General features: G+C 37.0%; 6 protein-coding genes across 8 annotated transcripts; 2 read left to right on the top strand and 4 right to left on the bottom strand.

Annotated features, from left to right (window-relative positions):
* Positions 1-23,704: 23,704 nt before the first annotated feature.
* On the bottom strand, positions 23,705-24,461 carry LOC130472425 (uncharacterized). Its single transcript, XM_056843335.1, has 3 exons — positions 24,332-24,461; positions 24,152-24,259; positions 23,705-24,064 (listed from the first exon to the last, which is right to left on the bottom strand). Exons 2-3 carry the CDS (start codon positions 24,233-24,235, stop codon positions 23,756-23,758), a joined length of 393 nt encoding a protein of 130 aa, XP_056699313.1. The 5' UTR covers positions 24,236-24,259; positions 24,332-24,461; the 3' UTR covers positions 23,705-23,755.
* A 34,207-nt stretch (positions 24,462-58,668) lies between these two features.
* Positions 58,669-60,090, bottom strand: LOC110799927 (SUMO-conjugating enzyme UBC9). Of its 2 annotated transcripts, none has more exons than XM_056842987.1 (5): positions 60,047-60,090; positions 59,682-59,761; positions 59,433-59,560; positions 59,206-59,310; positions 58,669-58,994 (listed from the first exon to the last, which is right to left on the bottom strand). In XM_056842987.1, the coding sequence occupies exons 1-5, from the start codon at positions 60,085-60,087 to the stop codon at positions 58,851-58,853; spliced, it is 498 nt and encodes a 165-aa protein (XP_056698965.1). In that variant the 5' UTR covers positions 60,088-60,090; the 3' UTR covers positions 58,669-58,850. The 2 variants fall into 2 exon arrangements, with proteins under 2 accessions (XP_056698965.1, XP_021860899.1); XM_022005207.2 differs by lacking the exon at positions 60,047-60,090 and adding an exon at positions 59,877-59,944.
* A 608-nt stretch (positions 60,091-60,698) lies between these two features.
* Positions 60,699-68,923, bottom strand: LOC110799923 (rac-like GTP-binding protein 5). Its single transcript, XM_022005197.2, has 8 exons — positions 68,768-68,923; positions 68,427-68,641; positions 66,028-66,115; positions 65,839-65,948; positions 65,680-65,743; positions 61,401-61,465; positions 61,236-61,301; positions 60,699-61,159 (listed from the first exon to the last, which is right to left on the bottom strand). The coding sequence occupies exons 2-8, from the start codon at positions 68,523-68,525 to the stop codon at positions 61,055-61,057; spliced, it is 597 nt and encodes a 198-aa protein (XP_021860889.1). The 5' UTR covers positions 68,526-68,641; positions 68,768-68,923; the 3' UTR covers positions 60,699-61,054.
* Positions 68,924-72,131: 3,208 nt separating this feature from the next.
* LOC110799922 (uncharacterized) lies at positions 72,132-76,113 on the bottom strand. Of its 2 annotated transcripts, none has more exons than XM_056827069.1 (11): positions 75,808-76,113; positions 75,378-75,564; positions 75,199-75,273; positions 74,865-75,102; positions 74,649-74,773; positions 73,789-73,822; positions 73,646-73,692; positions 73,420-73,560; positions 72,991-73,055; positions 72,824-72,896; positions 72,132-72,393 (listed from the first exon to the last, which is right to left on the bottom strand). In XM_056827069.1, exons 1-11 carry the CDS (start codon positions 75,911-75,913, stop codon positions 72,219-72,221), a joined length of 1,266 nt encoding a protein of 421 aa, XP_056683047.1. In that variant the 5' UTR covers positions 75,914-76,113; the 3' UTR covers positions 72,132-72,218. The 2 variants fall into 2 exon arrangements, with proteins under 2 accessions (XP_056683047.1, XP_021860887.2); XM_022005195.2 differs by having other exon boundaries at positions 75,378-75,561; positions 75,808-76,106.
* A 15,193-nt stretch (positions 76,114-91,306) lies between these two features.
* Positions 91,307-104,295, top strand: LOC110799920 (beta-galactosidase 14-like). The gene is made up of 19 exons (XM_022005192.2): positions 91,307-91,723; positions 93,731-93,826; positions 94,523-94,635; positions 94,779-94,845; positions 94,990-95,082; positions 95,203-95,346; positions 95,547-95,641; positions 95,877-95,982; positions 96,326-96,410; positions 96,554-96,672; positions 97,120-97,281; positions 97,557-97,729; positions 99,770-99,879; positions 99,970-100,079; positions 100,375-100,482; positions 100,589-100,693; positions 102,218-102,363; positions 102,458-102,815; positions 103,990-104,295. The coding sequence occupies exons 1-19, from the start codon at positions 91,514-91,516 to the stop codon at positions 104,104-104,106; spliced, it is 2,517 nt and encodes an 838-aa protein (XP_021860884.1). The 5' UTR covers positions 91,307-91,513; the 3' UTR covers positions 104,107-104,295.
* Positions 104,296-107,820: 3,525 nt separating this feature from the next.
* On the top strand, positions 107,821-112,415 carry LOC130472332 (beta-galactosidase 13-like). The gene is made up of 7 exons (XM_056842986.1): positions 107,821-107,977; positions 108,068-108,177; positions 108,473-108,580; positions 108,687-108,791; positions 110,316-110,461; positions 110,556-110,913; positions 112,110-112,415. Exons 3-7 carry the CDS (start codon positions 108,488-108,490, stop codon positions 112,224-112,226), a joined length of 819 nt encoding a protein of 272 aa, XP_056698964.1. The 5' UTR covers positions 107,821-107,977; positions 108,068-108,177; positions 108,473-108,487; the 3' UTR covers positions 112,227-112,415.
* Positions 112,416-144,179: the final 31,764 nt, after the last annotated feature.

Genomic DNA, 144,179 nt, shown 5'->3' with positions numbered 1-144,179 from the left:
TAGACAAATCATATGAGAAGTTCTTGGGTCTGTTTCTTTGTGCATAGTTTTAATGCAACAACGTATGCAATGCATTATTGCATTAATCTTTCTCTACCAATCATATTCAGGTTTATGATTGCTAGATTAAAGATTTGTGAAATCATCTTGATACTCTTTTTTAATTAACCTAATAAGTCTCTGGTTTTTATATACTTGCCGCAAATTCTACTTACCAATTACCATGACTAACAAGTTAGAACTATTGACATGGATTTTTGAAGTACGAGTATTCATCAAATTAATCGTGTGTGGAATAATACGCAAAAATGTCAAATCCTTGGGAGATATTTTAGGCTATGATACTTCTAAATTATTTTAATTAGGATGCGTTCTATTGAAGTATCTATTAATCTCATCTAATTGAATTTATTAAAATTTATTTTAGTTGTAGCTAGTTCTTAAGCGCTCACTTTTTCTGTTTTTGTTTTTTATGCTAGGATTCGTACCCGAGTACACAAGTTATCAGCATTAATCGGGCCAAAACCTCATTAATAATATACATTACAGAAGAATTTATCCTTATCGGAGTTATGAATTAAACCAGTGGTGATCCTTCAATCATTCTCGAAGTTTAGCTCTTTATCAGTATGTTTATTGTTTAACCCTTCTTTGATCTTGTAAAATACTTCAATAATTGAATTAATCTTTATGTTTCAATAGTTTTAAAAAAATGGGTGCTCCGATTTATATTACTGGACGACCCTAAGATGTGCAAAAGTTGTGCAGAAAGTTGGATATGACTGTTTTATAATTTTAACTAACTAAGTTTGTTGATATCCACCTATAAACACAAAGATTACTGCTTCACTAATAAGGTCTTTGGCAAATGGTTATGATGAAGCATAGACCGTATAAATATGTCATAAGTTCAAACCCCCCTTCTCCCTGCTTGTGAATTTAAATTTAGATTTGCGCAAAAGAAACAAACGGTACGTATTTGATAATACTTCTTGCCCACACTGAGTTATGCTTCAACGGGGAAGAGGATGTCCAACACTTATTTCGCTTTTGCGAAGTAGCTAAACAAACTTGGAGGAGTGGGACCTTAGGTATTCACTCAGAATTACGCGACGACATTCCATTTGCAGAATGGATGCTTTCTTATATCTGGCTTTTTCAATGCCAGGATGGTCACTCGAGTACTAGAACCACTTCATTACTACCTTATGGAGCATATGGGTTGCGAGGAAAACAAAATTTTCAGAGATGCGAATGTGGATCTTTCAATGTGTAACGCCCCGACATCTAATTCAATTATTTAATCATAATTAGCAGCGGAATTAACCTAATTCGGTCGGAACATTACCCGCCGTAACTCCCTCTTGGGAATTACAAGACAACTATCAATCATAAGCTATTAAACTCCAAAATTAACATAATCATCCTTCTCAATTCCTTAATAAAAGTACGAAACTTAATCAAGAATCTTTACTTAAACTTATTACAACTTAACATTAACTTAGGTGAACTTGGTAATAGTGAAATCCTCGCCACTACTCGTTTCCGTGGTCCCCAGCAGTACCTAAAACGGAAAACAAAACGGTGAGCCGAAGACTCAGTAACAAGTTACCCTAGCATCGTAACATCATTTCAATTCATTTTATTTAATAAACAGGGAGAATAGAATATAGTAAAACATTTAATAAATCAATATTTCAGAAGCATCATTTCAAAAACATCATTTCAGGAACATTAATTTCAGGAACGTCATTTCATTAATCTTTTTCCTTTTAACAATATTTATTCTGGTCGTCATGACTTTACAGGAAAACATGGTAGGACGTCTCCTACGAACAGGGGAAGCCAGTGCTTCATAACAGGGGGAGTCAATGCTCCATAACAGGGGAAGCCAGTGCTTCATTTCAGGGGGAACCTTGGTTCCATATCAGGGGAAGCCAGTGCTTCTTATCAGGGGGAACCTTGGTTCCATATCAGGGGAACTTGACCAGTTCTTACACTTTCATTTATCATGTTTACATTTCTTTTAGTTGAACATTAATCAGGAAAAAAAAATCTCAATCATTCAGGGTGGTTCAATAAACCATTAAATCTCGTTATTTCATAAAATCATTTCTTTCAGGAATAATAATAATTCATTAAATCAATACTTTGCATAAAGCTGCATTATCGTAAAACAATTCAATCAAATTATACTTGTAATCCCGCAATTCATAAAACATCATTATAAAACATCAATCATTCATAACATCATTCATAAATACATTTCGAAGGGAATGCGGGTACTAGCAATAACCGTTACCTCAACCGTAGTTTTTATACTCCCTGTCTGATGGATCGTCCTTCCTGAGTTCCGAGTTTGATTTCTTTCAAGGTATCAAATTATTGAATTAGTTATTAAAATGATAAGTAATCTAAAATCGATATTTTTATAAATAATAAGTTTATAAATAATGATTTTAAAACATAATTCCATAATTTAATAAAAATATTATTAAATTAGATTTATGTCAAAATACATTTATATATATATATATATATAATTATTAAAATTCATAATATTATAACAAAGGTTAAAGTGCTTAAATTAACTAAAATTTCTTTCATAAAACATTAATATTGTATGAAAACAAATAGGTAAAATCTGAAAATGAAATAAGGGCATAAGGCTTACCTAACAAAAACTTGGGCCAGAATTTAGATTTTGGAAGGAGCCCAAAGTTCCAAAATGGAACTTAGTTCCTGGAACGTGAAGCAGGCAAGGGCGCAAGGCCAAGAAAAGAAAAGCAGAGGAGCAAGCACGACGGGGGAGGAGAAAAGAAGGAGATTAGGAGGCGGGTCTGTGCGGCTTGGGCGGCGGCGGAAAGCCGGCGGTAACGCCAGCATGGCGGCGCTGAGGTTGTGCAATCCGGCGAAGGAACAGGGAAGTCGTGTGGGGAGGGAGGCAGGGTGCGGCAAACCGCGAAGTCAGGGGTGGTCGTGTGGTTGCGCGCAGTTTGCGCGGAGGAGAGCGAAGGAGAAAAGACGGTGAGGGTGGCCGGTGAGTGGTGGTGTGGCACGGTGGTACAGCAGGAGGAAAAATAAAGGCAGGGGAGTGCGGCCCGGTTCTGGTCGAAGGAAATGGAGGGAGTTGCAGTGGTGGTGGTCGACTGAAACAGCCGGAGGTGAGGCGAGGTGGTGGAAGTGGTGGTTGACGGTGGTTGCAGGCGACAGAAGGGGTGGTTTGCAGGCGGCATTATGCCGGAAAAAGGGGCGAAGAGGGTGGCTCCATAGCTGAGATTTGCAGTTTATTCAAAGAGAAAATAAAATGGTTATAAACTCTGTTGTTTTGATCTTGAAATTCAATGGTGAATAAGATGTTGGTAGCTGATTGCTTGAATCAGAGAAGAGAGAAAAGGGAAGTGAAATTGGTCTCTTGTGTTGAAATTGTTTTTCTGAAATTGTTGAATTTGTAAAGGATAAAGTGGAAGAAACAAACTTGGTTTTTGCTTTGAATTTTGACTGAAATGAGGGAAGAAGGAAGGAAGGAAATTTCCTCCTTCTTACTTTGTACGTGGGGAGCAAGGAAGAGAAAGATGCCAATTTGTTCCTTAGGGGCATTTTGGTCATTTCACTTAGTTAGGCAAGATTTCTGAAAATTTGTTCTCTATTTTTAGGAAACTAATTGGAATAGAAAAGTTTAATTAAAACCAAGTCTATAAATAATTATTTATAAAAATATCGTTAACGAAAAATAAATTTAGTTTTCGAATCAGAACGTTCCGAAATTATTAAAAATCCGAAATAAATCACGGAATAATTTAGATTTTTAAAAAGTAGCTTAAGCTCGAAAAATTTGAAATTTAATCATAGAATCTAAAAACTAATAAATCGTGTAATAATATTAAAAATTCAAGCGAAATAAAACTTCGTTAATTAACTAAAAAAAATAAAATAAAATAAAGTTCGAATTTTAGGATTTAAAACGATTTTAAGCTAAATAAAAATAATTAAGCATAATTAATCAGGTTTTAAAAATTCAGGGTATTACACAATGATAATGGCACTGATCACAAAAGGTTTAGAGCAACATGACATTACTACAAATACTAGCTCCGGAGCTCTTAGGTATTTGCATCCTCCAGAACAACATCTTTTCCCCCCAGGCTTCTTCAGAGCAATCCTTTCCGATAACGGGGGGACTGCCACTCATATCACCCTTCTGGTGGACGGGGCATGGAATAAATCCTCCCGAAAATTGGGAATAGCATGGGTCGTGGAAAGAAACAGGACGGGTGCAGGAATTGTGCAAGGTGGGGCTACCTATGGCTATGCGGAATATGCAATTCAGGCTGAAGCTCAGGCGTGCCTTGCTGGAATTAGATGGGCTATTCATTGCGACGTTAAGTATATTTTAATTTTGACTGATTCTTATTGTCTTGTAGACATGCTGTAACACCCCGACAATTCCCTCTTTTCTAAAATAACCTTTTAATATAAAACGTAGAGAATTATCAAGGCATTATCGCCCGTGTGAAAACGTAACAGCTTATTCAGAATTTTGCAGCGGAAAACATAAAACTAACTTTAGGTTTATAAATAATCGATTACAGGTTTAGTCCCAAAAATCAACCAACGAAAATAAGGAAATATAAATAGTACGACAAGTTTAAAGTCCAATTAAACAAACCCAAGTCAACTTAGCAAATCAAAACTAAATACAAGCTCTCTATTCCCGATCCCAATGATGCAATATCTTCAAACCTGCAGATGGACAATGCTTATTGATCCTTAGACACTGTTCACCAAAGATTGGGTCATCACAGGATCAATAAGGCATAGCCATGATCAACATGCACAAGCAAAAGCACGTAATCAGCAAAGCTGAGTACTACATACTTAATCAATAATAATCCTAACATGATTCTATTAAACGAACAACCCTAACATGATACTAATGAACACAAACAAGGGCAGACAAAACATGATAGTTTGACGACCATACTTGACCAGACTAGACTAGGCTAGACTTTTAGCAATAATATTATTTTAGTTGAAATAGACAATGGACCGAGTTGTCCGTCCAACAGTCTTCACTAAGGAAGACGAGGTACGGGCGCGACTCCGTAACCTCACTGACCTGCGATATCGAGGAACGTTTGAATAAAAATAGAACACGGTGATCAATCCGGTCCCAGAAAAGGCCATGGGCTACCACCATGAACCCCAACTCCTGTTTGTCCGTCACTTTAGACGTGCACAGTCTAAAGCTATTCCTACTCAGTTTCACTTTACATGATTTACAAATTGAGACTCTGTTATGACTCAACAATCACATAAGGCATACAATCCACATTTGTTCACAACTGTTTTTATCTTGGAATTAAGTAAGTGATCATAAAGTCATCAATCAAGACTCATTCCAATTTACCCAACCTTTCCTTTAACCATGATCAACCCTGTATATGGGTATAAAGTTTCAACTTACTAAACAAGGTCCACCGCCCTCATAAAGTAGTGAAAAGCTAGAAAGGGAACAATAACCAATCGATCCAAACCAACATATAGAATAATCTAGTGTTCCCAACCAACATGTTTGTATCAATCATCCATACTAACATGTTACAATTCTCATAATGCAATATAAGTTCAATATGTCCGTCCAACAGTATTAAACATGCAATTTCAACATAACCAAGTTCGTCAATAATATCAACATCACCAAGTTCAACAATAATATCAACATAATCAAGTTCAACAACAAATTCAACATGGTTTCAACAATTAGCACACATTCCAAGTACACAGGTATGTACGTACCTTGTGTAAACAAATTGATATGCCACTAACAATCTCAAAAGTCGTCTACAGAGAATTCTCCGCCTAACACAACCAACAAATATTCCCAATCAATTTCTAATCATTCGCAACCATAATAAAGCATTCTAAATACATCCTAAACATATTTAGAACCTTCCCTAACATTAAAACTTGAACATTTGATTTCCTAGCATCATAATTATTGAATTAGTGATTGAAATTCGTTGAAAACTCTTTGCAAACATTATACTTTAAATTTCCAGCAATTTAAATTCGTTTAAAACTTCGCCAAGGCCAAAGTAACATGCTTAGAACATTGAAACAACAATTTTAATAATCCACAATCATCCTACCATGGTTTAAAACCATTAAAACCTTAAAATCCATGCTTTAAGTAATTAAAAATCATTATTTCAATGCAATTACATAATCTGGAAATTAAATTATTATTTAAGCATAATATATAATATGAAAATTCTATCTAAATCATAAAAAGTATAATTTAAATTCACGAACATAATTTAAATTATTAAAATGTAATTAAAACATTAATTAGTTTTAAGGTTTAAGAATTAACCAAAAAGAGAGACAAAGAGGGAAGGCTGGCCGGCGGTAGCTGCGCGGCGCAACAACAAGGAATCCGGCGGCGTGTCGCGGCCGGTGACTGGTGGTTGGCTAGGCGGCAGCATAGCGGCTGTGAGCAAGGAGAACAAACAGTTAGGAGAGAAAAAGAAAGAAGGAATGAGAAAGAAGAAGGGAAGAGAAGCTGGCGGTGGGCTGCGGCAAGGATGACGACTGTTGGGGCATCGACGCTGGTGGAGTGGTGGTTGATGACGCGGCTGGGCGGCAGGGTGAAGGTGGTCGCACGACTCGGTGGCTGTGGAAAACAGAACCACAATTAAGCGGAGAAGGGAACGAAGGAAAGCACGAAGCAAGAGATGGAGAGGAGGAGAAATACCAGACGGTGGAGGAGGACAGGTGGCCGTGTGGTGGTTGGTAGACGGCTGTGGCGGCGCTGCAAGGGTGCAGCAGTTCAGCAAAGTACACGTCAAGGGAAGAGGAGGTTGAGGGTTTGCATATTCACGTGAAATTGAAACAATGATGGGGAAATATGGGTTATTTATTTTGGGATTTACCAATTTGGGCTAGGATTAGAATAGAGTTGTTTGAATCCAAAACCGGTTAGGATTGTTTTATAAGTTCAATCGTGTTTTTGTAATTCGAATTCTTTTCAACATCGAATTCTAAAATTATTTTTGATTTCATAAACTGTTGAAATATTTAAAATGTAATAAAAATAAATATACGTTTGTAGACACCTACTTTTGTCCCCATTCCCGCAAGGGAAAGGTTCGATGATGAAAGCATAAAAACTCCACTTGACAACGCATCTCCTATAAAATAAACGAATCTCGATTCCCCATTTCATTTCACCCGAAACCTGCTATTTATGGAAACATGCTAAAAATAGTAACTGCCGTAAAAGGTAGCTTCTAAAAGTAGCAAATCATAAAAGATAGAAACCAGTCAGAATTAGGTGTTGCATTCCAACATAAATCCTAAATGAGATAGAAAACTGCGAGAATCCTATTCCTAATAGGACTCGGAAATAAGAGTTACGTATTAATTAAAATCCTAACGAGCCTAGAGTTCGTAACGGGCCCAGACGCATTCCGTCACAAAATTGATACGCGCTAAAAGACTCGAATTAATCTCAAACTCTACGGATTTTAGGAATCCGAATCTGACTAAACAAAACTGCCCAGACCCTATTTTCAACGCCTGGCTCTGGGCGCTGAAAATACTTGGGTACGTCTCTTTTCCTAACTCTTTGCGGATTAGAACTCTGCAATTCTATCTTTCCACGAACTCTTCCCTATAAATAGGCCCCTAGTTTCGACGTGAAACAACACACAACAACACATAATATATTCTGAGTATTGACTCTAAACCCCTTAGCCTAAGCCTCTCGCTGCGAAACTGTTCACGCGTTCTGTCGCAATCGATCCATAAATCGAACAGAACGTATCCTGTCCCATAATCGAGATTCGTTAAATAAAAAGGAGAAATAGCAAAGTCAAAGTGGTTAGTTTTCTGAGAACCGTGACGCACCTCTCAAGGGTGCGTCGTAATGTGTCCCTTTTCGATGATTTAACTGCTTTCCTCGCCCTTTTTATGAACTGTTAAACTAACCTAATTTGATTGTTCTATCACGCCTAACAAATATAATATTTTTGGGAAATCGGATTATCATGCTAGGTCCCTTAATGCTATTTAAATCAGATAATCACGATCGAATTAGTATTATATGTTGCATATTGCTAAAATCAACTCAGATTAGTTTAATAGTTAACGCATGTCCCTTCAAATTTTTATGCTGAGCTAGTAAGGATATCCTGCCTCTGGAGTTATCGACGAGCGAATTACTCCTCTCGGTAGTTACAGTCCCCCGAACCCTCAATCTCTACCTTGCGGGTGTATATTGAGAGATCCCCACACCAGAGATATTTCGCTTTCATTTTCCATTGGGCTTCTTTGTTGCAGGAAACTTATCGTTGACTTTCGTTATTCGATTCGTTTCGATTTCGATTTCCGATCTTTTCTTCTACGTCAAACAACTTCGTTGACTACGTTCGTTGCGGGGGTTTGAGTCCAACCACGTGACAAGACTACATCATTAGACGTACGACTTCGTTACTTATCCTTAGTATTTTAAGTCGACACACACTTGGGCTTTGGCGGATAATTCTAAGCCATCACACGTGCCCTTATCAGAAACAATCTAGGTTCCAGTAACTTAGTTCAGACTACCTGGATTTACAGACATGTCATTTCGTCGATTTCTTTTCTTAACTCCATTGCATTCCTCAATCATTCATAATTCTTTTCGAACTTCATAACATTCATTGATATCATCAACCTTATAGACAGACTAATTCTCGATAACTTATTTTGGTAAGTTCCTCAAAGCTTTATATGCAAACTCAATTCCATATTTTCACCATAAATCATGTTTTCCACATAACATTTTGCAGAACCTTAAATTCTTTCGCTTAGCTTTCTTTATGGGGATAATCACGCATCCTTTCAAATAAATACATAAAAATAAACCTTACAAATGATGCAGAAAAGTAAACTAAAAATTGATTTCAATCATAACTTCAATGCTTTAAACCTTGATTTAATTTTTGATTCGCCACTTAAGAAGTTCAAACTCATGCTCTTTCGATACTCTATCATTCAACCTTTTTGATAACTAATTCTTGATAACTCATTTTGATAACATCCTCAAGATCTTATTCACGTGTCAACTCAAGCGAGTCTTTTGTCATAACTCATGTTGGGTTCATAACATTTATGTATGACCTCTTAACTTCCTTAATAAAGGCATATCAATCATCTTTTAGGTGCTAGACTTTTGTACTTATAAACACCAATATATATTCATCATGGATAACACGAAAAGGTAACCCTAGAATAATTTCATTCATAATTTGAACACTTTAAACCTCGAATAATCCCAACTTAATTAGTGATCCACCAGTCATGGAATACAACCTTATGCTTGCTTGGTACTCTTAACATTCATACTATCCTTAAAAATTTCTTAACCATAAAAATTCCTCAAAACGATTCATATCCACAAAATCTTTGAGTTCGCACCGTGCTTAACTTAACTTCTTTTAAAATATAATGCTTAAACTTTGCCTAGTCTATCCAGGGTAGAAAACTCATAACATGACATGTGACGGTAAACATAAAATCCAGGGAAGTTCGATTCTAAAGCGAGAGAGAGCTAAATCAAAATAATATCGGCGTTGGCGTCATCTTTGTCCTTTATCATGTAATCTCTTACGTATGTTGACGAGCGTGATGGATTTAGCATTGTTGTTGCTTTGTTCATGATTGGTCGAGGTTGATGTTCCGATATTCGTTGGAGGTGGTTTAGGACATTCTTTAACGAAATAATCTTTTCCTTGACATAAATAAAAAGTATTCGTTTTAGCACAATATTCAATTCCATTCGTTAGAGTATTTTGAAAATCTCGAGTAGTTGATCCATATGATTGACCTAGTCTTCAAATTCCATTGAATTGGCTTGCGATCATAGATTGGTGGATTCGAGGGTGATTAGTGACGCAATTTCGTTTGCATTAGTGACTTTCGTTTTTCGAGAATCTTGACCACTTCAGCTGACAACGTACTTGCAGTTCTTAATCGTTCCATCATCTCCTTGGGGTCTACTATAGATTGCTCGTCATAGAAATCAACGTAGGAAACCTCATTGTGAGCGACGTTATCGTGAATGTTGCGCTTTGTTGTGAGCTTCGTTCGTGGCATCGTTGGTAAGTTCGATAATCGATATTTCGCATAACATATTCAATCAAGAAAACATCAATAACATAAGAAATGAATCCCTTTTATCCCGTGCGTTCCTACGCTCACACTCATTTCATTTTAACTTGACTTGATTTTAACATATTCTTTTTAACTTATTCCTTAAAACTCTTTGCTTAAAGCCTATTGAATTCTACTATGCGCAAAAACCCGTAAGGTTTAGCACTTATGGTCCAGAACCTTTGCTCTGAATACCAAACTGTAACGCCCCGACCTCTAATTCAATTATTTAATCATAATTAGCAGCGGAATTAACCTAATTCGGTCGGAACATTACCCGCCGTAACTCCCTCTTGGGAATTACAAGACAACTATCAATCATAAGCTATTAAACTCCAAAATTAACATAATCATCCTTCTCAATTCCTTAATAAAAGTACGAAACTTAATCAAGAATCTTTACTTAAACTTATTACAACTTAACATTAACTTAGGTGAACTTGGTAATAGTGAAATCCTCGCCACTACTCGTTTCCGTGGTCCCCAGCAGTACCTAAAACGGAAAACAAAACGGTGAGCCGAAGACTCAGTAACAAGTTACCCTAGCATCGTAACATCATTTCAATTCATTTTATTTAATAAACAGGGAGAATAGAATATAGTAAAACATTTAATAAATCAATATTTCAGAAGCATCATTTCAAAAACATCATTTCAGGAACATTAATTTCAGCAACGTCATTTCATTAATCTTTTTCCTTTTAACAGTATTTATTCTGGTCGTCATGACTTTACAGGAAAACATGGTAGGACGTCTCCTACGAACAGGGGAAGCCAGTGCTTCATAACAGGGGGAGTCAATGCTCCATAACAGGGGAAGCCAGTGCTTCATTTCAGGGGGAACCTTGGTTCCATATCAGGGGAAGCCAGTGCTTCTTATCAGGGGGAACCTTGGTTCCATATCAGGGGAAGCCAGTGCTTCTTATCAGGGGGAACCTTGGTTCCATATCAGGGGAACTTGACCAGTTCTTACACTTTCATTTATCATGTTTACATTTCTTTTAGTTGAACATTAATCAGGAAAAAAAAATCTCAATCATTCAGGGTGGTTCAATAAACCATTAAATCTCGTTATTTCATAAAATCATTTCTTTCAGGAATAATAATAATTCATTAAATCAATACTTTGCATAAAGCTGCATTATCGTAAAACAATTCAATCAAATTATACTTGTAATCCCGCAATTCATAAAACATCATTATAAAACATCAATCATTCATAACATCATTCATAAATACATTTCGAAGGGAATGCGGGTACTAGCAATAACCGTTACCTCAACCGTAGTTTTTATACTCCCTGTCTGATGGATCGTCCTTCCTGAGTTCCGAGTTCGATTTCTTTCAAGGTATCAAATTATTGAATTAGTTATTAAAATGATAAGTAATCTAAAATCGATATTTTTATAAATAATAAGTTTATAAATAATGATTTTAAAACATAATTCCATAATTTAATAAAAATATTATTAAATTAGATTTATGTCAAAATACATTTATATATATATATATATAATTATTAAAATTCATAATATTATAACAAAGGTTAAAGTGCTTAAATTAACTAAAATTTCTTTCATAAAACATTAATATTGTATGAAAACAAATAGGTAAAATCTGAAAATGAAATAAGGGCATAAGGCTCACCTAACAAAAACTTGGGCCAGAATTTAGATTTTGGAAGGAGCCCAAAGTTCCAAAATGGAACTTAGTTCCTGGAACGTGAAGCAGGCAAGGGCGCAAGGCCAAGAAAAGAAAAGCAGAGGAGCAAGCACGACGGGGGAGGAGAAAAGAAGGAGATTAGGAGGCGGGTCTGTGCGGCTTGGGCGGCGGCGGAAAGCCGGCGGTAACGCCAGCATGGCGGCGCTGAGGTTGTGCAATCCGGCGAAGGAACAGGGAAGTCGTGTGGGGAGGGAGGCAGGGTGCGGCAAACCGCGAAGTCAGGGGTGGTCGTGTGGTTGCGCGCAGTTTGCGCGGAGGAGAGCGAAGGAGAAAAGACGGTGAGGGTGGCCGGTGAGTGGTGGTGTGGCACGGTGGTACAGCAGGAGGAAAAATAAAGGCAGGGGAGTGCGGCCCGGTTCTGGTCGAAGGAAATGGAGGGAGTTGCAGTGGTGGTGGTCGACTGAAACAGCCGGAGGTGAGGCGAGGTGGTGGAAGTGGTGGTTGACGGTGGTTGCAGGCGACAGAAGGGGTGGTTTGCAGGCGGCATTATGCCGGAAAAAGGGGCGAAGAGGGTGGCTCCATAGCTGAGATTTGCAGTTTATTCAAAGAGAAAATAAAATGGTTATAAACTCTGTTGTTTTGATCTTGAAATTCAATGGTGAATAAGATGTTGGTAGCTGATTGCTTGAATCAGAGAAGAGAGAAAAGGGAAGTGAAATTGGTCTCTTGTGTTGAAATTGTTTTTCTGAAATTGTTGAATTTGTAAAGGATAAAGTGGAAGAAACAAACTTGGTTTTTGCTTTGAATTTTGACTGAAATGAGGGAAGAAGGAAGGAAGGAAATTTCCTCCTTCTTACTTTGTACGTGGGGAGCAAGGAAGAGAAAGATGCCAATTTGTTCCTTAGGGGCATTTTGGTCATTTCACTTAGTTAGGCAAGATTTCTGAAAATTTGTTCTCTATTTTTAGGAAACTAATTGGAATAGAAAAGTTTAATTAAAACCAAGTCTATAAATAATTATTTATAAAAATATCGTTAACGAAAAATAAATTTAGTTTTCGAATCAGAACGTTCCGAAATTATTAAAAATCCGAAATAAATCACGGAATAATTTAGATTTTTAAAAAGTAGCTTAAGCTCGAAAAATTTGAAATTTAATCATAGAATCTAAAAACTAATAAATCGTGTAATAATATTAAAAATTCAAGCGAAATAAAACTTCGTTAATTAACTAAAAAAAATAAAATAAAATAAAGTTCGAATTTTAGGATTTAAAACGATTTTAAGCTAAATAAAAATAATTAAGCATAATTAATCAGGTTTTAAAAATTCAGGGTATTACACAATGATAATGGCACTGATCACAAAAGGTTTAGAGCAACATGACATTACTACAAATACTAGCTCCGGAGCTCTTAGGTATTTGCATCCTCCAGAACAACATCTTTTCCCCCCAGGCTTCTTCAGAGCAATCCTTTCCGATAACGGGGGGACTGCCACTCATATCACCCTTCTGGTGGACGGGGCATGGAATAAATCCTCCCGAAAATTGGGAATAGCATGGGTCGTGGAAAGAAACAGGACGGGTGCAGGAATTGTGCAAGGTGGGGCTACCTATGGCTATGCGGAATATGCAATTCAGGCTGAAGCTCAGGCGTGCCTTGCTGGAATTAGATGGGCTATTCATTGCGACGTTAAGTATATTTTAATTTTGACTGATTCTTATTGTCTTGTAGACATGCTGTAACACCCCGACAATTCCCTCTTTTCTAAAATAACCTTTTAATATAAAACGTAGAGAATTATCAAGGCATTATCGCCCGTGTGAAAACGTAACAGCTTATTCAGAATTTTGCAGCGGAAAACATAAAACTAACTTTAGGTTTATAAATAATCGATTACAGGTTTAGTCCCAAAAATCAACCAACGAAAATAAGGAAATATAAATAGTACGACAAGTTTAAAGTCCAATTAAACAAACCCAAGTCAACTTAGCAAATCAAAACTAAATACAAGCTCTCTATTCCCGATCCCAATGATGCAATATCTTCAAACCTGCAGATGGACAATGCTTATTGATCCTTAGACACTGTTCACCAAAGATTGGGTCATCACAGGATCAATAAGGCATAGCCATGATCAACATGCACAAGCAAAAGCACGTAATCAGCAAAGCTGAGTACTACATACTTAATCAATAATAATCCTAACATGATTCTATTAAACGAACAACCCTAACATGATACTAATGAACACAAACAAGGGCAGACAAAACATGATAGTTTGACGACCATACTTGACCAGACTAGACTAGGCTAGACTTTTAGCAATAATATTATTTTAGTTGAAATAGACAATGGACCGAGTTGTCCGTCCAACAGTCTTCACTAAGGAAGACGAGGTACGGGCGCGACTCCGTAACCTCACTGACCTGCGATATCGAGGAACGTTTGAATAAAAATAGAACACGGTGATCAATCCGGTCCCAGAAAAGGCCATGGGCTACCACCATGAACCCCAACTCCTGTTTGTCCGTCACTTTAGACGTGCACAGTCTAAAGCTATTCCTACTCAGTTTCACTTTACATGATTTACAAATTGAGACTCTGTTATGACTCAACAATCACATAAGGCATACAATCCACATTTGTTCACAACTGTTTTTATCTTGGAATTAAGTAAGTGATCATAAAGTCATCAATCAAGACTCATTCCAATTTACCCAACCTTTCCTTTAACCATGATCAACCCTGTATATGGGTATAAAGTTTCAACTTACTAAACAAGGTCCACCGCCCTCATAAAGTAGTGAAAAGCTAGAAAGGGAACAATAACCAATCGATCCAAACCAACATATAGAATAATCTAGTGTTCCCAACCAACATGTTTGTATCAATCATCCATACTAACATGTTACAATTCTCATAATGCAATATAAGTTCAATATGTCCGTCCAACAGTATTAAACATGCAATTTCAACATAACCAAGTTCGTCAATAATATCAACATCACCAAGTTCAACAATAATATCAACATAATCAAGTTCAACAACAAATTCAACATGGTTTCAACAATTAGCACACATTCCAAGTACACAGGTATGTACGTACCTTGTGTAAACAAATTGATATGCCACTAACAATCTCAAAAGTCGTCTACAGAGAATTCTCCGCCTAACACAACCAACAAATATTCCCAATCAATTTCTAATCATTCGCAACCATAATAAAGCATTCTAAATACATCCTAAACATATTTAGAACCTTCCCTAACATTAAAACTTGAACATTTGATTTCCTAGCATCATAATTATTGAATTAGTGATTGAAATTCGTTGAAAACTCTTTGCAAACATTATACTTTAAATTTCCAGCAATTTAAATTCGTTTAAAACTTCGCCAAGGCCAAAGTAACATGCTTAGAACATTGAAACAACAATTTTAATAATCCACAATCATCCTACCATGGTTTAAAACCATTAAAACCTTAAAATCCATGCTTTAAGTAATTAAAAATCATTATTTCAATGCAATTACATAATCTGGAAATTAAATTATTATTTAAGCATAATATATAATATGAAAATTCTATCTAAATCATAAAAAGTATAATTTAAATTCACGAACATAATTTAAATTATTAAAATGTAATTAAAACATTAATTAGTTTTAAGGTTTAAGAATTAACCAAAAAGAGAGACAAAGAGGGAAGGCTGGCCGGCGGTAGCTGCGCGGCGCAACAACAAGGAATCCGGCGGCGTGTCGCGGCCGGTGACTGGTGGTTGGCTAGGCGGCAGCATAGCGGCTGTGAGCAAGGAGAACAAACAGTTAGGAGAGAAAAAGAAAGAAGGAATGAGAAAGAAGAAGGGAAGAGAAGCTGGCGGTGGGCTGCGGCAAGGATGACGACTGTTGGGGCATCGACGCTGGTGGAGTGGTGGTTGATGACGCGGCTGGGCGGCAGGGTGAAGGTGGTCGCACGGCTCGGTGGCTGTGGAAAACAGAACCACAATTAAGCGGAGAAGGGAACGAAGGAAAGCACGAAGCAAGAGATGGAGAGGAGGAGAAATACCAGACGGTGGAGGAGGACAGGTGGCCGTGTGGTGGTTGGTAGACGGCTGTGGCGGCGCTGCAAGGGTGCAGCAGTTCAGCAAAGTACACGTCAAGGGAAGAGGAGGTTGAGGGTTTGCATATTCACGTGAAATTGAAACAATGATGGGGAAATATGGGTTATTTATTTTGGGATTTACCAATTTGGGCTAGGATTAGAATAGAGTTGTTTGAATCCAAAACCGGTTAGGATTGTTTTATAAGTTCAATCGTGTTTTTGTAATTCGAATTCTTTTCAACATCGAATTCTAAAATTATTTTTGATTTCATAAACTGTTGAAATATTTAAAATGTAATAAAAATAAATATACGTTTGTAGACACCTACTTTTGTCCTCATTCCCGCAAGGGAAAGGTTCGATGATGAAAGCATAAAAACTCCACTTGACAACGCATCTCCTATAAAATAAACGAATCTCGATTCCCCATTTCATTTCACCCGAAACGTGCTATTTATGGAAACATGCTAAAAATAGTAACTGCCGTAAAAGGTAGCTTCTAAAAGTAGCAAATCATAAAAGATAGAAACCAGTCAGAATTAGGTGTTGCATTCCAACATAAATCCTAAATGAGAAAGAAAACAGCGAGAATCCTATTCCTAATAGGACTCGGAAATAAGAGTTACGTATTAATTAAAATCCTAACGAGCCTAGAGTTCGTAACGGGCCCAGACGCATTCCGTCACAAAATTGATACGCGCTAAAAGACTCGAATTAATCTCAAACTCTACGGATTTTAGGAATCCGAATCTGACTAAACAAAACTGCCCAGACCCTATTTTCAACGCCTGGCTCTGGGCGCCGAAATCTTCGGCGCCCAGGCCTGGGCGCTGAAAATACTTGGGTACGTCTCTTTTCCTAACTCTTTGCGGATTAGAACTCTGCAATTCTATCTTTCCACGAACTCTTCCCTATAAATAGGCCCCTAGTTTCGACGTGAAACAACACACAACAACACATAATATATTCTGAGTATTGACTCTAAACCCCTTAGCCTAAGCCTCTCGCTGCGAAACTGTTCACGCGTTCTGTCGCAATCGATCCATAAATCGAACAGAACGTATCCTGTCCCATAATCGAGATTCGTTAAATAAAAAGGAGAAATAGCAAAGTCAAAGTGGTTAGTTTTCTGAGAACCGTGACGCACCTCTCAAGGGTGCGTCGTAATGTGTCCCTTTTCGATGATTTAACTGCTTTCCTCGCCCTTTTTATGAACTGTTAAACTAACCTAATTTGATTGTTCTATCACGCCTAACAAATATAATATTTTTGGGAAATCGGATTATCATGCTAGGTCCCTTAATGCTATTTAAATCAGATAATCACGATCGAATTAGTATTATATGTTGCATATTGCTAAAATCAACTCAGATTAGTTTAATAGTTAACGCATGTCCCTTCAAATTTTTATGCTGAGCTAGTAAGGATATCCTGCCTCTGGAGTTATCGACGAGCGAATTACTCCTCTCGGTAGTTACAGTCCCCCGAACCCTCAATCTCTACCTTGCGGGTGTATATTGAGAGATCCCCACACCAGGGACCACAAGGGAACCTACGGCCGTCGTGGTCAAACATAATTGCACTCCCTTTATGTCACGATAACCGGGTCTTGTCAGTTTTTCTCATTGTCGTTAAAAACTGAATGGCGACTCCTATATTACTAGTCAATTGGGTGTATACTCACAGGAAATCTAATTACACTTGATTGAATAAAAAGAATCGTCACACCCACGAGGGACAAGGTCACGCATTAGCCTCGCGCTTTTTCGACCCCCTCACAGTGGCGACTCCACTGGGGATAGTGAAGGAAATACTCGTGCTTGTAGGTAATCAAAATAGCCGAAGGGTGAAACTATCCTACCCCGCGTTTATTTCCCCATCAAGTTGGGACGACCTGAAAATCAGCATCTTAATGTGAACGGGCAGAACATCATAACGAATCTCGGCTCCCTCGGGAGTTGGGACTAAGGATACCTTTTTTCGCCAATAGGGGGGTGCATACGCCGCGCATGTTTCCCACTCGGTACTTGTGCAGGTAGTACACCTATCCCGAACCCAATCGCTCGCCCATTAGGTCCCTCTCGCCTGCATGCCCCCTTGGCTTGCACTTGCGGGTTGGCCTCTTGGGCGAAATTCGTCTGTTGAAGACACTACCTCAACCGGGGCATGTGTTGGATCTACGATAGAAGCGGTACCAAGCCAGGCGCAAATACTACCTATAGAAGCCTATCATAAACTACGTGGCATATTTAATTTTCAAATCCATGTTTGTAATGTAGTTATGTGTAGCGAAATATGTGATTGTGTGTGACAAACTATCCTAGAAAACCAATGACCTTAAAAATTTCCCAAACATTCATAGACTAATTTGCCAAAGAGTTATACCAAAACACGTGTTCCGCAAACCCGAATGATCGCCACAAAATAAGCGACGCTCGGGATGGCCTGTAACGAATCCCACAAACGCTGTTACGCGTAAAGGACGTTATTAGGCAAGCACGCAAATCGAAGTCGCATAAACAGAAAACAGAAAACGAGAACCAGCCAGGGACGCATTTTCAACGCCCCTGGCTGGGCGTCAAAATTTCTCACGCCCACTGCTGGGCGCTGAAGTTGCTGCTTGGCTTTCTGGTCAGGCGCAGCAGCCTCGGTGCCCAAGCAAAAAAGAAAATACGTAGCAAAAAATATCCATAAAAAAGGAATTGCTACGAGGGCGTAAGAAAAGCACTCGATTTCAAAAGCGACTCGCGAAAAATTAATAACTCCTTGCGTCGTTGTTAGGCCTCCTACGACGGCAATGCTCGACACTAAAAGTCGACCATGCAAATAATCATGAATGTCACACGGGCAGAGATTTTCAAAAACATAAAGAGTTCAAAGTGCACACATAACAGTCCAAATATACTAGTCCGACTTAAGGGTAGTCATAGAATGCCTAAAAAACCGACTCACGAAACAAACTAATGTGTCTCCTACTTCACAACAATAATGCAGGGCCCCTGAGTACTTGCCCGTGATAGCCATCAAGAAACACGATGGAAGAAGCATATCCCGAACATCTGTACCCAGAGGTCGCACAAACCCAAGAGATGCATGCTCTGGGACACGACCCTTTACGTTCTCAAAGGCCACTCGCCCCAAAGAACCATGCTATGCCAAAAACGCTCCCCAACTCACATGCTTTCGGGCTATTGTTTGGGTTAGAAAAGAAAAGAGCGAAGAAAGAAACAGAAATTATGGCACTAGCTCTCCAAGATGAAGTGTTTGATCCTACTAAGTTGATCGCTCCATCACCCTCAAAAGATGACCAAATCCAACGAGGGTGGCGCAAGACTTTCAAATGGACTAATGCTCGTGGGATAAAGTTCAAGATATCTGCGGGAGAGGGTCCGATAGACGAAGAATTAGAGTCCGAATCCGAGTCTGACTCCGAGTCCGAACCTAGCGAAATTGTAACCCCTCCCAAAAATAGTTTAGACCCGGAAATCTCTACTCCGGGAGATCTTTTTGATGTAATGCTTCATGACTTTAATAAGATAAACAAAACTTTTGAGTATGTGCCGCTTAAAAATCAGAGTAATAATGCAGAATGTCTCGCCACTAATGAGCACGAAAAAGAGCCAGAAGAGGAATATACCGAACTAATAAAAGTTGTAAATGAACAAGAACTCAAAACTCCTATAATTGAAGACACAGAATCGGTAAATATTGGAACAGAAGAAAATCCTAAAATTATTAAAATTGGCTTCACCTTAACTCCCACTGAAAAGGCCGATCTAATCTCCACTTTGCGGGAATTCGAGGGTGTCTTTGCTTGGTCCTACAAAGACATGCCGGGAATAGATCGAGAAATCGCTGAGCATAAAATTCTGCTAGATCCCAAAATGACGCCAGTAAAACAAAAGCTACGGCGGCTCAAACCAGAGATAGCCTTGAAAATAAAAGAAGAAGTCACTAAACAATTAGACGCCGGCTTTATAAAAGTCTCCAACTACCCAGAATGGGTGGCCAATATTGTCCCCGTAGCTAAAAAAGATGGACGAGTGCGAATGTGCGTAGACTTTCGAGACCTCAATAAAGCCAGTCCTAAAGATGACTTCCCTCTACCTCACATTGACATACTAGTAGACAACACCGCAGAACACGCGCTCCTCTCCTTTATGGACGGGTACGCCGGATATAACCAAATACTCATGGCGGAAGAAGACATGGAAAAAACAACTTTCATTAACCCTTGGGGAACATATTGTTACACTGTAATGCCCTTTGGTTTGAAAAACGCGGGGGCCACCTATCAAAGAACAGCCACCACGTTACTACATGACATGATACATAAAGAAATCGAGGTATACGTGGACGATATGATCGTCAAATCTAAAGACCGGCGCGGTCACCTCCCGGCACTTAAAAAGTTCTTCACCCGAATCTTGAAATATAACATGAGACTAAACACACAAAAATGTGTGTTCGGGGTAACCTCGGGAAAATTGCTAGGATATGTTGTTAGTACGCGAGGAATCGAGATTGACCCATCTAAGATCAAAGCCATTACCGAAATGCCCCCGCCAAAAACTGAAAAACAGATAAGGGGCTTCCTAGGAAAGCTGCAATACATTAGTAGGTTCATTTCCAAGCTTACTATGACTTGTGAGCCAATATTCAAAAAATTAAGAAAAGAAGAAAAGGCCAAATGGGATGAACAATGCCAAACTGCCTTCGATAAAATCAAAGAATACCTAAGCAAGCCACCCGTCCTCTCCCCACCTTTGCCTGGAATCCCTTTACGCCTATACCTAACCGTCACGGATACTGCAGCACGAGCTATGCTCTCACAATGTGTACATGGATCCGAGCGAGCCATTTACTACTTGAGCAAGAAGTTCATACGGTACGAGATGAGATACACAGAACTTGAGAAAACCCGTCTCGCCCTCGTCTGGGCATCCAAAAAACTCAGGCATTACCTATTGGCCCACACGGTTCATATAGTGTCACAACTAGATCCCTTAAAATACGTGTTCGAAAAGCCCGCCCTGAGTGGTCGCCTGTCCAGGTGGCTAGTCATGCTCTCAGAATTCGACCTAAAATTCATGCCAGAAAAAACAATCAAAGGAAGAGCGGTAGCCGAATTCCTGGCCGAACATGCCACGAATGAGGAAATCCCGGAAGCTTACCTCCTCCCCTACGAGGAACTTCTGATGATATAAGACGACTATTGGATACTATACTTCGATGGCGCGTCCAACCAAAAAGGATGCGGCGTCGGAGTTCTCCTAGTCAGTCCCGAAGGAGCCCATATACCAATTTCCGTCAAACTTGACTTCGAGGCCACAAACAATGCCGCCGAATACGAAGCCTGCATAGTTGGGCTAGAGGCCGCAGTTAGCCTCGGAGTCAAATACCTACAAGTCTTCGGGGATTCTTCCCTAATAATCAACCATATATCCAAAAGATCGAAGGTCCGAAGCACTAGTCTCTCAAAATATCAAGCTCACTTGGACCAAATAGTGGAGCAATTTGAAAAATCGAGTATACGTACTTGCCAAGAGACGACAACCAATTCGCGGATGCACTAGCAAAGCTAGCTTCAATGCTCAACATCCCGAATGAATGGGACGGAATGACCGTTCGGGTCGAGCGAAGGAAAGAGCCGGCTTATTGTTGTGCCATAGACTCCGAACCTGAAAACACCGAGGAAGAACCATGGTACACGGACATCCTTCGTTACAAAACAAGTGGGGAATTCCCCCCAAACACTTCCCCGCGAGCACAAAAGGCCCTGCGCCTCCTCGCTTCACAATATAGCATAATTCTGGGAGAACTGTACAAATACACGCCGAATAAAATCAAGTTACTTTGTGTCCATCAAAACCAAGCCCAAAGACTGATGGAAGAATACCATAACGGCGTGTGCGGACCCCATATGAACGGAAAAATGCTATCCCGAAAAATATCCCGCTCAGGGTACTATTGGACCACTATGGAAACCGATTGCCATCACTTTGTAAAAACTTGCCCAAAATGCCAAATCTTCAGTAACCTTAACCATTTACCTCCCTCAGAACTATACACCTTCACTTCTCCATGGCCCTTTTCCACCTGGGGTATAGATATAATCGGCAAGGTAACACCAACAGGCGTAGGGGGACACGAGTAAGTTTTAGTTGCAATTGATTACTTCACTAAATGGGTAGAGGCAGTCTCCTATGCAAAGTTAACAGCCAAACATGTCGCCCGATTCCTAGAAAAGAACATATTATGTCGATACGGGGTTCCACATGAAATCATAAGTGACCAAGGTTCCCACTTCAGGGCCGAAGTCCAAGACCTGCTCAAAAAATATCATGTCAAACACCACAAATCCTCTCCCTACAGGCCGCAAATGAACGGCGCGGTAGAGACCGCCAACAAAAATATTAAAGTCATAATCGAAAAAATGGCCGAAAATTATAAGGATTGGCCCAACAAATTACACTTCGCATTATGGGGCTATCGAACCTCAATCTGTACCTCCATTGGAGTAACACCCTACTCCTTGGTATACGGAATGGAAGCAGTCCAACCGGTCGAGTTGGAGATTCCCTCCCTCCGGATCGTCCTAGAAAGCAAGCTACCCGAAGCTGATTGGGTTCAAGCTAGGTACGACGAACTCGTCCTTTTAGACGAACGGAGGTTGAGAGCTCTACATCACGTGCAAGTGTATCAAAAGCGCATCGCAAGGCAATTCAACAAAAGAGTCAAACCTCGAAACATCAAAGAAGGCGATTTTGTATTAAAAGAAGTCCGCGCACCTACTACGGACCCTCGAGGAAAATTCCGGCCTAACTGGACAAGACCATATTTTGTAAAGACCATCCTACCTGGCGGAGCAGTCCAACTAGCCGACATAGATGGAGCGGAATTCGCTAACCTCACGAACTTAGACCAATTGAAAAAGTACTATATTTAATAAAATTCAGTCCGGAGTTAAGGCATCTAATAAAACACATTAAAACTCATAAGCAAACATTCTGCGCATTACTCTAAATAAACGACATAAAACTCGATAAAGTAGAAAAAGCGAAGGACAAAACTTCAACGCCCAGGACTGGGCGCTGTTATTTCTAACGCCCAGGCCAGGGCGCCGATATTTCCTTCGCCCTAAATCGGGCGTTGTTCTCTCTTGCCACCTACCCTCCCGCTTCTACAAAGTGTTCGTACTCCTTTTTCTAACCCTCAAAAGAACCACGAACACTTGGGGGGAAGCAGACGAGTAATGAACACCCTTTCAAAAAAGTTTTTTTTTCAAAAAGCTAGAACTACGCGCGACCTGATTCTGACAAGATACGTAGGCAATCCTTCTCAAGGATTCGGTCCAATAAAAAATTATAAAATAATAAAGTCATGCAACTCATCAAGAAGAAAAGATATCGCAAAGGGCACTCTACCCTAACCCATGCACGGGCAAGACCAAATAAAATGAAAAAGCCACAAGAGTTTCCAGGAACAAGCCCAACAAAGGAGTATGACACGAGTCGGCAAAAAAAAAAAACGAAAAATAGTGAACATGTATATGTAATACCCCAAGTAGTCGGTTAGTCTAAAAATATATGTGCACTTTTATATGAACTCATTATTTTTACGAAAGTCTTTTTCCTTTTCGAAATTCGTCGTTGGTTTAGGAAGCTAATATTGCTATAATATGTTAAAACAACGCCCACGGAAGGCTCAAAACATTCTTGCACCAAAAATCGTCAAAAATATATATACATGCGGAACACAAGAATGAATATGTATAAAACAGGAGGTAAGCCTAAGACTCGTCATCGGCTCCATGTCTCCAAGCCTCGCCGGTCCATCCACTCCACTCCCCGTGGTATGAGGGACCCCAGCCAGAGTCACCCCAAAAATGAGGTTGCGACTGCAACTCGGGGCTAGGCTCTCGGGCCACCGACACGGAACGCCGCCTACGCTCCGGCTCGGACCTCTCCCCGGAAGAACTCACCCCCGCGTCAGAATGGCGATGCCGTAGGGGCGAGTACTGTGCTCTCTCTCTCTCGCGACGACCGTGTCCCCCGCCCGAGGGACCCGCGTCGTCGGCTCCAGCACGCCCAGTAGCCGTCTGCAAAAAGGGACAAAAAAAAGAGAGTGAATAACCGAAAGCCAAACCAAAGGTACAGATCAAAAGAAAAAAGAGAGGGCACATTACCCGAGTAGAGTGGGGGCTCCTGCAAGAAAGTGCAGACCGAGCTCGAACCAAAGCGGACTTCAACCGGTTGATCACCCCCACCATCGCATTGGCCGTACGGGCCGGAACCTAAAACAAGAATGTCAGTAAAAGAAGAAAGAAAAAAATATAAAGAAGAGTACACAAATGAAAGGTGCATACCGCCTCTACTCCCTCAGGGAGCGGAGCATGGAAAACCCGGTCTTTCGGGAAATTCTCCACAATCTCGGATCCACTCTCTCCGGTATACGAGATCCGAGCATCGGGAAGCACCCATCCCCCCAACAAAGGGTCAGGACCCTCCTGCACAAAACACAGTAGGCATAAACACATGGGCACGAACATGAAAACACTAAAATCAATACAAAGAGAGGAGGCAACTTACAGCGCCAGGCTCCGGGAGACGAAGAGAATCCCGGATAAACTGGTAATAGCTAGCTCCCTCTATCACCAACTCCGTCGCCGGCACACCAGTCCTCGAGTGTGAAGGAAATAATGCCCTTGGTCCAAGTATGCATTCTATGTTAAGTCTAATAAATGCGGTTCAGTATTAATTAACAAGTTAATAATTCAGTGAGATCAAGTGAGCTGAATGCCTAGCTAGAGGCCGCTTCAGTTCAAGTGGAATTAATGATATTAATCCACAGCTTACTCTTGACTGAACCCGTAGGGTCACACAAATAGTACGTAAACGGATCAAGTATTTAATGGCATTAAATACTCCATCTATGAATATTCGGAACCGACGGATCTTGGTTTCAGTGGGAGCTAAGATCGTCACAGGCAAGAAATGAATACTCCGGAAACGATGATATTGCCGGAAACGGAAATATGGATCGTATCGGAAATATGAATATTATCCAAGTCGTAGATGTTGCCGGAAACGGAAACATGGTACGTATCGGAAAATATTATTGGAAATGGAAATATTACCAGAATCGGAAATATTACCGGAAACGGAAATATTGTCAGAATCGGAAATATTGCCGGAATCGGAAAATAATTCCGGAAACGGAAATATTAAATATTTGTTCGAAACGGAAATTAATTCCGGAATCGGAAATATTAAATATTGTTCGTATCGGAAATAGATTCCGGAAATGGAAATTTAATCGGAAGCGTATCGTACGAATTAGCATCGGACGAGGCTTGCCGGACGAAGGCCCAGCACGAAGCCGGGGCCATCGCCCAGCAATCATGCGCGCCACAAAGCCCAGCCAAGGCAGCGGCCAGGCCTACCGCAAGGCAGGCCCAGCGCGCGCCAAGAGGCCACGGCTGCGTGGGCCGTGCCGCGCGGGCTGCTGCTCGCACGCGCATGGGCAGCCCTTGTGGCTGCCGTGTGTGTGTGAGTTTGTGCTCATGCGTGATTCCTGAATCTACAAGAGTCAGTGTATGATTAAGTTTCTATTCCTAATTGGATAAATTAATTAAATAGAATTCATGTAGGATTCTAATTCCAAATTAATTCGCATCCTACTAGGATTACGATTCCTTTTCCATAACTCTATAAATAAAGGCCTAGGGGTCATAATTTATACACAAGTTTCAAAGTATTCAAAAGTGAGTTTTTTGAGAGAAAATCAAACACACATCTTGCTCAAAAGTGCCGAAATTTTCTAGTACCTTAAGGGCGATTCTAGTTGGTCAATCTTAAGGCGGATCCGGACGTGCTGTGGACTATCTACGGAGGGACGACACTTGGAGTCCTAAAAGACTTGTTCTTGTTCGGTTCGGGCGCAGCTAGGGAGGGCACGCAACAAAGAGTATGCATCTAAATTATGCTATATGATTATGTGTAAATAATATGTTTCCTGGGTTAATGGTTGTTTCCGCATGATCTATATAAATGTCATATGTATCATAACCTAACAGTGGTATCACGAGCCCCTTATTATTTTCATAATCTAAATTGCATGAACATGGTTAAATATTACAAATTTGCAAGAATTAAAAGGGGTGATTAATTTTCGTAATTGTTAATTAATTGCAAATTGCGTTTATTTAATTATATGTACGCAGTTTTTCGGCAGTTTCTTCATTACTCATCCGAATTGAGTGATTTTTGTGTCAATTCCGCATGTAAAAGGCATTCTAAAATTTTGACAAAAATAATATTTTTCTGCCGAACCCAGAATTCTCAAATTCGAAGCCTAACTATGACTTTTCGAAGGTTTTAGTTTTTCGAATGCAAAATTTCGTAAATTTAAGATGTTAAATTAAATATTTGCTATTCCTGTTGATAAATCTTGAATTTTTGATTGACCTACTGCATATGTTTAACAAGTTTGAATGCCTAGTCTTGTTAATTATGCAATCTAATTTGTAATTATGATTAATTTGTTGAAAATTAGAATAATTTAGAATTAATTTGATTTTCATAATTAATTGTAATTTAATTAGAAACCTATGATTAAAAACCACCATAAAAATTGTAAATTTACGATAAATTTTAAATTTTTATGACCTAGACTTGAATCCATATCAATCGGAAATCAATTGGATAATAAATTTTCGATTTTTTCGCCCTAAAATTATGAAATTAATAATATTTATTAATTTGTCATTAATTTTAAATATAAATTTTAAAATTTTATGCGATTCGTTCAAATAACTTGCACGCACGAAGCAATGGACGCTTCGTGTTACCCTTAAGGGGTGTTGTATAATGCGGGCATGCGACGACGAGCAAGGGAGCTCGTCGCCCGTGCGGCACGAATGCAATGAGCAAGGGCGTAGTGCACGAGCACAAGACAGCAGCCCTGCCTTGTGTCGTGTGCCACGAGCAATGAACGAATGGGCATGGGCGAAGGGCGAGCCAAGGCAGTCGCGTGTGGGCAGCAAGCGAGCTGCGCCACAACGCGCGCTGCCTCGCACAAGTGCGCGCAGCCTCGCGCGCAGCGAGCGCAAGCTCGCGTGCCACGAGCGCTGCGCCCAGCACTGCTCGCGCGCGCAGCGCGCGATGTCGCTCGCCCAGCGAGCGATGTCGCGCACCAGCGAGCGATGGCTCGCGCGCGCAGCGCGCGATGTCGCTCGCCCAGCGAGCGATGTCGCGCCCCAGCGAGCGATGGCTCGCGCGCACAGCGAGCGAGCCAGCGCGCCCAGCGAGCGATCTCGCGCGCGCACTGCGAGCGATAGCTCGCGTGCGATGGGGCGCTGTGCGGAGGCTTGCGATGAGACAGCAGCAGCTATACGACGAGCGCATGGGCTGCGCGCACATGGCCAGCAATGGCTGTGTGCGTACGGCCCATGGGCGTGCAACGCGTAGGGTGTTTGCGTTACGATTAGATCGTTTTGAATGTTTAATTTGAAAATTTCAGTTCACGTAATTTTAATTAATTTTAAAATTAATAATTTGAATTAATTTCTTGGATTTTAATTTTGAATATTATAATTATAATAAATGGAATTTATTCTAATTATTTTACTAAAATTAAAATCATGAATTAATTTAAATGCGACTGAAATTAAATTAAATTTTTTGGATTCAATTATAAATTTATATGAGCTTTAAATTTTAATTAAATTTGTATGTTTCCGGTTAGACTAGAAATACAATTTTATGTTTAAAATTAGTAAAGCATATGAATTTATTGGTTTGAGTGGGAGCGCCTTTTAGTCATAAACTCTTGATTAGGTCTACAAATCCTTAAGGTTAAAACAACTCGATTAGAATTAATAAGGACTGAATAATTGGTAGATTATTGGTGCCCTTGATTAATTGCTGCAAATGTTTACGTGATGCATAATGTGTTTAACTAACCAGCTATGTGGGCCATTCATGATAATGAATGGGTGAATGGTATATATTGTATATGTACTGTTTTGCAGGTTATGAAGTGACTAGTATGGCCCAAATAGGATAGAAAATATGGTCTGCGTACCATTAATTTGAATGTAATTGGTCTAAAGCACCAAAGTTATTTTTCAATTCAAATATGGTCTGCGAACCATCAAATAGTTGTAATTAGTTATAGCTTATCCTATTTGAAGAAAATGGTGCCTCCCACGGAGATTTTCAAGACGGACTTTGAAGTCAAAGCTTCAAGATGAAGTCGGGCCATACTAGATCACAAATATCTTATGCATGTTTTAAGTTATTTATTGCTTTAAATATGTCTTAAAATGCATGAGATCAAAAGCTTGATTATGTTGCATGATTAAGGATTTTAGTTCACTTAAAATCTAACCAACATAGTAAGAGCCTTAAGTTCCAAACTTAAAAATTGAGTTAAAAGGTGCCATGCCAAAATATACACTTGCTTGGATATCCTTTACATCAATCTAGTAATAGTTTTCGCTCAGCGAGGTGTTACTTATTGGTCCTAAAGGGGCAAGGTACACAAATAATTGTGAGTACATGTTAGTTTTGGTGAAACTCAACGATATAAGTAAGGAGTCCTTTTATGTCGTGGCAAATTCGATAGGTTTACCTAATAAGTTCTTAGACGTACCTATCAACCAAGAATAGTTTCTAGACTATTAGCAAAAGGCTTTTGCTTACCTAAGATGTTCTAGGATTAAGTCGACAAACTGTGCTTAGTTCTTCAATGATTTTAGGATCTTGGAATCATTTTATTCACACCTGCCGGAACACATAACTTGAATAAAATGCTTAATAAACATTGAATTATGCATATATGCTAGAATTTAAGTTTATTAAGAGAAACTGTGAATGGTTATTTATTTGTTTATTCTTTTCAATTGTAGTTTTAATATGGCAAACAACAATTCATTCAACATTCGATCAATTCTCGAAAAGGAGAAGTTGAACGGGAAAAACTTCCTTGACTGGCAAAGGAACTTGCAAATAGTTCTTATGCAGGAAGAAAAGGAGTATGTCCTAGATGAGGCGATGCCCGAAGCTCCTGGCGACGGGGTCACTCAGGCTGCCCTCAATCGTTGGATTGATGCCAACAAGGATGTGAAATGTCTAATGCTCGCCACCATGAGTGCGGATCTGCAGAAAACGTTCATCAACTCAGATGCTTTCACAATCATCAGTGAGTTGAAGAACATGTTCCAAGATCTGGCTCGAGTCGAAAGATTCGAGACTCATAGGCAAATTCTTGAGACCAAGCTTAAGAAAGGCGAGCCCGTAAGTCCACATGTTCTCAAAATGATTGGACTCATTGAGAATATGAGTCGGCTGGATCAGCAATTTTCTCAGGAAATGGCTATAGACACCATCCTCCATTCTCTTCATAGCGGGTATGATCAGTTCAAACTGAACTACAGTATGAATAGTCTGGACAAAACGCTCACTGAGCTTCACGGTATGCTGAAGACCGCTGAAAAGACGCTCAAAAGTGATAAGCAGGATGTGCTTATGGTGCGTGGGGGCAAGTTCAAGAAATCTGGAAAGAAGAGGAATGCTAAGAAAGGTGGCAACAAGGCCAGCCCAACTAAGCAAACTGGCGCCAAATCTGCAAAGAGGAAGGTCAGTCAACCCACTTCTGAATCCGAATGCTTCTACTGCAAGAAGAAGGGGCATTGGAAGAGAGATTGCTTGAAGCTAAAGGAAGATCAGAAGAACGGAACAGTCGTTCCATCTTCAGGTATTTTCGTTATAGACTGTATACTTGCTAATTCAACTTCTTGGGTATTAGATACTGGAAGAGGGCTAGTTTTGGAACTGGAAGAATGTTTCCATGTTCCAAGTCTTACTAAAAACATCATTTCAGTTTCTTGCTTAGATGCTAAGGGATTTTCCTTTATAATAAAAGACAATAGTTGTTCGTTTTATTTTAAAGAGATGTTTTATGGATCTGCTAGATTAGTCAATGGACTTTATTTATTAGATCACGACAAACAAGTATATAACATAAATACCAAAAAGGCCAAAAAGGATGATTCAGATCTCACCTATCTGTGGCATTGTCGATTAGGCCATATAAACTTGAAACGCTTAGAAAGACTTCAAAGGGAAGGAATTCTAGAACCATTTGACTTAGAGGATTATGGTAAATGCGAATCATGTTTACTTGGCAAAATGACAAAGCAACCTTTCTCTAAAGTTGGAGAAAGAGCAAATGAACTATTGGGTTTAATCCATACAGATGTATGTGGACCAATGAGTACAAATGCTAGAGGTGGTTTCAGCTACTTTATCACTTTCACTGATGACTTCAGTAGGTATGGTTATGTCTACCTAATGAAGCATAAGTCTGAATCCTTTGTCAAATTCAAGGAATTTCAGAGTGAAGTAGAGAATCAATTAGGCAAGAAGATTAAGGCACTGCGGTCTGATAGAGGCGGTGAATATCTGAGCTATGAATTTGATGACCATCTGAAAGAATGTGGAATTCTATCAGAATTGACTCCTCCTGGAACACCACAATGGAACGGTGTGTCAGAACGGAGGAACAGAACCTTGCTAGACATGGTCAGGTCAATGATGGGTCAGGCCGAACTTCCATTAGAATTTTGGGGACATGCACTAAATACAGCTGCACTCACTATAAATAGAGCTCCGTCTAAAGCTGTCGAAAAGACTCCATACGAATTATGGTTTGGAAAGCCTCCAAATGTGTCTTTTCTTAAGATTTGGGGATGTGAAGTATACGTCAAACGATTAATTTCAGACAAACTTCATCCAAAATCTGACAAATGTATCCTTGTGGGCTATCCAAAGGAAACAAAGGGGTATTACTTCTACAATACATCTGAGAACAAAGTGTTTGTTGCTCGAGATGGTGTCTTTTTGGAGAAGGATCACATTTCCAAAATGACAAGTGGGAGAAAAGTAGACCTCGAAGAAATTCGAGTCGAACAACAAACTCTAGAGAATGCTCAAGATGACATTCAGGATGAAACTCAGAGATCTTTAGAAGAATCTGGTGAGAATCATGGTCAATCTAGAAATGTTACCCCGCGTAGATCGCAAAGATATAGATCTCAACCGGAGAGGTACTTAGGTATTTTGACGAACGAGAGCTATGACGTTCTATTACTTGAAAGTGATGAACCTGCGACTTACAAGCAAGCTATGACGAGCCCTAGCTCCAAGCAATGGCAAGAAGCCATGCAATCTGAATTAGACTCCATGTCTGAAAACCAAGTATGGGATTTGGTCGATTTGCCAGATGGCTACCAAGCCATTGGAAGCAAATGGGTTTTCAAACTGAAAAAGGACAAGGATGGGAAACTTGAAGTTTTCAAAGCTAGATTGGTTGCAAAAGGTTACAGGCAAGTCCACGGTGTGGATTACGATGAAACCTTTTCACCAGTTGCAAAAGTCTATTCGAATAATGTTAGCAATCGCTGCATATTACGATTACGAAATATGGCAGATGGATGTCAAAACTGCTTTCTTAAACGGCGTTTTAACAGAAACTGTGTTTATGACACAGCCTGAAGGTTTTGAGGATCCAAAGAATGCTAAAAAGGTATGCAAGCTAAAGAAGTCAATCTACGGATTGAAGCAGGCATCCAGGAGCTGGAATATACGTTTCGATGAAGCAGTCAGTGACTTTGGTTTCATCAAGAACGCGGACGAATCTTGTGTATACAAGAAGGTCAGTGGGAGCAAAATTGCTTTCCTAGTATTATATGTCGACGACATATTGCTTATCGGAAATGACATTCCTATGTTGAACTCTGTTAAGATTTGGCTTGGGAAATGTTTTTCGATGAAGGATCTAGGAGAAGCACAGTACATATTGGGCATCAAGATTTACAGAGATAGATCTAAAAAGATGATTGGACTTAGTCAAAGCACTTATATCAATAAGGTGCTTGATAGGTTCAAGATGGCGGACTCCAAACGAGGCTACCTACCCATGTCTCATGGAATGACTCTAAGCAAGACTCAGTGCCCAAAAACACTTGATGAGCGTAGACGAATGAGTGGGATTCCATATACATCATTGATTGGTTCAATAATGTATGCTATGATATGTACACGCCCGGATGTTGCGTACGCACTCAGTGCTACGAGCAGATACCAGTCAGACCCAGGAGAGGCGCATTGGACTGCTGCCAAGAACATTCTGAAGTACCTGAAAAGGCACAAAGATGACTTCCTGGTCTATGGTGGAGATGATGAATTAATTGTTAAAGGCTATACGGACGCAAGTTTCCAAACCGACAAAGATGATTTCAGGTCACAGTCTGGGTTTGTCTTCTGCCTCAACGGAGGAGCAGTAAGCTGGAAAAGTGCTAAGCAAAGCACCATTGCGGATTCTACAACTGAAGCGGAGTACATTGCTGCACATGAAGCAGCAAAGGAAGCTATATGGCTAAGGAAGTTCATAGGAGAACTTGGTGTAGTCCCCTCCATTAAAGGACCAATAGCCCTGTATTGTGATAATAACGGAGCTATTGCACAGGCAAAAGAGCCTAGACACCACCAGAGAGTCAAGCATGTACTTCGTAGATTTCACCTTCTACGAGAGTTCGTTGAAAGAAAAGAAGTCGAGATAAGCAAAATTGGAACTGATGACAACATATCAGATCCATTAACTAAACCTCTGCCGCAAGCGAAGCACAACTCGCACACTGCAGCTATGGGAATCAAGCATATTGGAGAATGGCTTTGATGTCTCTGTTTAATGTTTTAAAGTTTTAAAGTTTAAATCTTTGTAAAACATTATTGGTTAATCATTCACAATAAATGAAAGAAATTCATTTTTCCATTTAATTTATGGTTTATTAAATGATGAGTCCCTTCAACTTGACGATATATTCAAGATAGACTGTCAGGACCAGTCCTGTGACTAAGAAATGTCTATCAAGTGAACTTGAATGTCAAAGGTTGAAAATGGTCCCTAATCGGAGTTTTCTATAAAATTGGACGCATAGAAAACGTTAGACGATTAGAATGCAAGATGACTAGTAGTTCTGTTTCTTGAACTATGTGGACATGGCAATGTCATAATCATTTGCATAGATACTTACTTTGGGAAGACTAGTATCGGACAAGACCTATGAAACTTTACTGTAAGAGATGAAAGTCTGTCATAAGTAAATTTCATTAAATTATTAGACACTAAATCCTCAATACCTGAGTGATTTGAGATTACTTGTTTGAGAACTGGTTGCTTTGACGTTGACCAACCGTCGCACCGTAAAAGGAGGCTATAAAGGCAACGCTCAGGTAATCACCTATCAAACGAAGTCTAATCTCAAGATCGCAAGATTGGGATTGTCCTCCCATAAATCGGGATGAGATGCTTAAAAGTTGTACAAGGCCACTCGGAGAGCTAGAAACTGTGAAATGCATGGCCGTGCTCGGATGAATCATAGGCTATGATTATCTGTTTATTTGATCAGTTGAACTCTGAAACCGAGGAACACCTCTGGACATAATAAGGATGACAACTCTTACCTTATGTTCAAGAGCAAGCATCAAGCGACAAAGGAATTAGGAAATGCACACTTGTCCCTAAGGACAAGTGGGAGACTGAAGGAAATAATGCCCTTGGTCCAAGTATGCATTCTATGTTAAGTCTAATAAATGCGGTTCAGTATTAATTAACAAGTTAATAATTCAGTGAGATCAAGTGAGCTGAATGCCTAGCTAGAGGCCGCTTCAGTTCAAGTGGAATTAATGATATTAATCCACAGCTTACTCTTGACTGAACCCGTAGGGTCACACAAATAGTACGTAAACGGATCAAGTATTTAATGGCATTAAATACTCCATCTATGAATATTCGGAACCGACGGATCTTGGTTTCAGTGGGAGCTAAGATCGTCACAGGCAAGAAATGAATACTCCGGAAACGATGATATTGCCGGAAACGGAAATATGGATCGTATCGGAAATATGAATATTATCCAAGTCGTAGATGTTGCCGGAAACGGAAACATGGTACGTATCGGAAAATATTATTGGAAATGGAAATATTACCAGAATCGGAAATATTACCGGAAACGGAAATATTGTCAGAATCGGAAATATTGCCGGAATCGGAAAATAATTCCGGAAACGGAAATATTAAATATTTGTTCGAAACGGAAATTAATTCCGGAATCGGAAATATTAAATATTGTTCGTATCGGAAATAGATTCCGGAAATGGAAATTTAATCGGAAGCGTATCGTACGAATTAGCATCGGACGAGGCTTGCCGGACGAAGGCCCAGCACGAAGCCGGGGCCATCGCCCAGCAATCATGCGCGCCACAAAGCCCAGCCAAGGCAGCGGCCAGGCCTACCGCAAGGCAGGCCCAGCGCGCGCCAAGAGGCCACGGCTGCGTGGGCCGTGCCGCGCGGGCTGCTGCTCGCACGCGCATGGGCAGCCCTTGTGGCTGCCGTGTGTGTGTGAGTTTGTGCTCATGCGTGATTCCTGAATCTACAAGAGTCAGTGTATGATTAAGTTTCTATTCCTAATTGGATAAATTAATTAAATAGAATTCATGTAGGATTCTAATTCCAAATTAATTCGCATCCTACTAGGATTACGATTCCTTTTCCATAACTCTATAAATAAAGGCCTAGGGGTCATAATTTATACACAAGTTTCAAAGTATTCAAAAGTGAGTTTTTTGAGAGAAAATCAAACACACATCTTGCTCAAAAGTGCCGAAATTTTCTAGTACCTTAAGGGCGATTCTAGTTGGTCAATCTTAAGGCGGATCCGGACGTGCTGTGGACTATCTACGGAGGGACGACACTTGGAGTCCTAAAAGACTTGTTCTTGTTCGGTTCGGGCGCAGCTAGGGAGGGCACGCAACAAAGAGTATGCATCTAAATTATGCTATATGATTATGTGTAAATAATATGTTTCCTGGGTTAATGGTTGTTTCCACATGATCTATGTAAATGTCATATGTATCATAACCTAACAGAGTGGACCCTCCACGACTCGCCTATCGAGCGAGTAGACAGCATGGTCGCAGGCGGAGGCCTGGGCACCGAAAAAACCCCGACCGTCTGCATACGTACCCGCTCTCCCAGGTAGCAGACAGGGTCCCGGCGGCCAACGAACAAGACCCGCATCTGGCTCAGGGCATAACTCTCCCTGACCGAAGCATGGGTACCCCTAAAAGAGAGTCATGGGGTCCAAACCACCTGTTTTCGTACAAAACGCAGTCAAATCTCGCACATGAAAAGAATGACGAAATACGAGATAGAGGATAAGATTCTGTACATGCTCAGGGTTCCCGTCCCGGATAAGATCCCACACGGTATCGGGCGGCGGACGCAGTGTCAGCTTCTTCTTCCAACCCCAACGGCGACCGGCAGGGAACTCCAAAGGCCTCTGCCCCTTTCGGGGAGCCAGCCAGGGTAAGTTCTCAAAGGCCCACAGCTGCAAAAGAAAAGGATAATAAAGCGTTAAAAAAAAGAGAGGCCGGGTAAAAGCGAGAAAAACAAAAGAAAGTCTAGGCACATACCTCGATCAAACGTGGCACTCCCGCTAATGTAATCACAAAGTGACGTATAATCGGGTCCGAGACGCGCACCGACAAACTCATCTGGCCGACAAGCGTCGCATAGCCCAAATCGCTCCAGCGATAGTCACCCAGTGTAGACACGTCCTCCACCATGCCTATCCACCTCGGGTCAAAGGTGTCAGTCGGACCCGATAGAAAAGTGGAAGTAATAAAATGGAGGTAGAACAGCCGAGCCTGTCTCGAAGGCGACTCCTCTACCCCGTGCTCCAAAGCCCACATCAGGTCAGCGAAAGGTATCCCACGGGGCTGGTACGAAGGTAACCTACTACCCATCCACGAGCCCAGGAGCCTGGTACCCTCAGCAACAGTCGGCGATGGGCCGTCCGACCTCAGACGAACGGGGTTCCCTGTAAAGGTCAAACCCGTCAAAGCTGTGTAGTCCTCAGGAGTGATCGTCATATCGCCACAAGGAAAATGGAAGGCGTTGGTGGTATCCCACCACCACCTCATGAACGACCGCAGAAAGGACAGGGAGATGTTGAGCCGCAGTATCTCCCAGAAGGTCTCAACCACCGGAAACAGTGAGCTCGCCCTCACCAAGGCCTGGGCGTCCGAGCTCAGATAGCTAAAAACGGTCTCACTCGTCGCGGCGCCATAGCCGCGAACCGTAGTCTCTCTCCTCGCGTGAAGGCGGGAAGTCACATGGTGCTCTAGGTCGTAGTGTAGATCACGACCATCGTAAAGCTCAGGGCCCACCCATAGGGAACCCGGGCCAGTCGACTGACGCGTCATGCCACGCACCTCGTGGCCACCAGGAGGGGGTAACGACTCGTCAGACATGCTGATCAACAATACAACAAGGCATTATACCTTTGACAAAATCGGCACTCATACCGATCCCTAAAAAGAGTGCATTTCACTCATGAAATGGAGTCATACAATTTTTGTTCCCTAAAAAACATGATACTAAGTTCATACTTAGCAAAATTCCCTAAGTAAAAATTAACTCCAGCAAAATCAAAATTCTCCCATAATTTGTCATTCATGAATTATGAGGAACGCAAGCAATATACCAAGAACACCTACATTATAAGAAAATACTAGATTCGTAGGTATACTTGGGGGTTAGCATGAAAATGCCCAAATTCAACAAAAATCAACATACTTGCAAAAATTAACATGCACAAACTAATTAACATGTTATGTGAAACATTTCCAACTATCTAATTGGAGAAAAGGGGAACAAAATCAAAAACCCCCAAATCAATTTCATGCACGAAAATACTTGACAAAAATACTGAAATTGACAGAAAAGCTCAAAATTATTGAAAATTACTTACATTGGGAAGATTGGAAAGTAATTTGGAGTAGAATTCGTGAAGGAAAGTGAAGAAAACGAGCAAAAATCAGTAGAGGGAAGTGAAGAAGTTTGAGCGAAAATGGTGGAAATGGGAAAGAAAGGAGACGGTGCGCGAATTTAAAGACCAGTCCCCCTTTCGCATTTTCAACGCCCAGCTCTGGGCGTTAGAAATTCTTGCGCCCAGGCCTGGGCGCTGAAAATGCTTCCCAGACAGCGAATATTCGCTGTCGGGCACGCGTACTCCCCTATTTTGTGTAAAGATATCCGCTATCTTATTTCTATCCCAAAAAAGAAAAAAAAACGGTATTTTGAAAAAAAAAATAATAAATAAAAAATAATAAAATAAAATATCGTTAAACAAAAATATACACAATGTGGACCCACTTATAGAACACATCTAATCAGGAAATATTACGACCCACCAACAGGTTGTAATCACAAAAGCCCTTCTACATAGGCAAAATAAGAAATTCAAAATGGGCTCGCCCACCCTCAGCGGGCGGGGTCTGCGTCACTAGCCGTGCAGGTCCTCAGTTTTTCGAAGAATAAAAGTCTTCAAATTTAAAATAGGCTCGCCATCTTCAGCCGGCGGGGTCTACGGCGCAAACCACGTAGGTCCTTATTTTCAAAAAAAAAAAAAAAAAAAAAAAAACAAAATAAAATTTCAAACAGATTCGTCCACTTCTATCGGACGGGGGGTCCACCCTCAGCGGACAGGCTCGCCATCTTCAGCCGGCGGGGTCTACGTCACAAACCGCGTAGGTCCTTATTTTCAAAAAACAGATTCGTCCACTTCTATCGGACGGGGGGTCCACCCTCAGCGGACAGGCTCGCCATCTTCTGCCGGCGGGGTCTACGTCACAAACCGCATAGGTCCTTATTTTCAAAAACATCAAACAGATTCGTCCACTTCTATCGGACGGGGGGTCCACCCTCAGAGGACAGGCTCGCCCACCTTCAGCGGGCGGGGTCTGCGTCACTAACAGCGCAGGTCCTTAGTCGCTGCAGCGATAACTTTTATTGGTTTTCCCTTTTTCCAAAAATTAAAGGATTAGTTTGTTGGATTTTCCTTCGTTTTACATCCTATAAAAACAAGGGGGTTTTCTCGTTTAGCTAGCCCTGAAAATGAGAATCTTTAAAAACGTTTTACCTCGTGATTGGGCTTGGCCAGGCCCAATTACACTTTACAGCTTTAATTTCGAAAACATCTGTAGTTACTCCCAATGACAAAGTGAGGGAGTTTCTACGCGTCTTTAGATCCTTCCAATGATAAAGTGAGGACGTTTCTATACTATCAGTTGACAAATCCCAATGACACGTGAGGGATATGTCGACACTTCAAGTGATGACCCTTAAGTCAAATGTTATCACTCGGGGGCTCGTGAGACCCTCGCAAAACAGGTCACATACACCATGGCTTGTGTGACGCACTCCGTCTAATACTTTGACCATCGTCTTACTCCAAGACTCAATCAAAGTGGGGGCTAACTGTAGACACCTACTTTTGTCCCCATTCCCGTAAGGGAAAGGTTCGATGATGAAAGCATAAAAACTCCACTTGACAACGCATCTCCTATAAAATAAACGAATCTCGATTCCCCATTTCATTTCACCCGAAACCTGCTATTTATGGAAACCTACTAAAAATAGTAACTGCCGTAAAAGGTAGCTTATAAAAGTAGCAAATCATTAAAGATAGAAACCTGTCAGAATTAGGTGTTGCATTCCAACATAAATCCTAAATGAGATAGAAAACTGCGAGAATCCTATTCCTAATAGGACTCGGAAATAAGAGTTACGTATTAATTAAAATCCTAACGAGCCTAGAGTTCGTAACGGGCCCAGACGCATTCCGTCACAAAATTGATACGCGCTAAAAGACTCGAATTAATCTCAAACTCTACGGATTTTAGGAATTCGAATCTCACTAAACAAAACTGCCCAGGCCCTATTTTCAACGCCTGGCTCTGGGCGCCAAAATCTTCGGCGCCCAGGCCTGGGCGCTGAAAATACCTGGGTACGTCTCTTTTCCTAACTCTTTGCTGATTAGAACTCTGCAATTCTATCTTTCCACGAACTCTTCCCTATAAATAGGCCCATAGTTTCGACGTGAAACAACACACATTAACACATAATATATTCTGAGTATTGACTCTAAACCCCTTAGCCTAAGCCTCTCGCTGCGAAACTGTTCACGCGTTCTGTTGCAATCGATCCATAAATCGAACAGAACGTATCCTGTCCCATAATCGAGATTCATTAAATAAAAAGGAGAAATAGAAAAGTCAAAGTGGTTAGTTTTCTGAGAACCGTGACGCACCTCTCAAGGGTGCGTCGTAATGTGTCCCTTTTCGATGATTTAACTGCTTTCCTCGCCCTTTTTATGAACTGTTAAACTAACCTAATTTGATTGTTCTATCACGCCTAACAAATATAATATTTTTGGGAAATCGGATTATCATGCTAGGTCCCTTAGTGCTATTTAAATCAGATAATCACGATCGAATTAGTATTATATGTTGCATATTGCTAAAATCAACTCAGATTAGTTTAATAGTTAACGCATGTCCCTTCAATTATTTATGCTGAGCTAGTAAGGATATCCTGCCTCTGGAGTTATCGACGAGCGAATTACTCCTCTCGGTAGTTACAGTCCCCCGAACCCTCAATCTCTACCTTGCGGGTGTATATTGAGAGATCCCCACACCAGGGATCACAAGGGAACCTACGGCCGTCGTGGTCAAACATAATTGCACTCCCTTTATGTCACGATAACCGGGTTTTGTCAGTTTTTCTCATTGTCGTTAAAAACTGAATGGCGACTCCTATATTACTAGTCAATTGGGTGTATACTCACAGGAAATCCAATTACACTTGATTGAATAAAAAGAATCGTCACACCCACGAGGGACAAGGTCACGCATTAGCCTCGCGCTTTTTCGACCCCCTTACAACGTTAATTATATTATTATTTCTAAAATTCTTAAATTCTATTTAAATATAATTAATTATACATTAAAATATATTAATAAAATTTATAAAATTACGGGGGATTACAATCTACCCCTCTTAAAAGAAGTTTCGTCCCGAAACTTGACACGAGAACTCACACATTTTTCGAAAGTCTTTAACTCATTCTTACCAGAGAAATACTTGTGCACATCTGCACTCTTTTGTCAACTTAAAGTTGTTTGTGTTACTCAAGAACACATGTTTCTTATGCGGATAATCTATTTACTTTGCACCAACATGTATAAGTTGCTAAAATGAGCATAAAATGCATAAAATTGCCATTAAAATAGGTAAAAAGCGCGCGAATTTCTATCGCATTCTACCCCCCTTAAAGAAAACGAGTTACGCCCTCGTAACTCATCTCAGGGGAAAACTTTGGATATTTCTCTTTCAACGAATTCTGTCCCCAGTACAATATTTTCACTCAAATCATTCCAGCAAATGGACTTCTACACTTTTTTCCACACAATGCCTCAACATGTGGCATCGTAATGCTCGCATGGTAAATATTGATGCACGAGAATTCAATCAAATCTAAATGATCTCCCAACTTCTCTTTAAAGTCAATAGTACATGCTCTCAACATATCTCCTATGGTTTGGTTAGTGCTCTTAGGTTGACCATCAGTTGCAGAGTGGAAAGCAGTATCATTTTCAATGTCGTCCCCTAGATTCACTGGACCTTTTTGCCAAAATTTCAGACTGTTATGGTCGGTAAAGATCTACAAATTGCCCCATACAGGTAATGTCTCCAAATCTTCAAAGCGAACACAATACCAGCTAGCTCTAGGTCATGGGTAGGGTAATTGATTTCATGAGGTTTCAATTGTCGCGACGACAGGTGCGGAGGTCAAATGCTCTTTTAAAATCTAGAAAGCTTTCTCATATTTCTCACTCCACTCGAATTTCGATTCCTTTTTCATCAAGTTGGTCATTGGTTTTTTTTCTTTGTTCGAAAAGTCTTTCGCAAACCCCCTATAATAGTCAGCTAGGCCTAGGAACTTCAGATATCGGACACGTTCCTTTGGAGTAGGTCACTCACTCACAGCTTGATTCTTAGTAGGATCTACAGAAACTCCTTATACTCAGCTTTCCCTTTCTAGTGAACCTCATTACGCCGTTCATGGATGTATAACTCTTGGGCTTAACTCTTAGCACTTTCACCAATTCATACATTCCCATCTTTTCAAGACAACAATTGATTTCAAACGATCCTGGACCACTCAAATCTTCTCTTAAGTTTATTCCCTTACGTAACGTAGTGTTCAATCAATTCAATCCTTCACTTTTTCGTCGGTGTCACTTATACACACATAACTTCAAGATTTGTATACTTCATTTAATAAAACTAGATTCTTTCTAAGAGTCTCCAAATAATCCTCAAGTGTTTGTCATGCTCTTTCTCATTCCTTGAATAAATCAGGATATCATCAATAACATAATAACGAACTTAATTCGGAATTCGTAGAAAATCTTATTCCTCAAATCCATACTATGGCAGGTGCATTGGTTAACCCAAAAGGCATTTCTCTAAACCCATAATGACAATACGAATCCTAATGAGGTCTTAGGCCCTTATCAACTATTCTCAATTGGTGGTACTTCAAGCACAATTCAGTCTTCGAGAACACACTCGCCCAATTCAATTAATCCAACATGTCATCTATCCTAGGCAAATGGTGCTTGTTCTTGATGGTGTTTAGTTCCCTAAAATCGATGCATAATTCCATAGTCTTGTCTTTTCCTTAACAAACAACACAAGAGCTCCCCACGGTGATGCACTAGGCCTAATATACCCCTTAACAAAACAACTCTTGCAACTGTGTCTTAATTCGCTCATTTCAGGAGGTGCCATGCTATAAGGTGCCTTGGATATAGGTGTCCTTCCACGAACTAAGTCTATAGTGTACTCAAAGGCTCTTAACAGGTAACATACTTGCAATTTCACTCGGAAACACATCAATGAATCCACTCACAATGGCAACATCCTCGATTTTCACTCCAACTTCTTTACTCACCTCTAGCACACTACAGGAAAAATAGTTCACACTCTTTATTCATCCATTTTCTCACTCGCATTACAGAAATAACTAAGGGTTATTGGGCTTCTCAAAACGTCTGTATGAGGTCAACCTTCTAATAGGGTTCCTTAAACTTACTTTCTGAATTTCACAGTCTATCTTAGCCTTGTACAAACTTAGCCAATCCATCCTTAGAATTACATCTAGGTCCCTAAAATTAAACTTTTGTCAAATCAGAAGGGAAAACGCAATCTTTTGTCTTCAAAGGCAAGTTCTTAAACAACTTGATACACCTTATGGTTACACCAGTAGGTAGACTAACAGGTAAATCAATCGCCTCAAAATCTACTAACTTCAAACTTTTAACAATAGAGGATGAAATAAAGGAACAAGTTGCCCCTGAATCAAACAATGTTTTAACTGGCACGGAGTTAATAGAAAAGTACCATAAACTACGTCTGCAAAACGTTCAGCTTCATTTCTACTCATCACGAACAGTTTACCCGGAGCTTTGTTCTGGTTGTTGTTCTCATTGGCAGACTTATTGTGGTTTCCCTGGTTGTTTTGCGACCCTACAGGCTTCGAACTCTGGTTTCCGGATTGGTTATATCCTGACTTCCCTCAGCATTAAACTCTTTTCTTTTCTCCCCCAACAACATTTTTCTTGTCCCTTCTGGACTGCAAACCATAAATATGAGCAGTTCTCTCAAACACATTATCTAAAGATGTAAAGGTTTCTCCACCTAATCTCAACTGGATCTCATTGGTCAACCCTTGCCCAAATCTTTGAGCCTTTATCTCCTCTGTGGCTACAACCCCAGGTGCAAACCTCGACAGCGCTATAAATTTTCTATAATATTCAGCGATGGTCATGCTTCCCATACTAAGGTTTATGAATTCCTAAGCTTTTTGCTTTTTCGTAAAAGGTAGGATAAAACTTTCCCCTTAAAGCAGTAACAATTGAATTCTAATTGAATCCCTCAGCATCGCTAAGCCTAGCTCTATTTTCTTTCCACCATAAATCAGCTTCATCTTTCAAGTACAGGACAACTTGACCCACTCTCATGTTCTCAAGACAGTTCACAGCCCCAAACAATTTCTCAAACTCTCTAACTCAGTTCCCTAGGAAGGTAGGGTCAGCTTGCCCCTTAAAGTAGGATGGCTTAACTTTGACTAACCTTTTAAACATGTCCCTAGCAGAATCAGGACACTCAGTTCTTTCCTGGGTCAGTTTTTGCGAAAAGCAGCAGCTAACTCACTGTGGTTGTTTTCCATTCTAGTATGCGGCCTGAAATTAATGACTCTACCTTAGGTTCGGTACATGACTTATAGTTCATTCCCTGCGGAGGAAATATTTGATTTGATCATAGAGATCACCTCAACAAACACTTATTCAAGAAAGTACAACAATATTAGAGTAATCCTCGTCACTCATTCATGAAAAAAATATCTCCATCAAAGGCACACAATTTGAAAATCAATGAATGGAAATTCAATCACAACAAATAAGTAATAATATTCCCATTCGCGTGCCCAAAATAAACTCTGGATCATTTGGATTATCAATAAACTAACTTTTACTCCTCGAAAGAAAAAATGTTGATAACACTTCCTAAACCATAACACTATATTTGTCCTAAAATAAAATAAAGGTTCTATGACATAAACATAGACTATTGTTGGGAGAATTATGGAATTCTCACATTGGAAACGAATACTTTAACTTTTATTGCTAAATCTATAAAGGTTTAATACATCCTTGAAAAGAATAAAGAATAACTCAAACTCCTATTGCTTTAACTTTAAACTGTTGTAGCTTTGCTACTTATTCTCCAAAACATTTAAGAACAAACTAACTATTACAACTTCAAATGTTTAAGGCATTTTGTCTATCTGTTCTTTCCTTGGAAATTTGTGAAGTGAAATATAGATCCTCAGTATTCGTCGATATTCTCGAAGGATCCTATGTTAGTGTACTTGGAAAGAAGCATTTTATTAATGAAACAAACAACTTAAGATCTTACTAACGATTTCCCAACCAAAGCATGATCAGAATTCAATAAAACAATAAGTTTGGTGGAATCAAACAATTTCTATGCACATTTACATGCAACACTTAAACATTTAACACATGCACGTAGTGACGTAGCAATTAACTTCTTATGCTAGCAATTACCTACTAATGCACATACAATTCTATCATATATGACCTTTCCTATATTACCCATCTCTCGTAATAAATCAACATAAGTAAAACATTGAAGCATTTAAAGAATGAAACAAGAACGATTAATAAAAAGAAATTTTTTTATTAAACGAATAAATAATAAACGATTTTTTTTATTTTTTTCTTATTTTTTTTAAACGAATGAATAATAAGAAATTTTTATTAAACGAATAAATATACTTAAGGAATAAGATTTTTTTTATATATATATTTAATTTAATTTCGAAAAGAAAGAAAAAAACGTACTTAATTCACATAAACGAAAAGTTTCGAATAAATAAGTTAATTTCGAACTTAAATAAGAAATATTATATACTTTCAAACGAGATAAAAGGAAATCAGCCCCCCCAAAAAAGTACCAATTTTTGAACACTATAATACGTAGGAGCTCGATTTTAAAAATTTATTTTTAATAACTAGATAGTTAGGAGCCTAAAAATTTTATTAAAGTAAAACCTTAGCTTCTAGATACCACTTTGTAACACCCCGACAATTCTCTCTTTTCTAAAATAACCTTTTAATATAAAACGTAGAGAATTATCAAGTCATTATCGCCCGTGTGAAAACGTAACGGCTTATTCAGAATTTTGCAGCGGAAAACATAAAACTAACTTTAGGTTTATAAATAATCGATTACAGGTTTAGTCCCAAAAATCAACCAACGAAAATAAGGAAATATAAATAGTACGACAAGTTTAAAGTCCAATTAAACAAACCCAAGTCAACTTAGCAAATCAAAACTAAATACAAGCTCTCTATTCCCGATCCCAATGATGCAATATCTTCAAACCTGCAGATGGACAATGCTTATTGATCCTTAGAGACTGTTCACCAAAGATTGGGTCATCACAGGATCAATAAGGCATAGCCATGATCAACATGCACAAGCAAAAGCACGTAATCAGCAAAGCTGAGTACTACATACTAAATCAATAATAATCCTAACATGATTCTATTAAACGAACAACCCTAACATGATACTAATGAACACAAACAAGGGCAGACAAAACATGATACTTTGACGACCATACTTGACCAGACTAGACTAGGCTAGACTTTTAGCAATAATATTATTTTAGTTGAAATAGACAATGGACCGAGTTGTCCGTCCAACAGTCTTCACTAAGGAAGACGAGGTATGGGCGCGACTCCGTAACGTAATTAAAACATTAATTAGTTTTAAGGTTTAAGAATTAACCAAAAAGAGAGACAAAGAGGGAAGGCTGGCCGGCGGTAGCTGGGCGGCGCAGCAGCAAGGAATCCGGCGGCGTGTCGCGGCCGGTGACTGGTGGTTGGCTAGGCGGCAGCATAGCGGCTGTGAGCAAGGAGAACAAACAGTTAGGAGAGAAAAAGAAAGAAGGAATGAGAAAGAAGAAGGGAAGAGAAGCTGGCGGTGGGCTGCGGCAAGGATGACGACTGTTGGGGCATTGACGTCGGTGGAGTGGTGGTTGATGACGCGGCTGGGCGGCAGGGTAAAGGTGGTCGCACGGCTCGGTGGCTGTGGAAAACAGAACCACAATTAAGCGGAGAAGGGAACGAAGGAAAGCACGAAGCAAGAGATGGAGAGGAGGAGAAATACCAGACGGTGGAGGAGGACAGGTGGCCGTGTGGTGGTTGGTCGACGGCTGTGGCGGCGCTGCAAGGGTGCAGCAGTTCAGCAAAGTACACGTCAAGGGAAGAGGAGGTTGAGGGTTTGCATATTCACGTGAAATTGAAACAATGATGGGGAAATATGGGTTATTTGTTTTGGGCTTTACCAATTTGGGCTAGGATTAGAATAGAGTTGTTTGAATCCAAAACCGGTTAGGATTGTTTTATAAGTTCAATCGTGTTTTCGTAATTCGAATTCTTTTCAACATCGAATTCTAAAATTATTTTTTATTTCATAAACCGTTGAAATATTTAAAATGTAATAAAAATAAATATACGTTAATTATATTATTATTTCTAAAATTCTTAAATTCTATTTAAATATAATTAATTATACATTAAAATATATTAATAAAATTTATAAAATTACGGGGGATTACACATGCTCCCAGGAGGAGGTAGTGTTGACCTGCAGGTTAAGTGGACGTTGGCAGAAATTATGGCAAGAGCTAAGGATTTTGACTACTGCTCCATCAACAAGGTCGACAAGGATATGATTCATCCAGCTCACGTTCTTTCCACGAGAGCAGCGAGATCCCTTATTGCTTTTTCTAATGATCTTTAGTTTGTTTTCTAAGCTGCTGTCAAAAAAAAAAAAAAAAAAAAAAACGATAAACTATGATAGTCTGAGTCAAAGATGACGCAATTAATTAAAAAATAACTCGGTGTCGTAGTACAACACTACGTATTTTGGTGAGAGAAACGTGAATGGTTGCTTATCTAGTTATCAGCTTCAGAAACCATCCACGGCAAGTTCCACAATAACAATGTCAATATTATCTTCATTTAATTTAGTAGTATAATCTATACCTAGTCTATACCTAGTGTTTAAAAAGGATAACCATAGATTATTGGAAGCCATTTGTCACCATAGATTATTGGAAGCCATGTGTCATCTCTCATTTCATTCATCAATTCATTATTAGTTTTTATTTATTTATTTACTAGATTTTAGCCCGTGCGATGCACGGTTTCTATTAAATTTTACGTTTAAATAAAACTCCTATATATATCAACTGCTATATTTTATATATTAGATTAAATTTTTTTTTTTTTTTTGGATTGAATTTCATTTTAGATTTATTTTTTAATTATTATAGTGTTTGATTTTGAATGAAATTGTATATAAGAAATATTAATAATTATTTAATAAAAATATTTACGTGTCATTCGACTTTTTAATTCAAAAATAATTTTGAAGTCTTATTTTTCATTGGCTGAAACCATTAGATTTCCCACGTGGCCCTCTAATATTGGATTAATGTTTGATTTTGGATTGAATTTTATTTTAGATTAGTGTTTGATTTTGGATGAATTTTATTTTAGATTTATTTTTTAATTATTAGAGCGTTTGATTTTGGATAGAATTGTATATATTAGTAATTAATTAATTAATTTAAATATCTACATGGCACCTAATTAATTATCTACGTGGCACTCGATTTTTTTAATTCAAAAATAAATTAGAAATCTTATTTTTCATTGGCCGAAACCATTAGTAATCCGATCCTAGGTGGCGCTCTAATAATTCAGCAAATATGCCTCCTTAATTTATATATGTATATTAGATTAGATTAGATTTTGCATGGAGGTTATGTTGGTTTTACTTCCCACTTGAATTTCCCAAAGATAGAAAAATGAAAGATTAACAACGAATTAGGGAAGAAGTGAGTAGGTGTTTTCACCTATGTGACCATTCTAAGAGATATTTAAATTTTATTTATTTTATTTTAGATTAGTGTTTGATTTTGGATGACTTTTATTTTAGATTTATTTTTTAATTTTTAGAGTGTTTGCTTTTAGATGGAGTTGTATATACTAAAAATTAATTAATTAAAATATCTATGTGGCACCTAATTATATACGTGGCAATCGATTTTTTTAATTCAAAAATAAATTAGAAATCTTATTTTTCATTGGCCGAAACCATTAGTAATCTTAGGTGGCGCTCTAATATTTCAGCAAATATGCCTCCTTTATATATATATATATATATATATATATATATATATATATATATATATATATATTAGATTGTTTCTATGTTTTCCAACTTTAACTCCCATTCCACTTCAACTTCCTTATTCAACAACAATTACTAATAGTCCAATATACACATTAACCTCTTCCACTTCACCCCTTTAACATTCAATATTAATTCAACATATAATTTTTATATTTTTTCAACCTTCAAATTAGGGGTGACAATTTCATCAAATTCCGACGGATATTTGAACAACCCGAATCGAATTTATGGTTGAAACCCGATAAAACAATATTGTTAAACGGGTGGCGCGTGGATCGGGTGATGGGTCGGGTCGGATTCGGATGGAGCTTCATCCAACCCGTCACCTGATCCATCATCTGATCCATCCATCCGTTAAAATTATTAATTTTGTTTACTACAATTACTTAATTATTAATATAATCCTGTATGTATTACCTAATTATTATTATTATTATTTGTATTTTCGGTTATTTTATAATGTAAATGTAATTATAATTCATTGTCCACTATATTAACACATATTACTTTATATTGATTGATATTATAAATAAAGTTGACGATGATTTTAATTACACCGGCTAATCATCCGATCCACCTGATTCATTCGCGGATGCATGATGGATGAGCCGGATGTGGATGGAGGGTAAATGGAGTGACGGATGGGTTGGATGATGGATGAAAAGTTGACGGATTGAGGCGGATGAATCTCCATTAGCCCGATCTACCTCCGATCCATTGCCAACTTTACTTCAAATTACTCCTCTATTTAATTCATATATTACCAAAAAATCACAAATTCTCACTAATTAAAACTTTAAAAGACAACTGAACAACCATTTACAACCGCCCGTTCTATGAACGGGCTCAAAAGCTAGTTTAACGTAATCAAGCTTTACCATAATTAAGTTTTAATTTATCATCTTAAACACCAACACTTACAATTACTACGAAGATAAGCATATTACCTGATGGTGCATGTTTATATTAGGAAATTTTGGTATTTACTACCTTAAAAATACACCACTTTTGTATTTACTACCTTATGAAATTTTTATTTTAAATTACTACCTTAAACTTCCAATTTTTTTTATTTACTACCATTTTACAGTTTTCTCATTTTAAAATTAAGATATCTCTTTCCTTTCTTAATCGTTTAATGTGATTCAAATTTCATTATTCTCATTACTCTATAGGGATTTCATTGAAAACGACATTTTAAAACAATTCGTTTGATAATTCATATATATTTTAAACTTTTACAAATAATATTTAATTCGTTTTACCTTTTGCAAAATTTTAAAAGCAAGATCCATATGGAATCCTTACACATAAATGGGAAGAATGGGCTTTGAATCACTTAAAATGATTAAGAAATGAAAGATATATCTCAATTTTAAAATGAGAAAACTGTAAAGTGGTAGTAAATAAAAATAAATTGGAACTTTAAGGTAGTAATTTAAAATAAAATTTTCATAAGGTAGTAAATACAAAAGTGGTGTATTTCCAAGGTAGTAAATACCAAAAAATCCTTTATATTACTTTGTGGTTGTTTTGATTTAAACGCCCCCATCCAGAGTAGATGGGATTGTCTGACCAGTACATGGTGTGCAAGTGTGTGACACGTACATGCCAATAATGCATTCGTGTTAGGAAAAGATTCCAATTAATGCCATATTTAATTTACGGTACCAATGATGTCTTGGCCTAATATACAATAGGTCTCAGGTTCGAATTCTCCACCCCTATTTGTAATTTATATTACCCTTATAGATCATTCGCACCAAAAAAAATATTGAATTTACGGCTAGTTTTATACGGGAGAATTAACTAAGTGATAACATCCCTTATACTATTAATAAAAAATAAAAAATATTGACATCCCCTATATATGGCCCCTTTGTGATATTCAAATAGAATCATAACACCATTTTTTTTTTGCAATGTCCAGTCACTAGAGAATATTGAAATGCAAATATCGTTGTTCGTTAGCTGGAAAATCGTATATATGACTCTACTATCCTTGATCTTTTCCGTAGGATTCGTTGTAATGTTAACCTTTCCGTAAAAAGACTATTGCTTCACTTTGGAGTATATGGAAGACTCGTAATAATCTCATTTGCAGACATACTCCTGCTTCTTCTACGAGTACTTATACTAGAGCTTTAATTTTTTTTAAAGAATGATAAATTCATACTTGTATTGATTCCTTAAATGATAGTATTCCTAGTAAATGTACTAATTCTCACTCTCGTAGCACCATTCTAGTTGCATTGTCACCTCTACCCCTAGTTACGTTAAAATTAATTTTGATGGTTCCGTTTGTAATAACTATAGATCCGTCGGTATAGTACTTAGAGATAACCTGGTAATAATATTGTTAGTCGTACGTACAATCTTGGAAAATCATCTCTGATTCTTGCAGAAGCAATATTTCTTCGAAATACCATTTTGTTAGCTCTGAAGCATAACATTTTTCATATTTTCATTGAAGGTGATAACTTATTAACTATCAATATTTTGCAGGAAAAAAACACAATGTACTTGGAAGATTCGATTGCTAATGGATGATGTCAAGCATCTGTTGAATCAATTTGACGAAGTTTCTTCTCGTCATATATATCGAGAAGCCAACCGCGCAACAGATTAGGTCGCGTCGAAAGGTCACCATACTCTGGCACACCAAGATATTGATCTTTATATAGGCAGTAAATTCTCTTATTTTATTTCTTTAGACAAGTTAGGGTTCAGCTCTGAAAAAAGATTATCCCAACTTTTGTGTACTTTTCCTTTTAATATTAACAACATCTATACGAATGAACTTTAGCATAAATGCACCATTATGAATTCATCGGGACATCATGTCGGGTCATCCTAGGTCTCGGGTCATGATCCCCACAAGTCGTTTTTGGTCACTTTATCACCCGGGTTCGATCAGGTTGGTTTTTGGCCGGGTTATGCTAGGATGGTTTTACATTCCGGCTACAAGTAGGCAGGTGGGGTTAAAGTCGAGTCATATTCGAGCCGATTTCAATTTCGGGTTCGAGACTTATCGAGTCGGGTTTAAGTTGATTTTGTAGGAGGTAATTTTGAGTTCATGTCAGATTTAGATCGGATAATTATGGGGTCGATTAAAATTCAGGTCGGGTTCACTCCTAGACACGGGTCAAGACCGAGTCCGATAACTATCTAGTATGGTCAAGATTTAACCTATAATTATTTTGTTTCATATTGTAGAAATTAATGTTCAATTCAAATTTGAGTTTTATTCAAATCGATCAAGTCATTGACTAATCGTGTGTTTTTGTCAAGTCAATACATATATAAAGGTAATATGGATTTCGATCAAGTCAATACATATACTTCGTATACAAGTTTGAGTTCTTTTGAGTTGGTTAAAGAAAGGATCGGGTCGAATTGAGGTTTGGAGTTACTATATTAGCATGGTTAGTGACAAGTCGGGTTAAATCGGATAATGAGTCGCCACAAGTCTTGTCACTAACAGGTTGTGTCGAGTTATAATTTAATTCATATCATTGTCGGGTAATGTGTCGAATCGGGTTCGGATAATTGTCCGGTCGATCAATTCTGTTATCGGTCATCTTTCAGTCGGGTTTCGGGTCATATATTATAGATTTAGTCGCGTCGGATACAGTCGGAGTTATGGGTTTCATGAACAACATTTTGGGTTTCTGTCGATTACGGATTTGGATCGGTTCAGGTCGGGTTATTGAGTTGTGTCTTTTGGATATCCCAAACCTTTAAAATGCATGAAACATGAGTATTGTGCTTATAAACAGTGCTCCACGTGCAGCACATGATTCCCTTCTACCTTATTTTTGTCTCTTTTTCTCTTTCTTCCGTCGATTTGTTCTCATAACATGGTTGCTTCTCTTCCTTCTCTATCTCTCCATTTTCGATTTATCTTCTCGCCCCTTCCTGCTTGCTCTCAATTTTCACCTCTGTTCTCACCCTTCCTACTCGATCTGATAAAAAAATGGAAGATACGGAAGGCAAGGATTCCCTACGAACACATCTCGCCTAGAACCATATATAAGTCTCTGGCTGCAAGGTAAGGGCTTACTTACCTTTCTCAATCTCCTATTATCTTGGTTATGTTAAGGTTTTTTAGTTTTCCTCCGCCCCTCTCATCAAATCAAACTCCACAACAATCCACCAAATTCCAATCTTCCTACCACCATTCATGTGCCATTCGTCTCAGCCTCAACCAGTTGGTGGCGGTGCTGCGTTCGAGCTACCACAGACACAACGTTGGTGAGGATCCATTTCTTTCGTATTTTTCTTCCTATCTTCTCTCAATTTCTGGATTTTTAAAATTTTCTTCTCTCAATTTTTTTTGTTCTATAATTAGGTTTTGGTGTTTTATATTTTGATTTTTTAATTCGGTTTTTTGTTGATATTTGCTGATGCATCGGATTGGAATGAAAGAGGAGAAAAGAAACGAAACATGGTTTGCGGAACCAAGCTTCATCAATCTTCAATGGAGATGATTACAATGATTTGGACATGGGGTAATAATTCCTTTTATTTGTAAATTATGTTTCTTTGTAAAACATTTTGGATGCCTGCATTTTTTCCCGCCATTAGAGCCTCTACTTCTTCAATTGACAGCTTAGGTAAAGATGGTACAAATGGAGTTATCGTGAAAGCGTCAGAAACAAGCACCAGAGGTAGACGACTCCTCAAATTGCGTGAAGAGAAGCCTCGTAGAGAGCAAGATCGCCTCCATAATACCCTTTTTTGGGGCGAACAAGGTGGCATTATTGCTAAAAAAAAATAGTTTGTGCAAATTTGTTACTGCCAGGTAATTAATTTGTCTCTCTTGATTTTTATGGATTCTTGGGGATTGTTTTATGATCTGGGTTTTTGTCGCATTGTTGAAAATTTCTGATTGAAACCCTTTGTTTGATTGATTTCTTTTTTATTTGAAACCCTTTAATATGTTTGATTGAAGTTGTCTAATTTGTACATTGACTTTGATTGTTTTTTTGGGTTTGATTCTGATTTGGGTTTCTTTTGGATTTCTCAACGTTTTCTTTCACATTTGAATTTGGTGGAAGAGCCTGGACTGATTTAACGTCAACTTTTATGTTATAATTATTTACCTTTTGTCTTTTTATGATCTTGTTTTTGTGTTAACAATGCGCCCTATCATTTCCAGAATTTGTCTTGATCATAAATCTCTGAAGCAAAGTGGTGACCTTTTCTGAGTTGTTCAAGGATGTTCACTTATTTTTTTTACGTATTCGGAACACAATTTATACCATTTTCTTACAAATCATGGTTGTTCGGAAAGATGTACACGGTTTGACTTGATGAAAGTAGAACAATAAGGCTTTTGCTTTGCGTCATTTAAATAGACATTTTGACCTAATTATCTTCTTTTAAAGCCATAATCCTATAAATGGAAAAGTTGTCCGGTTGAATTGGAATAGTCCCCATGTGTTTTTTTTCTTCTTTCCGGGTTTACATTGGCTATTTTATCTTTTTATTACAATTCTTTAGAGTTATGGTAATTCTTGTCATTTGTAACAATCTCAGTGTTCCTTTCTATGCATGCACTCAACAACTGGGGACTTGCACTGTAGGTAATACGTCTCATCTATACAGTGAGATATACATAAAGGAAGGGGGTTTTTATTCGACGCCCTAGTTCGCTAAAAACACCCGCGTATTTTGTAATCAAAGGACAATATTGCCCTTTACAGAAAAATCATACCCTCACACTTCACGCCTCCTCCCCTTCACCCATCCCCTCCCCCAACCTGCCATGTTTGCCGACCACCACCCTATAATACTTTTTATGTTATGTGATTCCTCCACCAGTAACCTCCCTATACTACATTGTATTCTTTAATGTACTCCATCCAAACCCCTTCAAGTTGCGATAATTACCGAGAAGTTGCCGCCCAAAACCGGTAGGTCGAGAACCACCACAAATCGCAACACACCACCACCACAAACGGCACAACATCACAACCACAAACCGCACCACCACCACTGCACCTGCGGCGCTGCACTACCCATCGAAATCCAATTCTTCCCCTGTCGTCGCCCTACCTCCGCCGGCGTCGCGTGGTATTGTTTCGATTTTTTTTTTAGTTTTCGTGTGCCGCCCAGAAATGGCGGTTGTTATCTTGGTTGTGCCGCCATGGAAAAGCAGTGGAAACCATGGTTCAGACCCAGATCTAGGGCGGCTGAACCATGGTTGCCACCGCTTTTCCACGGCGGCACAACCATGGTAACAACCGCCATTTTCGGGTGGCATTATACATTATAAACAAAAAATTAACAGAGATGCCTCCTAGAACTGGCGGCGGAGCTTCATGGTGGCCCACCTAGAAAATGCGGCTGAGCCATGGTGGGTACCTCCTTTTCTGGACGGGCCACCATGGAGCTCCGCCGCCAATTTTGGGCGGCAATTGTACTCAATTTTAAATTAAAAAAAAATCGAACCTTCGTCGACGAGGCTGCGACCGACGACCACAGTTGTGCGTGGTGTTGTGCGGTGGTTCGGTGGTGCTGTTGTTGCGTGATGGTGTGTGGTGGTGTTCGTGAGATGGCGAAGGAGACAAAGGAGATGGTGGTGGTGAAGGAGGGCGGTGGATACGGTGGTGAAGAGGATGGTGGTGGAGAGGGGGCTGCCGGATTTTTGTGGTGGTGAGTGTCGGGGCTGCCGGATTTTTGTTTCCGGAAAATGCTTTCACAAACCGGAGAGAGGAGGGAGGGTGGAAGTTTGTGGTTAAGGGAAAAAATGTCCTTTCACTAAAAATACGCGGGCGTTTTTAGCGTACAAGGACGTCGAATAACGACACGCTAAAGGAAAGGGTGTATGGGGCTTAGGAGGAGTACATTTTTTACTCTAGAAGGGCAGTGGCAATACCGCAATACAATGCTCTCAGACTTTGGCTTTACCATTCCTAGCTTGTTTTGTGATACAGGAACTCGCTGCAATAATTCATGCAAATGAAAAGATGACATTGTTAAGACGACAATTAAGGTGCAAACATGTTACTTGATGCAATCAAGATAACTAAATGATTTTAGGTGTGTTATATGATTATTACTGAACCTTCACCATTATGTGGTTCTCTTTACTATACCTTCATGCAGTTCTGTGCAGCAGTTCGGTTGTCGTTCGACTTTCATAGGACTATTTACAACCTCGGCACTGTTATTGTTAGTCCTCAATTATTATTTTCTGTTTTTTCAATTCATGTCTGTGCTACTTTCTTCTTTCTTTTGTTTTATTTGGATATTGTGTTGTATGGAAGGTTACACTGTTATTGAGATCGGATGATTAGGTGAGTTGTGTATTTCTATTTTGCAGTATGGCTTAGCTGAGGACTTGCTAAGAATCGAGGGATTAGTCATGGTTACCTTCAATAAGTATCATTGTGTTTAATTTTCAATTAAATATTTCTGATGAAGAAGTAAGAACAAGATATTTGAAGATTAAGTGTATACTTGAGTAATTGAATGTATATCTTAAGTATTAACTGATGCGTATGCATAAGAATCAGTCGTTTTTTACTCTCTAAGACATGTTTCGATCAATCCAACATAGTGAACGTTTGCTTGAAAGGGCACTGGGATGGATGCAATAGTTTGTATTGGCTTGTCTTCTATGTTAGTGGCTGTAGAATTCATGATCGAGATCAAACAAGTTGGCCATAACTTCAAAAATTTTATCCCTAGAAATTGACCAACATTGGATGTGTAATTGTTATTTATGTAAATGGTTAGACGAGGTAACAATAAAATAGAATGCAACAAATTAGATGGATGAAATGTTGCGGAGAAATTATTTATATAGATGGATCCAACCCAAAATATTCTCGTACGTATTAATGAATCATGTAATCTTCGTCTAATTGTTTTTTTTTCACTAAGCTTCTTTTGCAGGATTCTTTCCCCTAGCCTCTCTACTTATTTGCTAATTTCGTTCTGATGATTGATTTCAATATCTTGGGAGACCGCGCGCGTTAGCGCGTGGTCCAACAACTAGTAATGCAAAGTGTGTGTTTTAAGTAACTAGATTAAATCCTGTGAACGCACGGATATTTGAAAATTATTATTTGACCATTTTTTTAATTAAAATATTTATCCCGTACGTGAATCTATTGCGTAATTAATAAATCTCAAACGTACTCATTTTATCATATAATATACAATGTCCGCCCTACTACGTATTATATATATATTTCACATAAATAATATGATGATTTGACCAAAATATTTGATATGGTTAATACGCTAATTTGACCAAAATGTTGAGTATGTTTTGTATTATTGATATGACGATTTGACTAAAATATTATCAAAACTGTCTAACAATGTCATATTCCCTAATCCTATAATTTTTTCCATATATAAACATTTATACAAAAGGAAAGAACATAAAACAAGAATAAAGAAGATATAATTTTATTTAGGAGGGCTTTTTGGCGGGAAAATTTTACACCAGGATATGTGTCATTTCTGTTATCTGTTTTAGTATAATGTAATAGATACTATTTAATGGGAATAAGTTTGTCCCACATTGGTAGAAAATAAAACTTTCCCCTTGTTTAAATATGGACATGTGATGTATATACTTTGAAGTACTCCCCTTAGACCATGTGCATCCTTGATCTTCGGTCAAATGAAAAATAATTTCTCTCTCATCCTTCTCCTTCTTCCACCTCATATTCCACTTACTTAAATCTCTCATTTTGCATCTACAATCTTGACTCAAGGTCATTAATTTCTCTTACCTACTTTTTTACTTTTACATATACTCCATTTTAAATTCACCTTCAAACACAATTATTAATTTTAATCAACGTAAAAATATGAAATTAAATTAACATTACAACTAAATAAAAAATGTAACGTATAATCTTAAACATACATATGTAGCACAATGAAGTAAAATTGATACATAACTGGATTGTTATCATGCAAAATGAAAAACAAAAAAAATAATTAATTACATGCTTGCATGCGTGGACGGTTCACATGAGCCCAACAACTTGAATATTTGTTGCGTGTATTAAATATTTGCATGCAAACAGACGATGCAACTGCAAGTGGAGCTGAAGTCGGTCCCACCTCCAATTTTAATGCACTTGACCTTGGGTCACATATGCGACCCGGGTCAAGTTAATTAAATTTTGACTCTTGTACACTGTCAACATTGTAGTCATTTTGTCATGTCAATTATCACTTGACCCAAGCTACATGTCAAGATTGCATGTGCTCTTAGTGGTTTGGGCTAAAAAGAAGCATCCCCGCGCGCGCCGCCGCCGTTCGGACGGGTCGTGACACATGCGCGGTGGGGCCTCCTTTTGGGGCCAAGTCATAAACTGACGGTCCAACTCAGTTATATATGAGATCAATCCACAACCTTAATTGTTTTGTAACTGCTGTATGATTTCCGTCTTCGGTTTAATTGCCCTATTGATTTGCTCTTTCGGTTACAAAAGTTTTCTTACTTTAAAATCGAAGTTTTGGGTTGATTTGTAAATACACTGAAAATATCTTCTTCCCTCTCTCTTCTCTTTTCTATTGTTTGGATCGTAATTATGAGTTTCATGACCCTCCTTAGTTGAGTGCACATTTCAGAGGATAGTTGTGTTAAATCTTGGGGGTATCATAATCGGGGAGAATTTTACTTCTAAAATAATATTCTTTAACACATTGCAATTTTGCATACACCCATCAAATATTCAGCATTTCAGCCCATATTTCTTCTTTTAATTCTGATTTTGCAGATCCCATGTCTTACAGTGTCAGTTTTTGATAGTTGTAACTTGTAAGGACATGATAATGAATTCCCATCCAAAATAAGGACATCCAATCACACAAAGTCACATTGTGCTTTAATTTGGCCGGTGATATGTCTTTGACACAAGCACACCATATGTAGCATTAACGACGTACTAATTGCAATTCAATTCTAAATTTAATTACTTTTGTTAGTACTACGTACAACTTTTGCTATATCTGACATCTGATCTAACATATATTTGCATGCTTGTTAAATAATTAAAAGATGAAAACTTAGATCTTTCTAACTGTGAAGTAAGATTGATAGATTAGTGTGTGATAATAGTAAACTCGTCAATTTAAAGTACCAATCAACCAACATAATTACTCCCTCCGTCTCTCATTGTTCTCGTTACACTTATCTTTGCACAAAATTTTAGGTAATAAGTGGTTATTTGGTATCAATTGTTATTTTATTTGAAAAGTATATGTGATAGGAGCTAGTGGAGTTTTTTTTTTAATTGATCGAGAAAGTGTGATGACCAAACTTTTTTTTAGTGGGAAGATTAATAATTGTGGGGCCATTCCTAATTTAGAAATGTATCAAGTAATATGGGACAGACAAAAAAGGAGAGTGTAACAAGTAACACGGGACGGGGGGAGCATATCGATGTGAAAACAATTGAGAACAGCTCGTCTCTTATCATACCACGTGACACTTACTTAACAGTTAAACCAGACATTTTATTTTATTTTATTATTATTTGTTATTTCTCTCAAATTACAACTATTATGAGCTGATCTAAATTAATTCTACTGTAATAAATTGAAAAGGAATTAGTATTTGTTACTCGGGCAATCTTTGTATACTATCCTCTTAATTTATCAAGATTGAACTTTGAGTTTAATTTTATTCAAAAATGGAGTGAATAACATAAACTTCTGAACAAAACTTTTGGTTGAAGATTGTATGAACTTTCATGCTGAAGGCGTCTGGAGCAAAGGAGAGCTTCACATCTTTTGTAGGGAAAGTGATTAAATATCAAGTTTGATCCGCACAATTTTCTACTCACATAACTAAAGGTGTGCCAAAGAATTAGTTTCCTCTTCATTTGAGACTGACAAATAATAAACAATTTTATTGATGAACTTTTGGCTAAATGGTGTTTTTGTTGCCTCCAATAATTATGTACCCCAAATGAGTTACATACATATATATAATTAGCTTTCAATATAAGCAAATAGAAAAGACGATAATACTTTAATTATAAACCTTGAGATAGTGAGAATAATGTCAAGGCTCAGACCATAGCATACTTGTGAGTCCAGTTACGAGCCATGGATTCGTATGCATTTCGATCAGTCTTGTACAAGTGAGCAGACTCTGGAACCAATGGATCATCTGGATTTGCATCTGTCAGAAGGGAACAGATTGACAGCAGAACCTACATAAACATCAACCCCTCACAATTATCAACGCTAATTCTCAGTAAACATAAACTTGTACTCGTATCCAGCTTAATCGTTTAAATAAAGTTAAGCCAAATAATACAAAATTAAGCTGGTCAGATAGTAGACAATTATCCCCGTGTCTAACACGAGTACTCAAGTCCCAATGTAAGTATCAGAGTAAATTGTCAGAAAATTAGTTATGACCTTGGATATGGTGAGTGCAGGGCTCCATTGCTCCTTGAGTATATCAAGGCAAATACTCCCATTGCTATTAATGTTTGGGTGGAAAACCTTGGTCTTGAAGGCCACCTGCATATAACCAACCATAAAGGATTAAGGGTCCATCATCACCATTATTTTACATCAGTATATTTGATTTCCAAAAATACCAAAAAATGTCTGAAATACTAATATAACTTACTACTAGTTACCTTAGGAGGCTTAAAGGGGTAATCAGGTGGAAAATGGATGTTGACAAGGAAAACACCTCCTGAATAAGGACTATCATTTGGACCATAAATTGTTGCTTGCCAATGGAACATATCTTCTGCTATTGGACCTATATATCACAATTAAATCAGTTTTCAGCAGCGAAAATAAATAATTAACGAATGAACAGATTGAACACTAGTTAAAACATAAACAAATTTGCAGTCTCATATATATTTTAATGCTTTTACCTGCACTGCAAGAACTAGGTGGATCTCTTTCCAGCTCCTTGAGCTCCTTCAAAATTCTTCTAGATGCCATGCTGAGTTTTCTGACACAAATAAAAGATGTAAGAAACTAACATACAAATACTTCTGGATGGTATTATTACAAGTTTATATGAGAAATGTGATCATGGAAAGAAAAGCGTCAATGCTTGTGTTTACACTATTGAAAGTGGGCATAGAACAAATTCCAGAAAAAGAAAGGAACAAGGAAAGAATCCAACCAAGTAAAAGTTTAATACCACATCTTTTAAATTTATATTGATACTCCGTAAAAAAAAAAAGTTGAGTAAGAGATAAATATGAAATGATGCTAACGCGATGTTGATTACATGTTGGACAAAAGTAGCTTTTGTGACATTGTTAAATGCATATTGAAAAAATTATTGTAAATAAGAAAAACCAATCTGAAACTAAGAATTGATAGCTTTAGTACTCCAAAAGCTAAAATGTAGTGTTGACGAATAAACAAGTATGGCTGCTCTAATCCTAGAAGAATCTTGGACAAATTATTGGACATGGGACTGAAGCATCAGATCTCTTTAGGTAGCCAATTTAAAAGGATTTTGTTATCTTTGGCCCTTCACCCTTGACAAAATTTCATCTGCAACTTCCATGAATGGAAGGAATAATGGCTCGACAGGGACTTCACCAGTCAGATGCAGAAAAGAAGACGCCGTGAGAGCTCATGTTGCTCAAACTCTCATATTACCTTCAGTACGGATACACTTTAACCCTTCAATTTAAGACCAAAAACATGGAGTAATATTTCATAGTAAGTATATCCATGTCAGACACGCAGAAAGAATTCCATAAATAAGCTATGTTTCATTTCACTCTCAGATCATCCACATATATGGATCATTTTTAACCAAAAAATGGGGATTAATTATTAATTAAAAAAATCCCAAGTCTTAACTGGAGAATTGGGCATAACCCGAACCTGACACGAGCACCCAAGTCATAGTAACATACTACAGAGGCTTTACTTCAAGTTACAAATTAACATATAATACAACCGAATGCAGTAGTTTATGTATAAGCCTCTTAGAGCTTCGTTTACAAATAACTTGTAATACTACATGCTCATGAAACAAACAAATTTTACACACAACTTTTCTCTCCTTGGTTTAGAAACATAGCGGGAATAATGATATACATATCACAACAATGTTGAAATAAACCAATCCACCACCTGAAGCTACTAAGAGCGAGAGCCCCTCAGTGTTCTGTCAGTCACAAACTATTAGCATCTATAGAACATCCCACTATCTAATTTGCAGGAAAATGCAACAGAACTGCTGAATGGACTTCTGAAGCCAATATCTCCCTTCACCTTGTTATAGTATTGAACAACCTTTCTGAGACTTTCTCTTCTTTCTCTTCTTCTGCTTAGGTGGCTGGAGTACCACTTTGATCGCAGCATCGAACACAGCCTTTATGTTCTAAGAACCAAAACAAGGATGTAGTAAGAAATCAAGTCCAGAACTACACACAAATTATCCAAGTGTGAATTTTTACCTGCTGTGTTTTTGCACTACACTCAATATAAGCAGCTGCTCCAATCTGCTTTTTCAGCTCTTCTCCCTTTAAAAACAGAAATATAGGGAGACCCTTTGGTTATAAAAAGTCGGATAACTGACAACTAAAGACTTGATCTAGTGTTTGTAGACATTATTTATTTACCTGGGCTGTTGTGATAGGCACTGCACCAGGATGGTCTAGAAAAAATTGCTTATCATCTCGAAGATCTGCAAGTCAAGAAAACAACCAAGTTTGGATGCATTAGAAGGACCGAAGCAACGAAAAGGCCACACAGATAATATAGCAAGTGAATTTTGGGGAAACACTCCTTCCCTATAAATTTACTGGCAAGAATGCAAGATGCTTTAGCATGCTTCTGCCTGGTGTCACTAAGTTAAAAACTAGTGTGTCACCATTAAGAGTCTAAATTTTTTTATCTTTGAGAATCGACCCTGCCCTTTCTATCGCACACTCAAAAATCATAGCGTGCCTAGTGCCATTCTTGTAACCTATTGACTGACAATCTATTAAGTTGAAAATACTATTTACTGACAGTCTATTAAGTTGAAAATACTAGTGCAACACTCAAATGACTCTGATTAAGCAGCATTAAAACTCCACCCCACCCAAAAAGGAGAAATGAATATAACAATCTGCATCCCAGTTGTGACATTGCTTACTAGTTACTACCACCCCAAAGTTACAACTGTACAATCTAAAACTCTTATTCCATGTTTATCAGAGAATAATATACTAGGATCATCCCAAAAACGAATAATAAAGAGGGAATGGAACAAAATGTTTTGCGGAATCAAGTATTGATCCTTGCTGCAAAGTTGCGTCACAAAGCAACTGGATTTTTCTGGAGGATCATGGTGTGTGCACATTAGAGAACAAAGCTCACTTTTTTCCCGTCTCTTGCTCCAAATCACTCGACACAAAGGCACTCCAAATCAGCCAAATAACATTTAATTGCAGAGGTATTCCCACTTTGACTATCGCAGACCGGGCAAAGCAGAATGTGAAAATTGAGCTCCCATGTTCCTCCACTCCCAAGTTTCCACATCAGATAATTTCACCATGGAACATTTTCAGCCATTCTTCAATTCTCCCAAGGACATATCTATCCTTTTTGCTTTACGCAACAGCTATAACATATTCAAATTTTCATTCATTTCTCATTATCTCCCAAAAAAACTTCGTTCTATTGCAGGGACAATGTGGAGAACAAAGATTTTGAGCAACCGACCCAGAAAAGCACTCGGAAGGTAAAATAGTATTGTTAAATTGCTCATAGCAGATAGGTTGCTTTGGCATTTGGCAGTACTCTTGTAACAACTTTCCCCTTGCTTCAAAGATGACTTGCAAATTCAAAGTCACCAATTTCATAACCAAGCCATAAGGCTTTGTCAAGCCTACTCAAGCTATAAAGATAATATCATGTTCATAGGAATTACTAGGAAAGGCATATACTACGTAGATGAGAAGGAACGTCAAGGCAACTCAAGGGTCCATACAACTTCAAACTAATCAAAATCACACGTTATAACTTCTTTTCTCTGAGTTGATATCATCAAAGGCCATCATTCTAAGTATAAGGAATGAATATGTGTAATTACTCCCACTGTTTCAGAATAACTGACATGCTCCTTTGGGCACATAAGAAACTATCGAGTGGGAACCATAAAGTGAATTGTTTTATGTAAAGAAAAGTTAGTTGAATCATTAGAAAATGAGACATGTGAGGGTGGAGGAAGTAAATGGGTCATACTAGATGAGGTAAATACATCTTAATAATGGCGGGTCCTTTCAACTAAGTGTGTCATTATTATGAAACGACCAAAAGAAGGAAGTGTGTCACTTATTTCAAAACGAAAGGAGTACTGAATAAACCATCTATGCACATTTGATTCTCAATATAAAGGAAGACAAACATCGACATTTGGCCTGGCTACATGCCAACGATCCATCATTGGCTAAATAAACTCCATAAATCAACATGATTATGAGCTTCCACAAAGATATATGCCACATGCTGACATAATGTTTGCACAACTTCCTTACACTTTCTATTTCATTCTCTTTATTTGAGAATAAATTAATTAATTTACACTATGTAAGGAGAACACTTGTCGAAGAAGAAGACATCTCCAATTTCTTTTCCGGTCTTTCTTTAGATGCCTAGAAGTACTAGAATCAATATCTCAACCATAATATACTGCTTTCTCCACGATCAATCGACCTCATACTTGCGCCATATCGGTGGCCTTTAGATGATGGGTAGGAGGTTCTACTCCTGGACCCTAGTTTCCACCAAACACAAGATAAGACTAGTTTGAACTTTGAACCCTACCCCCCTAGTCCCATACACAACCCTGGGAGATCCTATGGTACCTAGAAAACTTCCCAAGGTTCTTTGTTTAAGTTTTCGCTGCCTCCCAAGCATGTGGTATAGAGGCTTTACTAGGACAATAGACCTCTATTCTAACATCATATAAAACTTGTCAATTGACCTTAAAATGATTCCCACCATTTCATACCAACAATTCATGCTATGGGCGTTTCAATCCCTAGGGTGATCTATATCCTATAAAACAATGCCTGCTAGGCTGGTCATCTTTCATGTCTAGGTGGCCATATGGATTATGGAGTAATGGACACACAACGATCGCAAGCTACGTGCCTCCGACTCTACATTTTACCTCAAATGCTTATGTTTGTACTCCACATTTGGACGTGGATACGACACTCAAACTCTTCACTTTGGACCAAAATCTTGTAAATTTTCATCAAATGGTCGTGTTCTCTTTAATGCAAACTACGGAGATTATATTATATAAAAGTTAACTTACATCATTGTTCATACATAGTGAAATTAAGATACTACTTCCTCTAACATTTACGGGGAAGTAGAACGGAACTTAGCCCACCAAAAACCAACAAAGTTCCTCAACATTAAAGCCCATCCTAAAATACATACAAAAGATATTATCCAAGTCTAAATAGATCTCCCAAAGATCGAATGTGATCATCTCAAAGCCCAAACAACTTTCTTAAAACCAACTAATTCATATTTGCCCTAGAGGCTATGCCTCTCGCTGCAACATCAAATGGTCGTGTTGGATACTTTGATACACACCCATATCGGACACATTTAGCCGAGGCCGAGTAACATAGATCACAAGCCTCAAAGTAGTCCTCTTAGCATGAATTATCAATCCAGCCATTAAGGGTATGATGTCAAGATAAGCAATATAGTTTTAGAGCAATCCAAGGAAAATCAACCAAAACCCACGAGACTTCGACATCCTGTAAACAACAACAAACTGTCCCCAAGTGCCATATATCAAGACTACGGTAGTATGGCCATTGAGTAGCCATGTGAAATTTCTCCCTCATTCTCAAGACAGTTCCTCACTAGTCACTACTCATAAAGATCTCATAGGCCTAACGTATATCCTTCAAAGTCTAGCATACAAGGGAAATTTGGATCCAAAATCATTTTCTCTATGTTTCAACCAAATCAATGTGAAACACCATCAACCATAGGTCATGTGCCAAGGGAAACATGGAGGTGAGAAAAACTAAGTTGAAAAGCTAAAAGCAACAGAGATAAAGGAGGACCTCAAATTAGACATCTACCATTCTAGGTGTTCATGCTCAAGGTAAGAGACGGGAGATCCCCAAATTGTTGGATCAAACAATTGCGTACGACAGTTAAGATTGTCTTTGGAAGTCAAGCAAGAAAACTTCAACTTCTATCAAGACTTGACATTTCCCTCCTTCCACAGTTGTCGTCCTAAAGAAATATACATTCCTCTCCAAGAAACTTAAATATACGTTGACAGACAGTTCTTGCAAAGTTGTAATGATCCGTATAAGTCCGTTATGATCCAGAAAAAAGAGCTTTTCTTTAACGAAAAGTTCCAAGAGTTTTCACATTTATTCTTCGATGTTCAAAATTTCAAATTGTAAACAAACATTCAAGGTTACAAACCAAGCATTTTTTTCGTCCAGGTTAGAGGATTTCCATTGCTACCAAAAGAACTAATTAGCTGAAAAAAGGGTTTCCATTGGTATAGTTTCGGTTCAGACGATAAACTTTAGACAATAATTCAAATGGCATTCAAGAAAGAGATTCCAAAAGATAAATTCTCCGCAATTTCCAATCTCCGACTATTTCTTTTACAATCCTCAACAGGAAATATTTCCAACTCTTCTCAAGTTTATACAAACAAGTCAGGTCCAATTGGGTGCTAGGGATTTTTATCAGTTCAAATCTTGGTGATACCAGTCAACCAATATGACCACATTTACTGTTGTTATTGTGGATAAAATATATAGAAGCATGCACACCTCAATGATAAAGAAATAGGTAGTATAATTGTATCAGAAACATATTTATAATCTGCAGACGAGGTAAAGAAGTATAGAACTATACCCAGCTTTGTTCCAACGAGAATAATTGGCACACCGGGAGCATAATGCCTCAATTCTGGAATCCACTGAAATATAAATAGACATAAGAAGACAAAAATAAGAGGATGCACTCTGAATACTGAAGTATAATCTTACAAATACTATTGATTAAATAGCTTACTTTTTTCGAAACATTTTCATAACTGGCTTTGCTGATAAGAGAAAATGCAAGAAGAAATACATCAGCCCCACGGTAGCTCAATGGCCTCAGTCTATTGTAATCTTCTTGACCTGTCATAAATTAGACCAAAGATCAGAACATATTCACCAAACAGTCTTCAAATATGGAGAGACAGAAGAACGAACATACCTGCAGTATCCCACAGTCCTAGATTAACTGTACTTCCATCCACTACCACATTAGCACTAAAATTGTCAAACACTGTTGGCACATAATCCTGTTCAAATGAGGAAAAAAAAAACAAATGTTAATTACATTTATTTCCTTTCATAGCCATAAAGAATCTTTGGGACAAATAAGACAGCTTCTACTTGACGCCGAAAACATTATACTGTAAAACCAACAACAGTAGAAAAGGTACTTCAAAATTTTGGCAAGTGGTTTCTCGTGTGTACAGAGCAGAGGAAATACAAACACATAATCTGTGTGTATATTTGAACTTACTCCTTGAGAAAAATAGAGAGTACACTCACTAGGGCCACTTAGAAAGGGCAAGATAGAACACATAACCTATACATGGGGGAGGAGGGGTTGTGCTACCTCCACGAAGAGCCCATCTCTAAATTCGTGATCAGCAACATTATCTACCTGATTGTACTTCCAGCCTACACCACACCACACCACTACCCAAGTAAAAAGAAAAACTAAAAGAGCTACTGCAACTCCTCCGTATGCATGCATTGGAAACACACAAATGCCCAATTTGACTACCATGCAAGGGTTATTTGCATCCTGGTAAAAGTAAAATGTATTAGTTCTACTGTTACAAATTTTTAAGAGACTTGGTGCTTTCACTTTGGTGCTCAGCTTTTTCTCAAAGAGAGCCATATCCTGAAAGAGACTCCCTCAAGGAAAATGTATTCGGAATATTACTAAGAAGTCTCAATTAAGGAATCTCTAGATTCATCATCAGCAGTATTATCTACCTGGTTGTACTTTCCAACCTACACCACACCACTACCCAAGTAAAAAGAAAAACTAAAAGAGCTACTGCAACTCTTCAGCATGCATACATTGGAAACATGCAAATGGCCAATTGGGCTACTGTGCAAGGGTTATTACATCCTGGTAAAAGTAACATGTATTAGTGTTCTTGTTTCAAATTTTCAAGAGCCTTAGAAATTTCACTTTGATGCTCAGCTTTTGCTCAAAGGGAGCCATATCCGGAAAGAGACTCCGTCAAGGAAAATGTATTTGGAATATTACTAAGGAGTTTCAAATTAAGGAAGACTTGGTTCCAAGCAGCTATTTTACCAACGCGCTTTAAAAAAGACTGCAAGGGTCAAGTTGAAGCTTAATTGAAGGTAATCCTCTATATCAGATTATCTATCTCTTAAGTCTTGATGTAACAGATGACTTGAAATTAAAAATAAAAATAAAAATAAAAACAAAAATAAAAAATAAATAAAAAACACAAGTCTACTAATAACCAGCATTGTGCACCATAAGAAAGTTATCGTGACCTAAATTTGTCAATTGCCTATCTCCAACATTGTGTATATGCATAAGAAACCAAGGATCTTTATCATCAGCCACATGGAACTTTATGTCAATCACCAATATTTTATCAGCGCCAACGCAAAAAAACAAGTAACAATCAGCAACTAAACTCCAACAAACGATCCTCACACCGTTCTTGTTTATTAGTCCCTTCTGGAATATTGAACAATACACAAAAATGACACCTTGCATGTGAATCTCTAAAGAATCTCACCCATGTGGGTAGGAGAGAGGAAAAATTAAGAAAATATGGGTAGGTGGAGTATTTAGTGTTGTTAAATTAGAAAGTAAAGGGATCACTTGCATATTTATTTGGGACGAAAACGGGAATTACAATTGTAATATAAGGGTAAAAAGGGAATAATTGTTAACAAACAAGGAAAGATTCTAAAATGGACTAATAAAAAAAACATCCCATACGGAAAAGGGACTAATAAACAAGAACGGAGGGAGTACATCGATTTTAAGCTATAGCTCCGGTGAGAAATCCTAACAACCCTAACAAAATAGCTGAGTGTGAGGGCTAAACAATACTTATTTTAGGGTTTCAGACAAAGTCAAGAACAAAATACTCCATTTTCAGTTTTAACCAGCTAGAACTTTATCATTCCTCATACAAACAAGTCACCCACCTTCACACCTCTCCAGAGCTAAAGCCTTTTCCTCAAGCAGATCAAAGCATAACCCAGAAAACAAAGAAGCCCAAAATAATTAACTACCATAAGAAATTAAGAATGATTCAACCATCTTAACAGCTAAAATTACCAATGCCTTATTTGATCATTGTCTCAGAAAAATGAAGACCCTATATTATTCATTAAAGCTCCTTGAAAATGAACAGAAACAAAGCTAAATTGCAATTGAAAAGGGTAAAAATAACCATGAAAATCATTATTAAAAAACAAATTAAAAAACATGAAGAAAAAAAGACCAAAAAATTGAACCCATGAAAGAAAAACTCGGAAAATTGAAACCCAGAAAGCTCAAAACGCAAATTAACAGAAATTCAATAAATGAAGGATACTCACAGTGGGGAATGTGTTGCTGGTGTAAGAGATGAGCATACACGTTTTCCCGACGGCGCCATCGCCGACGGTGACACACTTTATGAACCTAGAAGCGCTCATCCTCTCAATGGCGCCGGAAAATCACAAAACGGCGTCGTGCACCTGCTCCTTCTGGGAAAAAAAAGCTTCCTCCTCCAAATGCTTTAGAATTTGAAGGGTAGTTTGCTTTAATTTATCTGCAAATCACGACGAACTTTAGAAAAGCTTGAAAAATGGTCAAAGGCGACGAAGAAAAGTGCGAATGAAGTAGCAGAGTAGCAGTAGTAGTTACAATTGAGGAGAGAGGAAGAGAGAGTTGTTACCTTGGGAGTTTGGAGCCTTTGTGCAAGGTTGAGGGGGATTGGTAGAGTATTGAAGAAGAAGACGACAACTTTTTTGTTATAATAAAATAAAAACAAAATAAAAATTAAATAAAAAGTTGGTTTCTTTAATGAGCTTTTTGTTTGTGAGGTCTTTCAAATTTTGGACCCAACCCAACTCACCCACCAATAAGCCACCCACTCCAATTATGGTATAAAAACACTTGAACTAAACCCATTTCTAAATTTTGAATTTGAATTTCTAAATAGGGAGCATAAAAGTGAAGTAGTTGCTTTTGTTTTCAAAAACTTTGGATGATATCTTGTTTTTTGGACACAAATGAATAATGTGACAAGTGGTTAAAAACTGAGTCGATTTAAGCACAACACGGTGGATTAACGCGATAACGCCCTATCCTTTAAAACTGAACGAGTTGAACTTAACTTAACTAAATATTACTGAATTGAAATAAATAATAAATATAAAATAATAAATATAAATATAAAATAATAAATAATAATGAATTGAAATAAATTATAAATAATAAATAATAAATACAAGTAATTAATTATAACTATAAATATAAATATAAATAATAAATATAAATATAAATAATAATAATGAATATTTACTATGAAGTACGGATTAATAGATAATTAATAATTGAATTAAATTTAAATGAACTTAGCTAAATGCTCCTGAACTTAACTGAACTGTCAAATATGTCCTGAAATTACAATTAAGTAAAAAAGAGCAGAGTCTAAACCATGTAAGAAAATATTAAGTCTTTGTGTATAATTTTTTCAGTAGTATCCAAACCAATAGCCGATATGTGACCTATCATAATTTCGATTTGACGACTCTAGACGTGAGTACGTGACCCTATTCTTCCAAATTCCAATCGCTCTAATGAAATTCAAACTATTAAGTACTTACATAGTTTCACTAATAATGAACTCATTGTACATAATCTTAAGAAATATAAGTCTTGAAATATATAGTATGCCCCATTATTGTGAACAGAATGAACTAAACTATACTGAACTAAACTTGTTTATAGTGTTAGAATTGAACTGAATTGAACTTTATATAAAAAAAAAATCCCAAAAGAATAGTGTTTAGTGTGTACGATTTACTATTGCTTCTGACCTTCTAATCTATACTACTACTTCCTCCGTCCCAAAATTATAGTCTTATTTTCTAAATAGGGCGTCTCAAAATTATAGTTCTATTTCTAATTTTGGCTATTAAGGTCCCCACTTTCTCATGTACTATAGTATTAATTAAAAATATATTGAAAAACCCACCCATATATTATATTCTATTTTCCATGTACTTTATTCCATTTTTTCATGCAATTGAATCATCATTTGTACTTTATTTCACTTTTCCATTTACTATATTCCATTTTTCTTAAAATCCGTATTTTTTGTCAAATATGACTATAAATATGGGACAGAGGAGTAGTATGGTACTCCCTCCGTATTTATTTAAGAGATACACTTGGTCGGGCACGTATATTAAGAAAAAGAATTGAGTGAAATAAAGTAATAAAACAAGTGGAGTTGGGTAGATATTTTAATAAGTAAAACAAGTGGGGACCATGTCATCTTAGGGGATGAGGGGTGGGGATGGGGTGTAGATAGATTATTTAATTAGATGGTGGGATTGATAAGTTACTAAAAATGGCAAGTGTATCTCTTAAATAAATACGGCCGGAAAAGGCAAGTGTATCCCTTAAATAAATACAGAGGGAGTAGTATGTGATTTCGTTTAGCATTTATCCAAAATAAAATTATGCAACTTGATATAATAATAGCTAATGCTTAAAAGTCAACCAAACACACATTAAGTATAACGTAGTTTGAAGACTACATTAAGGTTAGATGGAAAGTAACAACTAACATCAATAATGGAGCTTATTATGGAGTATTAATCAACAAATTATTACATTCATTACTTACCACTACTACATTTGTGAATTGTGGCTGTAGCTCATGAATATAACATACCTTCTCTTTGAAGCAAACTACAAAAGTTTGCGGAATCTTGACTTTAAAGAACCCTAATATGTTATATACTAGTTTAGTTAACGACTTGTTTCAGGCATGAAACAACCACCTGGCGGAGGTTTGATTTATAACTCGCAAGGAAGACTTGACCGGGTTAGTGTTTAGGCGCTCACACGAACCCATCAATTTGGGATGATACAATTCGGAATTTTAAATCACTTGCACATAGACCTGATCAAATATAGCACAGCCCGAGCAAAAAAAAATTGTGAATTTAGGCAATCTCAAATGCACATTTTTAGGCTAAACCCATACCCAACCCAAGACAAAGCCCGAGATATTAAAAAACTGCACATAGACCTGATCAACTATAACACAGCTCGGGCTAAAAAAAGTGCGAATTTAGGAAATCTCAAATGCGCATTTTTAGGCTAAAACTCAGGCCCAACCCAACACAAAGCCCGAAAACCACGCACCAAATTTATAATTTGCCCATGAAATTTTGCATTTTTAGGCTAAAACTCAGGCCCAACCCAACACAAAGCCAGAAAACCACGCACCAAATTTATAATTTGCCCATGAAATTTTGCATTAAAGCTCCGGTTCGAATTTTGATCACCTCTACTTGCACACAATCGATTTGTTTTGTTCTTTTGTGCAAACACGAATGTTAGCTAACTCTTTTGCTTTACATCTTTCTAAAGTCTCACTCTTGTTCAAGGCTTCATGCTTGACACGCAAAGCACGGTTCAGACTAGTTTACTACTGAAATGAGTAACTTAAATATGGCACAGAAATCCTTCGAATTTTCAAGCATTCATCTCAAAATGTTCCTTTTGAAGTTCAAATTTCTACAACAGAGTACTTCTTTCAGGTGTTATTAGCCTTTAGACTCTACGGAGTAAGATGCAACAATAACAACAAAAAAGCCTTAGTCCCAAAATAATTTGGGGTCGGCTAACATGAATCGTCGTAGGAGATCGTCATTGTCACCAATCAAACCAGAAAGGAGCAAGAAATAATAAGAAAAACAAAGAAGAGAAAATGGAATTAATGAAAGTAAGATAGAAAATATATATATATATATATATATATATATATATATATATATATATATATATATATATATATATATATATTATATAAAAAAATATTGTAAGAGCTAATAAAAAATAATTAAAGTTTAAAATAAATGAATAAGTAAAATAAATACATTTCAAAATAGCATGTAAAATTAAAAAGTTGAAAGTACTTCAAAAATAAAATAAAAAATAAAAATAAAAATAAAGAGCATCAAAAATATTAAAACTGTATAAATCAAATAAAGTCATCAATGCTATTTTGAAATGTAAGATGCCAAGAAAGAATTATGATTTCTCTTCGTTGAGTAAAACTTAGGTCAACCATAACTTGTGTACATAGTGCTAGTCTTCTCTACTACTTACAATGTAAAACAATCGTCTTCTGAGCTGACATAATCTAACTCAATCATCTTACTTGTAGTTTCCTTGACATTCTGAGCTGAAACTTGCCTTGGCTCCGGTCTCACTCTCTTTGAATCTGGTAGCCAACTTTTTTGTGTGACAGATGAGCCTGAATTTGCTGTGGATAGCGATCTAGAAAGTGGGAAAACCGATAGGTCAGCAATATAAAGAGACGCAAGAGCCGGTAGAAAACTGTAATAAATCTATTACATTATACTAAAACATACACTAGGAGTGTCAAGTGTCATTTACTGATGCAAATTTTTCCTGTCGAAAAAAAAAATCTCTTAAAATTCTCTACTTTATTTTTATATTTTAGTTTCTATCTTTTTAATTTATTATGTGTGGAAAAAAATAAATTTATTTATAGATTACGGAAATATTATATATGAAACATAATAATAATTTGCTAAAAATGATTTTTGGTAATACTTTAGTTAAATTGTTTCTATTTCAGTCAAATATATTCTAAAAAATTAGTCAAATAGTTTTAGAATATCCGTGCATGAAAGGGACCTAATCTAGTTTATTTATACTTCGTATTAAATGTTTCCTTCAATACCTTTTTGTTGAGCCACTCTTCGCTTGGTTTTTCTGAGCATATTCATTTTTTGCTGTTTTTGCGCTCATACTGACTGCAAGTGCAAGAGAAAATCAAACAAATGAAGAGAAAAAGCAATAAACATGCAGATTTCCAAAATGAGTGAAGGTTGAGGAAGATTACAAAACCTGTGATTTCATTGAGAAAACGTATCCCTTGGGAGTGTGAGTTTGTTGTCACATGACCTGCATTGCTATTCAATTAAAGAGAAATAAGAAGTAGCTCTTTCACACAAGCATATAACTAATATTAAACTGCAATTACTCGTTAAGCAAGTGTTTTTAACATCCCCGTCTATCACCTATGGTTTCCTTAGATGATGTTTTTTGTGGTGCGAATGAGCCACAAGGGCGGGGATGAGAATCGATCCCCAAGATCACCAGGACCGGGATGGAAGCTCTAACCAACTGAGCTTGGTTTCCTTAGATGATGAGGCAGAGTGAAATTAAGCAAATAGCAGCATGTTTTAGTTCAGAAAATATATGTTTATTATAGTATGATGATGAAAAGAAAAAAAACTATTAAAGAACTAGATGCAATTTGGCCGACTTTAATACCTCAGGGCTTTCTTTAATCCTTCAACAGATAACACCTTTGAAGTCTTTTTAAACTTTCCTCTATTCGTTTGGTCTGCCATAGGATCAATCATATAAACTCCTTCTGGTTGACGTGAATTCCTGAAAGCTGTTCTTAGATTCCTATAAAGAAGAAGAAACAATTAATTAGCACATAATATAAGTAAGAAATATAGCTCATATCACTAAATGAGCAGGAAAAACTTACCCTCCTTTGAGCTCACCACGTTGAACAGTATATTTTTCTGAAGTTTTCTGCATGAAGAGTTCCATGATATTAATAATATGAAGTAATTTTATATTGTTATTAAATAATTTAGTTCAAAGTCCATATTGACAACTCATATTTACCACTCTATGGAAGCTGCAGTATATTCCAAGGCGTCTGAAATCAGAGAAGAAGCACAAGTTTTTGTTCAGACTTATGTATGCTAATTAACAGAATATCAAAAACATAGCAGTGAAACTTAAGCCACTGCTCGATTAACGAAATTTAATCACATCATGTAAATAGCAAGACAAAAGAGTGGAGTGCAGCAGGTTTACAAGTTGTTTTCTATAAGAGATTCAGAAGGAAATGATCACACAACATACAAATTGAAGACAAAGATTTCTTCGTCATCAAAAATTCTACTCTCGTGCTTATCAGAATCAGAGTATCAAAGCCATAATGGTGACTGGAGATAATTGTGAGGCCTTGTAATTTCATTTAGAAAACATGAAGTTAGATATTCCTACTGCCCCTACATTTGAAGCACCCAATTATATGGAAACTCGTTGCATAGACAATCAATCTGTTAACCTGTTAGGAGAGTATGAAACCATGCATATAACTCAAGGAGTAGCACAAGCTATAATTTTTTTTAGGTGGAACTATAAACAAGTAAGTCATAAAAATTATTTAGGCTGAGGCAAGGGGAAAATATTAAATCTTCCAAATCTAACCTTCATTATTGACAAAAAAAAAGTAAGTAATGAACTACTGAACTCCTAACACTGCAGCATCCATTAAAAAAATTACTTGGTATAAACCATTATCGATTATTCAGACCATGATCATTGAGCTAGAATATCATGCCAATTTGCAGCATTCACTTAAACCATCCAATATAGCTCATAGACTATAGAATATAGACCATCCATATATAACATAACAAAAAGCAGCTAAGAAACAACACACTTAAGTCATTGCTGTCACAGGGGCAACATACTTATTTACTACCATTGTACAAGGTAGACCATCTTTCCTCCTTCCTTTGCAAACTCCATAATCGACAGAAGTACCAATCTTCAAGATTTGATTTGTATTAAAAACGCTCAATTGGAAACCCGGACCCTGTAAATACATGACGGTTTAAACAAACTCAAAAACCACCAAAATCTAACAATATCAGAAGCTGCTCCATTAGAAAATGACAGTTTCTTACAGAAGAATCTTTGCGAACACTCGCATTGAAGAAGGCAAAAACTGTTGAAGCTGTCTCTTTGCTGTGCTGCTTGTAAGCATCACCAAACAAGAAAACAGTTACGAGTTGCCCATCCAAACACCCAATCTTCCATATGCAATAACTCTTCCCAGTAGAGCTTGTCTTTGGACTTCCCTTTTCGGTTAGAACACCAACAGTTGCCCAACTACCTGATAGAGTGTCCCCTCTTATCACATTCCTGTTAACACCAACATATTAAAACTCAAAAGTTAGCAGCTTTTTCAGACACACTGAAGCCTAATACTCAAGCACCCTCTCTAGTTACAGGGATTACTTTATGGTAGACAGTCTAACAAAGCGAATATCCGAAAACTGGTTACTCAGCTCTTGTGACGAAATTACTTGATTCCTGCATCATCCCCACCAAAAAGGGTCAATATTTTCTGAAATGGTCCACAATTAATCAAAAACTAAATTAAATTACTTGAAGGGGGCACTCTAGAAAAAGTATACCGGATTCGTAGACCGGAAAACTTTTCAATATCGGGATCAGTTGGATTCTTTGAACGATTCGATTTAAGAGCTTTCTTAGCTGCTTCAACATCATAATCCATACAATCCTCAACAGCATCCTTGAAGGCGGACAAGTCAACATTTCCACTTGGCCGTCGCACTTCATCATCGTCTGATTGATGGCCTGCTAAATTAAACTCAATTAAGAGGTACCCAGATAAAGATTAATGTAAATAAACCCCAAATCAGTAATGCCTGCCAGGTGTTTGTGTAAATGCTTCAGTGAATATTTTGGCAAAAGTAATGTAGATCTTAAATACCCAAAATAAATGGAGAAAATTAAACCTTGGATTGAAGAAAAATAATCGATATTGTTGATTAAAAAGAATAAAAGGGTGAAAAAAACCTGAGTAAGAGAAAGAATAATTACCGGAGGATCTGGGATGAGAAGGAGACGGAGAAGAGGGGGGAGTTTCAATAACACGATCTTGAAGAGAGAGAAGGAGATCGAGGTCATCCTGGTGCTCAGTTGACATGGTTGATGTTTCTCCTTGATAGATTCTCAAACAAATTTCTGGAAAAGATTGAAGGTTTTTGGTATTCTTGATTTGATAGTGTTCATTTTGTAGAAGTTGGAGGGAGAATTGGTGTCTGGCGGGAAATTTGAAAATAATTAAAACATTAGAGCGAAGGACAACAATAATCCCTCAATCGCCTTTTAACTTCCTTTTTTTTTTTGGGAACGGATCGGATTGGACATGATCTTGATGTTGATGGATTCAAAACTATTTCTACATGTAAATCCATAATGATTCAAATGTAGAAACCAATAAAGATAAGAAATGTGGTCCAGGTAGTTAGCGTGGACCAGGGCAATGAAGTAATTTCGTTGGCAACATGTGTAACTGTCACGTGATAGTTATTTCATGATTTTAAATAGTAATTATATGCGTATTACAATAACTATGTGTTTTAAAGAGTTACTATATGTTTTGTAGAGTTTCTATGCGATATTTATCTAGCCCACTTTATATATGTTTTTTGAAAAATATATATTTTACAAAATTTCATATCTGCATTTTGTTCATTTCTCTCTCTGATTTTCAGATTTTTGCCCAAATTTCTAGGGTTTGTTCAATTTTGTTCGATTTTATTCGTAATTATCTTACAATTCTCGTAATTGGATCTATTAGATGAGGAAAAAATGGAGGAAGTAGTAGATGAAGAAGGAGGTTCGTCGTTACCGAAACCGAATCGAATAATTTGCGCTCGTCTACAAATCATTGCAAGAATTTTGAGAGATCACATATCGGTTCGTTGTTTTTTAAAGCATTGTAAGTCTATTTTTTATTTAAGATTGAAAATATTTGTTGTTTTGGATAAATTGATGTTTGTGTTTTGCCGAAATATCGTTTTCACTTCGTGAATTCTATCAATGACTTACGATTTTAAATAGTAACTATATGAGTTATACAGTAATTTTATAGTTTAAAGAGGTACTATGTGATTTTTAGAGTTTCTATGCGATTTTAACTATAGCAGTTGCTTATTGTATGTTATATTGATTTATCAACTATACTTGACTATAAATTTCATGATTATGTGACTATAATCCAAAAGTTTGTGCTCTTCTACAAATGGATGCAAGAATTTGGAAAAAAAATTGGGCCTACAAATTCTCCAGTTGCTAAACTACTATATGTTTGAAATAGTTACTATATTTTTTAAATAGTTACTATGTTAATTTATTATGTTCTGTGCATGTTTTTGATGTAATTCTATATTTTTAGTGATAGAGTTACTATATTATTGTCACACCAAATATGTATGCAACTCTGTGACTAAATGACCATCAATAATATTTATAGTTATTATATCTTGTATAATAGTAACTATTGAAGGAAATATGTCTTTCACCCAAGGTGCATTAAGTCTAATACCAATGTTCAGATTAATTGCGAACAATTAATTCAGTGAGATCAAGTGATCGGAACAGCTAGCTGGAGCAATGTGTAACACCCTAATAATTCCTTGCTTTTATAAAACCATTTTCCAACTTAAAATAAAGGAATTACTAAAGTATTACCGCCACCGTGATAACGGTTAAGGCTAGTACCAGAATTACGCAGCGGAAATTAATGTCAACTAACTTTTGAAAACAAAATGAATGAAATATCGAGACCTCCTACAATTTGGAACCATGACGGCCCAAAAACCAAAGTATAAAAAGTTCAACAATTTCAAACATAATTAAAGCATAATTAAATAGTTCAAAATACGAAAGCATGCAACTCTCTCGATCATCCCAAGCCACATGATTTCGATCTACCAACCTCCTATATTATTCTACTCCCCATCAATGCAAGTGCAAATGATAGATCATCATAGGGTCATTAAGGCAAATGCAATGACCAAAAACACAACGCACGTAGTCAGGAAAAGCTGAGTACTTACAAGAATAGAGTGAAACAAAACTAAAAACATGCATCACTCACTAAGTACTACTCAACATGCAAAAGCCATATAATAATTAATAAACCAATCATGAATACAAGACCCGACTCTTGACTCGACTCTTGACTCACAATTTAATTAGAAAAAGCTTCGAACGGGCCAAAAGAATATTCCATAAAGGAAAGGTGATGGGAGCCAACCATACACCAAATAATAAATAATAAAATCAGGCCATACCGAGTGTCGGGCCATACCCACGGAATTCCTGCGCATAATATGAATGAAACAACGTCTTGTATCATTATTAGGAGTACGAGCTTTCCGGCAAGACTCCCCCCATTGTTCATACTCAAGGTATATACGTTCCAAGAGTTTTGAAGCTTGTTCTGGTTGCACTTTACGTTTATTAATATTTTATTAAAGGTGAACTCAAGACTCAACAACGTACACACATACAATTAATAAATGTCAACCAAAATAATCTCATTTTAATGCCTTAGGACTTGTGATCAACAAAGCAAGAAACTTGTGAAATTACTACCATGTTCCTCCTCACGAAAGTGATCGAGATTCCACATCATGCCCATTAACATGAGGGTTGTGCCCTTGCACGACAAATCCTAATTCATTTCATACAAAATATTCCCAACTGAACCCTACATGTGCGGTGGCTTACGTGAGCTAACCCTTCACATGTGGTAAAATAAATAGTACAACGAAGTACGAATAATTGGCTCAAAGTATGCTAGACATCCCGTACAATAGCATACAAATAAATAATCCATCCCTTGTATGTGAAACAAACCATACATGCATAAATATTGAACAACATGATTGAGAATGAAACCCATACTCATAATAATCCCAACATGCTTGTTCAATCAACAATTCAATAATTCCAATAATATTAATCCACATGATCGTTCACCAAAGCAAATATGAATCCACATAATATAATTCACATCATCAACAATCATGTAATGTCCTTGACAAATAGTGAGGTCGCCCTAGACTTGTACGTACCTTGAATACCTAAGCGTAGGGGCCACTTTGCAATAACGAGCACTTACTTAGAAATCACCTCCTATCATCAAAATAATGAAACTTAAATTATTTCCATGTTCATTAAATTTCCAGCAACTTTATAAAATCTAAAACCTCATTTAAACTTTAGAATTCAATCGTTTTTCAATAATATAATCGTCTCAATTTGCAAAACCAATCCCTAGTGCGAAAACATACTTTTTCCGCCTTTAAATCAATAAAAATCAACACTTTAAGCCTTGATTATCATAATTAAAATCATCACCTAATTATGCTAATCAATTGACTCATTAGGTCTAGGTTAAAACCCTAACTTGAAAATCCCAATAAAACCAATTTATCGTCATAAAAATCAATCCTTTATTAAATAAACAAATCTGAAAATTCATACTTTAATAATTAAAACAAGCATAATGAATCACAACACGTAAATCCTCAAAGCATGGTGTTCACAACCGATTCCCAGCATTTTAATCATCCAAAACAATAATAATATTATAATTTAAAATACGGAATTTAAATAGAATAGGCAAGGAAGAAGATAATTATACCAATCCGGCCTATAGCATGGAACAATCACGAATTAGAGTGATTGGGCGAAAAAGAATTGAAAACGAACACGAACAACACACACACACACACGTCCGTGTGTGCGCGCGGGATTGAGGGGCGACGAGCAGGGCAGGCGCGCGGGACAAGGCAGCAGGGCACGCTAGGCTCGCGCGCGGGACAAGGCAGCAGGGCAGGGCGCTTGTGCGCGAAGGAGGGGCGAGAGAGTAAGGCTGGGGTGCGCGAGAGACGTAGCAACAACAGCGACACAGCAGCAGCGCAAGGCACGACGAGTGCGCACTGCGGCCTGCGAGCAAGAGGGAGTGGGCGAGAGAGGGAGAGCAGGGCGCGCGCTGGGGCGTGAGGCCGAGCAGCAGCGACAACCACACAACAACGACGCAACAAGAGGAGGGGGCACGAGCACGAGGGCACGATGGCCGTGCGGGCGTGCGGACGAGAGAGGAGAGGGAGTTGGAGTGAGGGGCAAGAAAAGCAAAAGAGGGTTTATGAATTTTAGGGGTTCATTCAATGATGGATAGGCTCCCTATTTTCAATGGGCTAGGCTTAGGAAAATAGAATTGGGCTTAGTGAATTAAATGATTGGGCTAGCTTAGGACTTGAATTAAATTCTTTTGATTGTGCTCGTTTAATAAAACGAACTGGACTTTTCATTTAAAACCCGAACCTTTAAAATTTACTTGCGACCCATTAAATTTCCCGACTCGAAAATTAAATTCTTTTCGTAATTAATTAAAATAATAAATGTTCTAATTAATTAAAATACATTTAAATAATATTTAAATGAGAAATAAATTCAAAAATCGTAAAATGCTTTATAAATATAATAAAATATATTTATAAATATTATAAAAATACGAGGTATTACAGTCTATCCTCCTTAAAAGAAGTTTCGTCCCGAAACTTGAATTGGGTTCGAAAATCAAAAATTTAACTCAAACTTGAGACTTTATGAGACTTTTAATGCGTTCACTTGCAAAAATTTTAAGTTGTTGTACTCTTTACATGATTAAACAGGACAATAATAAGTGCAAATTCAACAGAAAGCACTAAATTGAGCATAAGATAGGGGAAAACAAGGTAAAAAGCGCGAAATTCTACCGCACTCTACCCCCCTTAAAAGACACGAGTTACGACCCCGTAACTCAACTAACCTCGGGAAAAAGCTCGGGATATTTCTTTCTCATTTCGTCCTCTGCTTCCCAAGTTGCTTCCTCAGATTCTTGATTAGACCACAACACTTTGACAATTTTCACATCTTTAGTACGTGTACTACGCACTTTGCTATCAAGGATTTTGACAGGTCTTTCCTCAAAGGTTAAACTTTGGTCTAATTTTATGGTCTCCGGTTGCAACACATGCGATTTGTCCGGGATATATTTCCTTAACTGAGATATGTGGAACACATTATGCACTCTATGCAAGTCCATAGGCAAGGCTAGTCTATTAGCTACCTTTCCAATTCTTTCTAAGATTTCATATGGGCCTATGTACTTAGGGCTTAACTTCCCTTTCTTTCCAAATCTCATGACACCTTCCATTGGTGACACTTTGAGCAACACCTTGTCACCTATATTGAACTCTTCATCCCTACGTTTCAAGTCTGCATAACTCTTTTGGCGATCCTGCGCCGTTTGAATCTTGGATTGGATGGTTCGGATTTGGTTCATGGTGTCCTCTATCATTTGAGGTCCCAACACTACGGTTTCACTAATGTCATTCCAACAGAGGGGACTTCTACATTTTCGTCCATACAAAGCCTCAAATGGTGCCATTCCAATACTAGCATGATAGCTATTGTTATATGAAAACTCAATCAAATATAGGCTATCTTCCCAACTTCCTTGGAAATCAATGACGCATGCCCGAAGCATGCCCTCAAGGGTTTGGATGGTTCTCTCAGTTTGTCCATCTGTGGCTGGGTGGAAGGTTGTACTCATTTTCAATGTCGTACCAAAGCTCTTCTCACTTTTCCAGAAATTCGAAAGAAACCTTGAATCCCTATCTGATACGATATCCTTAGGAACTCCATGTAACCTCACAACATTCTTAATGTAAGCCTTAGCAAGTTGTTCCATTTTCCAGGTTTCCTTCATTTGTATAAACACTGCTGACTTAGTCAACCTATCTACCACAACCCAAATTGTATCATTTCCGGTCTTTGACTTAGGCAAGCAAGTGACGAAGTCCATAGAAACACAGTCCCATTTCCAGCTTGGAATCTCTAAAGGTTGGACCTTTCCTCGAGGTCTCATGTGATCTATCTTGACCTTCTGACAAGTCAGACATCTAGCCACAAATTCAGCCACTTCGTTCTTCATTCTTGGCCACCAATAGACCTAAGTCCTTATAAAACTTGTCACCACCCGGGTGCACAGAATATGGCGTATTATGCCCTTCTCTCATTAATTTCTCCTTCAACTCTCCACACTTCTGAGGCACGCACCACCTGCCTTTGTACCTCAAACTTCCATCATCATGGATTCGGAACGTACAGGGTAAAACATTTTCAGCTCTAGTGTCACTTCTAGGGAAGGGTAGTTTATGAAATTTGGAATTGTAGCAAATATCAAAACCAAAATAATACATTCCTTCACAATTGCATACATCAATATGATGCATTCTAGAAAGAGAAGCATGACCTATTCTAATATGAACAACATGAAAATCAACATATTTCTTCACTATATTCACAATCTAGTTATTTGTAGAATTAGAACAAACTATAGCAATATTAGTTTTCCTACCATGAGCACTTATTCAAGTATGCATGTACAGAATCAGAAGTATCTGAGATCTTTAGATAGTAAAACTGACCAACTTTCTTTCCCACTTCGCGACATTCATTAGTAATATGGTCCTAGAAAGCACATTCAATATTATTGAAAGTCACAAACAACTTGTTGTGTTCAATAAACTTCCCCACCAAAAGTAAATTGTATTTAAAGTCTTCAATTAGCATCACATCTTTTAGAATCAAACCATTATTCAAAATAATACTCCCTAATTCTTTCACATACTTGTAAGTTCCATCCGGTAAACAAAAAGTTATAGGATTAGGAAGAGTGCCAAATAGTAAAGCTCAAACAAATTTTCCAGAAATTCGGTTGAACCAAGAAATTTTGCGGAAATCGGAAATTAATCCAACGAAAACAAAGTTAAATGTTTTTTTTTGTTTGATGATAAAACAATGGAGAGTATTTGAGAAGTTGTAGTCTTTGTATTTCATTGATATTTATACAAGCTATTAGGAGACTAGTAACCTGTGGAAACTAATGACAATAATACTAGTAACATTTAACTAAATGGCAATAATACTAGCTAGTAACATAAGGAACTAAATGGCACTAATTACAATGTTAATACAATAGTTAGTAATAGTAACCTCCTTCTAATACTCCCCCTCAAGGTGGAGCGTGATGATCTCGAATTCCCAACTTGCGAAGTAGTGTCATAAACTATGGTTTACCAATTAAGAGCCTTGGTAAAAATATCCGCCCATTGATTCCCCGTACGATTGTGGGATGTCACAATATTCCCAGATAATATCCCATCTCGTACAAAGTTACAATCCATCTCAATATGCTTTGTTCGTTCATGAAAAATGGGATTCACCGCGATTTGTAATGCAGCCTGACTATCACAATACAACCTCATCGGACGATCATGTCGAACACCTAAGCAGAAAAGGACCGAATCTAACCATTTTAGTTCACACGTAGTAGTAGCCATCGAGCGATACCCTGCTTCATTAGAAGAGCGAGACACAGTTGGTTGTTTCTTAGTCTTCCAAGAAATTGTGGAAGAGCCAAGCAATACAAAGTAACCCGCCAACGAAAATCGAGTCATGGGACAACTCGCCCAATCACTGTCACAAAACCCATATATAAGAAAATTAAAATCTTTTCGCAAAAGAATTCCTTGACCCGGACAACCCTTTAGATACATGAGGACTCGTACGGAGGCTTCCCAATGATCAATCTTCGGTGCGCCCATAAATTGGGCCAAAATATGTACGGAATAAACCCAATTCCGGACGAGTAATTGTCAAGTAAATCAAACGACCAACGAGTCGTCTATACTTCTCCGGCTCAGAAAATAACTCCCCCTCACATCGAGCTAGTTGGTGATTTTGTTCCATATGAGTGGCAGCGCGCTGGCTTAGATCCCAATTCAACAAACCTGTTTCACTAATAATATCTATAGTATATTTTCATTTATAAACCCTCATTGCCTCGAGCAACTTCAAGACCAAGAAAATACTTTAGAGCCCTAAGATCTTTCATATGAAAGAATGTACTAAGATAATACTTGAACTTTAATATTTCATCATCAGATGATCCTGCTATAATTAAATCATCAACATATACAAGAACATGCAATCAGACTGCACCCTTCGTATAACAAAATAATCAATAATCTGCATATGATTGCTTGAACCGAAAATGCTTCAAAGCCGTAAAGAGTTTAGCAAACCATTGTTGGGGTGCTTGACGAAGACCATATAATGACTTTCTGAGGCGACATACCTTATCTGGATAAGGAGAATTGAAACATGGAGGAAGTTTCATGTATACTTCTTCTTCAAGATCGCCATGAAGAAAAGCATTGTGAATGCCCATTTGAGGGAGTTTCCAATTTCGAGCAACCGCATCTTCTAAAAACATTCTTATTGTCACCATCTTAGCCACTGAAGAAAATATCTCATTGAAATCAATACCTCCAATTTGAAGATTACCAAACACAAATAGACGCCCCTTTAGACGTTCAACAGAGGCATCATCCTTGAATTTAATTAGATAAACCCATTTGCATCCTAATATCGTTTTTTCCGGGAGGTAGGTCCTCCAAAGGCCATGTGCCATTTCGTTCTAGAGCATCAATTTCGTCTTTCATATCTAACCACCACTCTGGACTTTTATTTTCCTCCTTAAAAGAGATGGGCTCGTCACCTGACATGATAGCTTCCAAAAATTATTTGTGTCTCATAGAAAATGCATCACAATTTACATATCAAGCAATATGAAATGGGGTACCCGGGGACCGCTTTGAAGGGGGTGAACTAGTAGTAGTGACAGGGTTTTTGACATTAATAGTGTTGGTGACGAAGTCTTTGAGTAGAGACGACGACTTCTTAATACGATGCCCTATACCAAGTATCTCTGTGGAAGAAGAAGTCACATTTGTAGGTGATGTGGCTGAATAATCTATGACACACCTAGGATGTGGAGGTTGTTGCTCATGTATTTGTGAATGAGTGTTTGTATCTTGGGCTATTGGACTAGGTGAGATAGGTGGGTCATTTATGAAAATGTTAGGATGAGTTTGTAGCTCATTTTCCTTGTCTTGTACACTATAATTACTAGCATCCTCAAATAAACTGTGGGAATTATCGACAGTATACACTGACATATCCTCACTACCAACATTGACATGTTCAGCAAAAGGGAATTTTTCTTCTACAAACAATACATCCCTAGAGACAAAGTACTATGTCGTATAACCTCCAACCTTTTTTTACCAAACATATCCCACAAAAACACATTTTCGTGATATTGGACCAAATTTGTCCTTCACCATAGGTCGATTATTTGCATAACATAAACACCTAAAGACACGCATAAGAGAGTAATTTGGTGATTTTCCAAATAAAATGTCATTGGGAGATTTGTTTTGTAATATAGGTGTAAGAGTTTGATTATGCCGTCGTTATAGCGCATTCAACCCCAAAAACTAATAGGAAGATTGGCTTTAAAACATAAAGCTCGTTCCACATTTAGGATATGTTGATGTTTACGTTCTACCCTACCATTTTGTTAAGGTGTATAAACACACGAAGTTTGACGCAGAATTCCATATTCAACATAAAATTTACTTAAACAAGTGAACTCCCTACCATTTTCACTCCTCAAGATTTTTTACCCTTTAATTAAATTGAGTATGAACCATAGAACAAAAATCCTTAATTATTTGTCTTACTTCACTCTTTGCAGAAATTAAATACACCCATACAACCCGAGAAAAATCATCAACAATTGTGAGGAAGTAGTATGCACCACCACTCAAAGAAACCTTATAATCACCTCAAATATCACAATGAATCAAGGAAAATATATCGCTGTCTTTATTTTCACTTAAAGGGAAAACACTTTTAGGTTGATGAGCACATAAACATACTTCACAAGGACGAAATTCATTACTCAAACTTTGAGCATTATTCTCACTACTTGCAAAAAAGGTAAGAGGGACACAAATTTCCGAGAGGGGTGTCCAAGTCGTTGATGCCATAACTCATGTTGTCCCAACAATGTCGTATGGTGAGCTTGAATACGTCGCATCGACTTAAACTAGTAGACCCCGTCACTTTGTTCACCCGCTCCAATCACGGTCCTCGAATTGTGGTCCTATATTACACAAAGCTTATTAGTGAATGTGACATTATAAGATGAACTTGCAAGTAATTGTGAGACAGAAATCAAATTGTAGTTTAATTCGGGGACATATAACACATCATTTAAGATTAATGTGTCTCTCAATACCACACTTCCTTCCTTCGTCATCATTACTTGTTTACCATTTGGTAAACCCACTAGTGAAGGAGAAGTATCAGTCAAGAGTTTGAATAAACTCTTATTGTCGCTCATATGATTCGAGCAACCTGAGTCGATGAGCCATCTAGTGTAAGGGTCTTACCGTCAATCTTAGTGGTCGAAGAATTGACGTTGTTGGAATTAAAAGACAAAATAAGTTTGTTACATTGCTCATCCAAAACTGAAGGTATACGGTCTCCCTTGCTAATAGACTGGTGTGCCGCACTGCCTAAGTCGCGACCAATAGCAATAGCTACTGCATTACCACATCAACGACTGGTGTTACCCGACCACCACGACTGTTGCGTCCTCTTCCCCGTGCTGCGACCCTAATTTCAAAATACCACCAATCTGGGTATCCTAGAAGTTCAAAGCAATTCTCCTGATCATGGCCAGGTTTACCACAATGTGAGCAAGTGATATTGACACGAGGTTTGTCAGACCCCTTTGCAGCCACTGAAGAGCTACCCCGAGCCGCTCCTTGGGATGCAAATCCTATTGCTCATCCGAAACTGAAGTTATACGGTCTTCCTCGCTAATAGATTGGTGTGCCGCATTGCCTGAGCCGCGACCAACAACATTAGCTACTGCATTACCACGTCTACGACTAGTGTTACCCCGACCACCAAGACTGTTGCGTCTCCTTCCCCGTGCTTCTGCCCTATTTTCAAAATACCACCAATCCGGTTTTCCATAGTAGGTGACCATCGCGTCTCCTCCTTGTTCACAAGTGGCAATCATATGCTTTAATTCATTAATTCGAGGTCCGTTTCCAACCGAGAAACTTTGTCGAATATCATCCCACATGTCCTTTACATTATCAGTAAGAGGAATCGAGGAACGAATGGATGCGTCAAGTGTGTTATGTATCCAAGCACCGAGCATGGAATTCACCTGCACCCATAGATCCATCTTATCGCGTTCTTCCGTTGTTGGTGGTTCAATCGTGCCACCAAAGAACCCAATTTTATTGTTTGCTTTAAAAGCATTGCACATCGATCGAGCCCATTCTTCATAGTTTTCCCCACGCAAGACTACCAGCGAGATGACGATGTTTGTGTTTGATGTGGGATGGAGATAGTCAGTGGCGGTGCCAAAAAAATTATAGTACGAGTTCGAAAAATAAAAATAACCACCGTCTTTTTAACGATATTCTTTATATTGTACACAAGATACATTTAAAATTTGGCACACCCGGCCAATTTATAGTCTAAAGTCCAATTTGAACCAAAAATTTGCAAAAAAAATATTGAGGGACGGAGGCAGTATATAATATTGCTATTTTTTTGTTCAAATTATAAAATTAAATGGACGGTGTAAGAACAGAGGAACTTAGGAAAAGGGAAAGAACAAAATAAAAGAAAGGGGAAAAATTACGAGGAGATTTCCCCCAACCAAAACAAAAAGGAAAGTGAAAAATACAAAATTATGACATTAATGCCTACTATTGGAGTCGAACCCAGGATGTAAATGCAACTGACTTTGCATTTTCCTTATGACCACTGAGCCAGAAGCAATTGTTACGACATTTGTGAACCAAAATCTATATAATTCATTTGATTGTTTTTTTTTAATGTAAAATCGCTGTTTTTTTTTACCAGTACTGGTTCAGTTGAACCCACTGAACCCATACTAGCACCGCCACTGGAGATAGTAAGGGGAGGATGCATCAATCACCTTGGTTTCAGTCATTGTGGATTTTTTTTTTTGATTTGATATGTTGATTAATCAACCTGCTGTGATACCATGATAAAACAATAGAGAGTATTTGAGAAGTTATAGTCTTTTGTGTTTCATTGGTTTTTCAGTGGCTCAATTACAATCAGATATTTATACAAGCTATTACAAACTATTAGGAGACTAGTAACCTATGGAAACCAATTAATGGAAATAATACCAGTAATCTATACTTCCTCCATTTTTTTTAATTGCATCATCTGGGATTTCACGCTTGCCAATGCACTATTTTAACTACTAATATCGCTCATTATATATTTTAAAAAATTATAAAAATTTGATAATTTGAGAGTATATTTCGAGACGAATCTAACAAGATCCCACATGAGTATATTTTTCCTTACATATAAATCACAAAAAATAACTATATAAGAATAAGCGAATAGTGCTAAAACCAAGATGGTGCAATTATAAAAAATGGAGGAAGTATTAATATACTAAAAGAGAGGAAATCAATGTGATGATGACATTTGTCACTCATTGATTGGTCTCTCTTTTAATATAAATAATTAAGTTTTAAAAAAAAATATTAACCAACAAATATTTCAAAGCCCACTAATTCACGTGAAATATGTTCTGCTTCAAAAAAAAAAGGGCTGAGAATGTGTAACGCATCATTAGCCCATATTTTTCTTAACTAATTTGAGAAAAAGATATGTTAGATTTTTTAGGTAAATCTAAGCCCATAAAATCTAAATATATAACATCCAAACTATATATACACTCCGTACTACAGTAAAAGAGAGGCAAATCGATGAGAGATGACAAATGCTGCTCTCTGATTTTCCTCTTTTACACCATAAATAATTACTAATTGTAACTACTATCAAGTTTCGTTTAGAAATTGTGTCATATACTGAGTACAGATATGTTCGAATGTTCCTTTGATAGTTTATTATTTGTAATCCAATAAAAAATCTTTGCATACAATTTCTGACAACCGATATTGAAAATCTTATAATAGTTTAACTTGGAATATCAATTATATTATTATAATACTATCCACTTTTTAAGAATTTGTGTCATGTAACGAATACTGATATGCATAACAAAAGTTAACATTTGATTTAATGATTAAACAAGGTTGTCTCAAACATTTTACATGCCATTTAACAAAGTGAGCCCCTAGCTATATAATTTCTTTAATATGAAGCCTATTCTTTAATCTTAAATATCAAAAACAACTTTTACCACATTCTCATTATCGTAATATCTTTATACGGATCACGGGTAATAATTTATTCGCTCATTTTACTAAAGTCTTAAGAGCATGTTGATTGAAAATTTGACTAATATATCGTAATCAGCTATGTCCAAAGTCATATGATCTAGATGATTAAGTTTCCTTATTATTAATATGTTTGAAATAAAAAAATTATATATACATTAATATATATATATATATATATATATATATATATTAATGTAAACGATTGTAATATCACTTTAAAATTTCGTGCAAAATAAAATTTATATATGTAAATGGTGAATCACACTTAATGATGGGGCGAGTTTGAATTTTTAGATTGGTTTGACGACTAAGTTAAACGTAGATGATGACTAATGTTGACTAACAAAAAGAGATTTTTGGTGGATAAGTATAAGGATAACATGTACCCGCCTTGGTGATGGGGCGAGTTCGAATTGATCGGATTTGTGAACACTCACCTAATCCTAATTATGTATGTCACTTTTTAATATTTTTGTCAATATTATAACTAATGAAATCATTTGATACTTTGTAATAAACTTATGTCAATATATTTAAAATTTAGTTGAAAGGAAAATTGGACTATTTATCGAATATAGGGATGTCAGATTGTCAGTGGGGCGAGTGTTTTGGGAGATCCCTCTGTGCATCCGCCCCAAGTGGGCGGCGATGAAGGAAACCTGATTTATTGGGTGATGGGGTTGAAAAATGCATTCGTCGCGGGTGAAATGCGATGATGGATTTCAGGTTGGACCCATACGAGTCGCTAATTCTTCATCAGATTGATTATATTAACTTACATATTAACTGACATATTATAATGTTTTCTTTATATACTCAATAACTCTAATCAGACAAACGAATTTTCAAAGGCTCTATATAATAGAATTTTAAAATTCAAAACTCTCTTACCAAAAAAAAGTCAAGTATAAGGGTGGGTGTGGGTACACTGGAAGGGAGGTGATGAAGAGGGGATGAATTTTATTTTGTACCGCTCGAGATGGGGGTTGGGAGGGTTGGGTATCGTTCCTATCGTAGATGGAGGGGATGAAGATGAGAATAGTAGGCTGGTGCAGGTGTGCAGACTCTGCCCCGCCTAAATGTCATCTCTAACTCAATAAAGTAAATGGTCGAGATATGTGTTAAGTGATTGGGTCATGAGGTTGACGGGGCGAGTGTAAAGAGGCCGTGGGCCGAGACGGGTCGAACACACGGGCCATGGGCCTAACCGGGTCGGGACCACGCCAGGCCCACGTTGTTTCGTGTCGTGCCGGGCCGAAAAGTTAAAAACAAGGCCCAGGCCCAGCCCAAGCCCACATAATTTCGTGCCGGGCCGGGCTGGCCCGTCGTGCCTAAGGCTAATTTTACTAAATTTAGCGTGCTTTGTCGTGCCGGGTCGAGTCGTGCAGTGCCTTATCGTGCTTCTTCCAAAAAATTAAGGCCGAGGATCGGCCCACTCATGCCCGTGCCGGGCCGTGCTTTTTCGTGCTCGTGCCGGGTCGGGTCGGGCTTCGGGCCGGTCCGACCCACAACCATCTTTAGGTGAGTGTGCGAGTATTAAGTGGGAATTATCATCGAAGTGAAGGGCGGGTGAGATAACTTTATGTTTGAAACAAGTTGTGACTGAGAATGAAAATAATTTTATCTATGTACCCTTATTTATTTAAATTATTTTAATAAATAAGACAACGAATGAGAAATAATAAATTTATCCATCATTAATTACTTTTTATTTGGAGAATATCTATAAACTCTATTTTGATGAAAATTATCTACCAGATTTCATATAAATTTATATTTAGATTACAAATCGTGCATCGCACGGGTACTATACTAATATAAAACTAAATGGCAATATTACAAGCTAGTAACATAAGGAACTAAATGACACTAGTTACAATGTTAATACAATAGTTAGTAATAGTAACATCCTTCTAATATTTGATTCCAACGAATCAAGAAGTTAGAAGAGTAATGCGAGTGAAATCGATCATACTTGCTCCGATACCATATGAAGAATCAACCATCTGATTCTTAGAGAGAGAAAAGGAGTAAGACAAAAGTAGAGCGAGGAAGAATATTACAATTAAAATCTATGTGCTTAATTAATTCGGGGTACAAAGAGATGTTTAATACTCCGTACAAAGTAAAATTAACAAACTCTCCTAAAATACTGGGCCAGTTGTCCAAGATAATAAAATTAATACATTAGATATTTCTATAAACTCATAAGTAATAATGAAATAAGGATGTATTTGAAGCACTTTTAACCACTAAGCATGTTTATTTCCTTGTTTAAGATTATACCAACCAATCAATAATTAAGGAAACAAAAACAAATTTCTCTAAAATCCAGCATTTATCCATCGATTATCCCCTTGTTTTTCTCGTGTAACACCCATTATGATCTTAGTTGTACATGAACAAACATTTTCTCCTCTTTCTAGCTAATATGGGAGATCAAAATTTCTAACCTTTAATTTCATTTCTCTTCTTCTTCGTAAGAAGATTTTTTTTTTGAGGTTAGGAAAATCATGGCAAGACGTGGTAAATACACGGCGTTAATGTTAGCCCTTCTGTTCTTGTTCGTCGCCGTGCATTGCGAGGAACAAGATGGTGATGATATTACACCGAAACCAGGCAAACCTTCTAGTGTTACCTTCGATGGGCGGTCGTTGTTTATTGATGGCAAACGAGTTCTCATCTTCTCTGGATCAATCCATTACCCTCGTGTTCCTGTTGCGGTATGTATGAGATTTTCTTAACATTTTGTTTGGTATAAAGGAATTGGAAGGAAAAGAAAAAAAATATATAGTTTTTCATGTTTGGTTCCAAAAATTATGTAGAATTTGATGGAAAAAGAAGGAAAATGGAATGAAAATGTCATTAATAAATCTTCATTTTTCTTTTCTTCCAATATTGTGGGAATTGGGAAGGAAGAAGAAAATTAAAAGTTGTCAAATCATCTTCTTTTTTCCCCTCATTTCATTTTATCAAACCAAACAATGAAAAATAAATTAATTTTTTTCCCCTTCATTTCCCATTCCCTTCTAGCTTTTCGTTACTCATCTTCTCTCGATCAATCTAATACCCTCGAATCCTCGAGTTCTTGATGTGGTATGCATGAGATTGTACATTATCGGTCTATCCTCGATTGTACAAAACGATATTTAGTAGTTCCCTACGTGGGGAGGGTCTCATAAGTTTAATTTTCTCACCTCGTACTACATCTGTTTCAAAATGATTTTTTACACTTTTTGTTTCCGTTTCATAATGTTCTTTACAATGTGTTGTATACTATTTTTGGACATAAAAACTTACTATATTACTCTTATTGTCTCACAATATTTACCACATTCCACTTAATTTCTCGGATCTTTTACCAAACTAGCTACTTTTCAAAATTTATTTACTAAAATGGCTATTTTTAAATTGTATTTCCCAAAGTAGCTACTATTTTGACTTTAAATTAAAAACCAATTAACTTTGAGTTTTTTTTAATAAAAACCAATGAACCAATTTAATTTTTTAAAATGGTGAACCATTTTAATTTTTTTTTAAAGTAGTGAAACGATTGACGTTTTGCTTATACTTTTAGCCTCTTAGAAACTTCACAAGTTTTTTTTATAGGGACTTGCTCGCAAATATTAAAACTATAAAGAAATTAGTTGAACCGTTGTCGCGGATATTGTTAATTCGCTTAGATAAGCGAACTCGTTGTGTTAAACGAATTTGCTTGGAAAACTCGATCACCCAAGAATTTAACATAATCTAAAACCGTGTGCGTGAAAGTGAAGTGAAGGAGAAGAGTAGCGCGTGCAATAAAGGCGTCTAACAATAAAACTTTTTGCGTCTTTTATCCCGGCCTACAAGTTTGACCACGTCACTATCTTACTATAGCCACTTGTATTTTTTTTGATTTTTTAAATTACTGAAATATCATTATTAAGTATGAAACTATGAATTGAATAAAAATTAATTAAAATAATGAATTAATAATTAACTTATCATTGGAGCAAGAAATAGCAAGCAATGGTGTAACTTGAGAAGATGATGTTTCATAACAAGCATAATACAAACTTGCCAACCAGTGGAGTTTAGGTTGACAAAAAGTAAACGTGATTAAAATATTAAAATGGGTAAGTAAACGAACTTAAATTATTACTATGGTGTATCGTGTATGTATCGAAATTACAAAATCATGAGCAACATTTGAATTATTTGTGAGCAATTTCAAAAGAAAAAACAATTCGGAGTATAAAGTAGACAAAAATAAAAGATTAATTAAAAAAATGGAAAAAAGACCGGCTCACTATATTAAAAAAAAAATGAACAAAACCAAACCGGTTTAATGGTTTTTGCCAAAAAATAAAATAGTCATTTTGGTAAATACATTTTAGCTAGTTTGGGAAATAGATTTTTAAAATAGTCATTTTGGTAAATAAAATTGTAAAAGTAGCCAGTTTGATAAAAGATCCTAATTTCTCTTACTTTATTAATTTTTTTCTTACACCACACATTTTTACACATTTCTCTTACTTTATCCATATTTTGTTATTTCCATCCACCTTTTAAAATATTTTTCTTCTTTTATCTTAATATTTGTGCAAATAGTAACTATAAAAATCATTTAAATGGAAGTAGTATATATATATATATATATATATATATATATATATATATAAACCTTATAAATTGTTATACTAATGGTAATTATGTCCATTATGTCGGATTTTCGTGGGGGTTTTTAGATGTGGGATGCCGTCCTTGACAAAGCTAAAGAGGGTGGCTTGAATGCAATCCAAACTTACGTCTTTTGGAACATTCATGAGCCGCTTAAAGGCCAGGTACGTGCGTAATTTACTAACATTAATACATTATCCATAGATAGAAATGTCATGTGTAACTGTAACATGGACTCATGGAGTATCATTAGATGTACTTGTACCCAAAAAAATATTGGCATGTCAAGTGTATGACAACGATCATTTTTATATAAGTGCTCCGAGATTCCGAAAATGTAATCCTACTTTATTTAGAAAGAACACCACATAACTAGAACATCACAGAACTCTTTTCGTTAATATACAATGTATTGATTATACACATACTAGTAATACACATACTCACTCCACTTTATAATAACGTTCCAATTTCTTTTCTTTCTCCACGTTTATCAATGCACATTTTATATCATTTTTTATTTATAATTACACAATATTAAAAAATCATAAAATTTGATATTCTTAAAGTACTTATTGACACGAATCGAACAAGACCCCACATAAATATGTTTTTTTCTTATATACTCCTTCAACGGTAAATAGTGTAACGGAAAAAGTATTAGAAAGACTTTAGAAGATTTCTTTCAATTGTAAATAGTGTAAAAAACATGAACTGAAACATCGTTATGGAACAGAAAAAGTATTCCTTTGGAGATTACCATTTACTACCCTTATAAAATTAACATGCCTATCAATATTAGAATTTAGAATCAATAATTTGGTAGAATTTTAATTTCACATGCAGTATCTTTTTTGCAGTTTGATTTCACAGGCAACCATGATTTGGTGAAATTCATGAAATTAGTGGCTGAAAAGGGAATGTGGGCAACCCTTAGGGTTGGGCCATTCATCCAAGCTGAATGGAATCATGGGTAATTAATATATAAAATTACGAGACTCTGATTTTATTTACAAAACGTCACTACTCCGTATTTATTTTATCAAATAGTTTAAAAATATTTAAAAATTGTTATTTTCATCAAAATTGTAAAAAAATGGCCTTGGATTGTAACAGTGGACTTCCATATTGGCTAAGAGAGGAGCCCAATATCACATACCGAACAGATAATCCGGCATATAAGGTGATCTTAATTAACAACACTGTTAATTCTGCATGATATCAGAAAAAAGTTGAGACTTTGAACTTAATTGATTACATATTATACTACATACTACGTAAATAATGTTAATGTAACATTATTTGTTTGTATATTATATATATGTAGACGAATATGGAGAATTGGGTCACCAGGGTGGTTAACCTAATGAAGGATAACAACTTATATGCTCCACAAGGAGGTCCTATTATCATGTCTCAGGTATCTAATTATCAATGTAGTATATTCGGAATTTATTGTTATCTTGATAGTTGATGATGTGCTTAATTTAATTTTAAACTAACGTGACGATTAAACTCCATTTGCATTCTCTTTTTGTAGATCGAGAATGAGTACGACCATGTTAAGGACGCCTACGATGATGCAGCAGAGAGATACATTCATTGGGCAGGGAATATGGCTGTTGGACTCAAAACTAATGTTCCGTGGATTATGTGCAAATCTAAAGATGCACCCGGTGAAGTGGTAAATGCAAAAATCAAAATTATTTTTTTTAAAGAGAAAATTAATTTAGGGATAAAGAATCATACGACATCTACGAGAAAAATATAGAGATAACAAATGTCTGACAAATTGAATCAAATAAAAGTAAATTTGTACTCCAAAATTTAACAAAAGTTAATATTGTGTCTTATAAACTGATATTTTTTTCTTCCCCGGGGTAGATCAATGCATGTAATGGCAGGCATTGTGGAGATACATTCCAAGGTCAAAATAGTCAAGGAAAACCATCTTTGTGGACTGAGAATTGGAGTGCTCAGTAAGAAGTTTTACCTTCAGCTAGCGTTGTAATTTTGTATTTTCATTTCATAATCATATACGTAGTACTCCGTACTTCATTGGTACAAAGTACCTCTTAATTAAAGGATATGCATGATAAAATCACGTATTGATTGGTATAGATTTCACTTAAATTTTTCATTGTAACTATTAATTTAGAGTTGTGTATATCATTTTCCTTGTTTTAAACTACCGTACTTGTTATTTGTTTACAGGTATAGAGTTTTTGGAGATGCTCCTTCTCAAAGATCAGCTGAAGATATTGCCTTTTCAGTGGCTCGTTGGTTCTCAAAGAGTGGAAGCCATGTCAACTATTACATGGTAACTTAATTATTTATAAGACTATAACGTACGTACCCCTACTGAGTTTATTCCCCCACTCAAGAGAATAGTCACGTATGAAATGCGAATATAGTCCCAAATTATAAAACAATTCACCAATAATGTCTTGGCCTAGTGACCGGTTAAGATTGAGGGTCTGTCACAACAGGTTATATGTTTGAATTCCCCACTGTATGACTTTTTCGCACCAATAAAACTGGTTGACTATCCTAGCTATCTGTAATTAATAAAATATCATATCGAACCTTTATAATAGTTTTTTCCCCCATTATTATGGCTCTTAGGGTGTTAATTTGTTAAATACTAGTTATTGTTTATGTAGTATTACGGTGGTACTAACTATGGAAGAACTGCTGCCTCCTTTGTCACGACTCGCTACTACGACGAAGCTCCAATTGATGAATTTGGTAATGAGCTCTTGTAATTTTCCTCACGTGACTCACATCCCTCCCTCCCTCTTACATAGGATGTGACATGATGCAAGTATATGCTGCATCACACTGTATAAATGATAGTTTGAACTTGTTTTTTTTGTTATGATCATTGTTAGGTCTAAAAAGAGATCCCAAATGGGGTCACTTGAGGGATTTGCACCATGCTCTTTTGCTAGCCAAGAGGCCCATCCTTGAAGGAAAATTTGGCATCAGAAAGAACGGTGCTGATTTTGAGGTATAACCTAGTCGATACCACTTTGCATCGGGCCTAAACCCGACCCAGGCTCACAGGCTTCCATGCCTGTCGGGTCGGGCTGTCGTGTCTAAGCCTAATTTTACTTAATTTAGTGTGCTTTTGTCGTGTCAGATTGATTCATGTTTTGCCTTATTCGTGCTTTTTCCAAAACAAATGTGGCCTAAGTCCAACCCACAGCTTCGTACTCCTGTCAAGTCGTGCCTTTTCGTGTCGGCCCGACCTGACTCGACCTGATCCACAACCATCTTTAGCTAGAACGACAAGAAAGAAAGGAAAAAATATAGTGTTATTGTTGAGATAACATAGTAATCCTAGTTGATATAATTTCAAAAATGAAAAAAAACAGTATTATTATTATCTAGGATCACATATAAAATATTCTATCAACTAACGCGATATCTTTTGATATTTTTATGCAATGGGCAGGCAACTTTCTATGAGGCGGGAGATCTTTGTGCTGCGTTCCTATGGAATAACCACACACATGAGACAAAAACAATGAAATTCAGAGGCAAAGAACATAAAGTTCCACCCAAGTCCATCAGCATCCTCCCGGATTGCAAGACTCTTGTCTATAATACAGACTATGTAAGACCTTATTATATTCACCTTATTTCCACTTATCTTTTGGAAAAACAAAGTTCAGATAATATAAGTTCAAGAAATTAAAACAAAAGTTACACGAGTACAATATATAACTAAAATAAGTTCCAATAAATTTCAATAAGTTAAGTGAAAGCATGTGAATATAACACTCCTTAAGTGTTAACATCATATCGTGGCCGGTAAAACAATACTAATGAAGTTATTTAACGTGCAACCTTGAGATAATGAAGTTAATGATCTTTTAATTTGACAAACAGATGATAGCTCAACATAGTGCAAGAGAATTTATCAGGTCCGAGGTGGCACATAGGAACCTGAAATGGGAGAAAACGTCAGATTACATACCAACTGAAGGTTTCTTCTCAAGGGAACCAAAAGAACAATACTTTGTTACCAAAGATAACAGTGACTATTTATGGTATAGAACCAGGTAACAATTAGTAACGTGATAATTGAATTTGGATGCACCTTCTATACTACTACGTTTAACAATTAGTAACGTGATAATTGAAGTATATGTTTTCTATTTTTTTCTTTTACTTTTTTTTTCTATTTTTTTTTGTAAAAAACGACCTAATATGGCACTTTTTTCCCCTAAAAACACTACCTAGTTTCTTATTGAAAATAACTACCTTATACTTCAGAGTATCAAGTTTTTTTTTCTAAAATATTACCACATACAAAATTTGTCCGTTATTTCGTAAGTGGGACTCACCTCTATTGTCTCCTAAATTTTGATATAAAATGAAAAAAAAAGTTGCGAGCATAGAAGGGAAGGTAGAGCGGCAATTATGGCATAAAATTTTGTGTAAGAAGTTAATGGTTTAAGCAAGAACAATTTGGTTTTGATGTTAATGGTGTTAGTTGGTGTAGTATATACAAGGAGATGCATTTTTGTCATTTTATATCAAAATCTAGGAGAAAAGTCAATGGGGCTAGGTCTCATAAACGGAATATTCTGTATAAGGTAGCGTCTTATAAATAAAAAACACAAGGTAGTTGTTTTTTCCTTCAGTTCCTAAAAAATTAAAAAAGTGTGTCATATTAAGTACCTTATCGTAAAAACCTTTATAATTAATTGTACGGATTTTTCATGAAATGCCCCTGAGGTTTGCGTTAATGCACCAAATACCCCTGATGTTTCCAGAATGCACCAAATACCCCCGAGGTTTAAAACAATATCATCAAATACCCTTATTGACTGTTTTCCGTCTATTCAGTTAACTTTTCCGTTAACTTAACTTCTCTAATTTTTTTTTTTTCTATTTCCCTTTTCTTTCTTCTCTTCCTTTCTCTTTCTTTTTCTTTATTCTTTCCTCTTCCCATGGAAGTCTCTCTCCTCTTCTTCACCATTACCATTATATGAGAATCACCCCCACCATCACCACCACCGCTACCCTCTTCCACTATTCACCATTGAAGTTGCTTCTTCATAGAGGCCCAATTATCAACCTCATCAGCCCTCGAAATCTCATCTTTTCTGTCTCCTATCATCATCGAACCCACGACGTTGGTTTCTCCGACATTGGCTTCTCCGATAAGCTCTAGGTGTTTGTTCTGGCGGAGGTCGGGGTGGCTGGATTTTCTCTCTCCTTCTTGAAGTCTCGATCTCCCAGCCGTGAATACGCAATCCTCACCGCCCATCGGTCAAAGCTTCTCCGCCGGCGGATTTGATCTCTTTCTCGCCGATCTCCACCTCCATTGCTATTTCTGTTCCCGGTGTGATTTGGGGAAGAACTGTGACTTTCAAGTCCTCTCCTTCTTCTTGTTCGGCTGCCCAAGAGTCGACACCACCCCAAGGATTCGGTGACCCAAGAATCGACACCACCCCCAACGCCCAAGAGCCACCATCTCCTTCAAATCTACAGACCAGGTTTTGGTGATTGGGTAATATCAATTAAATCGTTTATGAGGGATTTGGAGAGTTGGGTATTATTTGAATTCAATTGATTTCAGAAGAATTGGGGCAAAATCACAACATCAATCAATAATAATCTGAAGAGGATTATAAAAGCTTTAGAATTTTGAAGATGAAGAACAACTTCCATGGATGTGAGAGAAATTAAGAGTGAAGGCCAAGGGAAAGGAGGAGAGAAAAGGGCAGCCATGGTGATGCTGCCGTTGAAGATCCAAAGAAAAGAGGAAAAGGGAATTGGGTTTTTAAAAAAAAAAAAAAAGTAGTTAATTTTTTTGGGGTTTAAATAATATAATTAAGGGTTAATATTAGGATTAGTAGAGATAATGGTTGAGTAAGGACAAAAAAATAAATTCACGATAACGGAGACTTAACGGAATGGACGGAAAATGCTCATTAAGGGTATTTTGTGTTATTGTTTTAAACCTCAGGGGTATTTGGTGCATTCTGGAAACATTAGGGGTATTTGGTGCATTAACGCAAACCTCAGGGGCATTTCATGAAAAATCCGTTAATTGTATGGTATTAAATCCTAACAAAATTTCCGGCTTCCAGTGTAGATTTAGACAGTTCAGACTTGCCATTCAAAAAATCGCTTCGACCAGTTTTGCAAGTTCTCAGTCTTGGCCACTCTTTAGTTGCCTTTGTCAACGGAGAATATGTTGGTATGCTTGTGCGAAATGCCCAATTCGTTTCTTATTGATCTTCTTGTTTAATTTGTCCTCGAAAGATCATCACATCATTTTTCTTTATAGGAACCGCGCATGGAGTAAAGAGAGAATACAACTTCCCATTCTCAGTAGCCATAAGATTAAAGGAAGGATTGAACAATATTTCAATTTTGGGCTGCACAGTTGGATTACCGGTAATTAACAACAAACATAGACTCGTTTATGTTCGACTTATTATTAGAAATAAGTTCAGATAATATAAGGTTTTTTTCCAGATATTTTCAAACATAAATAAACTCATTTCAGACAAAATAAGTTTTTTCAGATAAAATAAGTTCAGTTAAGTTCATATAACATAAGTTCAGACAAATAAGTCGAATATAACAAAGGTATAACATTGTTGTATTTTTTTATATTTGTTTTTTCTTTCGAGTACTCTTTCTGTTCCTTAAAGATTTTTGTATATGTATTTTGTGGTGGCGGTCGCAGGATAGTGGAAGCTATATGGAACGTAGGTTTACAGGGATAAGATCAGTGGAGATCTTAGGTCTCGGTACCGGAAACCTTGATATCTCTTACAATGGCTGGCAACACACGGTACATTAACAAACTGCATGAAGAAGAAAATAAAAATAAATTTTAAAAATTAGTGACTTCTTTTAATTTCTACAAATTTATTTACAAAAAGCTTAATGAAATGCAGGTTGGTTTGCAAGGCGAGAAGCTCAAGTACTTCACAGAGGAAGGATTAACGACGGCTAAATGGTCCCCTGCATCAGGGGCTGGCGAACCCCTTACTTGGTATAAGGTAAATATTTCATCCGTTTAAAATAGTTACAATACTTTGCTTTTTGTACTATTTACGCAATTTACTTTGTTTATTTCTTATGATGTACTTTGTATATACTTTAGAAAAAACATATTCATGCAAGATCTTGTTAGATTCATCTTAATATATATTTTGCGAAAATCAAATGTTTACGGAATATAAATTTTACTTATCAATAATTAAATATATTAATTGTTTAAGTTATGCATTGACAAACTTTAAAAGCAAATTGTATCGGGGTACGTATTATCATTGGGAGAGCCAATGTATACCTAGTGGAGTCACTTGGCCGAAAAAAGTTGCATTATATTTTAGTTAATTTTTCATTAATTCATATCAAAGTGTGATGACAAAGGTCGCAAGTTGCGACAATATTTCGTCATCGCATTCTAACGTATCAGAGTTTAATTGGAACATATCGGTGCCACGTAGGTTACGCGTCATCAGAATATTTTTACTATTAATGCAATACTTTTACTATGAAAATATGTAAATAAGACAATCAATATAAAGAAGGAAATAAATTAGAATATTAATATTTTCCTACATTTTTTTGAAACATGTATAATCTATTACTATATACTAAAAGAGACACCAGAAATGACACATGTCAATTCCTGATGCGATTTTTTCCCGCCAAAAACCCATTCCTAAAAAAAAATTTACTTTATTCTATTTTTATTTTCTCTCCTTTTGTATAAATGTTTATAAATAGAAAAAATTATAGGATTATTAAATATGACAAAATTAGACAATTTTGGTAATATTTAGTCAGATAGTCATATCAATAATAAAAAAACATTCTTACTCAATATTTTTTTCATATTAAGCATATCAAATATTTAATTTGTTCAAATCATCATATTAAATATATAAAATATATAATACGTAATAGAGCTAAAATTGTATGATAAAATGAGTATGTTCGAGATTTATTAATTACGCAATAGATTTAAGGGATAAATATTTCGGTTAAAAAAGATGGTCAATCAATAATTTTCAAATAACCGTGCGTGCACGGGACCTAATCTAGTAGGTTATATAAATTAAACATTTTAGTTTCCAATTTAAATCATGACACAAGCATGTCATGTCATCGTTATGACACGGCTTAAAGGTCGCATGTTGCGACCTTTATCATTATCGTATATTAAAAAGTACTTAGTTTAATTATTTTTTCATTAATTTTGTAATAGTGACCCCACTTAGTACAATTTCTGGATCTGCCACTGCATAGTATGATTTTACCCTCACAATATTACGTGGCATAAGACAATATGGTCGTAATACATGTTGGTAGGGAATTCATCTTGTGACTTGGAGGTTACAGGACCGAGCCCTATTGAATACAAAATGTGTGGGAATGACTCAAGTATAGACCTGCATAACCTGACTGACTAACCTGTAATAGACTGATAGATATTGGTTCAGTAAGGTTATTGTTACATTAATAGTTTCAAACAAGATATTAAAGGATGACTAACAACGAACAACTATTTTCAGGCATACTTTGATGAACCGGAGGGAGATGAACCATTAGCTATTAGAATGGAGAACATGACCAAAGGTATCATTTGGGTAAACGGCCAAAGCATTGGACGTTACTGGTCATCCTACCTATCCGTCTTGGAAAAACCTTCTCAAAAGGAGTAAGTCAACTGAACACAGTTTTCAATGCATATCTTTGACCAATATCATAAGACGATATATATATTTAAATATTAAAATAATATATGGTTACAGGTACCACATCCCAAGATCGTTTGTGAAGCCAAAGGACAACTTGTTGGTGATATTCGACGAGGCGGGAGGGAACATAAACACCGTACAAATAGAAACAGTGAATAGGGACAGTGTTTGCAGCATCATAAACGAAGATTGGCCTGCTGATGTTTGGTCATGGAAGAGGAATACTGGTAACAACCAAATTGTGCCTGTTGCTGAAGGGGATAACCCTCAACTTAAGGCATCCCTTAAGTGCCCTAAGGACAAAGTTATCAACCGCGTTGAGTTTGCTAGTTTTGGCAACCCAATTGGTGTTTGTGGATACTTCCTTCTTGGCAACTGCAACTCTCCCAATACTGTCAAAATCGTTGAACAGGTGAACACACAATCTACACTCTAACAAACCCCTCTAAAATATACTCCCTTTGTCCATAATTATTTTCCCCATATTCCAGTTGTCCTTTATTAAGTTTTGGTTGTGTGGAATTGAGAAGAGATAAAACGGTGGGCTAAATATATTTGATGTGAGAGGAAAATTGTGTTCCTAAGAGCTTATATGGTAAATGGGGCAAACAAAAAGGGACAAAGGGAAGTAGTTGTTAATTAAGTGTTGATGTTTACATTTATTCCTGCTCATAGCTAGATGCCTTAAAATTAAAATCAACTATGAGTTCTAGGGGATAAAGATGGTTGTGGGTCAGGTTGGGTTTCAGGTTGGACTTGAACGGGTCGGGCCCACGCCAAAACCTGCTTTATCAGGTTGGGCCAAAAGTTATAAAAATGGGGCCCAGGCTCATGGACCCACATGTCTAAGAAGAAATTTCCTAAATTAAACGTGTTTTATCGTGCTGGGTAGGTCATGCCTTGTCATGCTATTTCTAGAAAAATGCGGCCTAGGCTTGACCCAAGATTCGTGCCATGCTAGCCCAAAATTCTTTCATAAATGCCCACAACCATCTTTATAGGGGTGTGCAAAAATATCCCTGGATCGAAAAAGTGGACCGGATTGGACCGACCTCAAACCGGACCAGAGTGGAGATAATTCGTCCAGTCTCCAGGTCGAAAAATGTTATTTTTTTGTCCACGCTCTTGTCTGGTCCGATTTGGAACGAATTTCCTTAAAAAATATAAATATAGTAAAAACTATAGTATTTTAAAAGTTAATTTCGTACTTTAATATGCTGGAAATATTACTATATTATGTAATGTTTATTATATATTTTTGAAAAAACTTTAAACAATTAGTTATATATATATATATATATATATATATATATATATATATATATATATATATATATATATATATATATATATATATATACCGTATTTTATAAAAAGTAACAGAATATAGAAATAAGGCTACAACCTGTCCAAAGCGGTCCGATCCGGGGATTACCCGATTTTGAATTATCGAAATCCCGGTCTTCGATACAATACGATAGGAATTTGGACCGATAAACACCCCTAACCATGACACTAATACAATTCCAATAACTCATTCATCACATTTTTTGTGATAATTAAATTTTTGTTATTTCTTTGAGCAGAATTGTTTAGGAAAAGAGAGTTGCACAATACCAGTGAATGGGTTCGACAAGGATCCTTGCCCAAATGTAGCAAAGAAGACCTTGGCCGTGCAAGTGAGATGTGGTCGCAAAGGATAGAAGCTTTCATTTGGTTTTTATATATGCGGTCTTCTATTTGAATGTCATTGTATTTATTACGTGTTTAACAAAACTAACATAGGTCGTGAAATGAAAACTTGAAAAAAAAGTAGAATTACTTTGTACGTATATAGTAGAAGTTAGTAACTTTGTCTGACATTTATTTTATTTGGTTAACACTACGAGAAATTGTATCTTTATTGACAACCTAATTACGACGGATCAAAAATCTCGTCGCAAAAGTGGCTACATACACAAGTGTCTATTGCTGTAAACCAAGCACTTACGTTTGTCGCCTAGTCGAATTCAGGCATGTTCTTCGCGAATATGCGACGAGCACCGCAGATACCGACCCAATACTGATCCTGACATTGTTCAGGAGTATAAAGCTCGGCTTTCTCTTTAAGCAGCTTGTCGCATTCCTCCGACTTCTTCTTCAGCTCAGCCTTCAAGTGAGGCACCTTCTCAGCCTCAATCTCGATCTTCTGCTTAATCTCGTAAAGCTGAGAATAGCAAAGAGACTGGCCCTCTGACTTCTTCCGAAGAGCCTCCAAATCCTCTCGAAGGACACGGACCTCTTCAACTTCAGTCTCGCGCTGAGCCTGAACAAGGCCAACGCTAGCCTCAACCTCCGCTTTCATCTCCTTGGAAGCAATCTCCAACTCGACCATCTTCGCCCGAACATGCCACAGCTCAAAACTGAGGAAAGCAACGTCGGTAAAAAATACCTCGTTATACTTCCTGATGCATTTCTCCTCCCAATAGCTGCACTCAAAGGTGATGGAAGACCAGACGTTGGCATAGAAGAAGAAAAACATTTAGATAAATAGAGCGAAAAGAAAGACTAAGGCAAGGAGGAGCAATACCAAGATCTAACCTCATTCTGATGAAACTGAGCCATCATAGCATGGTGAGGCTCCGTTGGACCAGGCGCCCTGAAGCCTGGAACACCGTGAAGCATATGCTCCCGAGCAGCCCTACGATTCATCACGGAGTCCAAGTCAGTCACAAGAACCTTCCTGTTCCCCTCCGAGACATACTTAGCCACCGTCTCCCGAACGCCGCGAGGAATCCTCCTCAGAGGAACATGATCAAGCGGGTCAAAATTCATCAACCTCTCCAGAGCGGAGGTCGAAGTCGACCCCAATGACAACCGAGGTCTCTTGAAGGCGCGTCCTTCAGATTGAGTTCACGCAGCAGTAGAAGGAACTCCGACACCAACCTCTCCAACAAGCGCATCCTTCTCGGCCTCCGGCTCAGCAACAGGCTGCTCCAAATCAAGAATAGGCTGCTCAACAAAGATTGGAGGCGGGAGATCGCCCAAAGGAGGAGAAGGAGGATTCTTAGGAGGCACATCTTCAACGACCACCGCAGAGTCAGGACCGGTGGATTGCAAAGACACACGAACTACTATCTCGTCCCCCTCAGGCTGATCAACCGGCTCCTGAGGCGCAACCTCCACAACACTTCGGAGCGGGGCTCCAGGCAAAGGAATCAGACCCCGAAGGTTCTTGGGAGGACCCATCTTATCCTCGCCCTCAACAACCACCAGTTTTAAAGGAGTTTTAGAGTATTAATTCAAAAGGCTCAGAAAGTTCAGGGGGTCCAAAACCATTAAGCTAAATCTTACCTTCTCCCTAATCTTCCTCTCCTTCGGTTTCAAATACGTCATCTTTCGAACCAGAGACCTCTCAGAAGACCTCCTCTTCCTTAGTCTTCGTTCCTCCTAAGGGGGGAAGAGAAAACGATTTCAGAACTAAAGGAGACATGCGAAGAGACAAAGAAGGAGTCCCGAAAAAGACCTAGAGGAGCATAATTACCTCAGTCGCGGTAAGAGAGGGGGGAGATGAGGCCGACAAAAGGATCGGAGCAACAACAGTTGGCTCAGGACCCTAAGAATAAAAACAAAACAAAAATAACTACCTTATACTTCAGAGTATCAAGTTTTTTTTTCTAAAATATTACCACATACAAAATTTGTCCGTTATTTCGTAAGTGGGACTCACCTCTATTGTCTCCTAAATTTTGATATAAAATGAAAAAAAAAGTTGCGAGCATAGAAGGGAAGGTAGAGCGGCAATTATGGCATAAAATTTTGTGTAAGAAGTTAATGGTTTAAGCAAGAACAATTTGGTTTTGATGTTAATGGTGTTAGTTGGTGTAGTATATACAAGGAGATGCATTTTTGTCATTTTATATCAAAATCTAGGAGAAAAGTCAATGGGGCTAGGTCTCATAAACGGAATATTCTGTATAAGGTAGCGTCTTATAAATAAAAAACACAAGGTAGTTGTTTTTTCCTTCAGTTCCTAAAAAATTAAAAAAGTGTGTCATATTAAGTACCTTATCGTAAAAACCTTTATAATTAATTGTACGGATTTTTCATGAAATGCCCCTGAGGTTTGCGTTAATGCACCAAATACCCCTGATGTTTCCAGAATGCACCAAATACCCCCGAGGTTTAAAACAATATCATCAAATACCCTTATTGACTGTTTTCCGTCTATTCAGTTAACTTTTCCGTTAACTTAACTTCTCTAATTTTTTTTTTTTCTATTTCCCTTTTCTTTCTTCTCTTCCTTTCTCTTTCTTTTTCTTTATTCTTTCCTCTTCCCATGGAAGTCTCTCTCCTCTTCTTCACCATTACCATTATATGAGAATCACCCCCACCATCACCACCACCGCTACCCTCTTCCACTATTCACCATTGAAGTTGCTTCTTCATAGAGGCCCAATTATCAACCTCATCAGCCCTCGAAATCTCATCTTTTCTGTCTCCTATCATCATCGAACCCACGACGTTGGTTTCTCCGACATTGGCTTCTCCGATAAGCTCTAGGTGTTTGTTCTGGCGGAGGTCGGGGTGGCTGGATTTTCTCTCTCCTTCTTGAAGTCTCGATCTCCCAGCCGTGAATACGCAATCCTCACCGCCCATCGGTCAAAGCTTCTCCGCCGGCGGATTTGATCTCTTTCTCGCCGATCTCCACCTCCATTGCTATTTCTGTTCCCGGTGTGATTTGGGGAAGAACTGTGACTTTCAAGTCCTCTCCTTCTTCTTGTTCGGCTGCCCAAGAGTCGACACCACCCCAAGGATTCGGTGACCCAAGAATCGACACCACCCCCAACGCCCAAGAGCCACCATCTCCTTCAAATCTACAGACCAGGTTTTGGTGATTGGGTAATATCAATTAAATCGTTTATGAGGGATTTGGAGAGTTGGGTATTATTTGAATTCAATTGATTTCAGAAGAATTGGGGCAAAATCACAACATCAATCAATAATAATCTGAAGAGGATTATAAAAGCTTTAGAATTTTGAAGATGAAGAACAACTTTCATGGATGTGAGAGAAATTAAGAGTGAAGGCCAAGGGAAAGGAGGAGAGAAAAGGGCAGCCATGGTGATGCTGCCGTTGAAGATCCAAAGAAAAGAGGAAAAGGGAATTGGGTTTTTAAAAAAAAAAAAAAAGTAGTTAATTTTTTTGGGGTTTAAATAATATAATTAAGGGTTAATATTAGGATTAGTAGAGATAATGGTTGAGTAAGGACAAAAAAATAAATTCACGATAACGGAGACTTAACGGAATGGACGGAAAATGCTCATTAAGGGTATTTTGTGTTATTGTTTTAAACCTCAGGGGTATTTGGTGCATTCTGGAAACATTAGGGGTATTTGGTGCATTAACGCAAACCTCAGGGGCATTTCATGAAAAATCCGTTAATTGTATGGTATTAAATCCTAACAAAATTTCCGGCTTCCAGTGTAGATTTAGACAGTTCAGACTTGCCATTCAAAAAATCGCTTCGACCAGTTTTGCAAGTTCTCAGTCTTGGCCACTCTTTAGTTGCCTTTGTCAACGGAGAATATGTTGGTATGCTTGTGCGAAATGCCCAATTCGTTTCTTATTGATCTTCTTGTTTAATTTGTCCTCGAAAGATCATCACATCATTTTTCTTTATAGGAACCGCGCATGGAGTAAAGAGAGAATACAACTTCCCATTCTCAGTAGCCATAAGATTAAAGGAAGGATTGAACAATATTTCAATTTTGGGCTGCACAGTTGGATTACCGGTAATTAACAACAAACATAGACTCGTTTATGTTCGACTTATTATTAGAAATAAGTTCAGATAATATAAGGTTTTTTTCCAGATATTTTCAAACATAAATAAACTCATTTCAGACAAAATAAGTTTTTTCAGATAAAATAAGTTCAGTTAAGTTCATATAACATAAGTTCAGACAAATAAGTCGAATATAACAAAGGTATAACATTGTTGTATTTTTTTATATTTGTTTTTTCTTTCGAGTACTCTTTCTGTTCCTTAAAGATTTTTGTATATGTATTTTGTGGTGGCGGTCGCAGGATAGTGGAAGCTATATGGAACGTAGGTTTACAGGGATAAGATCAGTGGAGATCTTAGGTCTCGGTACCGGAAACCTTGATATCTCTTACAATGGCTGGCAACACACGGTACATTAACAAACTGCATGAAGAAGAAAATAAAAATAAATTTTAAAAATTAGTGACTTCTTTTAATTTCTACAAATTTATTTACAAAAAGCTTAATGAAATGCAGGTTGGTTTGCAAGGCGAGAAGCTCAAGTACTTCACAGAGGAAGGATTAACGACGGCTAAATGGTCCCCTGCATCAGGGGCTGGCGAACCCCTTACTTGGTATAAGGTAAATATTTCATCCGTTTAAAATAGTTACAATACTTTGCTTTTTGTACTATTTACGCAATTTACTTTGTTTATTTCTTATGATGTACTTTGTATATACTTTAGAAAAAACATATTCATGCAAGATCTTGTTAGATTCATCTTAATATATATTTTGCGAAAATCAAATGTTTACGGAATATAAATTTTACTTATCAATAATTAAATATATTAATTGTTTAAGTTATGCATTGACAAACTTTAAAAGCAAATTGTATCGGGGTACGTATTATCATTGGGAGAGCCAATGTATACCTAGTGGAGTCACTTGGCCGAAAAAAGTTGCATTATATTTTAGTTAATTTTTCATTAATTCATATCAAAGTGTGATGACAAAGGTCGCAAGTTGCGACAATATTTCGTCATCGCATTCTAACGTATCAGAGTTTAATTGGAACATATCGGTGCCACGTAGGTTACGCGTCATCAGAATATTTTTACTATTAATGCAATACTTTTACTATGAAAATATGTAAATAAGACAATCAATATAAAGAAGGAAATAAATTAGAATATTAATATTTTCCTACATTTTTTTGAAACATGTATAATCTATTACTATATACTAAAAGAGACACCAGAAATGACACATGTCAATTCCTGATGCGATTTTTTCCCGCCAAAAACCCATTCCTAAAAAAAAATTTACTTTATTCTATTTTTATTTTCTCTCCTTTTGTATAAATGTTTATAAATAGAAAAAATTATAGGATTATTAAATATGACAAAATTAGACAATTTTGGTAATATTTAGTCAGATAGTCATATCAATAATAAAAAAACATTCTTACTCAATATTTTTTTCATATTAAGCATATCAAATATTTAATTTGTTCAAATCATCATATTAAATATATAAAATATATAATACGTAATAGAGCTAAAATTGTATGATAAAATGAGTATGTTCGAGATTTATTAATTACGCAATAGATTTAAGGGATAAATATTTCGGTTAAAAAAGATGGTCAATCAATAATTTTCAAATAACCGTGCGTGCACGGGACCTAATCTAGTAGGTTATATAAATTAAACATTTTAGTTTCCAATTTAAATCATGACACAAGCATGTCATGTCATCGTTATGACACGGCTTAAAGGTCGCATGTTGCGACCTTTATCATTATCGTATATTAAAAAGTACTTAGTTTAATTATTTTTTCATTAATTTTGTAATAGTGACCCCACTTAGTACAATTTCTGGATCTGCCACTGCATAGTATGATTTTACCCTCACAATATTACGTGGCATAAGACAATATGGTCGTAATACATGTTGGTAGGGAATTCATCTTGTGACTTGGAGGTTACAGGACCGAGCCCTATTGAATACAAAATGTGTGGGAATGACTCAAGTATAGACCTGCATAACCTGACTGACTAACCTGTAATAGACTGATAGATATTGGTTCAGTAAGGTTATTGTTACATTAATAGTTTCAAACAAGATATTAAAGGATGACTAACAACGAACAACTATTTTCAGGCATACTTTGATGAACCGGAGGGAGATGAACCATTAGCTATTAGAATGGAGAACATGACCAAAGGTATCATTTGGGTAAACGGCCAAAGCATTGGACGTTACTGGTCATCCTACCTATCCGTCTTGGAAAAACCTTCTCAAAAGGAGTAAGTCAACTGAACACAGTTTTCAATGCATATCTTTGACCAATATCATAAGACGATATATATATTTAAATATTAAAATAATATATGGTTACAGGTACCACATCCCAAGATCGTTTGTGAAGCCAAAGGACAACTTGTTGGTGATATTCGACGAGGCGGGAGGGAACATAAACACCGTACAAATAGAAACAGTGAATAGGGACAGTGTTTGCAGCATCATAAACGAAGATTGGCCTGCTGATGTTTGGTCATGGAAGAGGAATACTGGTAACAACCAAATTGTGCCTGTTGCTGAAGGGGATAACCCTCAACTTAAGGCATCCCTTAAGTGCCCTAAGGACAAAGTTATCAACCGCGTTGAGTTTGCTAGTTTTGGCAACCCAATTGGTGTTTGTGGATACTTCCTTCTTGGCAACTGCAACTCTCCCAATACTGTCAAAATCGTTGAACAGGTGAACACACAATCTACACTCTAACAAACCCCTCTAAAATATACTCCCTTTGTCCATAATTATTTTCCCCATATTCCAGTTGTCCTTTATTAAGTTTTGGTTGTGTGGAATTGAGAAGAGATAAAACGGTGGGCTAAATATATTTGATGTGAGAGGAAAATTGTGTTCCTAAGAGCTTATATGGTAAATGGGGCAAACAAAAAGGGACAAAGGGAAGTAGTTGTTAATTAAGTGTTGATGTTTACATTTATTCCTGCTCATAGCTAGATGCCTTAAAATTAAAATCAACTATGAGTTCTAGGGGATAAAGATGGTTGTGGGTCAGGTTGGGTTTCAGGTTGGACTTGAACGGGTCGGGCCCACGCCAAAACCTGCTTTATCAGGTTGGGCCAAAAGTTATAAAAATGGGGCCCAGGCTCATGGACCCACATGTCTAAGAAGAAATTTCCTAAATTAAACGTGTTTTATCGTGCTGGGTAGGTCATGCCTTGTCATGCTATTTCTAGAAAAATGCGGCCTAGGCTTGACCCAAGATTCGTGCCATGCTAGCCCAAAATTCTTTCATAAATGCCCACAACCATCTTTATAGGGGTGTGCAAAAATATCCCTGGATCGAAAAAGTGGACCGGATTGGACCGACCTCAAACCGGACCAGAGTGGAGATAATTCGTCCAGTCTCCAGGTCGAAAAATGTTATTTTTTTGTCCACGCTCTTGTCTGGTCCGATTTGGAACGAATTTCCTTAAAAAATATAAATATAGTAAAAACTATAGTATTTTAAAAGTTAATTTCGTACTTTAATATGCTGGAAATATTACTATATTATGTAATGTTTATTATATATTTTTGAAAAAACTTTAAACAATTAGTTATATATATATATATATATATATATATATATATATATATATATATATATATATATATATATATATATATATATATATATATATATATATATATATATATACCGTATTTTATAAAAAGTAACAGAATATAGAAATAAGGCTACAACCTGTCCAAAGCGGTCCGATCCGGGGATTACCCGATTTTGAATTATCGAAATCCCGGTCTTCGATACAATACGATAGGAATTTGGACCGATAAACACCCCTAACCATGACACTAATACAATTCCAATAACTCATTCATCACATTTTTTGTGATAATTAAATTTTTGTTATTTCTTTGAGCAGAATTGTTTAGGAAAAGAGAGTTGCACAATACCAGTGAATGGGTTCGACAAGGATCCTTGCCCAAATGTAGCAAAGAAGACCTTGGCCGTGCAAGTGAGATGTGGTCGCAAAGGATAGAAGCTTTCATTTGGTTTTTATATATGCGGTCTTCTATTTGAATGTCATTGTATTTATTACGTGTTTAACAAAACTAACATAGGTCGTGAAATGAAAACTTGAAAAAAAAGTAGAATTACTTTGTACGTATATAGTAGAAGTTAGTAACTTTGTCTGACATTTATTTTATTTGGTTAACACTACGAGAAATTGTATCTTTATTGACAACCTAATTACGACGGATCAAAAATCTCGTCGCAAAAGTGGCTACATACACAAGTGTCTATTGCTGTAAACCAAGCACTTACGTTTGTCGCCTAGTCGAATTCAGGCATGTTCTTCGCGAATATGCGACGAGCACCGCAGATACCGACCCAATACTGATCCTGACATTGTTCAGGAGTATAAAGCTCGGCTTTCTCTTTAAGCAGCTTGTCGCATTCCTCCGACTTCTTCTTCAGCTCAGCCTTCAAGTGAGGCACCTTCTCAGCCTCAATCTCGATCTTCTGCTTAATCTCGTAAAGCTGAGAATAGCAAAGAGACTGGCCCTCTGACTTCTTCCGAAGAGCCTCCAAATCCTCTCGAAGGACACGGACCTCTTCAACTTCAGTCTCGCGCTGAGCCTGAACAAGGCCAACGCTAGCCTCAACCTCCGCTTTCATCTCCTTGGAAGCAATCTCCAACTCGACCATCTTCGCCCGAACATGCCACAGCTCAAAACTGAGGAAAGCAACGTCGGTAAAAAATACCTCGTTATACTTCCTGATGCATTTCTCCTCCCAATAGCTGCACTCAAAGGTGATGGAAGACCAGACGTTGGCATAGAAGAAGAAAAACATTTAGATAAATAGAGCGAAAAGAAAGACTAAGGCAAGGAGGAGCAATACCAAGATCTAACCTCATTCTGATGAAACTGAGCCATCATAGCATGGTGAGGCTCCGTTGGACCAGGCGCCCTGAAGCCTGGAACACCGTGAAGCATATGCTCCCGAGCAGCCCTACGATTCATCACGGAGTCCAAGTCAGTCACAAGAACCTTCCTGTTCCCCTCCGAGACATACTTAGCCACCGTCTCCCGAACGCCGCGAGGAATCCTCCTCAGAGGAACATGATCAAGCGGGTCAAAATTCATCAACCTCTCCAGAGCGGAGGTCGAAGTCGACCCCAATGACAACCGAGGTCTCTTGAAGGCGCGTCCTTCAGATTGAGTTCACGCAGCAGTAGAAGGAACTCCGACACCAACCTCTCCAACAAGCGCATCCTTCTCGGCCTCCGGCTCAGCAACAGGCTGCTCCAAATCAAGAATAGGCTGCTCAACAAAGATTGGAGGCGGGAGATCGCCCAAAGGAGGAGAAGGAGGATTCTTAGGAGGCACATCTTCAACGACCACCGCAGAGTCAGGACCGGTGGATTGCAAAGACACACGAACTACTATCTCGTCCCCCTCAGGCTGATCAACCGGCTCCTGAGGCGCAACCTCCACAACACTTCGGAGCGGGGCTCCAGGCAAAGGAATCAGACCCCGAAGGTTCTTGGGAGGACCCATCTTATCCTCGCCCTCAACAACCACCAGTTTTAAAGGAGTTTTAGAGTATTAATTCAAAAGGCTCAGAAAGTTCAGGGGGTCCAAAACCATTAAGCTAAATCTTACCTTCTCCCTAATCTTCCTCTCCTTCGGTTTCAAATACGTCATCTTTCGAACCAGAGACCTCTCAGAAGACCTCCTCTTCCTTAGTCTTCGTTCCTCCTAAGGGGGGAAGAGAAAACGATTTCAGAACTAAAGGAGACATGCGAAGAGACAAAGAAGGAGTCCCGAAAAAGACCTAGAGGAGCATAATTACCTCAGTCGCGGTAAGAGAGGGGGGAGATGAGGCCGACAAAAGGATCGGAGCAACAACAGTTGGCTCAGGACCCTAAGAATAAAAACAAAACAAAAATATGAGCTTTGTCGAAAAAAGAATATAGAAGCTCGGATATGAAATTACAAAGAAAGGAAAAGTTACTAGATTAGAGGTAGTTACCAAATTGCGAAGAACGGTCTGTAAAGGGAACGCCTCCGCTGAATTAGCAGAATCCCAAGGAACAACACGAACGTCGTTAATCCGAGCGAGCGAGTCCTGGGAAAGACAATGAGATTCCAACTTCGGCTGACGAGGGTAATTCTGTTGAAATCGTACCTCGGAAAGCGACTGAGAATCTTGTTGGTCACCTTGCATAACCCAACACCTTGGGTTTAATAGAAGCCTGCCAGGACTCAGGACAAAGAGAATAAAGAAAAGAAAAGTCAGGTTCAAAACATTAAGAAAAGGAGGCAAATACCTCAGCTGAAGCACGATCTCAGAATAAGAAATCTCACCCCTATAAAAAAATCTTACTGAGACCGGAAACAACGAGGATAACCTCCCGAGTGATGTAATTCATGTTCGGCAACCAGAACTCAGGCTCATTATGCTTCCAGCCGACGGTCCTAGCTCGGAACCACTTCAGGAGGCAGTATGATCCGGGTTTTTAGGATTGATAGAGCCAACCCTAGACATCTCCTAAACAACCTTCACAAACCATTTCGGCGCCCGATAGTAGTTGGTATGCTTCGGATTGACGGGGACGCGAACCAAGAGCCACCGCCCCTTCCACTAATGAACTGCTGAGACATAAGGGTACGCTGTCAAATAGGTGTGCTCGTTCCTATTTACTATGGTCCACCAACCATTCTCAACATTCTTGATCCTCTGAATCTCATGAATCTCCTTGAAGACGCGCAGAAAAGGTGGATATCCGAGGTAATCGCACACCCAGCGGTACCCGATGATGTGTCGCATCGACTTCGGCGTCAGCTGAGCCAACAAAATTTTGTACTCCATCAGCACCCTAGATATGAAAGGATCCATGGGGAACCGAAGGCCATTGTCGAAATGGTGGGTATAAACAACAATGAAGACAGGAGGAGTGCGAGTTACCCTCGCATTTTCCTGAGTAGGGAGATCACACCAGTACCCCTGAGAGTACTGGATTCCGTATAGATCTTCGGTCAACCGATGAAAAGAGCCTCTCCCTGCTTCTAATAGCCAAGTGTTTTCGACTGCTCGGCCTGCCAGACCAACAATCCCAGAAACGTCATCATAAATAGGAGCAAGCGCTCGTCAGGGTCCGCCTCCTCGAAGCGACTAGGAAAAAAGGAACGGATGGGAAAACGACCAGTGACACCGGTTCGTCACCCTGACTCAACACGAGCCTCGTCTTCGGACCTGCGCGTAAAATCAACACTCCCCGGAGTCCCGAGGTCCTGAGAAACCTCCCTTGGCCTAACCAAAGGAGCCTCTTCCTCATCCCTCTCGCTTGAAGAGGAAACTACATTGAACTTCTTCTTCCACCTCCCACCGGCCATGATCCGGAACTCTAAATCTAGCGTTCAGAAGGTAGGGAAGAAAAGAAAAGTACAGAAAAGTCAAGAAAATCAAAAAATGGTTACTTTCGTCCAAAGCGGAATTCGCCGACAAAGCGAATGATGCTAGGTTCCAAAGCAAATTCCCAGTAGATGAGCGGAGATCTGAAGAAATCAAGAACAAGGAAGCGCCAGAATTTAGGAAGATTTGAGAAAGCGGTGTGAATAAAGTTTGAAAAGAGGAATTGGGTCGCGTATTTATAAGGAATTCTCCCGGGAAAACCGCTCAACTTCCACACAACTCTACACCGTACGATCAAAGAAACTGAAAAGGCAGTCGACACTTGTCGTCAATGCAGGAATTATAACCACCTTTTTAAAAAAGAAGCGGGACTTTTGAACTTTCTACTGCACATGAATACCCGTCCATTTAACCCTAAATGGACCGGGTCTGGGGGGCATGTTGTTTGGGTGCCTACAACCCAAATGCCCAATAGGCTGCCATCAACAACAAAGCCAGCTAACCTACAAACGGCCCAAAGGCCCATTAGGTAATAATGCCCTACGTAAAATTTACTACACAAATACTAAATAAGCCGCCAAGGCACACAAGTCAAGGTACGTCCAAATTATCGCCTTAACACTTACTCTCTAGAGAACCCTCTGTAGAATCTAAACCAAATACTTACTTAGGCATCAAAGGACTTTCCTCGGAACACCCCCGAGGCCTGTTACTTTGTTAATTATGCAGGTACATTTGATTCTACACAATCATTCAAGCTAGATCTTCCACATCGACAAAAGAGCATTCAATCCGAATCCCATTGTTTCAACACCGGAATAACGTATATTCTTTCCAATTTGATTTGTAGCTTTACTTTTCCAGTTTAAGTAATTAAGTTATTTTTTTTACTTTCCAGTTAAAGTTAACTTTTTTTCTTCTTTAGTAACCCTACTATTGTAAACTAATATCCAAATACTTTTATTTATTTTCATAGGATTATAGCTCCAAAAATGTACTCCGCATATGAAGTATATGTTTTCATGATATTGACAACTTATATAAAATATATACAGAGTAATATATTTCGTTGATTGACATACAGCCCTGGCCCTGAGCATAGGCGGGAGGTGCAACCGCCTAGTGCCCAGGGCGGAAAGGGCCCATAAATTAGTCTGCAGTACTGCAATAGTACTAGTAATAAATAGCGCCATAATGATACTATGAAATACATCTGGAGCAGTGGTAGAAGGCATTGGTGTTAGGAGCGAAAACGTAAGTTCGATTCTTACAATATTTTTGGCTGATTTTATTTTAATTTTCACTTCCAGATTTTTTTTCTCCTTGTTAGCAAGTGTTTATTAACTTGAAATATGGTTAATCCTTTAGTACTCGTATATAGATATTTTTGGGTAAAACAAATACTTTCTTGATGTTTGCATGTTTGTTTTTAATTATTTTGAAATTATATGAGTATGTTATATAGTCTAAAATTTTGAATTTCAAACATTTAATGAAGATATAATTAAAGGATTATCATACGAATTCTTCTCCCTCCTCCGTATAACAATTAAACCTATATGCACTTATGAATTACAGAGTATCTTATATGAGTAATGAAGTGAATTATTTTCTTATTAAAATAAAATAAAATTGAGTTCTTTTATTAATATATTGCAAGAGCTAATTTGGAACTCGCTTCTGGAATTCAGGAGGAGATATATTAATCTGTTGTTGATTTGATCTTGACAATATAGTGGACTAGACGAAAATTTTGACGCATAGTTTTCTTCCATTTGGTGAAACAATATTGTCTAACTAATGTATCAATTGTATTTCCTTAATGAGGCATTTATTTTATATACAATTTTTAAAATATAAAGAGCACATATTGGAAGGGGTCCTAGTCTCTCGTTTCGCCTAGGATCCTCAGAATGTAAGGACCGGGCCTGTTGACATACAACAGTCCCTTATTTTACCCTAAAGTAACTTTATAGTCGATTTTACAGTTTTAGGGTAACACTTTTACACAGTAAAAAAACATTACTTTGTGTGTTCACATTTAAAAAAAAATGACCGTAAAAATAAAATCCGAAACCCCCCCCCCCAAAGGGAAATTCCCGGCTCCGTGACTGTTTATGCTAGTGTTTGCTAGGACTTGTGGTTTTATGCTTTTGATTGAGATGGACAGGTTTGTGAGTATGTTAGTTGACTTAGGTTGTCCTTGTATATTTGTGACCACGTTTCATATATTACGAAAGAAAAGTGTGAAACTTAGTTTTATGGTTGTTCTCCTAGAGAGGCATCAAGTGGGGAACCATTGATAATGTAAACGCTAAATTATTGACACGGAAGAATACCCCGCACTTGTATCGGACCTATGAGAGTGATTATAACATCTTTTTTACTCTCATTCTCATTTTCTCAAGTCACCTGGTAACGGTCGGAATTTAAGTAGGTATTCGGTAATACAAGACCTAGATTCTATGAATAACACATTAGATGATATGGATAGTTTATGCTAGTGCGCAATATCTCCTATGTTAGCTAATAAATCACCTTGAGTAATGCATGAGTAAAGAGTAGAAGACTTTTCGTTGCTATGGTGTTTCTAAGTAGAATCTCTTTTCCCTAGTCCTTATCCCTTAATATAGTTTACCTGCCCCCACTCCCCGTTTATGCATTTTGTGACAACTTGTGCAACACACACCCTTTGATGGTTTATTAGAATAGAGTTGTGCCTAGTAATTGTATGTTTACATTGGTGAAACACGCTAGCTTAATATCAAAGATTTCAATTCCTTACTTAACCTTTTTATATTATATTTTTGTTTACCGCTAAAGAATTAAGTCGAGTAGAAACAAATGATTATAACTTTGGTACCATGGGCGAGGCACTAATAATTAATATATAGATAGGTATGCACCTATCTATCTATGCATATGCAGTGAAACGATAACGTTTTTTTTCATCTAATATCACCAACGAATTCAGCATATACTCATTTTTCTCTCTCCTCTGATCTCTCACCCTTTTCTCTCTCATCAAACCCCATTTTCTCTCTCCATTTTTGGCAACCATGGAGAATCACCGGCACCACCACCACCGTTGCTTCTTCGTCCTCTCCTCGTCTTTCTCGCCTCCTTCACCATGGCCGCACTCGCAGCTCCTCCTCATCCGTATCTCTCTCTTTCTCTCTCATTTCCTTCTCGAAGCTGCAATTGCTATTTTTGAGTTTTTGCTAATTAATTTGTGGTTTTTTTTAATTGTTTTGCTTAGGATGATGATGCTTTCGTCGGAGTTCCGATCTCTTAGTTGTATGTTCAGATCTAAGTTTCTGTTAGGGTTTCGAAGGTTCATTTTCCGTGAAGCGATCTATTGGTAGGAGGATGTCGGAGGTTGATGAGGAGTCAAAGCAGGTGAACTATATGGTTGTTAGGGATGAGAATAACAATGTCAAGCTCGCGGAAGAGATCTTTGGTCAAGTATTCTCTGCTCCTTCACCCTATTAATTGATTTATTTAATTTATTTGCAAGTTTACTTTAATTGCAATCATTATTCAACTTAAAAATCAAAAGATGTGAAATAAAGAAATATAGTGTGTGGTGCGGAGAATGAACTGTGTGTAAATATACGTAATAAAATAATTGATAAAGATATATTTGGATAATATTAAGAACGAGGACCACATAATTAAGAAGAGTCATCGTCTAAATATTGTCATGTTCAATTTATAATTCATCATGTTCAACTTATAAAATATGATGTTCAATTTATAAAAGATGATGTTCACAAATAATAACACTTTTGTGTGAAGTTCAATCTATGAAGTCTCATGTTCAAATTACAGAGAATCTTGTCCAACTAAATCAACTTATTAAAGCATGATATGTTCATAAATAAGATCATTTTTGTGTGATGTTCAGTTTCCCAAGTCTCATGTTCAACTTATAAAGAATCATGTTCAACTAAATTCAACTTATTAAAGAAATTAGTGATTTCTACTATTGGACTTCAAATTCCAGGAGTTATGAAATTGTTAACGTCATTTGCTTTGATAATATACACTGAGCATTTTGTGTAAGGCAGTGGACGATTGTAAGGATACTTTGTTTTTGGGTGTTTTCCTCGTAGGATAAATATGCCACTAAAAAAGTGATTTCCCGTTTAGTTTATAATTTATAATGTTCAACTAAATTCAATATAAAACTATGATATGTTCAACACTTTGTGTGATGTTCAGTTTCTAAAGTCCTTATGTTTAATTTATACAAAATTATGCTCAACCAAATTTAACTTATAAAACTAATATTGTTTAATACTTTTATGCGATGTTCAGTTTCTCAAGTCTCATGTTCAATTTATAAAGAATTATGTACAGAATCATGTTCAACTAAAATGCAAGCAACGACAATCATAAGAAAATGTTCATTATTCTATCAAAAGTGACGTTGTCTAAATATTGTCATGTTCAGTTTATAATTTATCATGTTCAACTTATAAAACATGATGTTCAATTTATAAAAGACGATGTTCAGAAATAAGAACACTTTTGTGTGATGTTCAGTTTCTCAAGTCTCATGTTCAAATTATAAAGAATTATGGTTCAATTAAATTCAACTTATTAAACTATAATAATTTCATAAATAAGAATAATTTTTTGTGATGTGTAGTTTCTCAAGTTTTATGTTCAACTTATACAGAACAATGTTCAACTAAAAACGTTATGATTTTCCCGCAGGAAGAAAAAAGTTAATAAGAATGCGACAACAACAAAAAAGCTGATTTAGAAATGGAAGATATGATATTCAGAGAGGCTGCAAGAATTGAAGAAGAATTGAAGGCGGAGCAACCAAAAAAGAATCTGCAAATAAGGAAGAAGAAGAAAGAGAAAATAGACTGTTGTAGCGAAAAAGGTGGAAGTCGAAAGGAAAGAATCATAAAAATTAGAAGCATAGAAAGAGAAAAGAGGCAACAACCTCTAAAATAGAGGAAGCAGTGAATGTTCATTAAATTACTTTAAATACCAATTTGTGTGTTTGCAGCTTACTCAAATAATGAGATTTTTTTTTGTAAAACAAGCATGATCAAAAAGTTAAAAAAAAAATAAAAAATTAATTTTTTTTTTTAAAAAAAAAAACTTAAAGAGAGAAACAGAATAATACACTAAAAAATAAAGGCTAAAACTGCTAAAACAAAACAGTTACATGCCTGTTAGCGCATATGCATGCAAAATTGCATGCATAGCTATGCAGCCAAAAATTTGGGGGCGAGGCACAATAGAGGCCAAGGTAAGTCATGACCCCCATAAAGGCCCAACTACCCCTATCACATTACATTAAGGCTGGCAAGTTAGTAATTAGATACGTTTCTACTAAAATGCCCGCCTAAGCCCACTCGCTTGAATATAAGAATTAAAAAGACTAAAAAAGTAAAAGTAGTACATTAATCTTTGTCGTGTATCGGTGATCACTGAAGTAAGAGCATGTTTATTAAACACTAAAATTTTGAACTTCAACCTAATAAAATATTTTATTTTTTCTCTCTCCCCAACACCATACCAAACACCAACAACATCTACCAAAAATATCATCAAACACCAAAAATATCATCAAACAAGGTGACACTTGTCATTAATCTAATGCACCTCATAATTTTACAAACTTTTGGGGTCCCATATATCACCATCTCTAAAATGTCATTTTGCAATTAAAAAAAAATTAACAATATTTTTTGGCCCCCCCACATGGCACATGTCAAGCCCTCCTTGCATGCAATTGGTTTTCCACTTGATGTTCATGAACACCAATTTTTTAATAGCTTTATTATCTCTCTTCCTTTCTCTCTCATCTCTCTACTTATTTTATTATTTTTTATTCAACTCTCTTTCTTGAACACCAAAAGTTGGTATTTGATAAACATGCTCTAATAAAGCTCATTGGGAACACAAAAAGTTAGCTTCTAACAAGTTTTCAAAATTTTTATGTAAATTATTTTCATCTCTTAATTCTCTCTTATTGTTTCAATTTGATACGGAGATTAAAAAGAAAAAAGGTCCTCTCTCATTTCTTTAATCTGTTAGAGACCAAGCGTTCTCCATCATTCAAACTACAACAATTTAAGTACAATGCAAATCCCATCTTTGATCCTATCCTTTAGTTTATAATTTCTTTCTTGTTATTTTTCAAATAATTATTTGGTTTTTTTTGCATAATTATTACCAAGGATATTTCATTTTGTAACAATTATTTACTCTAATTGTATTTGTCATCCTTTGTTATGTTTTGTAGTTTTGTTTGATTCACAGTTTTGCACTATATAACCTTATTTTAGAACAAAGTCAACAAACCAACATGCTACGTATTGTAAAACATATTGGTGTTGGATTCATTTTAGTAATTTAATACTACGTATCAAGTATGTCTCTGTTTTTTTTAATATTGTTTACAATTAAAAGTTTTTCGAAAGTACGACCCCCCTATTAACCTAGTCTTGCTTCGCCCCTGTTTGATACGCTCTTGATATTATGACTATTGAAAGTTTGCAAACCATCCTCACCCTACGTCCCTACCACCCTATTCAGAACCACCATTGCCGCCCTACCACCACAAAACCACCTCTTATCCACTCGAAGCCACTCTTTCTACCCCTTCCACCTCCCAAAACCACCCCCAACCGCCCCAAAACCACTCTCCAAGTCGCATGAAACTACCCTCCACAACAAAAGCTGAAAATCTGCCCCAAAAACTCGAAAACAACAGAACCACCTAGTATATCCACCAACCACCTATCAGATGTCCCAAGAGTTTAAAAAATAAAATAAGAATAAAAATATCTCCTTCATACTTCCTCCATTCTTTATTATTAGATGACACAATTTTTTTTGTCACGTTTGCCAACCATTAATATCTAATAGATAAAGGAGATATAACAATAGATAAAAATTATAAAAATTGATATATAAATCTATATAATGAGACGATTATAACAAGATCCAACATTACTTTATTTGTTTCTTAAGCATAAATCACACTTGATATTCAAAGTAGATAATGTGAATAGTGTCAAAAATCAATTTGTATCATCTAAAAAAGAACAGAGAAAATATAAATTATGATTTTAAATAGTCAATTTCAATATGACCATGAAAATTCTAGATGGTGGAATAATTTGTTGACCTTTGAATCTTTGATAGATAGTGGTGGTGGGACAGAGAAAAAAAAAAGGAGGGGCCAACGACAACAACGAGGAAAGGGTGTTGGTGGCACCATAGGAAAGATGAAGTGTATGGTGGAATAAATATACGTGAGAAAAACATATGTGAAAAACTTAAATGTCACCCAAAAAGAATTTACATAATATGAAAGGGTTTTGGTTTCTTTTCCTTCAATCTATTCTTGATTTCATTTCCTCTATCCATCCATCCCAATGGAACCAAACACCCCCTTTTACTGTCTCACTCTAACTTTATCCACTTTTTGTTACACAATCGACGAATATTTTTTACCCCATCCCTTATGTTTTTTCCCCTTCTTATACCCACTTTCTATACTGATACTCTTCCTCCTTTTTTCTTAACGCCTCTAACAGGTTGTTCCACATTATAAATTTTACATTTGTGTACATGGGTTGGTAAAGTGGGTTCTTGAGCAGAGAAACAGATAGACTAAGTGAGAAAAATTACTAATTAAATAAACGGTATTTTCACGAAATACCCCTGAGGTTTCACAAAACGCAACAAATATCCCTCATGTTTTCAAAAAACATAATATACCTCTATTTATACTTAAATGCAACAAATACACCTTTTTTTGACGGTCTGCTAGTGCTCCTAGGGGAAAAAATGTTCATAACCGGGTACCTGGCTTTTCGGGTACCCGTAAAAGCGGGTACCCGCAACCCGCTTTTACGGGTAGTTAAAAAGTCGGCCCATGACCCGACCCGAAAAATACGGGTACCCGCTAATCGGGTACCCGATTAATCCGGGTCGGGTCATATGGTACCCGCAAACAATCATTATATTTTTTCAATTCAACCATTTTATACAAGTAGATCCACTTAATATCTACGGATATTTCATGAAATACCCCCGAGTTTTGAAGTAATTCACCAAATGCCCATCAAGTTCCAATAATTCACCAAATACCCCTGACAATTGACTTAATGCCCCAAATACCCTTACTGATAACGGTCCGTTAGTCCGCCGTTAGCTAGTTTCATAATTCACCAAATGCCCCTTTTTTAAAAATTTATTTCACCAAATACCCTATTATTAAACTTATTTCACCAAATGCCCCAACCTTAAAAATAGTTATTCTGATGTTCCAACGTAGTTTTTTCGTTTGAAAATTAGTCGTTGCTTATTGTTTGCTTATGCCTTCTTGATCCACTAAAGTCGTGATAATATCTAAAGGCTAATTTTGAACAAACGTTGTAGTACGAAGAGAAAATAATAATATTGATTGTGTGTTCCACTCAATACAAAGCTACACAATTTATAAGTATCAAAATAACAAACTAAGCCTTATACTCCCTCCGTATTTATTTAAGGGATACACTTGGTCGGACACGGGTATTAAGAAGAAAAATTGAATGAAATAAAGTAATAAAACAAGTGGGGTTGAGTAGATATTTTAATAATAAAACAAGTGGGGACCATGTCATTTTAGGGGATGGGGGGTGGGGGTGGGTGTAGATAGATTATTTAATTAGATGGTGGGGTTGATAAGTTACTAAAAGTGGCAAGTGTATCTCTTAAATAAATACGGCCGGAAAAGGCAAGTGTATCCCTTAAATAAATACAGAGGGAGTAATAAGGAAGAAAGATACTTATGAAATGAATCCAAGCAACAAAGAAAATCAATGTTCTGATTAACGAGTGGGATATCTTGAAATGACAATTTGTACATTAAACTCAAGGCATAATCCAAAGAGAAGCTAGTAGGAAACTTATTCCTGATTTACAGCTACGATGCCAATTATGAGCTTTGGATCTATTGATGTCACAAGGAAATTTGACAAGCATCGACTCATCGTACACAAATTCAACTCCACTGCTTCAACCTAGGGACGGGAAACACCCGAGGAGAATCTCAGAACCTGTTTCGAGCTCCTGTTCTAATATGGTCAGTGGAGGAACCAATCTCACTATTTTCCTTTTCCAGCAGTTAATATTAACAATTTAACATTCCTGAATTTCGATAAGCATCAACTAGCGGGCCAACTTGTACATCCAACTCTATACCAATAATAAGACCCTGCCCTCGGACTTCTTTCACATGTTGTTTGCCTCCCAATTGCTTTGCTAAGAGTTCTCTGAAGTCTTAACTTTTCTTTGCTAAAAGTACTTGCTTGCTCTCCTGAGTCCTAAGTTCTGCCTGTCCATCCCAAACCATGACATAAATAGGATTAGCCTTTCTTCATTTCAAAATCAAAGTAAGATGTCTTGTATTGACATTACAGTATCAACCTTTTCTTCATTTGCTTCAAGTCCTATTGCATCTTACTATTTCCCCTATTTTCAGTACTTTCTCCTTCGTCTAAGCTTCCCCTGTATTGTCCTTCATGCTGCTGCCCCCTGTTTTCTTGCTCAACTACTCCCTTGCACCATCTCAGATTGTTGCAAGGATCACACTTGTAGTACAACCTTTGTGGATTGAGTGTTGTATCGGAGCTTCAGATGACAAATTTCCTATCACAATAGCAAAATTGGTTAGGTACTCTAATATATGTGGACTCATTGTGTGTGGATGATGATTTGGAAACAAAACTCATGACAGAAATCTAATGCAATTAGCAAAGCAAAGAAAAACAATATCTAAATTACAAGAAACATTCAGAACGTGGGTTTTTATAGCCAAGCAAGATCAACAGCTACTTTTCAAACGAAAAAACTAGTCGTTGGAACATCAGAATAACTATTTTTAAGTTTGGGGCATTTGGTGAAATAAGTTTAATAATAGGGGTATTTGGTGAATTATGAAACTAGGCTAACGGCGGACTAACAGACCGTTAAAAGTAAGGGTATTTGGGACATTAAGTCAATTGTCAAGGGTATTTGGTGAATTATTGGAACTTGATGGGCATTTGGTGAATTACTTCAAAACTCGGGGGTATTTCATGAAATATCCGTAATATCTACAACAATTGAGTAGTCTATTGAAAAAAAAAGCACATATTACTGCTTTGATAATTAAAATACTAAATTACAACATTCACAACTCACAAGTACCTATTTGGCTCTTTGTGGAAACCCACGAACACCAACAATTGACAACAAAAATGAAGGCAAAAATCTACTTTCTCCATTAATTAGTGAAAGAAGAGAAATCATATGGGAGTAATTTGTTTCTCATACAACGCATACTTCTCATAAATTAGGATTAATGGAAGAAAGAGAATCTATTTCTTCAAGGTTGCAAGAAACTTGTGTCGAGTCGGCTGCCTTTGTAGCCAGTAGATCTGGGGGCTAGTAGTTGTTGGTGGTTGTCTAGGTCGGTTAACGGGTTTTGATGGACGATTTGGTCGACGTTGTTGAGTAAGTTTCAGTGAAAGATTTGAGTGTGTGAGTAAGTTTTTCCCATGGATTTTAGGTTGAGGATTGGAAGTGAGAGAAAGAGAAACAATATGTGCGGTAGTCAATGAAATGAAATGAGAAGAATGTAGGCTAATGTAACACCCTAATAATTTCTTTCTTTTTATAAAATATTTTCTAACTTAAAACACAGGAATTACTAAGATATTACAGTCACCGTGATAACGGCTAAGGCTATTTACCAGAATTACGCAGCGGAATTAACTAACTTTCAAAACATATTAAATAAATAGTTAATGGTTATTAAAACAAGTTGGAACTGTTGAGGCCCAAACTAAAACAAACCGTTGGAAATCCATTAACTGAAATAGTAGTAGTCATGACTTTAAATAAAATAAAGAGTTTATAAATTACGGAAGAATAAAACTCTCAACTCGAATCCCATGATAACTTCTCCCGCAAGTTATCTCTTCGAACCTGCTTTATTAAAAATATCTACTCCCCAACCACGCAAATGCAATTGATGGATCATCATAGGGTCATTAAGGCAAAGACCATGACCAGAAGACATGAAGCACGAAGTCAGCAAAAGCTGAGTACGAACAAGCTAGAATAACTTTCTATCCTAACATGCTTCACTCGACAAATTAAATAATCCACATGCAAAAGCCATATAATAAACAAATAAACATGGAGACAAGACTCGACACATGACACGACTCTTGACTCAAAGTTTAATAAAAAAAGTAGCTTCGAACGGGTAAAGTAAAGTATCCTCAAAAGGAAAGAAAAGGGTGATGGGAGCCAACCATACACCAAGATAAGTCGGGCTGCTACCGACAGTCGGGCCATACTGACAGGAATTCCAATGCACATCGGCATAAAAGAGAATGAAACAACGTCTTGTATCATTCTAGGAGTACAAGTTTTCCGGCAAGACTCCCCCCATTGTTCATACTCAAGGTATATACGTTCCAAGAGTTTTGAAGCTCTTTCGGGTTACACTTTACGTTAATTAGTATATTATGTTCAAGGCGACTCAAGACACAACATACAAACAATTAAACAATTAAACAATTCAACAATGACTCTTTAATATTTTACTTCTTTAGGACTTGTGATCAAACAAGACTCAAGTGAAATTAGCCCCATTGTTCCTTCTCAAAAACACTGTTTGAGATAACCCGACATTGCCTATTAACAAGCGGGGTGTGCCCTTAGCACGAATTGTCCTTAATTCAATTCACATCGACTCTCTAACATATTCTACCCCTTTGGTAGAATATATATTGCTCACTGGCAATATTCGACTGGCTCAATAATTATGCTAGACATCCTGTACTATAGCATAATAATAATAATAATAACTTGCATGCGCACTACTCATACATGCAAACCAACTTGAACAACATGCTTGACATAATTCAACGATTATAAAAGTCCATAACATGATAGTTCAATAGAATCTACAAAGCATAATTCAATTCATAACATGCTCGTTCACATAGATTCAACAATAGTAATAACATGCTCGTTCTCAACATTAAACATGAATTCATAACAACATATTCATTCCCAATCATCAAACATGAATTCATAGCATATAAGTTCACATGATTCGCATTCAATACACTTCACAAATTCCTCAAGGGATGGGTGGTCACCCTAGTCTTGTACGTACCTGGAATACCTAAGTACGGGGGCCACTGTGCGAATCACGACTCACTAGAAATCAACTCCTATAAAACAAAATAAGAGAACTAAATTATTATCTATGTTTACTAAATTTCCAGCAACTATTTAAGAAACTAAAGCTCTTAGTTTAATTAAAAATCATTCATTAAATGGTAATCTAATAGTCTCAAATAGTCAACTCAAGTCCTAGCATAAAACATTGACTTTTTAGCTTTAAAACCATTAAAAACCAACTTTTAAAAGCTTATAAACAATCTGAAAATTTAGATTGATTCCCATAATTTAAATTGTCATTAAATTATACAAATCAATCGCTCAATCAATTTGAAACCAAAACCCTAGCAATAGTTTAATCTGAAAACATGTTTTGACTTCAAAAATCCATACTTTATAAACACATAAAATCTGAAAATCATAATCTAAATCATCAAAACCAATTTCTTTAATTAAAACACAATACTAACCCAATACGGTGTTCATAACCGTAATTAATCTAAACAATCCAATAATTAAATTAATCACAACAATTAAATTGATTTAAAACTGAAAATTAATATTTTTGAAAACAAAATTTGATCTTTCCAATTGACAACATACACACACACACACAACAATTACTTGTGTTGTGTGCGTGTGCGTCGCACAAACAACGCAACAACAACCACACGCAACACGCACCACAAGCAGCAGTGGCGCGCGCGCAAAGGGGCGAGAGGGGCGACGAGCTGGGCACGGGCGAGGCACACAACACGCACACACAACGTTGCTGTTGTGTTGCGGCATGTCGAGGGTGATGCACGAGGGCGAGCACGACCACGCAGCTCGCATGCACGTAGTGCTACGCTGCGGCGCGGGACGGGCGAGAGAGACGGGCGAGGGAGACGGGCGAGAGAGGGCGTGGGGCTGGCTTGCGCTGCAAGCAAGGGCGCACGAAGAAGAGGGAGTGCGGGTGGAGTGTGCCGCAAGGAGAGAGGGAGAGGAGAGAAGGATTTCTGAATTTTTTTTTTGGTTGTGAGGGTTTGACATGAGGTCTTATTTATAGGTTCCTCTCCTTTGTGGGCTAGGTTAGGGTAATTTTGAGTTGGGCTTGCTTTCGGGCTTAGTTCATTAAATTCCTTGCAAGCTTTGTTGGGTTTAATTAAAACAAAACGACCGGGCTTTAAGTTTGTTAAATTCGTTTCTGAAATACGACCCAACAATTCCCGATTAAATAAATTCCTTGAATTTATTTAATAAAAATACGGTTTTCGAAATAATTAATATTTAAATTAATTAAAAATTAACGCGCATTTAATTCTCATTAAATGAAATTAATTTGTAAATATAATAAAATATATTTATAATAATAGAAAAATACGAGGTATTACAGCTAAACCTACCAGCTCTACCCTCATTTTTCTTTGAAGAAAATATTTTAACGGGTAATCGGGTACCCGCTTAATAAAAAACGCGGCCCGTGCCCCGACCCGGATACTTAGTCATTTTTCCGGGTCGGGTACCCGGCCCATTTATTTAAGACAAAATAGAAAAATACCCGCTTAATTTGTGTCGGGTCAGCGGGTCGGGTAATACGGGTCGGGTAATTTTGAACACCCCTAAGTGCTCCGTTAAGTCATAAATATAATTTAACAAATGCACCTATTGGTGAACTTATTGCACTATATACCTCTATTTTAAACTTGTTGTACCAAATACCCAATTGGTTTTAAAAGTACTAAATTAGTAACAAGTAATTTTCTGAAACCCAAAGAACTAAATATAGCCGTTAGGTTCTTAGTGCTTACAAATAGTAAATTTCTTCACATAAATTCTTCATTGTTCCCTCTTTTTCTTTTGTGATTTTCTTCTAACTTGCCATGAGTTCTCACTCAAAACCCGACTCCTCTCCCATCCAAGATTACGTAAGAGTTAACGTCTCAACTCTTCACTAATGAACTTAAATAATTATTTTAAACCCTTTACACGTTTAATATACTTATTATTAGGTTGCTAAGACTCATTCTCATCTACTTTGGTCAACTTATGCATTTTAAGGCTCGATTGATCGTTATAGGACATATTTTGACTATAATGGTTGTTTTCGATCTCAACTCTCAAAAAATGAAGACAAATAGGTATTATAAACTATTACATGTTTAATATACTTAATATTAGGATGATAAGACTCATTCTCATCTACTTTGGTCAACTTATGCACATTTAAGGCTCGTTTGATTGTTATATGTTATATTTTGACTTAAATGGTTGTTTCGGTTCCAACTCTTAACTTATGAACCCAAATAAGTATTCTAAACCCTTTTAAATGTTAAAAATACGTATTATTAGGTAGATAAGACTCATTCTCATCTAGTTTGGTCAACTTATGCACATAAAAGGCTCGTTTGATCGTTATATGACATATTTTGACTATAACGGTTGTTTTCACTCCCAACTCTCAACTAATGAAACTAAATAGGTATTATGAACCCTTTACATGTTTAAAATACTTAGTATTAGTTTTCTAAGACTCATTATCATCTACTTTAGTCAACTTATGCCCATTTAAAGTTCGTTTGATCGTTATAGGACATATGTTGATTACAATGGTTGTTTTTGCTACCAACTCTCAACTAATGAAGCTAAATAAGTACTCTAAACACTTGAAAATTTTAATATATACTTATTATTAGGATGATAAGATGCATTCTCAGCTACTTCGGTCAACTTATGCACATTTGAGGCTCGTTTGATCGTCATATGTTATATTTTGACTTAAATAGTCGTTTTTGCTTCTAAATCTTAACTAATGAACCTAAATAAGTATTGTAAACCCTTTACATGTTTTATTTAACTTAGTATTAGGTTTCTAATGCTCATTTTCATCTACTTTGGTCAAGTTATGCACGTTTAAGACTCGTTTGATCGTTACATGACATATTTTGACTATGATGGTTGTTTTCTCTCCCAACTCTCAACTAATGAATACTAATTTGTTATGTATATCATACCACTGACTCGTGAAACGACGAAAGATGACGCATAGACCGATCATCCATCAATGGATCCGCCTGGATAGATCTAGCATGATTTGGCATACTAGATACATCTATGGGAGTGAGTGTTACTCTCCAACTTAGGAATGGAAATTCCCACATCTCGCAAAATGACATTGAGATCCTCTTTCGTCTCCTTCTTAAGCTCATCCCTAAGTTCATCTCTTATTGAAGATCTTACGGAGTCCATATGTGGTTGTAATTTATTCACACTTTGACTCGATTTTGTGGCTATTGAGCATACCTTACCAAATACCTTTCTCACGCCAAGACGTACACCTCCCTCGCTAACCATACGGCCACCATGGTTCGGTCCTAAAATCGTGTACAAACTACGGCAAAAATTTCTTTTTATAGCGCTTAATAATGCTTTTTACAGCGCTTCATGAAGCGCTGTTGATGGCTCCGCTATTAAAAGTAAAAGGTACCTTTAATAGCGCTTTTGAAAAGCGCTGTAATATGTCATATCAGGATAATTCAAATGTTTCTTTCATAGCACATTAAAAGCGCTATTAAAAAAACGCTGTCAAAGATTTACCGCCAACTTTTAAATTATTTTCTAATAGTGGATGTATATGAAGCGCTATTAAAGTTATTATTTTTAATTACTTTTATTATTTATAATATACCAGATAAGCATTTCATTTTTGCCACAAAACAACACCATATATTGAAGAATGGTAAATAGTTGAAATTAATTTCCAAACCTCGATTAAAAGAATTTTTACAATTGTCACCCTAACAAAACCGATTACATAGATCTAAAATAAAATTCTTAAAATTAAACTACGCAAAATACATTAATTAATAAAATCGTATATTTGTTGGTTCCTTCAACATAACCTAGCGATTGAAGGAACTGAAACGAACACCAAGAAATCTTGTTCACAACATCTGCTAACTTGAACCAGTTTCCCTCGTTCTCTTCCTTCCAGAACCTTCATCACTTAGTCTCTGAGATCGTTGAATTTGACTACATGGAATTGCCAGTACTAATTCTGTACTTATCTGTCGGAGGGGGGGGCTCATCTGGCTGAGGTATCATAGAATATTCACCAGTTTCAGGAAGCTCATCGTCACTTGAACTGCTACCAATTATATCTGGATTCTACCTTAAAGTACAAATCTATCAAAGAAAACCAAACATGTCACAGGAAATTGTTATTACACCCAGCATTTCAGCCAACAAATTAACATTTACTTCATTAAAAAAGGTAACCAAAATGCATTAATCAGTTGAACAAAGTACGAGATGAACGATTTCATGGTAACAACACCAATATTATTGTAATGAGATTAAAAACACAAACCAAAATCATAAGAAACTAACCATTTGTTCTAGTTTATGCCAAGTTGAATACAACAATTATTTTAACATGTACCCCTTTGATTCTTTTCTGTTAATTCACCATTAAAAGTCATCCAGCAGGTTCATTAACCCAGAAAATCAATAATGCATAAATAAATTGAAAGGTGAATAAATAAACACACCAGTTAAAGAACTTATATCAAAGTCAGTCTCAGTATCATCAAAGACAGACGCAAGAACTTACATCAAAGTCAGTCTCAGTATCATCAAAGCCAGACTCAAGAACTTCCTCAACATCCATAACATTCAACTAACAAGAAATAATCAATTGAACACAAGTACGACAGGATCATTTCACTAATATTCTGATCAGGGCAGTAAATGATGATAAAAATGGAAGAAACTAATCAGGAAAATAAGCACCAAGTTGAATGAGCAATAATTTAAACACCCATTTGATTATTTTTTTTCTATTAATTGTCCATTAAAATTCATTCAGAAATGTATAATAATCCCAGAAAATCGATCATGCAGAAGTAAATTGGGGGATAATTAAGGAATAACATCAAGATTCTAAAAGTAAAAATGCAGTTGAAGAAATTAAGTTGAAAGCTTACATTAGAGCCAGTCTCTGTTTTACAATATCATTAACAGAAATCCGATAATACAAAAGAAATTGGAGAAGACTAACATTAAAAATCTAAAGATAAAACCAGTAAAATAATTAAGTAGAAGAACTTACACCAGATTCATCGTATTCATCTACTTTGTTCTTGCCCTTCCCATTATCCATGGCGATTACAATCTTGAAAGATTTTAGTGTTTGGGTTTAATCAGAGTTGAGTTACAGGGGGAGGAGAGAGAATTTGTTGTTGAATGTTTTAGTGTTTGGGTGTGACTTGGGAATATTGGGTGTGAATTGGCAAAGCGATTGAGGCCATTTGATGTTAAAATCCTTGCAACAAAACGCAGATCTCCAGCAATGGTAACTCGTGAATTACGCAGTTACATTATTCCTCATGATCGAGATTGAAAACTGTCACTTATGTTTAAATTTCTTACAGAAACTAATATTAGCTCTAACGATCACCAATTAGTGAAACAACATAGATAAAATTAAGATACAAACTCTTTGCTAGCAGGCGCTGACTCATGAAAGTAATCAGGAAAGATATAACACTGAAATGCCAAAGTTTTGGTGTTGTAATAAAAATAGCATTAGCCAGGGGGATTGGGAGAAGGGGAGACTCACAGTTTTCCCAAATAAAGTACCACCAGCAAGTTCGCCGAGCTTTTTCAGTTTTATTGAAATCTCCATCTCCTTCTACAAAATGTACTTAAACTATTAAAATACTAGCTGATTTGACTAACCATGTTCATCTCCAGGTACTCATTTTAAACTTACGGTTAATTGGTTGTAGTATTTAATTTACCATTTCCTTCTACATCTTGTATGAGCATGAAATAATGGTGGGATCAAAAGGAACAATTGTCACATAATCCCTCTTTGATAAACCGTAAATGTCATCAGAATTGTGGTTATACAGTATTTATGAAGATAGACTAGTTCAAATTCTACAATTTCTGATTGAATTAGCAACTAAGCACATGATTATATGACATTTACTCAAACCCAAAATTTAGTATAACCAGTGAACAATGAACAAACCATTCGAGCAAAATTAACAATGCAGTAATATAAAGCATCAACTTCTAAACTCAACAAAAACTAGCGGTATTAAGTTAGACATGAGCGGTATTAAGTTAGACATGTAAAAGAAGCAATTGAAAATTTCAATATAGACCTGCAAGATCAAGTCGACTTTAATGGTTAGCAAACTCACAAAGTTTCCTTACAGAAAATAGCTCTTTATTTGATGTTAAACCTTTAGCTGAAAAGTCCAGAGTTCAAAAACTGGTAGCTTCAGAACCCTTGGGTAAACTGAAAGTTGAAAATAGTTTGAAAAATCAGGCAATATTTTATGTAGTTTAACTGTACAGTTTAGGTGACATTGCTATAAATTATATGCAGTGTCCATACATCTATTATCATTGTATAGTAAACCCTCCATCATTATCTTTAAAATGAAAGTTTATTTGAATTAATCATTGTGTATCGTGATGTAAATGTGGTATGCTTATTGTTCTTATCTTTTATCAGATGATGTGCTGAGTTTAGACTTTCAATATCCTTATCAAACTGTTAAATAGAAATGCTATTTCTGTATTTTATTTTACCACTTTGTGGGCTTTATTTTATATACATGTCTATGTGAGGGTTTAACATCAAAACACCTATATAAAGTAGAAGCTATTTCATTGAAGTGTTGGAGATTCAAAGAACTACATCATTTGAATCTTTGTGGCTCTGCAAAGAACAAATTAAAACAGCCGAATCAGACAGAATAGACACCCTTGTGAAGTGTATATTTTTCACCAAGATCAATTTGTTCCTACATGCTGATGATCAACTAGGACTTCCATCCCTGTATTACTAATTTACTATCTAACCTTTAAGAGCCATCAATGTTTATTATCATGGGCGTAGAGCTACTATTACATTGACTAGTATTTACCAATATAAAATCTAGAGGCATTTCTATATTAAAATGTCCAGTTAAGCAAGGAACTCATATAAAGCACTTGAGTTTTGGGCTGGGGTAAAACTATACCTTAAAATACCAATCTCATTCCTTATCCAGATTCTCCAAAATTTCCAAAGAGCTATGAACCTTATGATAAACCAAATATTTCTAAAGATATATTCCTAATTATAATTGATAATAATTTTTTTTATCCAACTTGAAATTTCCACATTGCCGTTTACCTCACAGGGAATTCAGAATCCCAGAATTTTCAGAAATATCAAAAGAGAGACAAAGATGATGCAGGGGATTCCTGTAGATTGCAATAAGGTCGTTTCTCCTAAATCTGTAGTTTCAACCTCAGAAGCATATTCTTTTGAGAAATTTCAAACTCTTGTGGAAAATACAGTGACATCAAGGGCTTCCATGACAAAAAGAAGAAACAGAATAATAACCCTAACATCACTACTACAGAAATCTGGATAATTTACGAACCAAATAATGGGATCAACCTACATATACAAATTCAGAGGACCAAAACCCCAAAACCCATAATTAAACCAATCGTAATTAAATTCAAACCCTCTTCCCCACAAAACCGATTCAAGAAAATTAATTATTCAAGAAAATTAATTAACCATAGCCGCACACATAACACGCAAAATTAAGAACAATCTCAAACATAAATCAGCAAAATTCCTTGAATATTATGGAGTATACCTTCAAATTCGATTATTTACTCTCCCCATGAGAAGGGAAGCACGCCTCGGTGGGTTTCGCCGTGAGATGGAAGCACGCCTATGTGGGTTTCGCCGTGAGAAAGACAGCACGCCGCCGTGAGAATGAAGTACGCCGCCGTGAGAAAGGAAATCGACGCCGTGGGTTTTGCTGTGAGAAGGGAAGTTTTGACAGTGAAGAGTATAGCAGAGCGGTTCTTTGATATTTTGATATTGCGTTTTTTTTAATTTCTTTTTTCGTTTATTATTTGACAGCGCTTCTATCCTTAGCACTACAGTATGTACATTTATGACAGCGCTTACTTGATAAGCGCTATTATATGTTGTATTTGATATCTTTAACAGCATTAGGGTGAAAAGCGCTATTAAATCAACGCTGTTAAATGACATTTCTGTAGTACAAGGCATCTTTGTTCAATTGAGGAATGAAATTGCTGGTAGCCTCTTTCTCTTCAATTCAAGCTAATGACAAAGGGTAAGTGTTAAAATAATTGATAAATTAGAATATTTTGACATGTGAACTACATTAAGACATTTTGCCATTAAATGCTTAATTATGTGTAAAATGACACTCACCAAGTTATTAGCGACAATATGTGTTCCAGGATCTGAAATGGCTCGTTTCCCGTTTGCATCTAACCAATGCATCGTGCACCAAAAATCGCATACGCGATTAATATCCAATTCTGGAGGTGGTTCATCCGTAGTGGTAGTTGACTTTGCAGTTGTTGATGCCTTTGTTATTCCGGGTAAAAAAACAGAAGTTATCCATTTCTTTCTCGAATACCCATAAGTTATGGAACCCAAATGATGATAATACTTCCTCTTTTTGGAATTAGATGAATGCTTAGCACACATTGCCTGTGGAATCGCACCAAATATTTAAATATAAAGAACAAACCATATATTCAAATAAAATTAACTAGAAGTAAATTGCGTAGTGATACTTACAACGGCCTCCGGAGTAGTTTTTTTTAGCTACAAATTCTTCCCACTCATGTGGTGTGATGAAGGTCCATATTTGAAAAGGCAAAGCTTCATTTTTAATTTTGCTTTTCCTCTCCACCATTTTCATTTTCATTTTCCTTTTCCTTATCAACTTTCTTCTTCTTTCCTCTTCCAACTCTTTGTCTCAGTTTAGTGATCTAACCACTCACTAACTTGGACTTCAAATCCGTGAATCTCTGGCTAATCGCACATAGAAATAACTCTTTCTTGACCGGATCATCTTTAATATTGAAAACATTCTAAAAAAAAAAAAGAGATTAGTGTATTACTTTGGAAGAAAACAATAATATTGACTAAATAAAAGGCAACAAGTACAAATAGAACAAAGTGACTGCATTCAACAACTTCCAACAATAATATGCTCACCATTGTATCTGCCCAAAGTGATTTCTTTACACCATCAGACACGTCACTCCACGACTCCAAAATGGAGAGTTTGCGCAAACAAAGTCCAATTTGTGTCCCATACTTGAATCTCCACTTACCACAAGGTTGACCTTTATCATTGTACTCAAGGTGCATGGGACATGTCACTCTTAGACTCTTTATTGGACCCCTTCCTTTTCTTATTTTTGGAATATTTCCCAACTTTATACTTGTGCTACGTCGTCGGGTTTCACCTTGTGCATTTGGAGTTGTCAGCTCACCATTCCCTTCACCATTATCTTGAACTGGGGGAGCATTATCGGTCATGCTCTCAAATTTCTCCAACCTATCAAGCGACACGTCAAAAGCCCGATCTTCGGGTTCACCTTTATCCTCTTCTCTATCTGCATCATAGTCTTTGTCCTCATCACTATGAGAATCTTCAGAATCATTTTCTTCTATCTCCTCGTCGAGTAGAAAATCATTATCCTGATTTGTACTTAACTGAAATTATAAAAGTAAAACTTAGTTAATAAAGTCATATAAAAAAACATATGCAAAAAATATCATCCAATTATCCTTTTTTACAGAACTATATAGGGACATATTCGTCAATGATTAAGTATTTCCATAATTGGTTATGTAGCACATTCTGAATTCACATAAATTTGTCTAAGATGCCAAGTGAAGTGCATAATTAACATTATAACTATGTGTTCTTTTATGTTTATTATCACTTATTATGACCTAAAAAAGGAAAATTATGTGTATAACTAACTTAAAAATGTTAAAACATACTTCATACTACCATTTATAGGGTGTCAACAAGTATTCCTTCAGTGTGATCTACACGCATGTAATTTGGATTTGTGTCTACATCATCTATCACAATAGTTTTGGGATAAGTGAAAGCTAGGGTGTACGTCCTCGAATGCATCATACTCTTCCTTATCCTCAACTTCGCCAATGCCAAGGATATTTCTTTTCCCCGGTACAACAATAGACCACTTCTTATCAGCAGGATCGGTGACATAGAATACTTGTTTAGGTTGTGATGCAAGTGTAAATGGCTCATCACTGTCACGCAAACGACCCATGTCTATGAGAGTGAAAGTAGAAGGGTCACCCTTTCTTACGTAACGACGATTAATATCAACCCACTTACACTTAAAAAGAACAATCTTGAAATTATGGTAGTCAAGCTCCCATTTTTTTGAATTCGACTGTAAAACAACAAATTAGAATCAACAGGAGATTTATCCTTAGCACTTGCATACTCGTGTAGAAGACGCCACAAGTGAAACACCACTGTTTTGCACTGATAATGACTTCTCATCTCGACGCTCTGTCCAAAACATATATCCGTTAACATCATACCCTTCGTATCACTCTAAACTATCGCGAGTACCATGTGCAAGACATTGGACTAATTATGGGAGACTATTCAATACATCATTTGAAAGATTCAATATTCGTGATTTAAACCAAGCAACAAAGGTTTTATTATGTAGCTGCATCACTTCCCTTGTTACTTTTGAAGGATTTTCAGACTTCAATTTGACATAATGCTTGTGAACATAAGGATATAAAACACTAAAGTGATGCAACACATACAAGTGTGCCTGCAAGAGCTTGTCAGTAGAAGGACATATCAATTTTGAGCTGATTGTGCCCTTGCCTTCAAGTCTTCCTTCATGTCGAGATTTAGGAAGTCCAATAGGTTTTGCACTAGCTACATACTCGGCCACATAATTACCAACCTCAACCACCGACAACCCTTTGAATCATACTACCTTCTGGATGTACAAGATTCCTCACATAATGGCTCAAAGTACCCATTTTTCTCTCAAAAGGATAGGACCACCTCAAATACATCGGACCACACATTTTAATTTCTCGAACAAGGTGGAAAACTAGATGAACCATTATGTCAAAGAAGGAGGGTGGAAAATACATTTCACATTTGCATAAAGTTTCAATCACATCTGTCTGGAGAGCATCAAGTGTAGACGGAACATGCACTTTGTTGCATATTGTATTGAAAAAAGAACAAAGTTCTATAATAGTGTCTCTCACATGCTTAAGCAATATCTCACGAATTTCAATCGGTAAGAACACTTGCATCATGACATGAAAATCGTGAGATTTCATACTTGATAACTTCAACTCTCCTTTTAAGGTTACAAATATTTTCATATTCGATGAATACCCCGACCGAACCTTAATGTCATGCAAAGAATCACAAAAGGCTCGCTTCTCTGCTTTGGACATAGTGTAGAAAGCTGGAGGCAAATAATTAATCTCTTCAACCTTTTCCTTCCCTTTCCCTTTGTTCTTACTCTTTCCTTTTCGCTTTATTTTTCCCTTTGTGTTTTCACCCTCTTTTTCCTTCTCCTTTCTTTTCTTAGTGTCCTTTATCTGAGCCCACAGTTCCGGTCGAAGCCCCACAGTTTCCAAATATGGTTGCACGCCCTTGCTGTCCTTTGTCTTACCCGGAATATTCATAAGTATCCTAAGAATGGCTTCGCAGACATTTTTCTCCATGTGCATGACATCAAGACAATGTCTAACTTGTAGTTATGAGTTTTTTTACTGTTTTATTGAATATCGTTTTAATACCCTTCACTTGCTCATAAACCTCATTACCAGTAAACGACCTTCGAGTTATTTCCTCTTCCACTTCCCCATTAAATGCATTCTTCTTCTTACGGTATGGGTGATCGCGTCTGAGGAGCCTTCGCGTGCGCATGAAGACGTACTTGTGACAGTGAGGCAGGTATGTGGATGGCATGTCATCGATAAAAATCGAACATGCTTTCATTCCTTTGTTCTTATATCCAGATAAGTTGCCATATGCCGAAAAATCGTTGATGGTGTAAAAACGCATCGAACGTAATGTGAACATCTCGTTAGCATGTGCATCATATACTGAAACCCCTTCATCCCACATCTTTTTCAAATCCTCAACGAGTGGTTCAAGATAAACATCTATGTCATTTCCAGGTTTTTGGCCCCGATATTAGAAGCGACAACATTATATATTTCCGTTTCATGCACAGCCAAGGAGGCAGGTTATAGATAACTAGAAGTATCCGCCATGTACTATGTTGAGAGCTAAGAGTGCCAAATGGGTTCATCCCATCCGTACATAGTGCAAGCCTCAAATTTTGATCTTCGACGCCAAATGTCTTATGTAACATATTAATGGTCCTCCAATCAGAAGAATCACCCGGATGCTTAAGCAAACCATCTTTTTTTTCTTCCATCTGCATGCCACCTCAAATTCTTCTCATCTTTCTTAAATGAAAACAAGCTCTTGAATCTCGGTATTATTGGAAGATACCACAATACCATTTGAGGGCCCGTTCTGACCCCCTGCCCCTTTGCGCTTGTAACGCGACTTCCCGCACTGTGGGCACTCCTCCAAATTGGCATAATCATTTCAATATAGCACACGATCATTCAGAAAAACATGTATCTTCTTGTACTCTAAACCAAAGGGACACATGAGATTCTTAGCATAATAGTACAACTTGGGAATTGTATTTCCATCCGGGAACGCATCTTGTAACGCATCCAACAACATGTCGAAACTAATGTCTGTCCAATCACCAAACTCCTTAATGTTATTCAGTGTTAACGCGAAACTTAGTTTCGTGAACTTCGTACAACTGGGATACAACGGCCTTTTAGCAGCCTTTAGATAAGAACTCAAATTCACGAGGTTGTTTTCCATGCCCGCTCTCGTCCCCTTGCAACATCTCATCCACACGATCTATATCCTCATAAAAATCCTCTTCATCATCATAATCATTATCTACCTCCTCAAACTCATCTCCCTCACTTGCATAAATCTTTTCTTCTTGTTCACACACATTCACACTTGAATTTCCTCTATATTTTCCCTCTTCATCGTGCCAAACCCATACATGGTATTGAGGCCTAAACCCACGGCGAAATATATGATCCCTAAGAAGCTGAGTACTACTAACCTTGTACAAATTTCCGCAATCAACACAAGGACAATAAAACCCATCCATTCCTCTGCTAACTTGATATTTTACTGCAGACTTACAGAATTCATCAACCCATGTCACAAACTCCAACGTGCCACGTTCACCATACATCCAAGTACGGCATTTCTCCATCAAAAATACCTCTAATTCAACATAAACAATAATTACCTTGTGTTACTCATTCAAGCATATATAACTGGTGATAGCCAAAGCTTATTATAACCAAAAAAATAGAAACATTGTAACTAAGAAAACTTATAAAATAATTTTTTTTTATTTTTTTGGCAATTATAGTAACTTTTATTAACCAAAAAATAAGTATTACAGAGCAAGATTAACAACCTCACTAAACAACAACGACCTAAAGCAACCTCTGGGAAGGGAACACAGAGACACTTCACAAACAAAGGGAGAAAACAAGCACTTAGCTAATCAAAATATGCCTACAATCATCATTACATCTAGCAAAAATATTAAACACAACTTCTCTGTAAACTGTTCTAGCATCCTTCCTAAGAGCAGTAAAGCTTCTCTCATTTCTAGCCACCAAATTCCGTAAATGAACTCGGAAAAAGCCATTAGATAGATTATGTTATGAGGCATCTTCTTCTTTGCTTTCTTCCTGACTATTTGGGCTTCATCTTGCATACTCATAGCATTTTTGTGACACTTCAACTGAACCAAGATATCTTGCCAACCGCTAAGAGCAGAAGTACAAGAGAAGAAAAGATGACCGGTGGTTTCATGCTCAACTCCACACATGGGACATTGCGTATAAAATAATTTACAAAAATTGCAAATTTTTAATAAAATCAACGGTGGTTAACAAATTAATTGGTTGTTAATTCAATAATTGATAATTTTGAGGGATAATTATCAAATTTACAGAACAAAATTAAGGAAAATGGTGAGAAATAATCTAGTGGTCGTGTGCGCAGGAGAGGAGATGAGGCGGTTGCAGGGCGTCCTCCAGAAGTAGGCGAGTCGGAGAAACACGTGGGCTTCCAGCAGTACGGGACGACTTCAGTCACGCGGGGGGGGGGGACACAAGTTGGGGGATATGACAGCCACGACACGGTGGTGCTTCTGGGGTGGGCGGTGTTGGAGGAAGAAACGCAGGTGAGAAGGTCCGAGGAAGAAACGCAGGTGAGAACGTTGGGGAAGAAACACAACCACGCAGGTGAGAATGAAGGTTGTGCGAAAATCAAAGGGCGAGGAAATGAAAATTGGAATGGGAGGGAATTATTTTGCAAATAAATCTAAGTGATGTTGTGAAAAGGTCGGTTTAAGTGCTTGGGATGAATAGTAAACCCTAAACACTTGTAAAATTTGCATGCAATTTTGTGCTTGGATGAATTAAAAACCCCAAGCACTTACTCAAATTTTTTTTTAGGTTCAATCAAGTGCTTAAAACCCAAGCACTTGGCTCAAAACACTTGAGGTTTTTTCTCTACTAGTGGGCAATTGTCTTAAAGCACTTGAGGCCCAAATAAAAACTGCTATTGTGGGAGAAGATTTTCCACAAAGAGCTTGAAAACGACTAAAAATCCACAAAAGCTTTACTACAAGTGCGATCCATGTGATAATTTCAAGTGGTGCAAAGGATATGCTAAGAAGAAACATGAAAAAGTGCAGAGCATGGGAAGCAGAGAAGAGGGGCATGAAGAAAACATGGGAATGCATGAAGAATTCAAGCAATTGAAGAAGAAGATGAAACATCAGAAACAACAAATCAATTGCAATAAAAATAGGAGTATTAATGTTTGCATTTTTTATTTTTCTAGCAATGAAGTAGAGAGAAGTTTGTAACAAATTTAAAGCAATAAACAAGGATTATATTCTATAATTACTTTGCTTTGCATAGTAACTTTACAAAAAATCCACTGACTAATTTGTATGTGCACAAATGCCAGAAATGTTGCACCTAACTGATTGTTTAAGCATTGACTTGCTTACAAAAACTGACTAACTGATTCTAACTAACTATGCACCTAACTGAATGACTAATTAATCTTAACTTTATGCACCTACACTTCACAAAAAATGAGTCTAACACATGGTCAGACATCATGCAGTTGTCTTTGACCTATTCTTAGTCTTTGGAGGCCTCTTTGAAGTACTTGCTCCATTTGCAGGCCTCTTTGAAATACTTGGTCCAGTTACAATTGTTCCTCCGCTATTAAATGGAGCAAGTACTTCAAAGGGGCCTCCAAAGACTAAGAATAGGTCAAAGACAACTGCATGATGTCTGACCATATGTTTGACTCATTTTCTGTGAAGTGTAGCTGCAAAAAGTTAAGATCAATCTGTCAGTTAGGTGCATAGTTAGTTAGAATCAGTTAGTTAATTTTCGTGAGCAAGTCAATGCTTAAACAATCAGTTAAGTGCAACATTTGTAGCATCTATGCACATACAAATTAGTCAAAATATTGCACTTTTAGCTGAATATTTTTTTTAACATAAAAAGGAAGATGAAGTTAATATAACTAGTTAAACTATCTTACATACTTTCATAAAGTGCAAAAGCGCTACCATTTTGATTATCGAAATCAATGAAGGAGCAGGGAACAAAGCCCACCCAAAAAAACACCTTTAGGGTGTTTGGTTAGGAGAGGTTTGAGGAAAAGAAAGAGCTTTTTGGGGTGAATTAGAGGTTTGACCTTTAGAAAAAGCTAATTGGGAGTGTTTGGTTAGGAGACGATTGGAAGAGAGTTTGAGGTGAAAAAGCTAATTTTGAAAAAGCTCAATATAAGAGGTTTTTGCAATTTGAGGTTTGTGAAAGTGGATGAAAATGACTATTTTGTCCTACTGTTGCTTATAATTACAACAACTATCAACCTTGTTACCCTACATATTTTTCTCCAAAAAACATTACTCACACTTTCCTTTTCATTTCACCCTATTTACTAGATTCATTTTTTGTTGTAATAAATTTTATATTAGTACTTTGAAACAATTGAAGTATATTGCAATCATGCTTAAAATATCATTAGTAATATTTCTCTATTGAAAAATATATATTATTAAAAAATTTAAGTTAAGAATATCTTCTTTTTGAAAAAATAAATTTATTTTATCTAGTCAATGTTTATTAGAAAAATATAAAGAGAAAAAAAATTAACACAATAAACTATTTGTCTAATATTAATAAGAAACAAAGTATGTCATATCCTTAATGGTCATTTTACATATTAAACAGCTAACAGCTATCGGCTAATTTACCAAACACTTTTACACAAACAGCTAGTCAAATCAGCTAATGCAAACAGCTAACAGCTGGTCAAACCCGCTATCAGCTAACAGCTCC

Source organism: Spinacia oleracea, chromosome 4, assembly GCF_020520425.1.
Source record: "Spinacia oleracea cultivar Varoflay chromosome 4, BTI_SOV_V1, whole genome shotgun sequence".
Taxonomy (NCBI): domain Eukaryota; kingdom Viridiplantae; phylum Streptophyta; class Magnoliopsida; order Caryophyllales; family Amaranthaceae; genus Spinacia; species Spinacia oleracea.
This window is presented reverse-complemented; position numbering and strand designations above follow the sequence as displayed.

Coding starts and splice junctions, on each gene's coding strand:
- LOC110799922 (XM_056827069.1), bottom strand. CDS start 75,913: ATGTCAACTGAGCACCAGGATGACCTCGATCTCCTTCTCTCTCTTCAA. Junction 73,561..73,645: donor CGTGGTGAGCTCAAAGGAGG/GTAAGTTTTTCC, acceptor TCTTCTTTATAG/GAATCTAAGAACAGCTTTCA. Junction 72,897..72,990: donor TTTTCTCAATGAAATCACAG/GTTTTGTAATCT, acceptor TTGCACTTGCAG/TCAGTATGAGCGCAAAAACA.
- LOC110799920 (XM_022005192.2), top strand. CDS start 91,514: ATGGCAAGACGTGGTAAATACACGGCGTTAATGTTAGCCCTTCTGTTC. Junction 95,642..95,876: donor ACTGAGAATTGGAGTGCTCA/GTAAGAAGTTTT, acceptor ATTTGTTTACAG/GTATAGAGTTTTTGGAGATG. Junction 95,983..96,325: donor GCCATGTCAACTATTACATG/GTAACTTAATTA, acceptor TTGTTTATGTAG/TATTACGGTGGTACTAACTA.
- LOC110799927 (XM_056842987.1), bottom strand. CDS start 60,087: ATGCATTTAACAATGTCACAAAAGCTACTTTTGTCCAACAT. Junction 59,762..60,046: donor AAGCTACTTTTGTCCAACAT/GTAATCAACATC, acceptor TATTTGTGTCAG/AAAACTCAGCATGGCATCTA. Junction 58,995..59,205: donor CTGCACTCACCATATCCAAG/GTCATAACTAAT, acceptor ATGTTTATGTAG/GTTCTGCTGTCAATCTGTTC.
- LOC130472425 (XM_056843335.1), bottom strand. CDS start 24,235: ATGGTGGGGGTGATCAACCGGTTGAAGTCCGCTTTGGTTCGAGCTCGG. Junction 24,065..24,151: donor GGAGCCCCCACTCTACTCGG/GTAATGTGCCCT, acceptor CCCTTTTTGCAG/ACGGCTACTGGGCGTGCTGG.
- LOC110799923 (XM_022005197.2), bottom strand. CDS start 68,525: ATGAGCGCTTCTAGGTTCATAAAGTGTGTCACCGTCGGCGATGGCGCC. Junction 65,949..66,027: donor AGGACTGTGGGATACTGCAG/GTATGTTCGTTC, acceptor AATTTATGACAG/GTCAAGAAGATTACAATAGA. Junction 61,466..65,679: donor TCTCGTTGGAACAAAGCTGG/GTATAGTTCTAT, acceptor CTTGACTTGCAG/ATCTTCGAGATGATAAGCAA.
- LOC130472332 (XM_056842986.1), top strand. CDS start 108,488: ATGGAACGTAGGTTTACAGGGATAAGATCAGTGGAGATCTTAGGTCTC. Junction 110,462..110,555: donor GAAAAACCTTCTCAAAAGGA/GTAAGTCAACTG, acceptor ATATGGTTACAG/GTACCACATCCCAAGATCGT. Junction 110,914..112,109: donor CTGTCAAAATCGTTGAACAG/GTGAACACACAA, acceptor TTCTTTGAGCAG/AATTGTTTAGGAAAAGAGAG.